A 144,179-nucleotide genomic window follows, 5' to 3' on the forward strand; every position below is an offset into this window, starting at 1 on the left:
TGTTGCCAAGTGGAGAAATTGAACGTAATTTAACTGTGGTTATAAATTGGATGTGGCCCCATAAGACATTTGCAATGTGTTAAAGCATGTGTAAAATGCATAAAATGCTTTGAGTGATTTAAGCAAGTACTTGAATGTATAAAATTCTGTGAATGTATCATCTATATCATGTATAAAGGTGTATATACACTCACCTAAAGGATTATTAGGAACACCATACTAATACTGTGTTTGACCCCCTTTCGCCTTCAGAACTGCCTTAATTCTACGTGGCATTGATTCAACAAGGTGCTGAAAGCATTCTTTAGAAATGTTGGCCCATATTGATAGGATAGCATCTTGCAGTTGATGGAGATTTGTGGGATGCACATCCAGGGCATGAAGCTCCCGTTCCACCACATCCCAAAGATGCTCTATTGGGTTGAGATCTGGTGACTGTGGGGGCCATTTTAGTACAGTGAACTCATTGTCATGTTCAAGAAACCAATTTGAAATTATTCAAGCTTTGTGACATGGTGCATTATCCTGCTGGAAGTAGCCATCAGAGGATGGGTACATGGTGGCCATAAAGGGATGGACATGGTCAGAAACAATGCTCAGGTAGGCCGTGGCATTTAAACGATGCCCAATTGGCACTAAGGGGCCTAAAGTGTGCCAAGAAAACATCCCCCACACCATTACACCACCACCACCAGCCTGCACAGTGGTAACAAGGCATGATGGATCCATGTTCTCATTCTGTTTACGCCAAATTCTGACTCTACCATCTGAATGTCTCAACAGAAATCGAGACTCATCAGACCAGGCAACATTTTTCCAGTCTTCAACTGTCCAATTTTGGTGAGCTCTTGCAAATTGTAGCCTCTTTTTCCTATTTGTAGTGGAGATGAGTGGTACCCGGTGGGGTCTTCTGCTGTTGTAGCCCACCCGCCTCAAGGTTGTGCGTGTTGTAGCTTCACAAATGCTTTGCTGCATACCTCGGTTGTAACGAGTGGTTATTTCAGGCAAAGTTGCTCTTCTATCAGCTTGAATCAGTCGGCCCATTCTCCTCTGACCTCTAGCATCAACAAGGCATTTTCGCCCACAGGACTGCCGCATACTGGATGTTTTTCCCTTTTCACACCATTCTTTGTAAACCCTAGAAATGGTTGTGCGTGAAAATCCCAGTAACTGAGCAGATTGTGAAATACTTAGACCGGCCCGTCTGGCACCAACAACCATGCCACGCTCAAAATGGCTTAAATCACCTTTCTTTCCCATTCTGACATTCAGTTTGGAGTTCAGGAGATTGTCTTGACCAGGACCACACCCCTAAATGCATTGAAGCATCTGCCATGTGATTGGTTGATTAGATAATTGCATTAATGAGAAATTGAACAGGTGTTCCTAATAATCCTTTAGGTGAGTGTATATATATATATATATGAGTGTATATATATATATATATGAGTGTATATATATATATATATATATATATATATATATATATATATATATACACACTGTTGGCAAAACGTTTAGAATAATATACAGATTTTGCTGTTTCGGAAGGAAATTACTTTAATTCAGCAAAGTGGCATTCAACTGATCACAAAGTAGACAGGACGTTACCGATGTAAAAAACAGCACCATCACTATTTGAAAAAAGTCATTTTTGATCAAATCTAGACAGACCCCATTTCCTACAGCCATCACTCCAACACCTTATCCTTGAGTAATCATGCTAAATTGATAATTTGGTACTAGAAAATCACTTGCCATTATATGAAATATAGCTGAAAGATATTTGATTAATTAAATTAAGCTTAACGTTGTATTTCTGTTTGTCAATCGACAGAAATGTCTTACGGTCAATATTGGGTCAAAAATGGCAAAAAGAAACAGCTTTCAGAGATGTGGAAGACCATATGTGCAACTGAACAAGAGGATAAGTACATCAGAGTCTCTTGTTTGAGAAACAGACGCCTCACATGTCCTCCGCTGACAGCTTCATTGAATTCTACCCGCTCAACTCCAGTTTCATGTACAACAGTAAAGCGAAGACTCAGGGGTGCAGCCTTATGTGAAGAATTGCAAAGAAAAAAAACACTTTTTGAAAATAAAAATAAAATGTTCGAGTGGGCAATGAAACACAGACATTGGACAACAGATAATTGGAAAAGAGTGTTATGGATCTGAACCCCATTGAGCTTTTGTGGGATCAGCTAGACTGTAAGGTGCGTGAGAAGTGCCCAACAAGACAGACACATCTATGGCAAGTGCTACAGGAAGTGTGGGGTGAAATATCTCCTGAGTATCTGGACAAACTGACAACTGTTTGAAGTTGTTTAAAAGTTCTGGAAAAAAAAATTCTAATTGTAATTGTGATTTTTCACTATTCACTATTTTTCAATTTTTCACAGTGATTTTTCTATGTCCTGACTATACATTGTGATCAGTTGAATGCCACTTTGGTGAATAAAAGTATCACTTTCTTTCCATAAGAGCAAAATCTGTACATTATTCCAAACTTTTGGCCACCAGTGTAAATACAGTATATATACAGTATCTCACAAAATTGAGTACACCCCTCACATTTTTGTAAAAATTACGGACATTTTCACTTAGGGGTGTACTCACTTTTGTTGCCAGTGGTTAAGACATTAACGGCTGTGTATTGAGTTATATTGAGGGGACAGCAAATGTACACTGTTATACAAGCTGTACACTCACTACTTTACATTGTAGCAAAGTGTCATTTCTTCAGTGTAGTCACATGAAAAGATATAATCAAATATTTACAAAAATGTGAGGGCTGTACTCACTTTTGTGAGATACTGTGTGTGTATATTTCTATATGGTCCCATCGACCACTGTATTTTCCTATTTTTTGTATCCTGTGGTGATTATTTTCAACCCACTGGCTACAACACGCTAATTGATTTTGAGACATGAACGCCTCTTATCCACACTGGAACGGTATTTCCTCTACCGAAAACAGAGACTTTTGAAAACATTCTCTGAGACTGCATACTTTGGAAATTTCTATTATGTATTCATAGAGCACTGTAAAGAAAAATAACTTGGGTGTAATGTGGAAACTTTGTTGACTTTGTTACAGCGAGGTTACTTTTTAGAGAGATTTCTAAATTTCTGTTTGGTAGACACCTTTATCTGAAGGGGCTTAGGGAATATTCCGGACATGTTTTTGTGTCTGTTTGCACTCTATTTTCATTGTTTTTCACTAGACAGACGTCTTTGACCATTGCACCAAGTTTCGCTACTTTTCAGCATCTCGCATAGGAGCGGCACATTTTTAAGATGCTGTGTCTGGTAAAATAATAATAATAATAGTTTTTAATTAACATTTAAAAGTTGCAGTGTCAAGCTTTTTTGCACAAGAACAAGTTCTGTCTGAAAGGCCCCTTACAATGCATTCAAGTTATTCATTTTTTGTATATACAATCCTTGGGAACTGAACCCATGACCTTTCTGTTAACACCATGCTCGACCAGTTGATATGCAAGAACTCACTACAGACAGCTTAGCATTTACATTGACATGATGATAGAACAAGGGTAGGCCTCAAGTACCTGGAGGCAGTTCTGTCAAGGCTGATAGTGGCCTAATAGTCTTGGTTTCGTGGGAGGGGTCTGTCTAGCTGCCAGGAAGAGGATGTTCAGCAAAGATGGGCTTTAGTACACAGCCAACGTGGTTGTGTGACAGGTAAAGCAGCCCTGTGGCAGCAGTCGTGGCCCCCACACCTTTATTTCCTCTCAAACAAAACGACAAGAATAAAGAATCCTTGCCTATATTTACAAAGGCATTTGAGGTCAAATATGTCAGTTTATAATTTGGTTAACAATATGATTACAATAGTTCATTGTATTTAAGACTATGCTCTACACAACAGATCATAATGTCGAAATGTATCACTGTAGCAACTAGTTTTAGGTTGGGGCCCATCTGTAAATGATAAAATAAACGTTTTAAACGTATATCCACAAGATCCTAACTCTATGTATTTAAACAAGATTTTTCTGTATAAAGTTAAATCCAATTTTAAAACTTTGTTGCCAAGACAACAAAACACCATTAAACCGTAAAAACGACCATAAATATGGCCATTTAAACAACTTTACAGCTCAAACAATACAAGAACAAAAGTTTTAAGAGAAGAATTAATGTGTCATAAAATTAAAAGCTTCACATTTCTGCATTTAACCCCGTCAAAAATGGGCCCCATTCACTTCCATTGTAAGTGCCTGACTGTAAACGAATTTCTTGCTTTTTTAAAGAAAAGAAGGAACAAGTCTAAATAAATGTTTGTGGTAATCATCATTATGCCACAAATACTGTCGATTGAGCTTAACTTGTATTGAACCCAGAATATTTCTTAAATTAACTGCAATATAAGTGGGTGTATTTGCTTTTTGTTTGCAAGTTCAATGTTTGCATTTCATGTGCGTTTTTGTTTGTGCGTGTGTAAATATGTGCAGGATTTATATTTCAGTTTGCCCTGCATGCAAAGGCTTGTTTTCATGCAAACTTCCTTTTACTGAAATACAAATACAACAGGTTTCCACACCAATTATACCCCGAACTTGCATTTCAGGTTATGCTTGCAGCCATTGTGTAAAAAATCTGAAAAAAGAGGGTAGCCTTAGAGAATACATACATGCCAATTTTTTTTCAGAGCTAGGTCTGTGTGAACCAGAACTTTATCTTTCATCATACCAAACCTGATTAAGATTGTGCCCTTTGCATGGCACAAAATCTGAAACCACTTAGAGGGGCTGCAGGAGTTAGTGAGTGTCAAGGAGAAGGGAACAGAGAGAGAGAGACAGAGATAGAGTGAGAGAGAGCAAGAACAATGAAAGTTGACTCCAGACTCCATAGGATTTCTGAGTTCTTGGGGGTGTTGGATGTGTCTCATTATATTGGCCCCCCATTTTTAAGTCCGCCAGGATATGGCAAGATTGATTGTGACAGCCAAAAATAACAAAAGTCCGGTTTCTTCTGAGATTTGCAGCCTGTACGGGCATGTTTTTGAGAATTATTCCCATTGATGTCATTGATTTCATTTTAACAGAGAACAAAAAGAATCAGAAGGGGAGAGCATTCAGAGACACTTCTAAGGATTACTGTGTGGGTGTTTTCTCTGTTGTAATTTAGTGGGAAGATCAATGTTTGTCAAAGTTGCGAAAATGCAAGTATGTCTATGTGTGCTTTTCGGTTATGCATGCACAAACTGGTTTCCAATTCAGGTGTATTTCAATTATGTCCATTTTGATTACTTACGAAAGCATTCTCAATACCACAACACAACAAAATACTAACTAATACGAGTAAACATTGTTTTAAGTCATCAAGTAATTATTCAAGATGTAAACCGTCAGAAAAAAAGAAATAAATAAGCATTATATAAGCAATAGAACATAAAAAATAAAAACAACAAAACTAATATATAAATTAATTCAAATTAAGAAAACAGTGCTTCAAGTTTTTAACAGCAGTATTAAGTATTCAAGTTGGCATTCAGCACTTGAAATAAGTAATGAAATACGGACTGAGTTCACATTAATAGCTCACCAAGACAAGCATTTTGAAGTGTATTTTACCATTTAGGCGCATATTAGATGTAAAACAACTCCACATAAAGCGTGCACATATAAGGTGTCAATCAGTCAATCAGGTACTGAAATTAGTAAATAAAAAGTGTTGTTTAAGATTCTTGTATTCTTTGTATAGTTTATCTTGCTACTCTGTTTCCCTTTTGGCCTGTTAACGAGTTCAACTGATCGATCACGATCAATGTAATGGGCACCCCTGGCATAGAGTAAAAGAGGGATCTTGCCATTTTAAAAATGTGTATTGATTGTGGAGCAACCTATGCACGTATGCATGCATATACAGTCTTGCAATAGCCTGGTGCTCTTTATCGTTGGCCCTTTTGCAATGGTTCGGGTGGCCGGCACTAGCTTAACTCAGTGGGGCAGTAGCAGTTCACAGTAGCGCTGTTCAGGGGTCCCTGGGGGGCCAGAATAATCAGAATATGGGGCTCATGCTGCCTGCACGTTCTGACCCTCCCCCGGCTATGGCTGAGTTCCCGCCAAGGTGGCATCCGGAGGTCATCCGTCCAACCTCAGACGTTTTTGGCAGCAGGCCTGATTTTTCAGGGTCCCTTTTTGGGGAGCACTGAGTACATTGATCTAAAACTAGACTGAGTTTTAGGCAGCCTACACGGCTTAGTTAATAACTCGCAGTTATACAGTTTGGAATAATGTATAGATTTTGCTCTAATGGAAATACATAAATGCAATTCACATAAAACAATTAGTTAAATACACCTCTATTGTGATGAAAATGCTCTTAAATTTTTAATTCAGAATCATTTTAATATTTTTCATTGTCCGAAAACAGCAAAAATAATCTCTTATTAAAAGTTAAAATTGCTCAAAAAGAAATGTTGGCATAAGTAGCTTGAAATGATCTTTTATTAGTGTGTATTAAAAATAGCAGTGAAACTATTTTTGTTTTAAAATATTGTTATTGTTATTATTAAAACTTTTGTCTACCAAATAAAAGTCAGGTGGTACAACATGCATTTATTAGCTAATTTATGAGCTGTTCTCTTGTCATGAGACAAAAACAAAACCCACAGAAAAGACCCCTTTAGACCCTTATGACTGTGTGTGAAGTTTTAAAATATCTTAGGTATTTTTAAATTTTTATGAGAATGCACATTTTGTGAAGGTCAAATGGAGTAACCCGAAGACAACTACCTGATATTCTTGACTCAAAAATGTATGCTATTTATGACCCCCCAAAAAAACCTCGAAATACATGTTTGAAAGCTTTTTAATACCCATTATTTTAAAATGATTAAAATAACAGGTATAAAAAGGTTTTCAAACATGTTTTTCAAGGTATTTTAGTTTTTATGTCATATATATCATAAATGTTTAACTTGATGGTTACATTGTATATTTTTAAAGTCAATTCTACGAACATGACGTGTTTTATACATTATTTTTAAATGATTCAAAAACGTTTAAAATAAGTTTTACTATTAATATTGGTCTCAATGCTGATTTATACCTCTGAGTCGAATCTACGCCGTAATTAAAAAATTAAGGAAACCAGCTAGAGGACCTTTTTGAGTTTTCTCAATTTAAGGGCAAATTAGGTGTATCAACATAACTACAGTATTTCACTTTGTCTGTGCTTTCAGTTAACTAAATGAATTAAGTCCAACACACTCAGAAATAACAGTGGTTTTATCATGTATACCCAAGTTCAGCAAGTTTGCATTTCTAAGTATGGAACAAGATTTTCTTGGTTAAGCAGATTTTCATTTCCACTAAAGTTCATGTGTCAGCCCTACCAGAATACCATTTAGTTTGGTTAAATAGCAATGCAGGTGATTACCATGAAGTCATCTTGAAAACTGAAGAAACTTCACCAAAGCGAACACTAATCACCCTGATGGTGACATCAAATAAAAATGTTTTACAGCAAGACAACATTAAAATACAAAAACACTAAAAACAAAAAGCATCTTATAACTCTAAACAACAATTAGTTACATATCTTTATATGTCGCCATGCTCAGACCAAACCAGAGACTGTTTATAAGAGATGATGCACTTCTATTTAAATGAATGGGAGAAATTGTAATGCCCAACCAAGAAGCTCTAGCGCCCAGTGGTCAATAGATGTAGAAAGGAAGTCCTGCCTTACAGGTAAAAGAGCCAAACACCTTTTAGATACAGACATTGCACACGCGTTAGCTATACAAGCCAGGATAATTGCGTGTTTTAGCATAATATGGGGGAAAGATGCACAGTTTATGATTCCAGTGTTGTCAAATTTTATTGCTGTATTTACTTTGATCGTAATCTTGACCAACCGTTTTTGTGATTTTGGTGTTCTCCCATTCAAGTTGAATGGAGCTGCACTGGCATAACTGGAAATGGCCTTCCGGGAGCATTCCAAAGATGGCCGACAGTGGACTGACTTGCTAGAAAGACTTTGACTAAACACGCACCAAAAAGTCAAGCGCAAGGGATTATGAGCATGGTCTTCACGCAACTTGCTTCTCCAATTGGCACGTTGGAAGTTCACAAATTTCCTCAGAAAATCCACCAAATAGACAATCCTATGCAGTTAAGGTGCATTATGTTGTCAACTATTAAGGTCAATACATCAATCCAATATTCTGATGAAAATATTACTTATCAATGTGAACAACAATATCTCAACTTTTTCTACATTTGACAGGCAAATCAACTTTATTGTTCTTTCTCCACTTTTCTCCCCAATTTGGAATGCCCAATTCCCAATGTGCTCTAAGTACTCGTGGTGGCGTAGTGACTCGCCTCAATCCGGGTGGCGGAGGATGAATATCAGTTGCCTCCACATCTGAGACGTCAATCTGTGCATCTTATCATGTGGCTTGTTGAGTGTGTTACCGGAGAGCCTCAGCGTGTGTGGTATTTCCACGGCTATTCTCCGTGGCATCCACACACAACTCACCTCATGCCTCACCGAGAGCGAGAACCACATTATGGTGACCACAAGGAGGTTAACCCAACGTGACTCTACCCACCCTAGCAATTGGGCCAATTGGTTGCTTAGGAAGCCTGACTGGAGTCACTCACCACACCCTGGATTCTTGTGACACCAGGTGTGGTAGTCTGCATCTTTACTTGCTGAGCTACCCAGGCCCCAGTCAAATCAACTTTTAAAATAGAGTGTGCCAAAGTGCAAGTTGAATTTTTGGCGTAGCCTTAAGTGCGCTTCTTTGAAAATGTAACAGTATGCGCCAGCACAAACCAGTTGGTTGTAATGCCTTTTTCATAAAAAAGTCATGCAGGTTTTGTGCATTTTGTGCAAACTATCCCTTAAAGTATCTCTCTTCTTCTCTATCCTTTTAAGATTCTGTATGTTTTCCAACATTCCCTGACAGGTCTCTTAACTGAACCTATCTGGTAAACCCTAGGCTTGGATGCCCATAAGGTCTTGTTGACAAAATGGGGGAGAACTTCCCAAGGATTCCTCTTTCACCCGAGCCTTTGGACCAATTTTAGTCTATAACCCAATCTGTAAATAAACACCCACTTCCTAGTTCTATCAACTGTCCCATTGTTTTGACATTGGACTAATGGACCTCAATACGACTTTGTGCTTGCTGTGGTTTTCCGCTCAGCACACCAGATGAAAATAGAATGAAGAGTTTTAACATTTTGCTGGACAATGGCATTCTGGCATGCTGGTGGAACAAATGGAGGAGGATGCAAAATATATGGTGAAAGACAACTCAAACCCATTTATGTTCGTCTCCTAAATGTTTTTCATTCTTGCTGCAGGAGATGTCGTTTGTGTTGGAGGTTGAAGCTGTGAGGGGGCGTCTTTGCTCGGGCTGTAATGGCTTTAGCTGCTGCTGCTCTGTGCTGCTAAAACAAAGTAAATGTCTGTCAGAGTGAACAATAAAAAGACACTACTCTTTTTACATCAGAATGCTTTGACACAGGTTGAACCCAAGAATGTCACAACTTCTCTGGAAGTTTCTATTCATCAAAGCACAAAATTTGGGGTGTTGAGGAGGACAAAGCCCAAATATGTTCACACACTGTTGACAAAAAAAGAATCTTAACACTAATATACAGTATGAGAGTAAAGACAAGAGACAAATATACATATTAAATGTACAGTATGTTGTGAATAACGGAACACTGTTTTTAGTCTGCATGTATTAATGTAGTCTGAAATATATTTAAAAAAAAATGCAATTCAACAGGGGGCCCTTGGTAGCTCAGCGAGTATTGACGCAGACTACCACCCCTGGAGTCACGAGTTGTAATCCAGGGCATGCTGAGTGACACCAGCCAGGTCTCCTAAGCAACCAAATTGGCCCGGTTGCTAAGGAAGGTAGAGTCACATGGGGTAACCTCCTCATTGTCGCTATAAATGGTTCTCGCTCTCAATGGGGCATGTGGTAAGTCGTGCGTGGATCGCGGAGAGTAGCATGAGCCTGAGTCCATATGTAAATGCCAGAGAGGTTTCACACTGGGTGACAACGGTTCCAATTAGGTTTCAACGGGGCATGTGGTAAGTCGTGCGTGGATCGCGGAGAGTAGCATGGGCCTCCACATGCTGCGAGTCTCCGCGGTGTCATGCACAGGGAGCCACGTGATAAGATGTGCAGACTGACGGTCTCAGAAGCAGGGGAGACCTGTCCTACATCACCCAGATTGAGGTTAGTAACTGCGCCACCATGACGACCAGGTAAGCAGAGGGAATTGGGCATGCCAAATTGCAGAGAAAAAAGGGGATAAAATAAAGAAATATATAAAATGCAATTCATCAAGAACTTCAATACACTTTTTCTCCCAATTTGGAATGCCCAATTCCCACTACTTAGTAGGTCCTCATGGTGGTGCGGTTACTCACCTCAATCAGGGTGGCGGAGGACAAGTCTCAGTTGCCTCCGCTTTTGAGACGCATCTTATCACGTGGCTCATTCTGCATGACACCGTGAAGTCTCTGCATGTGGAAGCTCACGCTACACTCCGCGGTCCACACACAACTTACCACGCGCCCCATTGAGATCAAGAACCACTAATCGTGACCGCAAGGAGGTTACCCCATGTGACTCTACCCTCCCTAGCAACCAGGCCAATTTGGTTGCTTATGAGACCTGGCTGGAGTCACTCAGCACACCCTGGATTCGAACTCGTGACTCCAGGGGTGGTAGTCTGCGTCAATACTCGCTGAGCGACCCAGGCTACATGTGAACTTTTTAATTAAACTTTTTTTTTTTTTTACTTAAAATACAAAAATTTCTTGTTGGTGTAAATTTTCTGAGATTGTAATGAAGAAGAAAAGTTTTATTAAAATACTGAAATTCTTTTATGCAAACATTTGACATAAACTTTACTTGTTATTTCTAATACAAAATAAACAGTGAATCAGTCGGTTTGTTTTAAAATAAAAATAATTTTGTCCACCAAATAAAAGCGTGATTAGACCAACATTCAGGAAGCTATTTTGTTGTCAAGTGACAAGAAATCCATAAAACAGTAAATTATATAATACTGAAGACTTGTGACGACCCTCATAATTGCATTTAACATTTTATGGCATGGCAATGTTAGTTCAAGTTGTCTAATGTCAATTGGTATAACCCAAAGAAAATTTCTGCATATTCATGATTAATATTTAGACTTCATTTCTATTTTTCCTTTTTATCAATGATATATGTCATTGACCCATGTACGAAATTCAGAAGGCTTTTCAACTTAAATGCCCATTCAGTTAAATCCGCCTTACCTCTTTCTGAATTACACCTCATTCAAGCCTTTTGTGGCCCATCCTGAATGTAATTTCCACCACAGGGAGGTAAGTGACACATTATGCATGGATGAAATGTAAATGGTGGAAATCTTATCCGACCATTCTCACCTTAATCTCCCCAACTGTATGATAATGTCAACAAAACCCTGAAATCTGGCTCCGCTGGTTTGCACATCCTTGTCTTCTACCTTTGTTTATAGTCACTGAGCCCATATGTAAATGCCAGAGAGGTTTCACACTGGGTGACAAAGGTTCCAATTAGGAAGGTAAAAGAACAACAAACAAACAAGCATTTCACTTTAAAGAGTCTCCACTTTTCACCCAAATAAATCATTAATGACTATGAATTCCTCTGCATTACAAATGAACTGCCACTGAGTGATCAGACTCAAGAATGTTTGGCAGATGTTAGGATGACAACTTTTTCAGTTTTGCAATCTGTTTGCATTAAAACCGCGAAACTTAAAATAAAGGCGCTTTATTTAAGTCAGGAATTCAGGGAGTTCCTGTGATTTTATGGGAGTGGATTCTACCCTGGAATGCATCTTAAGATCACTTTGAACTGGGATGTGCTTAAAAGCCCTTTAGAGAAAGTTTGTGCGATTCACAGCCAAAGGTCACATTCCCTGGCTTTAGGCTGGAATAATTAATATTTATAAGGGTTTAATACCAGATCGACATCCTAACTAGCACTCCCACACAAACATGCTCACACTCCCCACTAGTCATACATCCAACCACAATCCATAAATAATTATTTTGAAGATATTTGGCACAAAAATGACAATTATTTATCTCTGAGAATTTTACGACAAAATATGTAAATACTTAGTACATAGCGTACCTAGGCGTTTGTACGTAAAGTGTACACGAACATTTTGTACGCTTGGATAGACACCGAAACATGCAATCCCACCATGCTGACAGTATCAAATCTGAACTCTTTTGACATAAAGAGAACTCTTAGACACAATCCCATAGTAGGACATGATCAGTAAATGATGGAGAAAATTTGTCCAAGAAAAAAACTTTTTGATGGTCCATTTATTGCAATTATAAAAGTAGAGCCATTTGCATTTTTTTAATGGCTAAAATTAATTATCCGAACTTAACAAGTATAGTGAAACGGTGTGAATGTTGCGATGTAAAGTGTATTTGACTCATTTATTGGTTTGTGTGTGAGTATATAGCTATAGTTTGTGGCAAATTTGTCCCCAACAGTGAGCTAAATTGGCCACAACTACCCTTTGGGGACTTTTTGGGATGTCCTAATTTAGAAAAACAATGTAACAATCCATAAATGTTTTTCTCATTTAAAAGATGTTAAAAGTTGTCTCTTAGGGTTTGGGTCAGGGTTAGGCTATATTAACTATAAACAGCCGTATATAAAAACAATACAAGTGGATCATATATCCACATTTAAATACTTATTTAATAGACTGTTTTACTCTTTTACAATTTGGTGCAAAGTCCCCAGTACAAGTTATGTTATTTATAATGTTTAATTTCACCCAAATACATTGTTAATAGGCTTCATATAATGAATAAAGACTATTTATTATTTCACAGACTGCTGTGGGCCTAAGAGTAAACTTTTACACAATTGAAATGGTTGTAATATATTGCACTGGGATCCACTGCCGTCCGCCAGGAAGCAGAGGAGCCATTGCCATGCACCAGAGGATGGAGGAATCGCTGTCAGCGGGAGGGAGATAAGGAAAGAGCCGGGGACACCAGAGAGAGAGAGACAGAGAGGGAGAGACGCACATGGTCGCTCTGTGTGTGTGTTTATGTTGCTGTGTTTTCAGTTTGATGTTCTGTTTGATAAAGGTTTTGTTGTTTGTTACTCCGGTTCCCGCATCCTCCTTTACCAAACTGTTACACTATACTTTAGAAAAAGCGAGTATTTTAACATTCAAATATTGGCCCCATTCAATTCAATTGGAAGTGCTTCACTGTAACCTACTGTAGATCTTTGCTTGTTTTAAAGAAAATAATGGGCAATGCCATTCTGGGCAAATGCTGTGGATTGAGGTTAACTTGTATTGAATCCAGAATAATCCATATATGTTTGCTAGATATCATTCTCAGACCATATAGTGGCTAATTTATCCACCCTGAACATTCCCATTTAATCGAATGGATATCTGATTTATTTGAGTCATTTAACTTGACCGGACTTTAAAATCTTTAGCATGTCCTTTCAATTTATTTTCATTTAATCAAAAGATTCAAAAGGCAAAATGTCACTGAATTGTAGGAAAGACCCACAAACCAAAAAACAACAACCAATAAATTCCTTGATGAAATTCAATAGTCTACGAACCTCAGAGAATTCGTAAAAAGTTCTACTTTTCTAGCATTGTACGGATATAACATGCTTTACAGTTTAGATCCTGTCAATATGTTGATAATACGTTGATACATTTCAGCGTCTATCCATAGTTTGAAATGTACATGCCATTTCAAAGGGGAAGATGTTTCTTTGATACAAATTCCATTAGTGTCTAGTGTCGGGAAGATTTACTTTCAAGAGGGGCGCACAAAATCTGTTTGTCACTATCTGAGATTATTAACATAATTGAGATTACTGGCGATGAGGCTGTCCTGTGTTGTCTACTTAATAAACACATTGTGGGCATTATTAAGGAGCATAAAAAGGGATGCGACGGTGGATGATGGAAACCCCGTGGTGCAGCAGCGCTCTTCTGCCACAGTTCCAGCATCTTGCGGGCTAAGGCGTCGCTCCTCTGCTTTGTGTGTGTGCGTTGCGTTGCCAATGACCCAGGCAGGAGTTCAAATGGGATTATGTCCCCGTGAACCACAAGATCGGTTCCCAATGGCTGCACAACAATCACACAGCAAAGCGAAAAATAAGGGGGAGGAAAATGAGCCTGTCCAGTGTGCTGCTGACATTCTAGAGCATGTTCCAAAAAGACAAGAGAGTGGGAACTGATCGACAGAAAGGAGCCTTCTAGGAAGAAAGAGAGAGATCAAACCTTCATGCCCTGTAATGGTTCATAAAGGGCACATCACAGAAGGAGCACAGTGACGGACGGTGTTATTATCTGAGATGCAGAAGATGAGGCCCATGCTCGCTTTGAGTGAATATAAATATACACATTCCCATGCCAGACAATACCCGCATCTCAATGCCTGCAGGAGAGTCCCAGCTTACAGCTGTCAGACCGTTTCATTACATAACTTACACTATACAGCCACAAATGGGAGAGCTATGCATGCATATCGAGTTATAATGCAAAGATGCACTTTAATAAACTAATTCTCTGTTTCCAAAAACATGCAAACAACACTATTTACAAGGAACATTTTAAATTCTTAGTCACCTCATGTCTTTCCGAACGTGTATGACTTTATTTGATATGTTGAACACAAAAGCAGATGTTTTAATGAATATTGCGGCCTGTCTTTCCAGTGCAATGGCAGTTTGGCATTTAAAGGGTTCAATACAAGTTAAGCTCAATTAACAGTATTTGTGGCATAATGTTGATTACCACAAACATTTATTTTGACCGTCCCTCCTTTTCTTTAAAAAAGAAAAAGAAAAAATTGAGGTTACAGTTATGGGGGCCAAATTTTTGGAGGGTTTAAAAGCAGAAATGTGAAGCTTTTAATATTATAAAAACACTTACATTAATTCTTCTGTTAAAACTCCTGTATTATTTGAGCTGTAAAGTTGTTTAAATTTCATTTTTACAGTCATTTTAGGGTTTGTTGACTACATCGTCATGGCAACAGAGTTGTAAAATTGGCTATAACTTTACACAGAAAAGGTTAGTAAGCAATTTGATCGCATTAAAATCATGTTTACATGCATATGGTTATTGTCATGTGGCTAAACTTTTAAAAATGTGAGTATTTTAATGTTCAAAAATTGGCCCCCATTCAGCCATTGTAAATGCCTCACTGGAACACACATTTTTGCTTCTTTTCTTTTTCTTAAAGAAAAGGAGGGACAAGTTGAAATACATTTTTGTTGTAATCAACATTATGACACAAATGCTGTCGATTAAGCTTAACTTGTATTGAACCCAGAATGTTCCTTTAAGGCTTAAAAAAGGACTATATTTTTTATATAAACAATTCATATGAAAATCTTGACGTCTGTTGCACATTCATGAGTGCAATTTGTGTTATTCAAGTTCTTGTGTGAAGGCACAAAATAACATATGAATATAACGGTTCCAAAATATGAAAATATGTTTTATTGATCATTATGTAATATCGCCTCTTAAAGGAAAATTCTGGGTTAAATACAAGTTAACGCTCAATTGACAGCATTTGTTGCATAAATGTGTTAACCACAAAAAATATTTGGATTTTAAGCAAATATTTAGATTACAGTGAGGCAATTGCAATGGAATTTGAATGGGGACAATGTTTTTGGAGGGTTTAAAGGCAAAAATATTAAGCTTATAGCTTTATAAAAGCAATTACATTCATTATTTTGTTAAAACTTGTGGATTATTTGAGCTGTAAAGTTGTTTAAATTGTCGTTTTAGGGTTTATGGCGTTAAGTTGTCATGGCAAGAAAGTTGTAAAATACAGCTTTCATTCACGTGAACATGCATATTGTTTATGTCTTTGTAATAGCTTTGACATTTACTGACTGGCCCCATTCACTTCCATTATAAGTGCCTTACCTTACATTCACTAAACGTTTGCAATTGGAAAGATCCTGTGTTTGAACAGTGTACAATATCAACAGAGCATGGATATTTTGCAACTTAAGTAATAATGCATAATTGGTGTTTGCTTTTACATAACAAGAGACCTTCAGCAATGAAAGACTTGCGTTGGAACATGCTTAGCACAACTGTCATAAGGTAAATAATCCAACAAGCCACTGAACATCGAATCTTGGTAACTACATCAATAGTTTGTAACTACAGCCCCGATGTAGATTAAATAAATGGTTACACCAAATTGGAGCATCCTGCATGGATCTTCCCTCATCCCACACACAAGCACAAGAGTTAAAAGGCGAGCTGGTGAGTCATAATGTCCATTATCTATTCTTCATTCTTATCAAGTGCACCTGTACTTGACTTATGACTCATGTAGAACTGTAAGTAGTAAAGTAAACAAGCTCTTTTCACTGTTTGTTATACTTTGTGTTAAAAAAAGAAAAACATGGTTAATGTTCTCTCTGCTGAGCAAACTTCCCTTTTTACACAAAGAAGGGCCATTCCCTTTAACTATTCGGTAGTATTTATTTAAATTCACATTGGCACTGCTTCACCTTTGTCCTATTTGGCAATGTCCTCCTTTTTTGGCATTTTTATTTTAGAACGTTGCATCTATTTATTTTTTTCACAGTTACGGGAATTTTTCTAAAAAGATATCCTAAATGCAATGCACACTAAAACAAATAATGTGTGGTTTGCTACATATACCATATCAATCTAACAGACTAAACATCCTTGAGATTTTGACCATTGTTATTTATGACGGGATTCTCTGTGCTTTCTCAGGTTATTCAAACAGTTTGTTTTAAACTATCCAGGAACAGTATGCCTTCTTTTGGGGGCCAAGGCAAAACTCATGCAAAATTATGCAAATGGCCTGCTTGGAACGTGCCACATGTGCATCAACATTTTTTTATGAAGGGTCATACAAAAGCCGGCGCTGAAAGCACCGCCTTCATTTTCCTCTCTGCTTTCGTTATGCCTCAGGCATGCTGGTGGTATTGCTTTTTATCAGCCACACAGTGAAATCCATGCACTAAATGAGTTCTACTGAAAGAGGTCTGTATTTCATTTGAAGCAGCTTGTGTTCAGCTGAAGATTATCTCTCGCATCACCATGGCGGGCGGCACCGCCTGCCAGTTTACTCGAGAAAGCACATTGGCATTTGCTAGAGCAGTCTGACAAATTGTGGTTTTGCATGATCTGACCTAAAGAAGCACAGTTTACAATACCATTGTTGTCGGATCTTGTTGCCGAGTTGAAATGTGTTATTTGATCATAATTTTGACCAACCCTTTTTCGCTCTTTCCCTATTCAAGTAGATAGGAGCTGTACTTGGATAGGCAACCACCTCACAATATGATACATAATCACACGATACATATGTCAAAAATGTGGTGTGGTGGTGGCGTAGTGGGCTAAAGCACATAACTGGTAATCTGAAGGTTGCTGGTTCGATCCCCAGCCCATTGTGTCCTTGAGCAAGCCACTTAACTCCAGGTTGCTCCGGGGGGATTGTCCCTGTAATAATTGCACTGTAAGTTGCTTTGGATAAAAGCGTCTGTCAAATGCATAAATGTAAATGTATCTCGATACATTACAATATCATAATTGGATTGTTATTGAAACTGTGTGAAAGAGACTCCAAACCGCACTGGTAAACGCTGTTCACAGAGTTTGCATTTAGACGATCTGCTTCTTCGTTATTGAACTGTTGGTCATGAAATGAATACACAAATAGATTAATGAAAATATTGATACATGGATCTAAAGTATTGGTGCAATATTGTGAGAAAATATATTATGATACATCGATCTATGTTTGTGTTTACACCCTAACAAATAGCTGCCCGGAGGCATTTATGAGCATGGCCATCAAGTGACCTGACCTGACTAGATACTCTAACAAGCATAAAAATACACAAATATTGGGTAAAATGATCTATTATTAATTACATAGAGCAATTTTACAATACATTTTAGTATTAAGTGAAATGTAAGTATTTGTAGTCACTATTTCTCTTGCTTCGGCTGCTATATTTTATATTTTTCACGGTGCTTTGCCCAGTACATTATAGCATCGCCTTCTCCGTGAAATTTAACAAAATGGTGTATCTTACAAGGCAACATAATTAACAAGCTTAATATTTTTGGAACAGCCTTCATGTCGGGAGTGCACCTAGGATGCCTTAACCTCCTGAGACCTGGGCGTGAGTGCTATCTGCATTTTCCATTTCCCTTTTTGATTTGTAACTCGTAGCACCTCATAAACATCGAAAAAAAATCCCCCCAAAAATTGGTGTCCACATATATGGGCAGCGGGACTAAATTGTGACATTTAAGCAATACCAAGCTATAGAACGTCCAGTATTATCAAATCACTTCCAACCATGTTAAAATACAATTTTACATTATAAAATTCTGTATCAATGTATTTGCATTGTCCCATGTCTGCCAAACATGTTGAGTGGTCCAAACATCATCTGCATTCTGAAACTGAATTTCTAGTCAGATTTTAGGAGTGAATGCACTTAGCTGAATAGAAAGCTACAGGATGATCCCTTGCTCCCTATTTAGTGAATGGCATAATGGCATATTGGATGAAACTAGAGACTCTAATCTTTTGACACAAATAGGTTTCAATGTTAAAACTTAATTCGATTTCTTACCAGATGTAGTTTTGTTGGCGTTTCTCCCAAAGACAAACTCTGCTGTGATCGACACCATGTTGTTTTGTGACATGACTCCAATTCATTTAAATTATGCGTTGCATATAGTGAAGCAAAAAATAATGACTCTTATACAAGCACATAGCTAATTCTCGCATTGAATTGCATGTGCTTTGCAGCCTCACAAACTGAGGTTATAATCAAAGAGGTATTGAGAAGCCAGATTCATTTTTGTGAATTGGTTCGTTTGGACAGTTCATTTAAATGAACCACTTCAAAAACAATTTGTTGATTAAAAATGTCCTCTCTCTAATATTTAGCATTGGCTAGTCAGATTATTTTTTGTGGATTGTTTCATTCAGATTAATAATAATAAAAAAAAAAGATTCACAGATTAATTTGAGGCCCTGCCTGCATAGATTATCTGATTATATATTATTTATTTAAATATGATATCCCTCCGTCTGGGCCTGGGTAGCTCAGCGAGTAAAGACGCTGACTACCACCTTTGGAGTTGCGAGTTCGAATCCAGGGTGTTCTGAGGGACTCCAGCCTGGTCTCCTTAGCAACCAAATTGGCCGGTTGCCATGGAGGGTAGAGTCACATGGGGTAACTTCCTCGTGGTCACTGTAATGTGGTTCTTGCTGTTGGTGAGGCATGTGGTGAGTTGTGCGTGGATGCCGCGGAGAATAGCGTGAAGCCTCCACGTGCGCTATGTTTCCATGGTAACGCGCTCGAAAAGCCATGTGATAAGATGCGCAGATTGACGGCCTCAGATGCGGAGGCAACTGAGATTCGTCCTCCGCGCCTGAATTGAGGCGAGTCACTACGCCACCATGAGTGCATTGGAAATTGGGCATTCCAAATTGGGGAGAAAAGAAAAAAAAAAGATATCCCTCCCTCCCCCACCTCCCCCACCCAACAATACAGCTTGAGTGTGGTTAACTACTTAATGTTAGCATCTTTTAGCATAGTTAACTACTTTCTCAAAAGGCTTGCTTAACTGTAGAAATACTTCAAATGATGTGTAGCTTGTTGCATGACAACAATGTGTCATTGCTAATATTGGTGGATGCTGTTTAATAAATAGCTTGTGTTTTTCTATCATTTGTAAGTTGATTTAAATAAAAAAGCCATTTACTGAATGATTAACTAATATTTCATACTCGTGAACAATTACGTTTATTTCACCTGCCTTCCGAAGTCAAAGCAGCAAGTGGAGTGACATATGTAAATACAGTCTGAAAGATGGCGAGGCTCTTGTAATATTGGGGGCGCAGACGGAGAGCTATGAAGATTTATCAGGTCACCTGGGGCACCCTGACAGCCTTTGAGCAGGACATTCAAATGGCTGTTGGGAGAAGGAGCAGGTGATAACGCTCTCCAGCCCCCCTTTCCCAGCATGCTCATATTGTGTGTGTGGATTTGTGTGTGTGACAGAATGCAAGTGCTCTTTGTATGTGCACCTCAAGACAGGAAAAAAGGCATTCAGAAGCAAATGAGCAGAGGACTGTCTAGCGTCAAGATATTGTCAGCGAGAGAGAGAGTGAGAGAGAGAGAGAGAGAGAGAGAGAGAGAGTGGTGCGAGAATCTACAAGTAAGAGCAAGGCAGGCCCGGGGTTGCATCTGTCAATTTACATCTTGAACTTTATATGCATATAAGGTCCTGTTAAATATCAACATCTGGTGTTTAAAAAGATAAATTAATACATTTAATTTAAGGGACATTATTTGCCCCCTAAAAATGATTTGCCAAGTGTATTTTCTTTCATTATTAGGGCACATTTGTTGTCTAGCCATATAGTCATATGCAATCAAATCAACATCAAATGCTTAAAGGAATCTTCCGGGTTCAATGCAAGTTAAGCTCAATCGACAGCATTTGTGGCATAATATTGATTGCCACATACTTTTTGGCTTGCCCCTTCTTTTCTTCAAAAAAAGCAAAGATCTGGGTTACAGTGAGGCACAATGGAAGTGAATGGGGGCCAATTTTTGAACGTTAAAATACTCACTTTTTCAAAAGTACAACCACAAGAAACAAGCAATAGTATAATAAATGTGTGATAAAATCACTTACTACCCTTTTCTGTGTAAAGTTATGACCAATTTTACAACTTCGTTGCCATGACGATGTAGTCAACAAACCCTAAAATGACTGTAAAAATGGCAATTTTACAAAACAAAACTTTACAGCTCATATAATACATGAGTTTTAAAATAATTAAAGTACTTTTATACAATTATAAGCTTCCCATTTCTGCCTTCAAACCCTCCATAAATGGGCCCCATTCACTTCCACTATAATGCCTCACTGTTACCTCGATTTATGCTTTTTTTTTTTAAGAAAAGGAGGAATGAGTCTAAATACATTTTTGAGGTTATCAACATTATGCCACAAATGCTGCCGATTGAGCTTAACTTATATTGAACCCGGAATATTCCTTTAAGATATCACAACACAATAAACACACTACTACAATGCATTTTAAATAACTGGCCAGTTCCAATGTAATAATATGCAACTCTATTGTCTACTGTCACAATACATTTTGATGTAATCACTATCTTTAAGTTTTGGAGTTGCTGTTCATTGTTTTCAGAGCTGTTTTTAGACATTTGAATCAAAACAAAACCTTCATATTAGTTATAGAATATAATGAAATATATTGAATGTCAGATAACACGTAAAATGAAAGCACTAAAGGGGCATTTATTTGCCCCTTCACATTAATTATTGGCAATATTTTTGTACATAATTTGACTTTCTGTGGCATTTTATTTCTTTTAAAGAAATGTCTGACCCTGCTATCCATGCCTTTTTCAAATTACTGTCAGAAGATAAAATCATGCCCCGCATGGCGACAATATTTTACAAATTGCATTACACATTGAAAACTCTGAATGCTAATGGGATTTCCATTTAAGACCACGGTGGCACTGTCAGAGTGACTGGAAAACAAGATGGATGATACCATTCCTCCATTCTAATTGGCTTTGAATGTTCTAATTCTCCATCTGCCCCTTTTGGAGGTGACAACGTAAACAACATTCCGAGAGGAAAGTGAACGGAGGCCAACCCTGACTGAGAGAATGGGCCTGCCTGATCAATCAGCAAACATTGAGCCCTTTTAGCACATGCGTAAATATTGTCTGTGTGCCTCCGTGTGAGTGTGTGTTTAGTTTGGATGTGTGTATTTGCTGTGTTTGTGTCGGCAGTGGTGTCAATGTTTAAAACTAGAACTGTCGAATTTAACGCATTGACGCATGCAAGTAATTACATTAACTTGTTATTTTTTTAACGACATGAAAGGGGCTTCCCCATGACTTGCATTGGGGCATCAATGCGTTCAATACTTAAGTCAAGTGCCGCTTTGATCACCGCATCAGAAGCACATATGGGAATTTAAAAATTGTTAATTTAGTAGTACAGTACATATTCTGAATTGTCTGGTAATCACTGGCTGAGGCGTCATAAGGTCAAACAGGGTCAAAGTTGAAATTGTTTAAATTTTGAATAGCGCGATATAGTGCTTGCCGAAAGCACAACATTTATGACACTATCGGTTAGGTTTAGTGAGAATATTTAACTTGCTTTTAGCAACACGCAGTGGACACTTCTTCTTAGATCTGCCATGATGCGTGTAAATAACCATGTAAAGTCTTTTTTTCAAAACTGCCGCCAAAGTCACATAATTTTCATTTTTGCAATTTAATTTCCCAATTATTTTAATTGACTGACAGCCCTAATTAAAACTGAACAGTGATATCAGATGAAATCTACAGTCTCCTCAGGGCAAATCCTCAGAGGAAGGGAAGTGTTTGGTTTTGTCTACTTTGTTTGGTCTTCACTTGGCCCTCCATGGCCAGTCTTGCTGGTGTTATGCCGTCTCTTCCAAGGACCTCTATTATCCCTGGGGTTTTTCCCTTTTCGCAATGCCCTTGGCTTCAATATGTGTGAAGGCCTGACACAGGCCACCCCTAGACTGCAGTGGAACGCTGTTTCTCTCGGTTTGCGGATCACTAAACAGGACAATCACTCTATCCATCTTTTCATGGGCTAATGTGCCCCCCACCCCCCCTGGCTTCAGAAAAGGGTTCCTTTTCAGTGAAGACATTTCTTTCTTCCTTGCCCGATCTTTCCTCTCCTTTTGATTGGAGTTTTTGGAAGTGGGTGGGGAGGATTTTGACGGTGTAAAAGAATCCCCCACAAAAAACGTTGTGTGTCTGTTATTGCGAGGCCGCTGTCCCTTTTTTTTTTTTAGCTCATTACAAGGAAATGAAGAGGAGTCAGGACTTCAAAGCTGAAGATGGACTTAATGTGAGAGTGACCTCCCCCAACCCAACGATCAGGGTTAGATCAGAGGTCAGACTTTGGGGACAAATGGTGAAACATTTGCTTGCTGGCCTGTAAAAACCATTTAGCCATAATTTCAATTATTCAGATAGTAATCATTCAGAACTAGCTGACGAACATCTATTAATTTCAGGCCACACCCACACTAATCCATTTACGTTTGAAAACACATTCATATTGTTTTGTTTACGCTTCTTATCCACATTGGAACAGCGTTTTCTCCTCCAGAGGAAAGAAGACTTTCGTAAAGACTCTCCACAACATAATTTGGACAACGATGACGTCAGGAAACTGAAACCAGAGGTTAATGTGAAAGTGGCCTTAGACATAATGAAATTGTTTACATCTGATCAAACCAAATATTTTTACATCTTTGGCTAACATACTGTAACAACAAGGAACAAATTAAATTAAATTAATGTTACAAATTAAAAACATTTACACTGGCAGCCAAATGTTTGGAATAATGTACAGATTTTGCTCTTATGGCAAGAAATTGGTACTTTTATTCACCACACTGGCATTCAACTGATCACAATATATAGTCAGGACATTAATAACGTAAAAAAGTACCATTACAATTTGAAAATATTTTCAGAACTCATCAAAAATCCTCCACGTGCAGCAACGACATCTTTGCATTCTAGTGGCCAGTTTGTCCAGATACTCAGGTGACATTTCACCCCACACTTCCTGTAGCACTTGCCATAGATGTGGCTGTCTTGTTGGGCACTTCTCACACACCTTACAGTCTAGCTGATCCCACAAAAAGTCAATGGGGTTCAGATCCAGAACACTCTTTTCCAATTATCTGTTGTCCAATGTCTGTTTCTTTGCCCACTCTAAACCTTTTCTTTTTGTTTTTCTGTTTCAAAAGTGGCTTTTCTTTGCAATTCTTCCCATAAGACCTCCTGAGTCTTCTCTTTACTGTTGTACTGAAACTGGTGTTGAGTGGGTAGAATTCAATGAAGCTGTCAGCGGAGGACATGTGAGGCATCTATTTCTCAAACTAGAGACTCTGATCTACTTATCCTCTTGTTCAGTTGCACATCTGGTCTTCCACATCTCGTTTTGTCCTTGTTAGAGCCAGTTGTGCTTTGTCTTTGAAGACTGTAGTTACACCTTTGTATGAAATCTTCAGTTTTTTGGCAATTTCAAGCATTGTATAAACTTCATTCGTCAAAACAATGATTGACTGATGAGTTTCTAGAGAAAGTTGTTTCTTTTTTGCAGTTTTTGACCTAATATTGACCTTAAGACATGCCAGTATATTGCATACTGTGACAACTCAAAAACAAACACAAAGACAAATTTAAGCTTCATTTAATGAACCAAATAGATTTCAACTGTGTTTGATATAATGGCAAGTGATTTTCTAGCAAATTATCAATTTAGCATGATTACTCAAGGATGAGATGTTGGAGTGATGGCTGCTGGAAATGGGGCCTGTCTAGGTTTTATCAAAAATGACTTTTTTCAAATAGTGATGGTGCTCTTTCAGTAATCAGTAATGTTCTGACTATAGTTTATGATCAGTTGAATGCCACTTTGGTGAATTAAAGTATCAATTTCCATCCGAAACAGCAAAATCTGTACATTATTCCAAACTTTTGGCCACCAGTGTGCGTTCATGGAAGATCATTACAATGGAATTAAGATTTAATAGGTTCTAACAATGTAGGAGAAAATATTATTAGTTTGTACTTTGTTCGTACATCCTTTAAAATAGATTTATTTACATTTTTGTCTGAGACTGAAAAGTGATAAATAGGGTTCCCATGGACATGGAAATATTATGGAATTATAGAATTGGTTTTTCCAATTCCTTCTTTTTGGTCATTTATTTTCAGCTAAATTATCTAAGTGATGCAAAAATCTAATATCTGTATATAACATATCTGAACAACATTATTGCCCTACTCTAGTTTCCTCTATATATTTATCTGTTGTATCATCTACCTCTTTCGGACTAGTTACCAAATATATGTTACATGTGCAACTTCACATATTTTTTGCATACTAGAATTTTTACAAATGTTGTAATTAAGCATGTTAAGCATTTTCATAAATTGTTTGTTAGTGAGATTAGTATTTAAGTGCTTGTATAACATGCAAATACACCCTTATTAGCATGCCTAAACTTTGAAGGTAAAAGTACTGCTTTAGCAAATCAGAAATTCTTTGTAGAGACCCTCAAATCTTAATCTCGTGGGTAAGCATTTGCACTAGAAGATGGTGAATTGTCTGTGATCTGATCACTGAAGAACAAGGCCGCTCTGCACTGCAAGGTGACCCCACGCGACCCTGTCAACACCCACCCAGAAAATTACAGACTTAAGTCTTACAATTATGCATATATATCAGCGTGCATTCCTCACTTGAGCTGAAGATGTAGCCAATGAAATGCAGGGTGACAGTATGTAGTACAATACTGCAAGTCTTGGCCCTTGAACTAACAGATACTTCTGGTGTCAAATAATGGCTACGAAATAATGCTTCTTCTATGTGTGCACATTGCCATATCTCCATTGACCAAGGGTCCAGAGACCCCCTTATCATCTTAAACAGACCGCCTTTGTTAAGATTAACACAGACATGGTTTAGGACTTCTGCAGAGTTACATAACATTTACTAAAATCCATTGCATTCAAAATTATTCATCCCCGCAAATCAACGCTATACTCAAAGGAAGTATTGATTCAGATAGCAGCAAAGGTTAAAAAGCGTGTTTAAAGAGTCTTTTGAAAAAGGAAAACCTTTTCATCTTAATTTTTCTCTTTTGAAAGTGACAGGTCTATTGCTTTACCTCCTGCATGGGTGTCGTGGAACCCATTTGCCTCCATTTGGCACTGCATTCATCTTCATCACCATTAGTGGAATAAAAGGTAGCCACTGGGCAAGAGTGCACTGGCTTTGGGAAGGTTTGGGGGGCAGATTGACTGCATGACTCCAATTGGATCATCACTTCACTCAGATAATCCAACTGCAACTTGCTGTTAGTTTTTAGTCACTATGCTCCCAAGCTGTGGGAAGTAGTTAACTCAATTAGTACTTTTAAAAAGTATCTCAAAGTATAGTATAGCCTTTATTTCTATTTTGAGTTCAATTTTATGTATGTGAAAGTACATTTATACTGTATATATTATATACAGCACTTTGTAAACACTGTTTCAAAAGGTTCTGAATAAATAAAGCTTTTCTTGCTTTGCCTCATGCATGATTGATACTGTTTGCAAAAATAAGGGTGTTGCAGAAGTGGTGTGGGATGATAGCAGAACCAAAGAGAGCACATATGTTCATTATATCATCATGCTTGCTTAGCTGAGAAAAGGGGAACCCTTTGTACTTTCATTTGGCCAGTAGAAAGACAGATGAGTAAGAAATCAGCTGTGGGGGAAACTGACTGTTGTTGTAAATAAAGAAAATAAATATGAATAGTTTACCCACAAATGTCATAATTTACTTTCCCTCATATCGTTCCAAACCTGTATGATTTCCTTATGCTCTCTTTAAAGCTTAAAAAAGGACCCAAGCATATCATAAAATTAGTCCATGTGACTCGTGCATTATATTCCAAGTCTTCTGAAGTCATATAATTTTTGATAGGTTATTTTATTTATTTATTGTCTTTTTGTAACCATTAATCTCTTCACATTATATATATATATATATATATATATATATATATATATATATATATATATATATATATATAGGTGGAGGGATTAGCTCAGGTGACTGGTGACCAGTAATCTGCTCATTAAAGGGGCACTAAGTAATGTTTTATGCATGTCATGTTGTACTTACAGTGACACCTAGTGGTGTGGATGCAGCATCATTTCAACGCAATAATTTTCAGTTAAAGTGCCATTGCAGAAATTTAGTCTTCACTCTCTTGTAGGAATAATTTAATCCATGAGTAAAAGTGTCCAATAACAGGGTGGTTACTTATATTAAGTGAGTAGTATTTGGCCAGTCATGTGATTCTAATATGGCCACCCTATTAGGAGACGCTCTCCATGTCGAATAATACAGCTTTTTTACTGATATGACTGTAGTTCTCATCCTATGTGAGTGCTGTGCACCATTTTAAAAATTGGTTTAAAAATGACTATTAATTTCTTAAGAAGTACAACTTTTATTAGGAAATTTGTGAGTGCACATTCAAAAAACAAATTAAGGTTTTCCTTTGTGATTTTGTAATTTATGCATCAAGGGTTTAGCATGTTGTGGCTCACATCCACAATTGCATACAGAATTTTTGCATGGTATATGTCCCTGTGCTTTTGACATAAAGCTGATAATAGTGTGGATGCAATCAGAAAATATGGATGCTCAGGTATAAAAGTATAAATGATCCGAAGTTGGGGAAGGAGATGGGCACTCATCTGCAATTAGGCCGACACCCCTTTTGAATGCATGAATAAGGACAGTCCTTTGCCTCAGTACATTTGTTTCTTAATCTCAATGCTCACCTGTACTGAGTCGTTTGCCTCTGGGTAGCCAGAGAGTTATTTATTGTGCCCTTAACCCTACATTCATATGCAGGCATCCACATTCACCTTAAACCTCCCTGATGAGCAATGCGCTTCAGATTACCTCATCCTTACCTGATGGAAACAAAACAGCTTTGTTACATTTTTAAATCCTTTACCATTTGTCGGTCAAGAAAACCGAAACAACTACATGTATAACACTGAAATTTACACATTAATTCATAAAATCGATCTATAAAACATACAAATAAAATAATACTGTGGATCTAGATACTTGTCTTCCTGTTTCCTCCAGCATCTTCAAAAGGTCCTAAGCTGTTGTTCTGGGTTTGATTTGCACTTTTGGCATCAAACTACATTCATCTCTTGAAGACAGAATGTGTCTCCTTCCTGAGTGGTATGATGGCTGCATGGTCCCATGGTGTATATACATGCATACTATTGTTTGTACAGATGAATGTGGTACCTTCAGGTGTTTGGAAAAGGCTCCCAAGGATGGTAAAATAAATCCACAGGTACACCTCCAATTCGGTACACCTTCTATGAGAAGCTAATTTTCTAATTGTCTTGACATTATTTTCTAAAAAGGCTTGACATCATTTTCTGGAATTTTTACAAGCTTCTTAAAGGCACAGTAACTTAGTGTATGTAAACTTCTGACCCACTGGAATTGTGATGTAGTCAATTAAAAGTTAAACAATCTGTCTGTAAACAATTGTTGGAAAAATGACTCGAGTAATGCAGAAAGTAGATCTCGAAACTGTAGTTTGCTCATATTAAATCCATGGAGTGGTAAAAAATTTTGTTTTAATGCCTTCCACCTAAGTGTATGTAGACTTCTGACTTCAACTGCACACACACACATATAGTTAAATAGCACCAAAAAAAAAATACAAATAAAATAAAATATATAATATATATATATATATATATATATATATATATATATATAGCAACAAAAACTACTACAGCACTTTCCTAAACACCTGTCTATGCACTGCAATATTTCCTGATCCATGAGATCATTACATGTAATGTCTAAAGGCTGATTTTTTTGGCATTTTTATCTAATATTTAATACATTTAAATATTCAACTCTATATAGCTAATGAAAATCCCTGAAATTATCACATTTATTTTAAGGCAAAATATTTATTTTGTTTAAGGTGATAGATCAAAAGATTTTCAATAACTGTCCAAACGTGAAAGTATAGTATTTGGGGTAAAAACCATTAAAACCATTTTTTTTTTAATCAGTAACTGTAGTCTTAGGAGTACAATATGAACCGCACATGCAATGTCCATGCTCACTGTAACAGCAACAAAGTGCGATTTCCGATTGGCTAGGATCACTGCAACTTCCTATTCGTTTTGCCGTATTTACGATAATAGAAGTGCAAGTTAAAACTCACATGGTCGGTCATTCATTGTTAGCAGCACTTCAAGCACTTCTGCAGCCAAAGAACACTTCATGCCATGCTGAAGTAATTATTAACTGTTTATTTAGTTTAAGTCATGCTCTAAATGTAACAAGAACAACCTTTTATGATTGTTATTGATAGTTTGATATTAGATGTTTAATCAAAAACAAAGGGGGGGAAAAACCCAAAAAAGCCAGTTTTTAGAATGTTACTGTGCCACAGGTTTTCTTTCTTTCTTATAATGCCAAAATACAGAGCATGTAAAAAAAAATGTCTTAAATCATCCTCTTGAAATTTTCACTCTGTTCATAATTATCTGAAAAAGCCCATATTTGTTACAGACAAATGGTAAGCTGTATGTTGTTAAAGTGCTACACTTAAGCAATAAAATTAGGCTAGCTCTCCTTCTGTCACGTTCTGGACGCTTAGCTAATAAGCAATACATCTTTATATAGTAATATAATGTTATAATGGACTGTTGCATTTATTTTAGAATATGCATATAGTGAATACATTTATGATGGCTACTCTTATTATAACACATTAACTGTTGGGCATCTCAGCATTATAAAAACTAACAAAAGTAAAATAACTAAATAAAAAGCACGTTTTTGTTTTGCACCCTTTTAGCTTCTCTCTGCGACTTTAGAAGTTTTCTACAACCAAATTACTTGTTTTACGGTATTGGAAAGTGTCGAGACAAGAATGTGAGGAATTTGAACAGCTCCAAATGATCCTCAAGCGACAGCAGTGAGTTCTTTAAAGTGAGAGCGCCCCTATATGATCAAACCTCTATCAAACAATGTTTAATGTTTTAAACTTTATGTGCTGATGTGGTGTGTTCAAACTCCATTGCCATACCAAACAGCCTATATTTACGAGTCGAAGGGGTCAGAGGACATCTATATTTCACAGTTCCTGAAAATTGTTATGCATTGATATATATATATATATATATATATATATATATATATATATATATATATATATATATATGCTATTTATTCCTTCATAATCTTTTTTGTTTAAACTGTAGGGGATGCATTTTGTTATGGAGCATGGGTAGCAAATGCAATGTTCTAATGTGATTTGTGAGGATTACCATTGGTATATTGGTGGTTCCACGAGGAGAGATGAAAGCTATGCCGCAGTTCTGCCTGGCAACTGGCGTTCTCTCTCATTGGCGCAGGCTAATTTGTGCTTCCTTCTTTAAGGGTCCCACAAAAGAGTTTTGTCGTTCAGATGAAAAAAAATGCAATCCAAACCCATACCACAAATCTGTCTCATATATACGGAATATTACGTTCCAGCTGACGCATTCAAGCACGTCTAACGAGTCGTTTAAAACTTGTAAAACGACCATAAACTTAGTTTCTAAGCACTCTGACCAATGCATGTCGTGTACAATCGTTTGATCTGTTGATAATAGGTGTGGCTGCATGCGACAGATCGGTGTGAATTATTAGACTGTAATAAAACTTTTCTGAAACATATCGTTTCCTCGAGGGTGATTGTTGTAGCATATCCATTGAGACAAGGCAGCAGAGTTTCTTAATGGGACGGTGTGCACCTTGATTTTTGCTATTATACCGCCCCCTACCAATACTTCACCAATACACATCTTCAGACCCTTTTACCCTGTCTTTCCACCACCGATACCCACATCAGCCTGTCCCCTCCCCAAAAAGACCCTCGAACCCCCACCCCATCCGGCCCCCTACTGATTCCCCTAGGTCTCTCGTCACCCGGGATAGGACCTCCTATTTCCATAGGGCTAAAGAAAGGAGCCCAAACTCAGGAGACGATAGTTCTTTAAGATTTCTCCTCCGCCCTGAGCAGACAGCCTCTCGCTCTCTCTCTCACAGGCTCGCTGCTGCGCTGATCTTCCCTTAACAACAGTCACGTCATAGGGGAGTTTTGTCAAGCGGAGCTGCAGCGAGAGTTTTAGAGGGTTCAGCAGAGGCAGCAAGCATCCACGCAACCTGCGTCCAACACGAGATCCAATTTTCTTACTTTGTCTCAGCCAGAACACTGAAGACATGGAGCACCAGCTGTTTTGCTGCGAAGTGGATACCATAAGAAGAGCTTACCAAGATACCAACCTGTTGAATGATCGAGTTTTACAGACAATGCTCAAAGCAGAGGAAAACTATCTACCGTCACCAAATTATTTCAAGTGTGTTCAGAAAGAGATTGTACCTAAAATGAGGAAAATCGTCGCCACTTGGATGCTCGAGGTTTGTTGCGGAAAATACTTTAAATCTTTTTGCATTACACAAGTCTGCCTTATGATGATTCTGCTCATGCTCTTTGGACCCGAAGACTTGTTTTATAAATGTAAATATGTTTCGATGTAACTTGAGTCCATGCATACTGTTCATCCCTGAACTATCACACTGAAATGCGGTGTTCCGATTATTGTTACTGAAATATGGAAGTAAAAATGCTTTATTGCGAAAGTAGCAACAATAATCCTAGACGTGTGAAGATTTTCGGTCTTCCGCTGTCGCATTTTTATTTCAATCGTTTATTTTGACCCTTTCGTCGGTTTCGTTTCCCAATAAACGAAGGGAAATATAAATTAATTTAGTTTTTATTTCAATTAAATATCAATGTACACGTATGCATTCTCACTCGTGCCAGTAGCCTATTATACGCCATCTTTGTTGTCGTTTGCTTAAGTTTTATATATCTCTAAATTCTAAAATGGAAATATTATTGACATCACCTGCGTAAAAGCGTTTATTTGTTGATCTTTAATTCGCATGAATAATTTATACCCCATTTTGTAGACGTTAACGTGATATTTGCGTCTTAAAAAGTTTTGTTTCCCTTCGCCATAACTCCTGCACGACGGTCTAAAAATACGATATTTTTTTAATTTTCCGACTTCAAGATTGTGCTCTAAACTGTCGGCTTTTGTTCCCCATCGATTGATTTGGATTTACAAATATTTAACTTTAGATTTAATGCTCGGGAATAATTTATATTAATTTTTGAAATCCTTACTAGCGCTAAATGTCGCATGCTCCTCGTTGCATATCGGGGCTTTATAAGTCAATTCATTTAACGGCATTTTTGCCATTAAATTCGATATATTTCACTTTTATTCAATAAAGCATACATTCCTGAACATTTACATGTGTGTTACGCACAGCGAAACAATTTTGCTATATTTTTACATATTTTTTGAAAAGATGACGAACTAGAAAATTGTTTCCTGGACTTCGCTTGGACGCCACCTTTTTGCCTTGGAAAGAAACGACCGTTTGCATCAACAGCAAAAGACAATATTTAAACTGTCTGCAACCAATGCATTGATGTTAATTAAGTAATTAAATTAGTTTTGTATAGCGTTCGCTGCAAGTTTTTGCTTGTAACTTAACCCTTTCTATTGCACGTGCAGCTACAGATGCTAAGCACGTGGACATCTCGATAAGATCAAGGCATAGTGACAAAATAATAATAATAATTGTACTAAATAACTTCCGTTTATTTAATTCGTTTTGGCTTATTTCGATTCTAACCACATAATTAGCGAATGCGCGAAGCCAGATATTCATGTTACGTGTATATCTTATCGTTTTGCTTTTCTTTAAAGGTCTGTGAAGAGCAGAAATGTGAAGAGGAGGTTTTCCCATTGGCTATGAACTACCTGGATAGATTTTTATCCGTGGAGCCCACCAAAAAGACCCGGTTACAGCTGCTAGGAGCAACTTGTATGTTTTTGGCCTCTAAAATGAAAGAGACTGTGCCACTAACAGCAGAGAAGCTCTGCATATACACGGACAACTCCATACATCCCAGCGATTTATTGGTAATTATCAAATACTGCGTCCTTTCTTATTTATATATATATATATATATATATATATATATATATATATATATATATATATATATATATATATATTTTTTTATTCAACTTGATATTCTTCATATATTACTGATTTGACTTCAGCCAATGAAAATCATGCAAGTAATGGAGTTTTGCTTAGAACTTTGTACGTGGTGGATTAGCAACTGGTTTGATACGTTGCATAATGCAACCCACAGATATCTATATTATAATGGCGCGCATTTCAAAGACTTTACAATGTACATTTAATGTGGCCGTTAATTGAATGCAGGCCTTATTGCGTGAGTGTGCATTGACCAGTTAATCGAGGTCTCCATCTAGCGTTCAAAGCATGCAAAATACTCCAAACCAACGTCGATTTGCCATAAGGAAAATGATATTCACCTTAATGTAAACTTGGGCCTTTTTATATCTTCCCTCGCAGCAAATGGAACTGCTGGCGCTAAATAAACTGAAGTGGGATCTAGCCTCTGTGACACCACACGATTTCATCGAACACTTTCTCACCAAACTGCCAATACATCAGAGCACCAAGCAAATAAGCCTACTACGCAAGCACACCCAGACATTTGTGGCTCTCTGTGCAACAGGTATGTTTCAGCATCACCTAGTCTGCTTTTTTGCCTTAAGTATGCCATTTTAAATGCACATGGATGTGAATTTGCACAGCAGAAGACGTTGTGCACTTGATTACAAACAAGCGTTTAAGAATATCTCCCCTGTCCCAAGAGCATTGCTATCAAACTGACCTCTTTATTGCAATGGAAAGAGCATCTCTCCCTCATCCCAATTCCTCACTCGGAGTTATTGTAAACCAGTTTGAGCCTCTGCAAGAGAGAGAGGATGTCCATTGCAGCACATGCAGTGCATGTGAACCAAAAAGAGCAAACCCTTTGCTGACATTTTCCTTGTGAAATGGGGCTTTTGTTATTTTCCCACGTCTAGATGCATTTGCTCTGATGCTCAGTCTTTATTTTATTTATTTTTTTGCCCTGGCAATCAGCTCAGTCTGTTGATCACCTGCTTGAAAACCCTTGTAGTGCTTCAGGAAGGAGCTACTCTTGTATATTCCCATCTGTTTTGTTTTTTTGCCCCTCCATTTACATGGTGGGTATCACTGAAGCTCGCTCCCCTTTTATGTTTATGACCTGCATTTCTTTGGGAAGTAGCCTGGGATTGCAGCCAGGAAGAATGTGGTAGGATGGATACTGGGAAAGGGGGTGGGCTCTGGTGAATGAAATGAATTGCTTGGGGTGAAGGCTCCCGTGCTTTTATGCTCAATTTGTCTTGACAATTGAACTCTCGTCTCTCGGATAGCAATGCTGGATGACTTCCTATGAGAAAGGCAGTTGTATTTCTCCATTCACCATGTGTGGGCAAAGTGCAAAATGAGAATATACAAGAAAGCGAGACAGCTATGAGTTATGATCTCCCATAATTGCCAATGCGAGAGGACATTCAAGTTATGAATGTGCTGGAGACAATTTAAAACAAATGTCTGAAGAAGAACAACATGTGTTTTTAAGAAGTTGTGGCATTCAGAAGTAGAAGGCCATTGTTTAGCAAGTTTGGGAACCTTAAGTGCATTTCCATGCACTTTTGCACCAACTTGTGCATATGCATGACTAGAGGCTTGATTTATTGGGCATTTAGGGAGTTTAGGGTAAGAGGTCTACAGAAGGGGGTAGTTTGAGCTGGCCTGGGACCTACAGCAAATTCATCTTTCTTTCCCAAACCCCCAAAGGCTTAAAGCCCTGTCTCAGAATGGTGTTGGCCCTAAATGCTCTGGCCTGTCCCCTACCAACCATGCTCTCATTATAGTCATGCTATGCTTCATTATGAACTCCACCCCCACTTCCCCAAGCTATTCTTCCAATATTCCTCAATCCATTAGTTTTAGGCCTCATTTAGTCCAGTTACTCTCACGTTTCAGTGTGTATGAATGGTTTTGATTTCCTATTTAAGTTCTAACAACAGCTCAATTTTTATTTTCAGATGTAAAATTCATCGCAAGTCCTCCCTCCATGATCGCAGCTGGCAGTGTTGCAGCAGCGGTGCAGGGGTTGTACCTGAAAAGCAGCGAAAGTTCCCTCTCGTCCCAGAACCTTACCAATTTCCTTTCACAGGTTATACGAAGTGACCCCGTAAGTGTGCCAGCTTCATATCATTCCAGAAGAAATCACATATCCCAATCCAGTCTCATGACAAGTTGTTATAATACTGTAGTACAAGAAGGCGTAATCGTAATAAATTGTAACCGTTGGCTCCTACAGTAAGGTACGATTTGTACTCCTGTAGGGAAAAATGAACAAAGCAAGGAACAAAGTAATTATAATTAATCCTAAATGTAACCCCTACAAATGGAAATTCAGTTTGTTGTTTGGTTGGTCAAATTCATACCTTTTCTTTCGAGCCAAGTCGTACAATATCTTATGATTTCGCTACCTCATACAAATTATTTCGAGTCGTCATGAGACTACGATGTGTATCCCTTTCCATTGTCATAGAGCTAATTTTCCCCTGTTCCTACACAGGACTGTCTGCGATCGTGTCAGGAACAGATCGAGTCCCTGTTGGAATCTAGTCTCAGACAGGCTCAACAGCACAACATATCCACAGAGACCAAACTAGTGGAGGAGGACGTGGACCTCTCTTGCACTCCTACAGACGTCAGAGACATTAATATCTGAACGGATCGCTTCTCATCTCTTGATCGATGAATATTTGTTTCTGTTGGGTATGGGCTTTGGCCAAAGGCTTCATGGCACAAGAGGGAAAACGGGCTCCCACCTGCAACCCACCACCCAACCAGTTGCCCCCCATTTTGCCCAATTCGTTGACTTCTGAGCGGCATCCACACCGGTGGTTTTGATGATTGGGCCATCGCCAGCCAGGACCTCCACAGCGGTGGTTTTGATGATTGGGCCATTTGCCAGCCAGGACCACCAGTGGAGGACAGGGAATGAACAGAAACCCAGCTCTCTCTTTTGGCCCCTCTTTATATGTCTTAAGTCAAAAATGAGAAGACAGACAAATTGTATAGGCTAACTAGGATTTTAAAATTGTATAAATGACAACAGTAGTTGTGACTGGCCTCAACTTGGTCGCTAAAAGACCAAGTGAGGTATATTTTTTATTTCAAGTGTGTCAGAAACCATTTTTGAAAGAGAAGAGACATTTCTTGTATCTTTTGATTGCTTTCCCTCATGGATAGTACATTGTTACACTTGCCAAGAGTGCGCTCTGCTTTGTCTGCAGACTAGCTTTGTAAATATATCCCCGCTTGCTATGCGTTTAGTCACTTTATTATAATTCCTAGACCGATTCCCTTACAAGATTCTCTTCTCTTCCAAAATGGTTTGTGCAACCTTAGCATATTTGTTAAGCATGTATTATTTGTTGCTATGATTTAGAAGGCCGTTGACTGCCAGGAGCTTGAATCGTTGCCTTCACTGCCATTAATGTATAACGTCATCACTGCCAATGACAAAATAAGCTTATCCTGGTACTCCCTGGCTAAGCTTAAGCAGAGCATTCCACAGTCTACTTCACTTCAAATTCACGTATTATATAAAACCATTCCATTTAAAAAAGAAAAAAAGCACTTTCAGTCCGTCGTTTAAGGCTGACTTTTACAAAAAAAAAAACACAAAAAAATGGAAGAAAGAAATCTGCAGTTGTTAAAACAATGGGGGAAAACATGGAATGGAGTAAGGGGTTGATGGCAGACTCGTGTCCTGTCAGCAGCATGGAGCAGGTCTCTATATCTATGGTGTTAATTGTCTGGAAGAGAAATGGAGGGGGACAATGAGACGATAGGTGCTCTTTTAAGGGTAAAACCAAGCTCGCAGTGTACTATTTCAGCTGTGTGCGCCTTTATAGCTTCACATGCATTCAGAGTGAAAACGCTAAGATGATATATCAAAGATTGAGTTTATTTATTTGTCCTGTTCCCCTCTTATGGCCAGTTTGAATGGATGCCCAAATGTACCTATGTGTGAAGTATGTTTAATGACCCACTTAGACACCATAGTTAAAGTATTGAGTTGATGCCCTCTGATCTAGAATTTGTAAAAAAGAAGAAAACAAATAAAAAGTTGTGGCTTCAAGTAGATTTTGCACAAACCCAGAGATGCCAGTTGTCTTGTGGATCTCTGGAGATACGAATGGAGAGATGTTAGAGTCTGCAGAGGGAGGCAAAAAAAAGGGCGATGGCTGGACATCAAAGAGTTGAAAGCAGAATGGAGACGTATGACAAAAGAGGAGAACCTGGGAGAAGACACTCCTCATATTTAGCTGCTATGGAGGGATTTCCAGCAAGGATGAATCTATTAAAATGGAAAACAACAAAAAAGAAAAAGACATGCTTCTTTCTATTGTCTTGTTTTGCTGCTATTTTGTTGGTTTTGTTTATATGAAATGTCAATACGATGCCATGTAATAGGTTTTAATTTTCTCATAGAAAATTATGATATTATTGACAACTTTTGGTTCTTTTAGTAGTTTTTGTTTTTTTTATGTGATACATTTTTGTTAATGTGATTTCTACGCTATGCTATTCCCAAAACAGACAAAAAAAGAAAGAAAAAAAAACAACAAAAAAGGCAGAAGATAAAAAAAAGTAGAGAAATGTTCCTGTTATACCCACAATACCTCAAACTACAGTTGTGATTTAGCATTGATTTTAGTCTGGGATTTTTCTTTAGTGCTATTTTATTTTATTTTATTTTTTGGTTTATACCATGCCTGTTAGTCCTGTTGTAAACTGCAAATGAACATGTTAATCATTATCCTACTGGGTCCTGATGCGAGTGAGTAGAAAGCACATTGAATGGAATTGGTGCCATAAACATTGACTCTGTTGAGTTTTTTTTAGCTGTTTCATTAAAGGAGACTATATACCCTAAGCCTCTTAGCTTTTGTTTAAAATGACACTGTTGTGAGTTTGTGACTGCCATGTGTACTTACAAAGCCATAGTTTTGTCTTGTAGTAATTTAACACAATGCAGACAATAATGTATAAGCTGGTTATCTTGTTCTGAATACAGGAGGCTTGGCACGCCCTCAAGTCGTTGTCTTTAATAAATGCGACACAGCTACAATCGGCAGTGATGCTTCCCTTGATCTTTTGATTTCCATTAACCCATCAAATTTATATCTATGTTGTTTTTTTACTTGGTCATTGGTTGCTTATAGAGAGGAATCGGCCGTTTCCACCCTCGCTTTTTAGCTTCTCTTTAGCCTTTGACATGGTGCTGCTATATGTTTGCATTTAGACTGGAAATGATTTGTTGAGAGAGATGTGGCTATAAGCTAGATTTGATTGTATGGATGATTCAGGACCCAGGGGACATAATTATATTATTCTCTGTAATATCAGGAATCTTTTGTACCTCAACTGAATGATAAAAACAAGCATGTACCGGTATGATTCAGTTATGCTATCAAGGGAAAGAGACTGTGTGGAGGTGAGGTTTATGTCTCTGAATGTGTTTTTAGGGGGAACTGAAGATTGACTGCATCCACCCACACCCACATTCTGTTGTAAAGGTTTTTGTTTTAGTTCAATATGGTGTTCATTCCCAAGGATCGAACTAAATGTGGTGTTAATCCTCAAATACAATGTCGTGGTTTGATTTTTGTTTATTTTATTTACAAACCGGTCACTGGTCTGATATGCACAATCTTTACTTGCTGACCCATCTTAGACATGAGGTTAACTAGAATAAAACTTGAGCTTCAGAAACCAGCTGTCTTGTTCGATTTGTGTTTTCATTCCTTAAGTACTCCAGTAGCATTGGTTGGTATCGATGCAAAGCTTCATATTATGGCTTTTTGTCCATAAGGGCTAAACCTAGTCACTGAATCAATTAAAAATGGTTGTGTTTTGGTTTAATAAAAAAAATTATAATTATATATTTTTTTTAAATCCAAATACTGGTCTATTTTTGCAGTACATGCATGGATAATTCTTAAAGGTATATGTTTTAAAGTCACTTGACAGTATTTGTGGCATAATGTCAAGTCCCACAAAAATGTATTTGACTCTCTTTTGCCACTCATTTATATATATCTATATATATATTAAAAAGCATAATCCACTGTTCCAGTAAGGCAATTACAATGTAAGGGAATGGGGCCAGTCCATAAACATTAAAATATACACTGATCAGCCACATCATTAAAAACCACAGACAGGTGAAGTGAATAACATTTATCTTGTTATAATGGCATCTGCCAAGGGGTGGGATATATTAGGTAACAAGTGAACCATCAGTTCTTGAATTTCATGTGTTGGAAGCAGGAAAATGGGCAAGTGTAAGGAACTGAGCGGCTATGACAAGGGCCAAATTGTGATGGCTAGACGACTGGGTCAGAGTATCTCCAAAATGGCAGGTTTTGTGGCATGTTCCCAGTATGCAGTAGTCAGTACCTACCAAAGGTAGTCCAAGGAAGGACAACCGATGAACCGGCAACAGGGTCATGGACACCCAAGGCTCATTGATGCACGTGGGGAGCGAAAGCTATACCATTCTGTTCCAATCCCACAGAAGAGCTAATGTAGTGCAAATTGCTGAAGAACTTAATGCTGGCCATGATAGAAAGGTGTCAGAACACAGTGCATTGCAGGTTGCTGCGTATGGGGCTGCCTAGCAACAGACCGGTCAGAGTAAACATGCTGACCCCTGTCCACTGCTGAAAGCACCTACAATGGGCATAATGGGTGAGTGTCAGAACCGGACCATGGAGCAATGGAATAAGGTGGCCTGGTCAGATGAATCAATTTTCTTTTAGATCATGTGAACGGCCGGATGCCTGTGCATCGTTAACCTGGGGAAGAGATGGCAGCAGGATGCACTACAGGAAGAAGACAGGCCAGTTTCCCCATCGAGATCTGTATGTATCTGACCGTAACAGATCAGAATGTGTTCTCCCATGCACAAACCTAAGCCTAAACCTTCCCTACCATACCCTACCTATCCTAACCATAACCCCATACCCTATTGTGGCTAACGGAAACAGATTCAGATGGAGAACACAAAGATACAACATCGGCAGAGGCAGTCTGATGCTCTGGGCAATGTTTTGCTGGGAAACGTTGGGTCCTGGCATTCATGTGTGTACTTTGACACACATGAATGTCATGTGTGTACTTTGACACCGTTCGAATCGCTGCCTGTCTGGCAGACATCTCGGCCTGGATGAAGGAACACCACCTTCAACTCAACCCTGCCAAGACAGAACTCCTTGTCTTTCCAGCCAACCCTGCTGTTGAACACAACATCACCGTGCAGCTGGGTCCAACTACAGTTTCGCCTTCCAAAACGGTCAGAAATCTAGGGGTAACCATTGATGATGAGCTAAATTTCACAGACCACATTTCAAAAACTGCAAGATCTTGTAGATTTACACTCTACAATATCAGGAAGATAAGACCCTTCCTCTCTGTACATGCCACACAACTGCTCGTTCAGTCCCTTGTCATAACTAGACTGGACTACTGTAATGCTCTCATTGCAGGCCTTCCTGCATGTGCTATTAGACCTCTCCAAATGATCCAGAATGCAGCAGCACGTCTGGTCTTTAATGAACCTAAGAGAGCACATGTTACACCACTCTTTGTCTCTCTCCACTGGCTGCCGGTTCATGCACGTATTAAATTCAAGGCCCTGATGCTGGCATATAAAACAGTCACTGGGTCTGCTCCAGCATACCTAAAAACATTTATGCAGAGCTACGTTCCCACCAGAAGCCTCGCGGTCGGCTAAGGAACGTCGCCTTGTCGTACCAAAACAAAGAGGCACCAAAACACTTTCCCGGACTTTCAGTTTCATCATACCACGGTGGTGGAATGACCTTTCCAACTCAATCCGGAAGCTAACTCACTCTCTATCTTCAAAAAGCGGCTAAAAACACGTCTTTTCCAAAAGCACTTAACCGGTCAATAATAATAAAAAAAAAAAATAAATAAAAAAATAAAAAAAAATAAAACTATATATATATATATTTACATTTCTTGTTGCACTTAAATCTGTTTTGTATACTATTATGATGATAGTAAAACTTTGTAATATGGCACTTTTTGTACCACTGTCTCCCTAAGATGATTCGCTGATGTTCTTCCTCTTTTGTAAGTCGCTTTGGATAAAAGCGTCTGCCAAATGAATAAATGTAAATGTAAATGTAAATGTTGACACATACCACCTACCTAAAAATTGTTGCAAACCATGTACACCCCTTAATGGCAATGGTATTCCCTGATGGCTGCAGCCTCTTTCAGTAGGATAATGCGCCCTGCTACACTGCCAAAAATTGTTCAGGAATGGTTTGAGGAACATGACAAGAGTTCAAGGTGTTGAATTGGCCCCCAAAGTCCCCAGATTTCAATCTGATTGAGCATCTATGGGATGTGCTAGAGCAACAAATCCGATTCATAGAGGCCCCACCTCACAACTTACATGACCTAAAGGATCTACTGCTAACGTATTGGTGAGGACACATTCAGAGGTCTTCTAGAGTCTATGCCTCGACGGGTCAGAGCTATTTTGGCAGCACGAGGGGGACCTACACGATATTAGGCAGGTGTTTTTAATGTTGTGGCTGATCGGTGTATACAGTTTCAAAAGTATAGGCAGAAGACGTAAACATTATGTGTTAACATGATTTTAGTGTGATAAAATCTCTTACTAGTCTTATCTGTAAAAAGTTAGATTGAAAAGTACAATTTGTTGCCATGACAACCAACGTAACGGCGTCAACCCCTAATGTTAACATGTATGATGTTAACGTCTTGCCTTGCGACGAACTTTTTAATTCACTAAATATTCATTAAGCAAGAAATATAGTCATGCTAAGAAGTACATGTCATTGCTTTAGAAAACAACATTTCAGCTCTCTTGGTCCAATTAATGCAAGTGAAGGTTGGCCAGAGCTTTGAAGCTTCAAAAAGCAAATAAAGTCAGCGTAAAAGTAAAAAGTAAAATAAAAAAGGACTTAAATATTGTCCTATTGTCCTATACGTTTCTCATTCACACTTATCATATTGCTTCAGAGCTCATGGATTAAATCACCAGAGTCAAATGGATTACTTTTATGCTGCCTTTATGTGCTTTTTGCAGCTTCACATTTCTGGACACCTTTCACTTGCATTGAATGGACCTACAGAGCTGAGATATTCACTACATCTTCATTTGTGTTCAGCAGAAGAAAGAAAGTTTTAGGTGAATTATTCCAATAAGAGTCCTAATAATTTTGGGGCCACTTCAGCACATTGCAGAGGATTGGCCTATAACTTAAGTGCACAACTAAAACTGAAAACATCACAAATGGAAATTGAACTCTTAAAGAAGAAGTGAATACTGAACATTGCGGAGGTGAGAAAGAATTGCTCTGTTAAGCAAATAAACGCTGTGAACTCTCATGTATCAATAGGGTGATACTTTTCTTTTATTGTCGGCGTATTATTTGTCTTCACCAGCAGACAGTCTTTGATGTTCTGTCTAGAACTACACTACAGACACGCCACCAGGCATCAGCGAGGAGACTGCAAGGTAGAAAGAACTCTGACTATTTCATGCACCTTCGCTACTGACTGAGGTTTGAGATAATACTGTGTCTTTGGCTTTTGGCATCTTTGTGTCTGCGGTTTCAGAGGAAGGAGCAACATTGCTCACCTTATACACACCGTACCAAAGGCTGGTTGGGATGTGCTACCTTTCCAAGATCTCCATCCAAATCTTGAACTCTGTGCACATACAAAATCTGCATAACCTTGGATATCTGGATCAAAAACATGGTGGGTAAGTAATATGATTTCTATGGTCTCGTGTCTGGCCTGGAAACTGTAAGGCTGTTGGTTCAAATCCTATTAGGGATGATCCACAAACTATCATCAATGTTCCTTTAAACAGACTCTAACTTCAGGTTGTTACTGAAATAAAAATACTGGAAGTTGCTTTGGATAAAAGTGTTAGATAAATGACAACATGGTATGCAGACTATTCAAGTTTGCAGAGTAACCACAGGTGTAGTTCAGCACTTTAACTGTGAACATGTTCAACTACCGTTTGACTATTTTTTGTCTTAAAGGGATAGTTCACCCAAAAATTAAAATTCTCTCATCATGTATTCACCCTCATCCCATCTCAGATGTGTATGACTTTCTTTCTTCACCAGAACACAAATGAAGATTTTTAGAAGAATATCTCAGCTCTATAGGTCCACACAATGCAAGTGAATGGTGATCAAACTTGGTAGGTCCAAAAATCACATAAAGGAAACATAGAAGTAATGACTCCAGTGATTAAATCTATATCTTTAGAAGTGAGATGTGAGTGAGAAACATAATATTCTAAATTCTTATATATACCCTAAATCTCCACTTTCACTTTTACATCTGAAAGTCACACATGGTGCCTGTTAAGTTTCACTTTCATATCTGAACCAACTTGTGAACACTTGTGTAACCAGCCCTGGTCGCCCCGCTCCGAACGGGACTGTGACCGGTGTCTCCGGCGTGGGAGGCTGGTGTGCTAACAAGGTGGCTAAAGGCTACAGTCTCTAGTGCACCACTTGAGGTCAGGAGACTGAGGTTTACACACTGCACAGCTACAGTGCATCCGGAAAGTATTCACAGCGCTTCACTTTTTCCACATGTTGTTATGTTACAGCCTTATTCCAAAATTGATTCAATTCATTATTTTCCTCAAAATTCTACAAACAATACCCCATAACGACAACGAGAAATACGTTTGTTTGAAATATTTGCAAATGTATTAAAAATTAAAAACGAAAAAAATCACATGTACATAAGTATTCACAGCCTTTGCCATGACACTCAAAATTGAGCTCAGGTGCACCCTGTTTCCACTGATCATCCTTGAGATGTTTCCAAAACTTGATTGGAGTCCAACTGTGGTAAATTGAGTTGATTGGACATGATTTGGACAGGCACACACCTGTCTATATAAGGTCCCACAGTTAACAGTGCATGCCAGACCACAAACCAAGCCATGAAGTCCAAGGAATTGTATGTAGACCTCCGAGACAGGATTGTATTGAGCCACAGATCTGGGGAAGGGTACAGAAAAATTTCTGCAGCATTGAAGGTCCCAATGAGCACAGTGACCTCCATCATCCGTAAATGGAAGAAGTTTGGAACCGCCCGGCCAAACTGAGCGATTGGGGGAGAAGGGCCTTAGTCAGGGAGGTGACCAAGAAACTTATGGTCACTCTGACAGAGCTCCAGCATTTCTCTGTGGAGAGAGGAGAACCAACCAGAAGAACAACCATCTCTGCAGCACTCCACCAATCAGGCCTGTATGGTAGAGTGGCCAGACGGAAGCCACTCCTCAGTAAAAGTCACATGACAGCCCGCCTGGAGTTTGCCAGAAACAGAGAAATCCTTGATGAAAACCTGCTCAAGAGCGCTCTGGACCTCAGACTGTGGCGAAGGTTCATCTTCTAACAGGACAACGACCCTAAGCACACAGCCATGATAACAAAGGAGTGGCTACGGGACAACTCTGTGAATGTCCTTGAGTGGCCCAGCCAGAGCCCAGACTTGAACCTGATTGAACATCTCTGGAGAGAATGGAAATGGCTGTGCACCGACACTCCCCATCCAACCTGATGGAGCTTGAGAGGTCCTGCTAAGAAGAATGGGAGAAACTGCCCAAAAATAGGTGTGCCAAGCTTGTAGCATCATACACAAAAATACTTCTGTACATGTGATGTTTTTTTTATTTTTATAAATTTGCAAAGATTTCAAACAAACTTATTTCACATTGTCGTTATGGGGTATTGTTTGTAGAATTGAGGAAAATAATGAATTTAATCAATTTTGGAACAAGGCTGTAACATAACAAAATCTGGAAAAAGTGAAGCGCTGAGAATACTTTCCGGATGCACTGTCTCTACTAGCTAGCTCCCGTTAAACTCACTCCCATCCAGATCACGGCACCATTGTAAACGGCCCTGCTCGCCCCACTCCGAATGGGACTCGAACCGGTGTCTCTGGCGTGGGAGGCGGGTGGCATTTACTCGGGTGAGTAAATGATAATGACATTTATTCTTTTGGGTGAACTATTTCTTTTGAAGGGTTTATATGTTGTTGTCGTTGTATTTTTTAAAACTTATCAAACCTCTTTGTCAAATGTTTTGCATGAAATGTAGTTTGTGATATCTTCCTTAAATATAAATGCCTCTTGTTTTGATATTTTGTTATCTAATGCCATGATGTTCATGCATCAAGTGGGGCTTAAATGTCCAAATGCATTTGGGGACACTTCATATTGGATTGTAGCAACTGATGTGTACTGGAGATGTAGGTGTGATTATCAGCATTACACTATACAGCAGTTACAAGTCACATTGAGTGTATCCTATTTATGGCTGATAAAGGCATTTTGTTATTCTTCAGAATACACTGGCTGGTGGTATCGCTATTTACTGTAGGCAAATGATGACAGATTTAGCATTTGAGTGAACTGTCCCTTTAATGTTGTCAAATGCTATAGCTCAGGGAGGCACTTATTGGATCACCTAAAATGATATAGTACAGTATACAGTATATGACCAACAACCAAAACCCATCCAGTCTCCCTCATCGCCACTTTGCAGCCTTCCCACCCCATCATCGGTGTAAAGTGGATAGACCTTTCTTGTCTGTGCTGTGAATAGGAATTGCGCATTTATCATCCACATCATGAACGATGCAAGGAAGCGAGCTTGGAGCTTGCGTGTGTGTGTGTGTGAGGGAACGAGTGGGGGGTATGAGGCACCGCAGCAAGAAAAGGCAAATACTATGCCACCATTCAACTTGGGGCCTTTTTTTTTCAAGTGCCCGTCGATTGCATTTGTCACGTTCTCCTTTCATGTCACCACTCGCCACCTGCTCCTAAAATTCCTGAACATTTTCTGAAACCTTCCAGCGTCCTGCTTCGTTTTCTCGGCCTCCCTCCCTTTCGCTGGCCCCATCCACTCTGCTCCACCACTGAAAGGAAACCAAAGAAACATTGCTCCTCTAATTCTCTTTCACAGACTCGGCCCTCTGTCTTACACCCCTCCCAAGTTCATGTTCTTCTATTCTGCATTTGGAATTAGTCTCCCTGCCAGACACACAATATCTGAAAAAAAGATGATGTATTATTTATAGAGCATGCAAATAATAGAGACACCTGACTCTAAAGACACTCGTGAGTTTGTGTTCTGTTTTCAGTGAGCAAGATTGTTAAAGCAAGATCATCTCTCTTGTGTGCATGGAAACAAAATTATGTGTTGTGCACATGCCTGTTTATGTTTTGACAAAAAGAGCTGTATAAAAGGCTCTCCAAATAAGAAACTTTTATTGCAGGACTTTTATTATGATAAGAGTTGCAATTCCTTACCCTTCCTGTAGAAGGCACCATTGTTAGTTTGCTTTTGGCTGAGCCATTGTGTTATATGGAGAGGACTGCAGTGGTGCGGTTGTACGTTTTCTCGGCCAGTTATCTGGATGTTCGTTGGTGATTTGGTGGTTCAAATTGTTAGTACATGCAGAGTCTGTGCACTCCTGATGGAGCTAAACACTTAGTCGACAAACTGAGAGAGATACTATCACAAGCTGGATTTGAGGTCTTCCAGTGGGCCAGCAATGTTCCCAGTGTTCTGAGTCACTTACCTCCCGAAGCCTTATCAGAGAGTTTGGAACTTTGGTTGGCACGACCCAAACTTCCATCAGGACTTTTGCAAGCATGGCACATCTGGGAGAACTAACTTCACTCACTACCAAATATCACTGTTCCTAGAACATATGTCCCTCCTGAGGTCAAGATGGTGTTAAGTATGGAGTCCACATATTCTCTGATGCTTCAGAACAAACCTATGGAGCTGTGACATACCTGAGCACCATTGACAAGAGAGGCCAAGTGTTCCTGTCTTTCATTGTAGCTCAATCTCGAGTGGCACCCAAACAATCACATTCCATTCCTAGATTGGAAATTTTTGGAGCTCTTGTGTCAGCACAGTTGGCTAAATTGCTAGAAAGGGAACTGACCTTGCTGGTAGAGAGTACAGTGTTGTGGACTGACTCTACCACGGTTCTAACCTGGCTGAACTCCGAATCCTGTCACTATAAAGTCTTTGTGGGTAAACCGAGTAGTCGAAATCCAGGAGCTATCAGAGAAATGTTCCTGGCGCTGTGTGGATTCAGCGAATAGACAGAACAGATGGTCTCATGGACCTACCTTCCTACTTCAAGATCCAGCTACCTGGCCTGTGATGCCAAAATCCAACCTGAAAGATGACCACACTGAATTACAGAAGTCTACCTCCTGCAGAGGTCATAGTGTCCTCTCAATCCAGCAACCCTGATGTTTGGAATTACCATACCTGGCAGGAACTCCTTAATGCAACTGCTCAAGAAATCCAAGTAAACCCTACCTCTAGTTATTATCCTAACGTGGATGATTTTCACAAGGCAGTAGTATTATCACTTATACTTAAGCGGGCTCAGTAGGAGTCCTTTCCCGATGACAATCAATACTTAGTAGCTAGGAAATCGGTGTCTTCAGGAAGTCGCCTTCTTACATTAGCCCCTGAAATCGATGAATCCAGTGATTTAATCAGAATTGGAGGTCGACTAAGGAGAGCGGAGGACATTGAAGAATCTGCTGTACACCCCATTGTCTTGGATGCTTCTCATCCTGTCACACGGCTGATGATTAAGCACTATGATAACAAGTTGCATCATTCAGGAACTGAGCGAGTGTTTGCAGAAATGCGGCACTATTATTGGATCCTCCGTGGCCGTGAAGCCATTCGTCGATACCAGCATACATGTCCAGAGTGCCAACGTTGGAGAGCACGGCCAACCAGACCAAGGAACAAACTTCAGAGGAGGCAAGAGAGAAGCATTTGCAGAGATGTCTCCTGATTTACAGAAACGGCTTGCTCGTCAAAGAATCCACTTTCACTTTAACCCCCCATCAGCCCCACACTTCAGAGGAGTGTGGGAGAGGGAGATACCATCTGTAAAGTCTGTTCTCTATACTGTCTTGGGAGTCCAGTCAGTTCCAGAAGAGGTCCTCCTAACAGTACTGTTGGAGGTGGAGGCCATTCTGAACTCAAAATATTTAGGGTATGTGTCCTCTGATGTTAGAGACAGTGATCCAGTGACACCAAATAGTTTGCTCATGGGGCGGCCAGATGGTTCCTTAACACCAGTAATTTACTCCGAGTCCGAATTGTTGAGTCACCAATGATGGAGGCATTCACAAGCCTTGGCTGATAACCTCTGGTCCAGGTTTATCCAAAACTACCTCCCAGACCTCCAGACACGGCAAAAGTGGCAAGCTTCCCCCCCCCCCCGACTTAGCAGAGAAAATGGTTGTCATGGTGGTAGATCCACAAATGCCAAGAGCCCTATGGCCTATTGGACATGTTATCAAGACCCACCGTAGTCCTGATGGACATGTCAGATCTGCTGATGTAGATATTAAAGGGCAAATCTACACGACCAGTAGCATGACTGGTTATCCTACCAGCTTTTCCAGATAATGGAAATAGTCCTACAAGCACCAACTGAATTAAGTCGCCTTTTAGTAGGAGCAAAGCCGCTTAAAAGCTTTGGGGGTGGCTGTATAAAAGGCTCTCCAAATAAGAAACTTTTATTGCAGGACTTTTATTATGATAAGTGTTGCAATTCCTTACCCTTCCTGTAGAAGGCACCATTGCTTTAGTTTGCTTTTGCCTGAGCCATTGTGTTATATGGAGAGGACTGCAGTGGTGCAGATGAAAGTTTTCTCTGCCTGTTATCTGGATGTTCGTTGGTGATTTGGTGGTTCAAGGTGTTAGTACATGACCATAAAACTGTGAATCTTCTGTGATTTTAATAAACTTTGGAAAGGAAGCTCCCGTCTCCTCATTATTCGTGTCCTGACCGACACACAGGGGTGTTTACTGCTAGTAGAAGTAGAGTCAGAACCTAATAGTCTAATAGCCTCTCCAACAAGAGCAAAGAATAACCTGATGATTTCAAGTCTTGTGCAAATGCTGTTTTCTTGCATTGTCAGATTTTTTGAACAAGTAGATTTTTGGTAGTTATCAGCATATTGGTGTGCAGGTAAACTCACTGAAGCCACTCTTAAAATTGGAATGTCATTGCTTTAGACAACTAAATATCAAGTGGCATTTATTTGAAAGAAAGATAGCACAAGCACACTTCAAGCAAAACGTTTCACAAAAAGAGTTCTTTTGTTTTATTAATGAAAAACCTAATAGATATACTTTTCAAAGTGAAGACTAAACTTTCTAATATCAAACACCTGTTTGTAGAACATGTCCGTAGTTAATGCGAGGACCTACAGTACACCTGTGGTTACTCTTCTAGGACACTTAAGGAGAACTGACTTCATGCATCCACTAAATTTGAGACAGGTTGGTTAAAAGCAGTTGCAAAAAGAGTTAGCTCCAAGCATTTGTTTGTCGATGCCACTATAGGTTTGATATTCTGTTATCTAATGTAATGACATTCATACATTTGTAAGCAGGGACTAAAATGAAATGCAATTCATTTTGGTTCGTTCCGAGCAGAAACTGTATTTATTTGTTCCAGTTCAGCCTCTTTTCCAATTGATAACTGATTAGAACAAAAATTAAAGTTAATACATTTAAAAATATATATTTTTTATTGTGCCAAGCAGGGATGGATTACCGACCAGGCCAGTGCCCAGGGGCCCTTGACTACCAGGGCCTTGACTGCCTGGGGGTGCCCTGGGCAGTTAAGAGTACGCAATCCAGTTTGGCAATCCCCCCGTTCAAAAACCCATCAACAATGAAAATGAAATCCTGATTTTTTTTGGTTATGTTCTGCAACAAATTCAATTTGTTTTAGGTTTTCAGTCCTTGCACCAATGGTAGTCCGTGTTTGAAAGTGTTGCTCAAGTGTCCAAATACTTTTTTGGGTCACAATATATGTGGAAATCAATGTTTGGGGCTGCAGAGTGACACATACCGAAATCTGTGTTCCTGCAGTCTTTAACAGAAACTCTCAGACAGCACAAAGTGACTGATGTAGCGGCAGGACCTTGCAGCAACTGATTGGAGGTCTTTAGGGAAGAGCATGGTTTTGTCTGTCAGGGCTCTGATGGTGCCGCCAATGGGCTGAGTGTTTACCTGCTGCTGTCCACGGCATAGACCAGCTGCCACATCCAGAAACACCCTCTAATATCATGCCAACTGCTGTCGGCCTGAATCCTGATCTGCAGCTCAGCCTTAAGTGAGAGGGGCACGGAACAAAACCAGAGCACGTAACACAGCCCCCTGCCCTCTCGCACGGGCCCCACTTTAGCATTGTTGCGGCCACAGCAACTGGCCCCAAACTGGGCCCAGGAGAGGGGAGAAATACGGCCTGTCAGAAGACTTTGTTGACCACCCCTGAAACAGCAGTGAGGAACCCATCAGAGGAATTTTTTGCGATTTAGGGCTGTTAACTACAACTAACAAAAGGTAACTGGCAATTCTGCACACAGCAGATGTTTGTTTTCACATTACACAATCACTCTAATATTTGGGAAGATTATATTGATTATATTATATAAGTGGTGATCAATGCTGCTTGGTGTACCTTCAGAAATTAATGATTAAAATATCAACAGGACAGGCAATCCTATTGAAATGTAAAACGTTGAGGATTAACTATATAATAGGAGTAGATATAAATGCATGAATAATAATACAAAATTAAAAACACATGCACACTTGATTCAGAATGTGAATAATTTTATTATGAAATGTCTCTTCAAAGACTTGTAAATAAAGTATTTTAAGTCATATATTTGTCTCTACTGTCTAGTAAATCTATCATGGATATAAATTCTCCAAATGGAAAAAGTGTACTGTATAAAGTGATAATCCTGCAACACTAGCAGCTGACCAGCAGGTGGAGCCACTTCATTGAAAGTATCATTCTCCTATTTCACCACAAGGTGGTGTTCATCATAGCACACTTGTACAGCTCCATCCAGTTGCCATTTCTCCCATGTGTATTGCTTTAAAACTGCCAAACACAAAACTTAAAATAATAGAATGCCAAACAAATCTGACTTTTATATTCAGAATTCTGCCTTAAGTGATCCCGGTCCACTCTTATACACTCTGCAGTGCACATCAACACCCACAGACTCATCACCACTGACCATCAGCAGATTATCATCTCAATGTACTCCATCAATAAAGGCCTCAGAGGCGCCCCCGAGTTTTCTGACATGGTTGTTATAAGGCTCCTGCAGTCTCAGAACGACATAGCGGTTGATCCACTCAAATATTCTCGGAAGTCTGTTGACACGTTCAGCAAAGAGCACACCTGTGGTGGTGAGATGTGTTAGGTACATGTTAAGTTCCTGGGTTTAATGACTAGTGGTAAAGATAAAAGACATAAAAGAAATATTAAAAACTGTCAGCTTGCAAAGGGACAATGGTAGATGGTTAATGAGATTACCTGTCTAAACTTGGCGCGCACCCTTTCCATGTCCTCTTGAAGGTTCTCATACTTGGGGTCTTCATAAGGGAACTTTTGGATCGCTCCAATTAAAGATTCCACAGCTTTCAGCCTTTTTCTGGAAGAAAGCTGAAAGTTAGCTGCTGGTGGAATTATTATATGTAGTCTTGTTTGATATGCACGAATGAACATACCGTGCTTTAACATCGCTTTGGATTTGAAGAAGACATTTCCATGCAACAGCAAATCCATAATAAAAAGAGACCTGAAAACAAAATAGCAGAACAGGTGTAAAAGTACAGTAGATCTTGTCATGCATTTACTATACATAGTTTCAATAGCCTATCAAAAGTTGACTAAAACATTTCTGACTCAAATGACGTTAAATTGCCACCACATTGATAACTGCAGAGAGGTTAGAAAGAAAAAAAAAACATCTATTTTCCTTGTACTTTACCTTGTAATGCACTTTTATCATTTTTGTTAAGAGCTATAGATGGATAACATATTCAAACCCCATTATTTTCACATTTTGTCATGTTGCAGCCTTTTGCTAAAATGCTTCCTTTTTTATTATTATTATTATTATAATTTCCACATGAATCTACACTCCATACCCAATAATGACATGGCAAAAAAAACATTTTGATAACTTTTCAAATGTATTAATAAGAAAAAACTGAAATATCACACTGGCATAAGTATTCAGACCCTTAACTCCGTAATTAGTTGACGCACCTCTGGCAGCGATTACAGCCTCAAGTCTTTTTGGGTATGATGCGACAAGCTTTTCACACCTGGATTTGGGGATTTTCTGCTATTCTTCTCTGCAGATCCTCTCAAGCTCTGTCAGGTTGAATGAGGACCGATAATGGACAGACATTTTCAAGTCTCTCCAGAGGTGTTCGATTGGGTTCAAGTTCGGGCTCTGGCTGGGCCACTCAAGGACATTCACAGAGTTGTCCCGTAGCCACTCTTGCATTGTCTTGTCTGTGTGCTTGGGGTCATTGACTTGTTCGGCCCAATCGGAGTTCCTTAGTGCTCTAGACCAGGTTTTCATTAAGGGTATCTCTGTATTTTGCTACGTTAAGCTTTTCTTCAACCCTGACCAGTCCCCCAGTGAAAAACACCCCCACAGCATGATGCTACCACCATCATGCTTCACCATTAGGATGATATTACGCAGGTGATGAGTGGTGCCTGGTTTCCTCCAGACATGACGCTTGGAAATGAGGCCAACAGTTCAATCTTCATTACATCAGACCACAGAATCTTGTATCTCACAGTCTCAGAGTACTTTAGGTGCTTTTTTTTTTTTACTAATTCCACGTGGGCTTTCATGTATCTTGTACAGAGGAGAGGCTTCCATCTGGCTACTCGGCCATAAAGCCCAGATCGGTGAAGTGCTGCAGTGATTGTTGTCCTTCTGCACACATGATATCTGGAGCTCAACCAGAGTGACCATTGGTCACCTCTCTTACCAAGGCCCTTCTCCCACGATTGCTCAGTTAGGAAGAGTACTGGTTGTTCCAAACTTCTTCCATTAAAGAATTATAGAGGCCACTGTGCTCTTGGGAACCTTCAATGAAGCTGGATGTTTTTTTGTAGCCTTCCCCAAATCTGTCTCTCACCACAATCTTGTCTCTGAGCTCCGCAGGCATTTCCTTTGACCTCATGGCTTGGTTTTTGGTCTAATATGCATTTTCAGCTGTGAGACCTTATATAGACAGGTGTGCACCTTTCCAAATCATATCCAATAAAAGTGTAGAAACGTCTCAAAGATGATCCAGAGAAATGGGATGCACCTGAGCTAAATTTCATAGTGTCATAGCAAAGAGTCTGAATACTTATGTCAATGTGATATTTCAGATTTTTTATTTTATTTTAATATATTTGCAAAGATATCAAAAATCTGGAGTTTGCCTTTTCATTATGGGGTATGGATTGATGTGAAAAAAATTTATAATAATTTAAAGCATTTTAGCATACGGCTGCATCATAACAAAATCTGGGGTCTGAATACTTTCTGAATGCACTGTAGATAGATGCAATTTAATGTACATATACCAACTAGGAAAATATCATATATCGTCACTTTACTCAGCATTTACACCTGACACCCCAGATGTCATAATGAACTCGCTGTGATGACAAAAGAACCCGTGTCACAGCTTTTCCAGAAATCTATTGTGACGACACATAGTGAGTGCTGACTAAAATAACGAAAACATATTTTAAACCCGTACATCTGCATTAGTACCTCTAAAAGACCGTAGCTAACCTGTTTTTAATCTAAAGGCTGGATCTGTCATTATAAGGGTTTATGAGTGTTTTTCACCTCAGCACTGAGTTTAGCTCCGTGCAGTCGCCCGTGATTTCTGCCCTCGACGAATCCCCGCCGAGTTCCCACTTCAAATCCTTCCTGATAACCTTCAACATGAAACCTAAAACAAGACAAAGAATTAATGTGCCTAAAATATGAAAACATGAGTGTATTTACACATTCACACATAACTGGGACTAAATTAAAAAATCTGAGATAGCAGAACATCTGAGTTTAAATGTCTGGTTGATTTTACCTGTTATCGGCCATGACAATGGAGTCAAATAAATCATCGCTATTTGACAAAAACGCCATTTTTTACATAACTCTTATCACAACTATCGGTGTTCTGTCGAGCTGTTCCACTTCGTCAATCCTACAGTAGCGTAACCGTCTTCTTCATACAAGCTACGTAACGGTCAAAAGTAACGGTCATATCATGTGAGCGCCACCGTGTGGACCGGATCCTAAAACTTACTAAATCAACTCGCCCAGCTAATCTTGAGGTGTCAAAAGCCTGTTTGTGTAAACATGTACGGGATTAACGGGACAAAGAAAACTATTTTGAGGTAAGAAAGTAAAATGTCACGTCTGGATTATAACTTAATTAGCGCACTGATTGACAGGGTGAATTAGCTGGTTTGTTTGTTTAATTTGATAGGCTGTCTTGCTAATATCTACACACACTTTTACCTACATGGTAAATACATTGTGTGAGTGACACACACACACACACACACACACAAACTTGTTTTTATATCATTGTAGGGACTCTCCATAGACTTCCATGCATTTTATGGATTTTATATCCCCATACCCTCACAGAAAACTTTACATTTTCACAAAAACATAGTTTAGTATGTTAAATAAGCTGGCTGGGCCCCACAAGGTAGGTGACCTTAGGTTTTAGCTACTATCCTTGTGGTGGCATTTGGTCCCCACAATTATAAACTTGGCACACACAAACACACGTTGGGTTTTCATGTTTTATGGGGACTCTCCATAGACATAATGTTTTTTTTTACTGTACAAACTTTATATTATATCCCCTACCCCTAAAGCTACCCCTCACAGAAAACTTTCTGCATTTTTACCTTTTCAAAAAACATAATCTAGTATGATTTATAAGCTGTTTTCCTCATGGGGACTGACAAAATGTCCCCACAAGGTCAAAAATGTTGGGTTTTACTATCATTATGGGGACATTTGTTCCCCACAAAGTGATAAATACACACACACACACACACACACCGTCATGTTTATAGAATTGTTAGACAATGTTGTATTTTCTGTTTACATTTTTATATATATATGAAATGGAGTAGGGTTGGTGATAGGGGATGGCATAACAAGTCAATTTGACTACCATAATACATTTACTGCATGCACAACATTTAAACTGAAACCCATGTTTATAGATGTCGAAATGTGTATTTCAGCTAAACTGAGATCTAAAGCTCTCTATTGTGTCAACATTATAGTTATAGTTAAAGCTATAGTTCACCTAAAATGAAAATTCTCTCATCTTTTACTCACCCATAGGCCATTCCAGATGTGCATGACTTTATTTCTTCTGCTGAACATGAAGATTTCTTTGAAGAATATCTCAACTCCGTTGGTCCATAAAATGCAAGTGAATGGTGGACAGAACTTCGAAGCTCCAAAAAGCACATTAGTCAGCATAAAAGTTATCCATAAGACTCCAGTGGTTAAATCCATGTCTTCAGAAGCGATATGATAGGTGTGGGTGAGAAAAATACCAATATTTAAGTCCTTTATTTTTACTTCGGTTAGACACGAATGCTCAACATTCGAGTACAGGATGCATGACGCAAATCTCGTCATGAGCAGAGTGCTCGATCACTGAACACGTGCAGCCCGATTGTTCTAACTGCATGTCTTTGATCGTGCAGAATGCACCTGAAATTATTTGCATGAATTAGTGGATCCACAAGATGGCAATACTCACATTTGAGCCGTTGCTGTGACAAAGAAATGCTACAAGAAGACCTAATCACCAGAAAATAACAGGAGACGAAGGTAAAGACAACAACAGTCGATGCAGGTAAAAGGTGGAGATTTATAGTAAAAAGGACTTAAATATTGACCAGTTTCTAACTCACACCTATTATATCGCTTCTGAAGACATGGATTTAACCCCTGGAGTCGTATAGTTTACGTTTATGCTGCCTTTACGTGTGTCTTGGAGCTTCAAAGTTCTGGTCAACATTCACTTACATTGTATGGACCTACAGAGCTGAGATATTCTTCTAAAAATCTTCATTAGTGTTCTAGGAAGAAGGTCATACACATCTGGGATGGGATGAGGGTGAGTAAATGAAGAGAGAATTTTAATTTTTGGGTGAACTATCCCTTTTAAGCAGGTTAAAACAAAGTAGACTAAATGCCTGGAAATCTATAGGGAAAGCCATTGTCAGAGTCTGGTAAGCTCCTTAAATTACAAAGTGATGATCTACTTATATTACTGGTTACTAAATAAGAACCTGTGCTGTTCTCTTGTTGCGCTGAAGATGGCAATTACATTGAGTTAATGGGTGCCATTTTCTGATGTCGATTTTGGCATCTCTGCCTTTTAGAGGGAATCCATCATTGGTGTGACTTGCCAAGTGTTAGTAATAACATGTTCTCCCAAAAGCATTGGTAGGCTCTACATGTATAAAGTATATGATAAAATTGAGACTGGGTGCATACAAATGTTACTTCACAGATATGTTTAATACTGCAGGTTCATTCAACAGGGTTATCTCAAAATGCTATTTAATTGTGCACCAGTAGAGGGAGCCACAACATTGTAAAACACATTCCTTATAATTGTGATACATTTGCTTCATGCAAGTACAAAGGGCATTTATAAGATGTAATAGCATCAGGGTCAACAGTTATGACAATGAGCAGGTTATAAGGCCATATTTGCCATATATTTAGCTTTTTCTTCATCAGGAATATTCATCAGGAGTTTGTGGTCATATCACTTTTTTATATTTGTATGTTATGTTTATTTTGTATTGTACTTTCGACAATACTTAGGGGAGAAGTAGTGTCAATTTGTTAATAACATAGGTGAAGAGATGCTGCTGCTTTTGTTTTTAGAATAATACCTTCTGTTCAGTGAGGTTGTGCATTTGTTGACTACGGTGGAGAAAATCATATGACCACAGTAAGCGCAAATATGCTTTTGTGAAATTGTAATCTTCACTCTGTCTTAAGTGTATGGACTACAAAGGGTAAATTGTCCATACTTAAAACCATACCAGAATATCTTCGTTTAGTCAGAACAAATAACTATACATTTAATTTATGATGAAATATTAACAAAGAATATATATATATAAATATAGAAATGTATAAAAGATGAGTTCACAGTGCATTCAGTTAGGCTAGTGAATAGTAAAGCTATTCTATACACAAAGAGGAAGTAATAACAATAACAAAGACATTGACAAATAAATAAACCCATGCTGATGTTGATGCATCATTATGGTTGATCTTGCTAAGCTTCAACATGTGGAGTGATTTTGCCTTTGTTTGTAGAGTGGTGGTGGCGTAGTGGGCTAAGGCACATAACTGGTAATCAGAAGGTTGCTGGTTCGATCCCCACAGCCACCACCATTGTGTCCTTGAGTAAGGCACTTAACTCCAGGTTGCTCCGGGGGGATTGTCCCTGTAATAAGTGCACTGTAAGTCACTTTGGATAAAAGCGTCTGCCAAATGCATAAATTTAACTGTAAATGTTTGCAGTCTATAACGCTGCAGTTTCCCAGTAGCTGTGTTCAGTGTGTCTTGGCATTGTCTTTTATCTCTTTCTGAAAATCTTCCCCTGTGCTGTTCATGGAATGACTGATTTTATACATGCTTCAGTTTCTGGGAGAGATTTCTGGGAATGTCCACAAGTGCTAGTTCTCTGCTCATCTTTTGTTCAAACTGGGACTCTGGATCACGATTTGAGAGATATTTCCAAAAGGTTCCATACTGTCTATTTGAAGTCCTAACTGATGGTCCTGCTCCTGGTCAAAGGGAGAGTGCTGCTCCCCTGAGTGGTGACTGGTAGGTTCCTGAGAAAGTGTGTTCACCATAGGCAGGAACTGGGAAAGAGCAGTTCCATCTTTATTGTGCAATTTGGTTTTTGCACTGCCCAAATTCACCAAGGCTCCATGCTTTTCTGAGGTGTAGATGTTGTAGCCATCTGGCAGAATTCGTTCCACAAAAGAGCAGTCCTCCTTCATGTAGATGTGCTTTTGGGGAAACAAAAGGAACTGCAAAAGCATTAAAACACAAACAAACAAATCGGCCAGGTTTACCTGCCCTGCCTGCCTTTTAAGTTCTTTGATAGCTGTTTGCACACCACATGCAGAGGCCAAGGTTGTTATTGCTGTTTCTTTTCAATGAGGTTTTAGCTATGCAAACATGCCCTGCCATGGACAAATTTTGCTGCTATGACACCAGACAAATCAGCATACTTGGGAAATTTTATGTGAATTTTTTTTTGAAAGCCAGAATGATCAGTAAACTAAATTCAGCAGTCTTCAATTGAGTCATATTCATGATTTGCGCCCATTTATTGTACTTTGCTTCACACATCTTACAAATAGGCTACTTTCGATTCAGTAAACAATGGCGAAGGATATCTATCTAGGATATTTATTTAAACCCATCATTGGTCTTGCCCAAAAATGATGGTCTTGGCTCTAACGTCAGCTGGGAGGAATGAACACATGACCAGGACATCATGTCAATAAGGTCAGATGTCCGTGGCTAAATCGGCTTGTCTACACTTCCTCAGTCATAAAGGACATCCCCAGGTGACCTTATAACACGGTTATCTCTGACCAATGTGTGTAGTTCTGTTATGAATGGTGGCAGAGTGCCAGAGTTCCACCTTTTTAAGAATATAAAAATAAAACTATTGCAGTAAGTGTCAGATTTTACTGTTTTAGAATGTCAAAAACGTGAAACATTTAGTCTTGGTTGATCTCTGTTGTTACGTCAGTTAGCTAACAAATTATTTGTATTTATTTGTATGTATTATTTGTTTATGAGAGAAGTTATTTACATCGTTCCCTCAGCACATTTTTGACAAATAGCATAAAGCCAAGCTTTCAAACTGATGTGACATCATTGTATCACCATAGTAGACCTAATTAATAGTGTTGGCAAACTTGAAACAGTCCAGAATTTGAAGTGCATTTGCGCAAACCAACATTAACACTTACTATTAAGAAAATAAAAACTGTTTTGAATAGCACCTGATTAAGGTTGTTTGGTTTTTGTAAGGATATCAGAACCATTTGCAGTGCTAAATAGCCTTTAAGTTCAATAAAGAACCCTGTTTTGAAAGAGCAGGTGTACAGATGCTTAAACCTAATACAAAGAACAATTTCAGGGGGAAAAACAGATTTAAGTTCAAATTGATTTAGATCAAATTTAGATAAAAAAAAAATAAAAAACTTAGTAGATTATGAAAATATTCATTTGAAAAACAATAGGGCCCAAACTATTGACATTTAATATTAGCATGCAATATTTATAACAGATACAAATATCAATGCAACCAAAAGAGATGTAAACTTGAAAGTGAAATATCGGTCTTGGGATTTTACAAATTGATATCGGGAATCGGGATCGTTCAAATTAAGATCATGATTAATTTGAAAATCGGTGTGTTTGCCCAACCCCATTGAAGCCTACATTTTATTAAATAAAAACTTTTGATATTCCGACCTACCGATCCATACAATTTGCTGTTCCTGTCCATGCAGAGAAACCGGGAGCTTGCAACACCTTTGATGACAACACAGCCTGTATCCACCGGCCATATTTCAACCAAACCTTTTGGAAACAAAATGCTATTATTTACAAATCAATAAAGGCAAAATTATGGTTTGAACTGTAATTCAAATAACTAAAGATTATGCACACAATTGCACTATTAATAGAAACTATTTAATAGAAAACAATCAGGCCGCAGGATTTGCATAGTGCATGTGATGATGCATGTGGTTGCATGGACATCCTGCAATGAAAGACACGTGGAGAGTGTGAATCGTGTAGGACAGCACGGTGCTATCTGCATGACGGTGTAGTGCATTTGAGATGCAATCACTTACTATGAGAACTTTGCAAGCGCATTCCACCTATTTTCCCATCTGTGTTTATTTGCAGATGAATGCCGTGTCTGGCTGCGTGCAAATGTCGGGGCCGCACTGCTTGTCCTCAGTCATTTGCTAAATGTGGACATGAGTCGGGCAACGGGAGACTCTCCACGCCGATGCTTTTACCCCAAACAGTGAGCAAGAGTAAGCGGAGCATCATGAAGTGTTATCTGTAATAATTCTTGTTAAGATATTAAGCCTGCGCATTTATGTTTCTGTTTTGGCATAAAGCTGTGCAACTGGCCTTTAAATTGTCATAAGATATATCGATAAGCCTTTTTCCACCTTTGCCATTTCTGAGAACATCATAACACACCTGCTGGACATCCAACAGATGATCAACTCTGAATAAATTATCAAACCCTATCCTGTTATTAAATTATTATGGCACATCTGAGATGCACTTATGAAAAAAACCTGAGGCAACCTGAGAAAACACAAAATACACTTTAAAAATATATATATATTTTTTCTTGAAGCAAAAAAGTTATCCAACACTTATAATCAATCGCCCATGGGAAAAACTAACTGCCACCTTAAACTTAATAGCTGGTCGTGCCACCTTTAGCAGCAACAACTGCAACCAAATGCTTCCGATAACTGGAGATCAGTCTTTGCAGAACTGCTTTAGGTCAGCCATATTGGAGGGTTTCCAAGCATGATCTACCTGTTTAAGGTCCTGCCACAGCATCTCAATCGGGCTCAAGTCAGGACATTGACTAGGCCACACCAAAACTTACATTTTGCTACTTTTGAGCCATTCAGAGGTGGACTTACTCCTATGCTTTGAATCATTGTATTGCTGCATAATCCTGTTGTGTTTGAGCTTCAACTCATGGACTGATGACCGGATGTTCTCCTTTTGTATTTTCTGGTTGAGAGCAGAATTCATGTTTCCCTCAGTTATTGCAAGTTGCCGTGAAGCAGCAAAGCATCCCCACCCCATCACACTACTACTACCATGCTTGACCATACGTACGTATGATATTCTTTATGTAGAATTCTGTGTTTGATTTACGCCAGATGTAACGGGACCCCTGTCTTCCAAAAGTTTCCAGTTTTCACTCATCAGTCCACAGAACATTCTCCCAAAAGCTTTGAGGTTCATCAAGGCATGTTTTGGCAAAATTCAGCTTAATGTTCTTCTGGGTTAGCAGTGGTTTTCACCTCGCCACACTTCCATGGTTGGCATTTTTGGCCAGTGTCTTTCTGATAGTGGAGTCATGAACAGAGACCTTTATTGATGCGAGAGAGGCCTGCAGTTCCTTGGATGTTGTCTTTGGCTTTTTTGTGACTTCCTGGATGAGTCGTCTCTGTGCTCTTAGAGGAATTTTGGAAGGTCGGCCACTTCTGGGAAGGTTCACTATGCTAAGTTTTCACCATTTTGAGATAATAGCTATATATATATATATATATATATATATATATATATATATATATATATATATATATATGCTGCAAAGTATACAGTTAGAACTATATAGCTAGTTACTCTTTAAAATATTGAACTTAAAATGAGGACAAGAGCACTAGTTCTTATCCAACTATAGCACATATCCTCTTGTTTGGTTTCCTTTTTTTAACATATGAGTGCTTTGTGTATCGCCCAAGTGAAAAGAAGCTGATTTACTTAGAAGTTAAAAAGTAATTATAAGTAAATATTCCCATTCATGAATATATTGTGTCTCTACAGAGGACTTAGATTTCAGAGCAAGACATTCTGTAGGCCTGTGTTAGTAAAAATGGTCCTTGCAGATTTTATTTATTTATTTTATATATTTTTTGTCATTTTAAGTTTTAAAGAAGATTTTCTGAAATTGAGACATCCCGTTACCGTAATTCTGCAACACACTCTTGCATCGAAATCATCAGGAATCATAAGACTTTTCTAAATTTGGCTAATTGGTATGATGTCATGCGACTGCACTCATTTGAATTCCTACGACTTTCAACAATGATGTCACTGGAAATCGTTTCCATTTAATAACCGACAAGTTCTTGCTTCTGTTCAACACAACAGCTTCCTATCATGTTTACACACTCTACTGATTGGTTAAGCATTTTCTTTCTCTCAAAATGCTGACCTATGTTGTCATTTGCTTCTAGAAATTCCTTGTGTCTCTTCAAGCCAGACAAAAGCACTATAGTACTAGAACAGAAACCTTCACCAGAACCAGCTCATATATTGATCACTCTCTATTCTTTCATGATCACACTTTCATTCATGAAAGATGCCAGCTTGCATCTATCCCTCTTGTCTGTACAAGACTATATAGTTATGTGTAACTGTGATTATGTAATGCTAATCTAATAGATCAAAGGTCCTTGTCTGGATGTATTTTGTAATGCTTCCACATTGCCACTTAATAACCTCTATTCTGAACAAGCAAACTGGGATGTGAAATGGTGGCTTTTTAATTTTTTTATTGGATTGAATATTATGACCATTTGAGATGGACTGTGAGGACAATATGCATGTAGACTTGTGCACTGGATTAGTTTGAGCTATGTGGGGAGATCCCTTGTAAAGGAAACAGGGATTCATAGTGTTTGCTTTTGGATTGAAACGGCTCTATGACGCACACAAGAGGAAAATACATATCGCCAGTAGTTGCTTGACCTCTTTCAGTCCACCTGCCCACCTGCCCTTTATTGCAGTGAAACTTCTACTAGGATGTAACATTTCTAAAGTCAAACACATTGTAGTATGTGATCATCCTGGTTCAACCATGTCTTATTTTCTCTTGATATTACATAGTAAGTGAAATTAAAACATTTGTATTGCATATTTTTAAATATCTGTATTTCTTCTTGGGGATTTCCACCGTCTGCGTCCTATTATATACTCCATACCCTGTCAAGCACCAGTGATATAAGCAAAGACAGCACATTCACAAGACGTTGGTAGTGCAAATTGACTGTATGCAACGAATTAGAAGAATAGAAAATGTGAATTAACTGTGTCCTTTATGAGGCAAATTTCTATGACAGTGACAGCTCCTTTTATACACAACAGATCGGGTTGGATTCTCGTCAGAATTTGGATGTATGCTCAGTTAAATTATAGGGGATATAAGTATTATTAATTGTTTTCTTCTATTGAGACACAAATCATGGCTAGTATTAACAGTGATTTTAATTTAAAAAGAAATTATGTTCATGTATTCAAACATGAAAAAAATAAACCACAAATAATTTCTAAATTTAAATTACACTTTAAACAAAACAACAAAGTGGTACATAAATCATACCAAATTCAAGCATTTTAGTCTCTCCTTCTTCCGCTGGCCCCTTTTGCAGTGACATTACAATCAATCTCAACAACAGGTGGAAAATTACTATTAGGCTACAAATGTAATCATAAAAAGGATTGTAAATATACAATAATAATAATAATAATGCATATAATTATAATAATAAAACTAAATCAGGAAAATAGCAAATTGCAGTTTGCGCCGCTTCATTAACATACAATACACCCACAGTTTGTGCACGTACACCTACAATAGCAGAAACACTCCCACCCAAGCCCAGTTGCGCTTTGCGCTGGCACGAAAATTGCACTTAGAATTAGCGCAAAGTTGGATAAGATGTTGCACGGTCATAGCGCTTTGTGCACTCATGCAAATAGAGCCTGTAATGTCTATATGTAGCTGCAAGATAGCTGAATTACTACAATGTAGAAATAATATACTGTTAATTCAGCAATATTGAAAAATATTTCTAAATAAATTAGCAATATTTAAACAGAAGTTGTAAAATTATATTTATAGTTGGAGCCTTGTAACACAAAGTGAACACTTACCAATTTCTTGACATTACTGTTTCATTCTGATGTCTAAGGACTACAGCAGGCATATATATTAACATTACTCAATTATTATCATTATTATTTGTTATCTTTATAATATACCACAGTTAGTTCCGGTCCTTGAATCTGATTGGACGAGAGACGTTCCATGAGCACTGATGGTGTGACCGCATCAGCACTCAGACGCTTCACTGTGTGTGTGTGTGTGTGTGTGTGTGTATCACTCTGCTTGTGTTCCTGCTGTTCTAAACTAAAGTGTAAGCGTCGTGCAGATGTGTCTGGAGTTACTGTCTTTATTTTTGAAATTACATATGTTAGCCAGCAGGTGGCAAAAGATAATTTTTGTGTGTAATATGAGCCAGTTGGTGACATAAAGTGAACCCATTAGTCATTGTCTACATAAAACAGCGCTCCGTGATCACTCGTATTACTAATACATTACCAAAACTAGGAAATAGCTTTAAACGGCTTAAAACGGACAACTTCAGGATTAAAGCTCATACCAAGAGACACAACAGACTGATTTATTACAGAACTCAAGTGCTTACCTTTTTTCAGAGTTTCCACAATGGATACATACGGTTTAAAATGGCGGAGGACATCACTGTTTATAATGAATGACTCTTGCACACCAGCTACCACGAAATAGAGAGGAATACCCCGTGTCTATTTTCCACTGAGAAAGCTGACAGCATCTCTGATTAGGTGTGGCAACAGGTGATTGCACACGCTCCATCTCTCTCTCTCTCTCTCTCTCTCTCACACACACACACAGACACACAGACAGACAGTCACACACACACACACACACACACACACACACACACAGACAGTCTCACACACAGACAGACACACACACAGACATACAGACAGAGACACACACACATCCAGCCTCTTTCATCACTGCTGCTCACAGAAAATGAAACATCAAGCAGTATGTATCATTGCAAAAGTCAAGCACATTATGCAATCATCCTTTACTTAAACTGAATTTTCCATAATTTCAAACATTAAATGAACGAAAATGATTTATACTGCAATTGCAGAATTTACTGCCTTAAAGGTTGATGCTTGGTTGTTAAAATACTGCATGCACCATGCATCACTATTTAGATCTGCCCTCACCTTCATTTCATATAATTCAGAGGATGTTTTGCAATTAATTTATATGTAAAAGGACATGCTTGAGTTCATGATGGCTAGACTCATAGATGAGGTGGTTTCTGTTGTTGAACACAGAGCTGAATAAGCTTCTGAAGTAAATGTTGTTGAGTTGTCTCATCATTGCTATGCAGGCAGTCACAATTTATTTTGAAGCCTCTAATGTATGTTTTGACTGCGGTGCCTCTTGTTCCATGTTGTGCCAGCACGAGACACTTTGTTTGTGTTACTTTGATTAAAGCCAAGTGAAATTCACCTCTCTTGTTCTGTTAAAGGTCTGTTGCCATAAAAGCTGTGAATATTATGGAGCTTTACTGCACTCTTCACCTCAAATTAACAGCCATAGCACATAATTGTATAACCTAAGAAACAGTACAACATTTGACATGATGTTTCATAATGTGAGTAACACACTTAAAAAATATAGATTCCAAAAAGAACAGCCTGATGACATAAAAGAACCGTTTCAAGTCACACAATAACGTTTTACTCTCCAGTTCTTTAGAAAACCATCGACTGCAAGTACTGTTTCTTTAAAGGTGCACTTGGTAACATTTTATGTAGGCTATGTTATGCAGACACCTAGTGATGTAAATGGAGCAAGATGCAAAACAGTTCTCAGTTATGTAATTGTAAAATACACTATTCGCAGTCAGCCACGATTAATTTGAAATCATTAAATAAAATTAAATGAAAGTGTCCAATTAGAAGGGATTATCAATATAAAGCAAGTAATATTCTGCGTGTCATTTGAGCTCAACATAGCACTGCTTTCACTTATTAGTGTTTAATGGTGTTATTTTAGGATTTGGAACCAATTTGGTTAAGTTCAGATACCATTGTGGCGAAAAGTGGAGCTTTTGCTTGGTTTGAGGAACACAATCGATGTACACAACGTGCTGTATGTTGCTTACCCAAAAAGCAATAGCATACATTAGCATGCTAAATGCTATGTAGTAAGCTATGTAGCGTAAAGATAGCTTAGCATAACCTTATAATGTAAATCAGGAATGTGACAAAAATATTACGTAAAACTGAAGAAATGTTAGAGACACATGTAAAATCACTTTGAGGCTACTTAATTGTCATTTACAAATAACTTTATTCTATTATGTTGAAATTATGTGGAATAAATATGTCTAACAAAGAATTAATGAGCTAAATCAAGAGGAAAAAAATATGTTGATGTAACTTAATTTATTCATGTACATCAGTTCCACATGATTCAATGATGTAAATTCAATGCATGTTTTGTGTGTGTTTGAAGGTGGGTCCAGCTGTAAAATAAAGCATCTTTTTCTCACACTGTAAATTTGGTGACTGTAGGTCGAAGGTTTTTCAGCTGAAAATCGGCCTGTGCTTACCAAACTTCTAACCACTTTCCGCAGTGGCTTGAAGTCATGTTGAACATATTGGCAATTGTGAGCTCCAGTATCTGGATGAAATATCCACAGAGTGGCATCCAAAGTGAGTTCCTTTTAGTTGTATATAATGTAGCATCAAAAGGAATGCATATTTTGTTAAGAACATGCCCTAACTCAAACCCCAACTCTAAACCGATCCATCAGTGAAGGAATGTGCTGGAAATAACCATTGAAAAACCTTTATTTTTAAGACATTTTTTATTTGTCAGCAAGTAAGTTCTCTGGAAATCAAACCCATAACTTTTGTGTTGCTATTGTAATGCTCAGCTGAGCTCATTTTGCTTGTGTGTATGTATTTTCCCAGACTTGAGGTCTTTGATTCAAGTTCAAGTTCCCAAGGGAAAGGTGAGAAACAGGGAGTTTCAGGGCTTCCCCTCACTGCTTGAAGCTGCAGAATAGAAAGTGACTGGTAGGTTACCTCCTCTTCCCCCCGACATGCTGGCAAGCCGGCTCCATGATTACAGGGTAAAAGTCAAAGTCTGTTCCCGTCTGCTAATGCCCCAGCATACACCTCTAAACATGGTGGAAGTGCAAGGGGGTTAGGATGTTGTTCGCAGCTGTTTGAAGTGCCTTGTCTTTATGGGCAAACATCTGGAGTATTGCAAACAGAAAACTTACAGCTGGCCCTACAAAGAGGGCACAAGGCACAAACAACTGATCTAAATACAACTCTCATGCAGACTGCCTCAGGCATCTGAGTCTCTGTACTCTCCCTCTGCAGTAACATGCAAAAACACACCGCCAAAATAAGTGCTGATATTTATACATGCACACAAAAAAAAGCTCTTATTGTGATTTAGAAATAACTTCAGCTTGTCATTATAAGCACAAAACCTGAAAGCATTGCCTCTCAGTTGAATAGTATCTCGCATGAGTATTCAGTGGTAAGACACTGTTCTGAGTTTTGTAATCACTTTTGAATTTCTGCTGTTTGTGTTTGATTGATAACAGATGTGCATTGGTATAACAGTGATTGTGGATTCTTTGTCAGTGCAGCTTGGAGCAGATGCATTTGGATGGTTGCTTGTGGCTCAGACCAGGTGTGGAAATTTGAATTGCATGTATCTTATTTGCTTCAGCCAGCCCATCCCCCTTTTGTTTGTGTTGTCATGCATCGCTGCGGCCAGTTTGTGTTTGAAGGACATATTCTGTGGTTTGATAAAGAACTGTTTAAGAAATACTTTTCACAGACTTTCCCCACATATTCATTGATAATTAAGGAATTCACATGCTAAATGACCTAATGGATCGCTAAATCAATATCTATGTGCAGAATTTGCCATTGAAAGTTCAATCATGTGAACTTTTGTAAAATGTAGGTGAATATTTTTTTTAATGTGAAGAGAATTTCCATGACAACACCTAGAATGCATATGTGGATCCTATAAAACCCATGTGTATTTTCTATGGTATTCAATGCATTTTCAATGCATACACTTGTAAATTGTAAAGTTTATAGCAAGTTTTATTTAATTTTTTTACATTTGATCCTTGTCCATTTAACTTGTATGTAGCCTATGTTTTTGTGTGGGTAGAGTGGTTGACATTTCATAGTTTACCACCAAACATGGAGATTGCCCATATTTCTGTTACGCAGCCTTTTTTAAGACTTTCTGTAAAGAGCTATAGCGAGAACAAACAAACCCAAGTGCAGAGGAAATGTTAGGAGGATGTATTAACAACAAAGAAGAGCAGTCACTGGGCGGTGGATTGTCGAAGATCCCAGCACCAGCTGCAGCAGGAAGCAATCACCGATAGTGTGCACGCATTGGCCACGCGAGGGGCAATCTGTGAAGAGTGTTTGTAGAATGAGTATGTGCATTGTGGAAGTCAGGAACAGACTTGTAGAATCCTCCATTGAAGCTTAGTGAGGTGCAGCTGAGATGGGCGATCTTACTCCTGACACACGGGCAGAGACGAGGTATCCTTCTTGGAAGACCAACTGACACGCAGCAAAACTGGAAGGCAACCACACACCCAACATGCGGGCAACCAACATGTGGCCAACCAACAGATACATGAGACAGGACCAACTACACAGAGAGAGTAAGGTTAGTACTCCACATCAAACAACAATCTACCAAAGATACTGAGAACACAATGGGCTAAAGAAGAGAGTGAATTAGAGGATTAGTGTTCTCATGGAAATGCTGATCATGCATGCTGGCCGTGCCTGCGAGACATGATTACAAAAAATTTTAAATACAAAACATACAAAACAAACCGACAAACTCACCAGAGCCGTGACTGGTTCACAGGACGTCTTATTAGATGCACCAATGGGGCAAACGTCTATGAATCAATGGACATCCTGCACTAAGGATGGCCACCAGAATCGCTGTCTAATGATTGTCTGAGTGCAAGTCGCCCCTGGATTACAAGCAACGTTGTATAAGTGACCCCACTGTAGGACATGCGTCCGGGCAGATCGCGGAACAAATAACCGGCCCGCTGAGCATGTGGGGGTGCAGTGTTTCATAGCACCACCTCCCAAGATACCATGCCCACCAGGCGAGTGGGGGTAGAATGGTATCCGGTGGGGTGGTGGAGGTCTTGACCTCAAAATATCGAGATAGGGAGTTGGCCTTGACGTTTTTTGAGCCCAGATGATAAGACAGCACGAAGTTGAAATGCATGAAAAATAGTGCCTAGCGAGCCTGTCTAGAGTTGAGGCATCTGGCGCTACGGATATACTCTAGGTTCTATGATCTGTCCAGACCATGAAAGGTAACCCCAAACCCTCTAACCAATGACGGCACTTGTCCAAGGCCAATCAGAAAGCCAGATGTTGTAATTCTATTCAGCTGGTGTAAAGCGGTACCAAATATAGGCAAACGGATACATCTTTCCTTCCGAGGGGGAGCGCTGTGACCAACCTCAGATGCATCCACCTCCACCACGAACTGATTGGGATTAACAAGGATGGGTGATGTAGAAAACTGCTCCTTTCATTGGAAAAACACGGCCTGAGCTCAAAGGGACCAACAAAAGTTAGTACGTTTGGAGGTGAGGTCCGTCAGAGGTGCGGCAAGCTGACTGTAGTTCCTTTTAAACCTCCGATAAATATTTGCGTACACCAGAAATCTCTGCAATGCCTTGTGAGAATCTGGGGTTAGCCAAACGGAGACGGCTTTAACTGTAGTCGGGTCCCTCAGATGAAACGATGAACCCCAGGAAGGGACAGACTGTGCATGAAAAGCGCACTTCTCCGCCTTGACAATTCTCTAACTGTCGCTGAATTACCTGCCTGACATGCTGCACATGGTCCTGAATATTCTGGGAGAAGATCAGAATATCATCAAGATAGACAAACACAAAGAGATTTACCATGTCTCTAAGCACATCATTTACGAGCCCCTGAAAGACGGCAGGGCATTGACCAATCCAAAAGGCATAATCAAAAATTCAAAGTGCCCCCTATGGGTGTTTAAGGCCATCTTCCACTCGTCCCTGGTCCATCAAGGTAATAAGTGTTGCCCAAGTCCAACTTCGTAAAGACGGATGCTCCCTGCAAGAGTTTGAAGGCTGAGGACATCAACGACAAAGGATGCCGATTCTTCGCTGTGATGTAATTCAGCCCCTGATAATCTATACAGGGTCTAAGTGAGCCATCCTCCTTCTCAATGAAGAACAACCCCGCCCCTGTCGGCAAAGAGAAATGGCAAATAAGACCGGCTGCCAGAGAATCATTGATATACCTGTTCATGGCCTCCCTCTCAGGAGCCGGAAGCGAATACAGACATACCCGATGTGCCAGGAAGCAGTTCAATAGCACAGTCGTGCGGGCAATAAGGATTAAGGGTCATGGCACAGGATCGGCTGAACACTGCCCTCAAGTCATGGTATGTCAATGGTACTCCAGATAAGTCCACCGGTTCATCCAGCAACAAAGACTTGACAGGGGAAACAGCAGAGTTAAGACAGTGTGACAAATAATACGGTCTCCAAGCAAGAACAGTGTTGGTTGACCAGTCAATGTGTGGGTTTTGCGTTACCAACCAAGGATGCCCCAACACTATCGGTTCAGATGGAGATTGGATAAGGTAGAAGGACAACTGCTCCGTATGATTCCCAGAGACAAAGGCGATCGGCTTTGTGGATTGAGTGATGACGGAAACGGCGTGCCACTTAGAATGTGGGTGGTGATGGGTCTTTCAAACTAAATTGAGTGTAAATTTCTTTAAATTATACAATTATTATTAGTCAGTTTACCTTGAAAAATAAGTAGTTTTATGTAGAGTAAGCCTCTAGATTTCACCTTGATCTTTTTTGACCCACAGACAGTATGCATTTAAGGGGGGGTGAAGTTACAATATAGTACCTTCATTCCAGGTTAAGTCATCTCTTGAAATATCTCAAGGTAAACAAAACCAACATTTTTCCCTACAAGAGTATTAGAATAACAGATTTTATGCAGTTGGAAAAGCTGTTAGCTGGGCCCATAATTCGAAGAGGTCCAGGCAATCAGGTTTGTAGTCTGGACTACGCTGTTCCTGCCTGGTTTATGACGTGTCCAGTACGAGGATGCGTGTGCATTTAGCACTGAAATGTCCTCTTGGAAAAAACATTGAACATCTTAAGGGGAATTCCACACAATACATCATGTTTTATTATCAAGAAAAACTAAGAGCAGTCTTAATTTAAAAAAAAGAAGAAAAAAAAGAACGTTTTGCTGTGCCCCCCTGTCAGTCCAGGGCATTTTGTATCGTCCTTTTTTTATGTTTCATCAGCAGAATTATGCAAAACACATTACTTTAATACTTTAATTTTGGTACTTTAATTCACCCAAGTGGCATTCAAATGATCACAAAGTATAGTCAGGACATTACTGATATAAAAAAACAGCACCATCAATATTTGAAAAAAGTCATTTTTTATCAAATCTAGACAGGCCCCATTTCCAGCAGCCATCACTCAGCACCTTATGTGTGGATGAAGGCATGAAATTGGCAAAAAGGTGTACAGGTGTACACTACAGTCTTCAAAGACAAAGCACAACTGGTTCTAACAAGGACCGAAAGAGATGTGGAAGACCAGATGTGCAACTAAAAAAGAGGATAAGTACATCAGAGTCTCTAGTTTGAGAAATAGACGATTCACATGTCCTCAGCTGGCAGCTTCATTGAATTCTACCCGCTCAACACCAGTTTCATGTACAACAGTAAAGAGAAGACTCAGGGGTGCAGTTCTTATGGGAAGTGCCCGACAAAACAGCCACATCTAGGTCAACTGCTACAGGAAGTGTGGGGTGAAATGTCACCTGAGTATCTGGACAAACTGACCGCTAGAATGCCAAGGATCTGCAAAGCTGGATGTTAAGAATTTAAGAAGTTCTGAATAAAATGTTCAAATTGTAATAGTAATTTTTCACATTATTAATGTCCTGACTATACATTGTGATCAGCTGAATGCCTCTGTTGAATATAAATGCCAATTTCTCACCATAAGAGCAAAAAAAAAAGTGTGTGTGTGAGTGTGAGAAATCATGAACTTACAGGACGAGCCTATAGCAGATTATGTATATATTTATTTATGAAGAGAACAGATGAACAACAGAGACACCACAGGAAGCAGTTGAATGTTTTTTTTCCCCCTGCAGAGGCCACTAAAACACGACATATGAACAATGCAGTATTACAAAAAAACAAATATGATTAAAATATGAACAAAGCACGTAAAAAATGAACTGAACAGAGCTCAATCAACAACTCAAACCTTCCTCCTGGTCCGCATCGACTTAAACTCGCCTGTGCGTAATCAAACGCATCAAAGGAGACTGATGCTGAGGTGATTGTCATTAGATATTGCATCCTTGCCTCGGACAGACGACTTCTCTTGGAAGTTTTCATTTGGTTCTGGAGGCTGAACTCAGCGTCAAGTGCTGCATTGTCCTCCATGTGACAAGAGTTGCAGAAAGCGTAACAGAGGGGCAATTTTACGAATTTGCCACGTAAAAAAGCGGGAGGTGTGCACAATAAACTTTGAAAACATGTATTTGGAAAAGAGAAAAAAAGCTTGCAGTTGCTTTGATAGCAGAAAGCAATAAAAGGTCTCGTTTATGTTCAGGTCTAAGCGTTTTCTTGGTGAATTTAAAGTAGCTCAATAACTGGGGTCTCTGATATTTGTAAATGATAAGGTAATATTTAATTAAAAGTAATTCACAAATTTGGACCGTTTTTAAATATTTTATGTTGCTTTGTACTCTCAAAGACATTATTGGTGTAAAGTCACTTCATAGACTTCAATGTATTCTGCAGCGCTGACGCGAGTCATGTGAAAGACCCTTAACATGTGTAAATATCACTCACTTTTGCACATTAATCATTGCTATTCACAATCACAAAAGTGAGCGATTATGGTTTCAAAACGGAGAATTTAGATCCATTAAAATATGATTTTTTCACGTATTTATTTTGTGGAATTTGATAATTTTCCACGGCACACCTAACAATCTTTCAAGCCACTCTAGTGTGCCGTGGCACAGTGGTTTGTAACACTGACTTCGATAACCCCTCTGAGCAATTGAAGTGAGCAGAATAGCATATCAGAATGCACAACACGTCAAACCTTGAGGCGGACGGGCTACAACAGAAGAAGACCACGTCGGGTTCTGCTTGTCAGCCAAGAACAGAAAGTTGAGGCTGCAGTGGGCCTACCATCTGCATGTCGCAGCAGAAATCCAGATTCGTCAGGCCAGACAATGTTTTTCCAATCGTCTACTGTCCAGTTTTGGTGAGCCTATGCCCACTGAAGCCTCAGTTTCCTGTTCTTAGCTGACAGTAGTGGTACCCTGTGGTACTTCTGCTGTTGTAGCCCATCCGCCTCAATGTTCGACGTGTTGTATGTTCAGAAATGCTTCTCTGCATAGAACAGTAACATCTGTTTTGTTTGGGTTACTGTCACCTTCCTGTCAGCTTGGACCAGTCTTGCCATTCTCCTTTGGCCTCTGTCATTAACAAGACATTTTTGCCGACAAAAACTGTTTGCTGTTTGTTGTTTTTCCAATGAAGCAGACAAGATGGTCTTTGGAAATGTCTTAAATCATGCTGGATTACGTGGATCATAAGGTTTTGCAAAAACTTGTGGAGTCCTTGCTATCTCAAGTGCATGCTGTCATTTAAAGAAAAGGGAGACTAAATACTAAGGCATTAATATACATTTTTTATATATTTATATATATTATATTTATGCATTTGGCAGACGCTTTTATCCAAAGCGACTTACAGAGCACTTATTACAAGGACAATCCCTCCGGAGCAACCTGGAGTTAAGTGCCTTGCTCAAGGACACAATGGTGGTGGCTGTGGGGCTCGAACCAGCGGCCTTCTGATTACCAGATTACCAGTTATGTGCTTAGACCACTACACCACCACCACTTTTTAATTTCAACTTTTCAATCAAATTGTTATGCTGCTAACATTAGCCGAATATCTTCAGCCCCCTTTTTCTTTAAGAATTTTTAAGACATTTCTGTCTATGAATGTCAAATAATAATTTTAAGTGTTGTTTCAATAGCATCACTTCTTTTACATTTAATACAACACCATTCTTACGATTTAATTGTTTACTTGAAAGTATGAAACACCGAAGTATTATGCCTTTGGTTGTCTTCATTGTTTAACATGCATTACTTGAGGTCATGTAAATTGTTATCTGTATTTTAAAGTAAATGCTTTGTGATTCGGAGATTGTGGTGATCCTGACTTGCCCCTCAAGAGCTCTACATGTGTCACATGCTCTCTGTCCTCACAGAAGGATGGGCCTTGGACAATGCTAAAGTAGTTACAGCTTCCACCTCTGCTTCCTTCTCTTCTTTTCTGCCTTCAAGCCAGCACCTGGCTGCCAGAGCATCAGCATGTGAATTTCTCTCAATATACTTTTGTTAGCGGACACATTGTTGTGAGCTGTTAGGCTGCTGGCCTGCCCTGTGAAATCTACAGTGCTTGAAAGGTGTGTTTTGATCTAAAGACTAACTTAATGGAGAAGAGGCAATTGAGAGGGGGAGGGATGTTTATTTGGGTGACAGACAATGAAACTGACGCAGATTGATGGTGCAGAGAGACTAATTTGTTTTTAGGGGGAGCCTTTACAGCTCTCAGGGTTTATTGGAGCAGAAAGCTGTCATTCTTTTAGGCAATGATGGGTCTCCATTTAGCCCCAGCTCATGGCCAGGAATACATGTGTATTAAGTGACCACACCTGTCTCACTTCGCCTGTCCTGCATTTCAAGGATCTGTTTATTTGAATGGACTGAATGCATACAGTGTATATTGTCCTCCATTTGGGGGTGACTGTATGTTGCCAGTCATTACCCTGTGTGATGTGAATATTAAAGTGGCTCTTTAATTGTTATTTATAATATTTACAAAGTTTAATTTTTAAATAGATTTGCACAAATCAGCTGGTTCCAAAAGTCTGAGACAAACCATTTGTGAAAATGCTTCCATTTTGCATCCTTGTATAATTTAATACAAACGTTTTCATTGCAAATTACATTATCAGCTTAACAATTTGAGTGAAAAGTTTAATTTCTTGGTATTTGAAATGTCCCCCGTTTGCTTTACTGACAGCATGCACTGGAGATGGAACGGAGCCCACAAGTTTGTGCAAAACCTGATGATTAAAGTTAATCCAGCATGATTTGAGATCTTGTGCAGGAAAATCTGACCATTTGTACAAAGGAGTTAACATGATCAATGTATCAAATTTGTGACTGAAATGAAAACTTTCATTGTATTTAATGTACTAGAACTTATTTAAGTTTAAAGTATTTATACTGAATTTGAATTATAAACCTTTTCTCTTTTTGTCTTTTTTTTCTTTAAAAATCGTTAAATGTTCTGTTTATGAATGGGTTTAAATGGGGGGGAAAATGTGGTCTCTGACTTTTAAACCTCACTGTATTTAGAAACTGTCCAGTTTATTGCAGCAGATGCTAAAATTCCGCTTTTCAAAAAGTCAATTGATTTTAGGGACAATTTTGGGACAGAAGCGGCATATTCTTTGTCATTAATGTCACCTTAAAGCTTACATGCCGGTGAAACATGGAAATGCATAACTCTGTTTGCATAGAATGTCAGTTTGTGGATTGCAAAAAGGGTATTGGCAGTTGTTCAAGTAAAAGCCAATCAGGGTGTCAAAGGCCAGTCTGACATATCCCCTCAATTAGTCAGGACACAGAAAAAGGAAGGACCCATTCCACTTGAAACGGGGTCCCCTTTCATGGAATTGCATGCTTGGAAGGGCTACAGTGGAGTCCACCATTGAACCTTTAGCAAAGTTCACAGAAGTAAGACTGTAGAACTGTGTGGATGGTAAAACTACACAATTTGTACACTGGGCTTTGGCAAGGTAAACAACAGAAGGAGAGTATCTTGGCTGTGCTGTCCTTGTAGAAAAATCAGCCACAGTACTCTAGACGGGCCCACATAGTCTAGTGGCACAAGTCTGTGAGTATATTTTTAGCTTGACCAGGGAAAGGCCCCATTCTATAGTTATATGCTGGGAGATGTTGTCGTTTTAGATGTTTTATTGTATCTGTCTTGTCATTTACGATCAGTAATGAAAACTACAACGGAAACTAAATGAAACCATTTTAATTAACTGAAATAAAAACTAACATGGATTAACACTGATGCTAAACTAAAATAATGTATAACTCCAAAACGAATTCAAATGTATTTAGTTTTAAAAAGATATATGACAGTTAATATGATATAAACATGACAATCCCACTGGACAGCAAAAACACTAAGACGGCCCTGTGAAATTGAATGTTGTTGAACATTTTTAAATTAAACCATTAGCTTTGGCCAAAAAAAAAAACCCACAAATAAAGTAAATTGAAACTAGAAAACACAGAGATTGAGTTGCAACATGGGTCAGAAGTTAACCTTTTTTTATTAATGGGCAATAATGCCCCTGAATTTGATGTTCAGGTGCATTTTTTCTAAACATTCTCATCCGTTGACTTGCATTTAATCAATTAATTAATAAAAATTCTCAAGACTGAGAATATATTACCTCTAACCCTAAAAATGCAATCAACGTCAACTCAAATTTTATGCCAGAATATGTATGTAGGACTGTAAAAATAGGAACTATATCAGATGTTACAAATTAAAAACAGAAGAATTCATTACAAGGGTGCTTTTTTACCCACATTTTGAAACTCTGGGGCATTTGTATTATTTGTGGTAGCATTTTTGCTCTGAGCCCCCCTTAATATCTGAATCGGACAACTAATGAAAACTAAACTTTATCAACCCTGTTTCATTGAACTTTTTTTTTTTTTCCTTTTGTTGGTGCTTGGAAGAACTGAACAACTCTCAGATCAGTATGATTTATATATTTATTAACTTCCATTAAAGTTAGGGTATCATCATGTGCACAGCACATACATCACAATATTTAACAGGACCTGTATAAAACTACAGACAATATTTGGTAAATGTCAACAGGATTCAGAGCGCACTACTACAGAACTCATACATCAGCCCAACTGCTATAGAGCCCTGCAATGGATGCAAATACCACTGGCAGTTAATGGATGATAAGACTTATGGGAATTTGACAGAGAAATGGTTTATAGTTTATTTCAATACACTGCATTTATCCCAGTTCATCAACACTACTCCAAAAATGTCAATTTATTTCACAGTTTTGGAGCATTGTTGTTTTAAAGTGGTAGTTTATTAGCAAAGGATAATGAATTTCTGTTTTCTCTAATCTTGTTACCATCAGGCTACTAGGTCATGCCTGTTGATATAGATTTTTTTATTAATCAAATCAAGTCCAGTGATTTGTGTCTACATCTGATGAGGGTCAAAGGAACTATTTGCCTTCAGTGGCCATCCGTACTATTGTAAACAACATCCACACTGATGCAAAACATGTCCAATTGGAAAGAGGTTTGACATGGCTATGAAAAAGAGAGAAATACAGAGAAACCCTTCTTAAGCTTTAGTTTAGGTAGCTCAGAGTCATCACCTGAAACGAATTGACCAGCACATCCACGCAGGGCACACCAAGTAACAAATGGCAAATCTGGACATGGATCAACTCAAACAAGGTTTTGAGATTGCATTAAATAAAATTGACAATTTTGAAGAATGTGTTTGTGCAATTGATGACAAATGTATCTTTTAAAATTGACCCATCTTAAGATGTTCTAAAGAAGTTTTCTCCACTCTACATCCATTTTCAGTCCAGTTTGACACTCATTGCAACTAATACGGAAAGACTTAACAAAGGTACATTTTCATATTCTCTCAATTACCTGTAGGCTTCTATAAACACAGTGATGACAATAAGGAATGCTTTACTTAAAATAACATCTCGCAAATATATGTTTCAAATGTAAAGGAAAGGAAAGGAAAGCTTATTTTTCTTGCATGAATGTATATCGAAATATTTACTTTGCCAGCATGAAATGCCAGGTTTAAAAGCAGCTTCCCAGTTTTGCACCGTATTATATTTACAAAATCTATAAAGAAAAAATATAGGGTTACTGGTTGAGCATATAGTATAGTCTAACAGCTGTTTGCAAATATTTCTAACATGATTCTACTTTCTAAAAGTAAATCACAGGGTAAAGATAGCTCAAACGTGACAAGGCGCAACTAGGACGCTATGGCCGCCTGAACTTCACAGAGTGGTACTAGCCGCCCTCAGAAAACTTAGAACTAAACATTCAGCTGATTTTCAATCAGTTGGAAACTGCATGAGGTAGTAAAAGACTGAATAATCCTCCATATGCCTCCTCTTAACTTACTGTGAAAGATGTGACATTGTTTTTACGATAAACTCTTAAGGTTACTTGCACTCCACAACAACATAACTTTTTTGTTTACATGTTTACCCCGTTTAGAGGAATACTGATCTTTTGCCCCCCGTCCCCCACCCCACAAACCAGACACCTGTATCTGCCCTATGCCACATAGAAGACTGACGTGAACTTGGCAATGAAAATCATGTATTTTTAAAATGGGATCAGTGTACAGTATCTGCATTGCAATGCACACCGATGCCTTTGAATTTTTAAATTCTTCCAATGTATGTTAAAGACGTTACCTCTCTCTACCCAGAGCCTTAGAGATGTGACAAAGATTGACTGCAGATAAGTTGAAAGTTCAACCCCCCCCCCCGGCAGTGCTAAAAACAGATTTGAAGGGGTAGAACTTCAGTAAGCTAGAGTAAGCTGACACTGCTTCAGTTAGGTCCGAGCTCCGCACAAAGGAGCTCAGACATTGGACAATTGCTCCAGTGCTAATACTGTGGGGGTTGATACACCTTAACAAGTCGGAGGCTTGACCTAAGACTTTCAGATATGCTTTCCAACGAAGGACAAATACCACCTCTCCAAAACGGTCCTTTTAGAACAACAACAAAAAACAGTGCAAATACAGTGTGTGTACATTGAAGGAATTTCACTTGTAGATGAACACGTATAGTAGCAGCAACGAGGATAAATTAACAAATAAATTAACTGTTTTCCACGTGGTGATGCAATATAAAATCAACAGTTATAAATAGTCTAATATTTATACACATGACACGATACACTCAACCTCATATGTAGGTAACCTCTGTAGAAAGTGCATCGTCCGGAGTTTCCCAGCGTTCCGACATTTGCGCCCCCTTCAAATGAGCTCAGATTCTAGGCAGGAAATGTGTCACCGTCATGGCTGTTGATACTCGATTTCCTTTTTTTGTTTTGCCAGTCTTGCTCAGTCCAATGTACATCCCAGGATGCGCCACCGATTCGTACGCATTGTAGTTGTTTGCAAGGAGCTTTTCTCTGAATTTGCACTCACTTGTGTACGGCACCTAAAATGTGGGAAATAACAATTATTAGTATTTTTTTGACATTTTGTGACTGCCTTATAATTGTTGTGATTCGTTTATACATTATCGCTCTTCCTGTGCAGCGCAATATCTGCAGAGAGGTAGCCTAGATAGAGTTTTTGCTGTTTTGTTTTTTGTGGAACACACAGAATCAACTTTTGCCATACGCATTATTTATGCGCATTAAATTTATGCATTTGGCAGATGCTTTTATCCAAAGCTACTTACAGTGCACTTATTACAGGGACAATCCCCCCCGGAGCAACCTGGAGTTAAGTGTCTTGCTCAAGGACACAATGGTGATGGCTGTGGGGCTCGAACCAGCAACCTTCTGCTTACTAGTTTAGGGCTTTAGCCCATTATGCCACCACCACTCCACGGCATTATCTAATCTATGGCAAATAAATAGAGACCATCTCGGATTGTTCTTAAAATTTATTTGAGAAAATCGAGTAATTTAATCCTTGACTTTGACTACGCTAAATTTATAGGGTGAATACAGGTAAAGTGAGACACTCAAGCTTAATCGTCTTTCTTTAAAAATGAAAATGATTCATACTAATCTAGTATGGAATGACATTTGGATCATATTTATAAAAATGCAACTGACAAAGTGTCCAACTTTACCTGCATGTATACCGTACCTGTATCACCAAATATAGGCCCAGTTATGTTTTTGCTTCGATAAATGTCATTTTTTTTTTTTTTTTTTTTTTTTTTTTTTGTGGTCTGGGCTAGCCTGAGCATGAAGCCATCGAAAAGGGCAGCAGCATACAGTTTGGGTGGTCCTCCTTTGTCCAGCTCATCTTTACTCTGGGAAGGACAGTAGGTGCATGTGTTGGCTGGCAATGCTAAGAATGGAATGCGTAGTCTGAATGATCTACTGCGCTACCGTTCCTGGGTTTGTCCGGACCACAATGAAAACAACACTAAGCACTGGAAGCACGCCACAACTGAATCCAACAATGTAACGCTGTCGGAGACTGCGAGGAGGGGAGGTTGCGGGGTTGGGGAACTCAAGTACAGGGTGATATGTCATCGAGCTCTGATAAGAACATTCACGGGCGGAAAGCTGTCGTAAATCATTTCCTACACTTACAGATCCGTAAAGCTTCCCTTTGCTGTTCATGGCCACGAATAGACCGCTCCGGACGCCAAACAGTGTCACAACTCCCCTCTCCACCGGAGATATCTCGAGAAGACCTGAAACACACAACAAAGAAAACAAATGACCTTGTTTGGCTTATATCTTTAGCCCTGTCTGGCAACTCCCAATGATGAGTGCCTTTCTAAAAATTGGAAGTGTTTACGTTTAGGTTGCCACTGCATCTTTTTAGAAGGAAACGACACCTTCCGCCTCTTCAGATTTCCCGAAGTGCATCTGTTCTTTCTCTGAAACACCAATATGTAGGCTATCATATAGGCACTTTTCTTTTTTTTTTTATAAATGATAACAAAAGCATCTTTTTGTAATCGAATATGACATTCAAATATGTTTTTCGGATTTCCTCTCAACAAACAACTTTTGAAGATCCTCGAAATATTGCCTTGACCACTTAATAACAAGGCTATATAGCCTGTATTTACTCTCTGATGTAAAGGTATGTACTGCATCCCAGCTCAGTGTTATTTTATAACAGAAATAGCGCAAAATGTTTGTTTAACTTTGGAGACGCACATTAAAGCGCGCCATTGAAAATAGACGTTCCAAATTACATTGCAAATGCATTTGTGCATTTTTTGAAAACACACGACCAAGGGGTAAATCCGCGGTAAAGGATGAGTTTATCTCGCTCCTAACTTTAGGCTTTGGGATTCTGGCCCTGTTCCGACTCTGCTTTGGTTACAGAGACCTGTTGCGTGCGTAATGCAGGATGCCAGATGCTGGGGCGCACTAGGCTGCCACACCTGACTTGATTTGAGAAATGTTAATGAAAAGACTACAGCAGGGTTTGTTGTTGTTGTTGTTTTCCATTTAAAACAGCACGATGTAAACTTTTAGCTTCAGATGTCATTGACAAAACTATGTATTATCCCTAAATCTGGAACGCGTGCATTTTATTTAGCGATAGACTTTGTTCCATGACTTTTTCGTAATTCTGTAGGCTAATACGCATTTCAGTTGGGTGCCAATTTTAAACATCACTTAAAGTGAGTTACATGTTTAACTATCCAACAGCCAGTTCAACATGCATACATTTAAATCACCAATAAAACTCACTGTAGCGGTTTTCGTTGTGCACGCCGGTTATACGACCGTCCGGTAATACTTGGAGATGAAACCCAATGCCAACGTTGCAGTAGAGACGTCGCAGTCTTTTAATGCCCGTAAGATAATCGCTGTCCCGGCTGATTTCTCTCTTTTCCCCGGGGATTCGAGCTAAAGAACGAGAGTAGAGTGTCTCCCAGCGTCGCTCCACGGGGCCGCTCTGTCTGCCGGGCAGCGGAGCGCAGCGCACTGAGCTTGTCACAAGTCCCAAGACCAGTATTGGTAAGAGGGCCGATTGAACACTCATCCTTTTGACCAGCATGGACACAGGTGAGTGTCTGAAGAAGTTGAAGACTCTAAAAATGTCCACTTTCTTTGTGTTGACAGCCAAAAAAGACGCACAAATGCCAAAATAGCTCACTCGCGGACAGATCTAAGGTCAACCCAAGTGAGCGGCATGAAGTCGCGCTCTGTGGGTTTCCTCTCTGGAGACTGCACTTCAAACTGTTTTGCTTTCTCACAAAAGTTGGCAAAAATCAAACAAGTAAATGTTGACCGTGAATGTGCTAGCCCCGCTCAGCCATGCCACTTTTCCCTTGCCGACGATATTTATATCTGCAGCGAAATTACATCACACACACTAGTGCATGACGGAGCAGCCTTCTGCGCCACTGCGAACACACTGATTCCTTATAATGTGCGCACGTATATGCAGTGGGCAGTGAGACTTCAGCTCACGTGTGCGCGCGCGCGCGTCTGTGAGAGAGACAAGCGTCATTACTGCCCCCTTACAACAATAAAACAACTTTCGCATTGTAAAAGCATTGCCAGTGGGAATAATGACTTTATCACTTTCAGATCAGCACAAATGCTTTTCTTTGTGCAAAGCTTCCTTCATAATCGGACAGAAATAAAATTACTTATGTATGGGAGGATGTAAATTCGGAAATCGCAAAGTGGACAGGCTGCAGTGTCAGACAGGAGACAGTTCTATAAATGAACCATAACAGGAAAACAACAAAAAGTCGAATTCAACGAATTGCAAATACAACTGATTTAAGAGGAAAAAGTGAGAAAACAGAAAAAGTGGCCATGCAAAAAAAAAAAAAAAAAAAAGAACACCGTGATAAAACAGAATTTTTAACAACAACTTAAATAGTGTTACAGCGTGTTGGTTTGCAGAATTACACAGTGTGCGTCGCTTCACTCTGCAGTTGGATTGCGTAAAGAGTCCCACTGTCATCGTTTGAGGACTGCGAGATAATGCAGCCTGACAATTCATTAGCTGACATTCTTACGAGTGTTCACTATAGTAATGTCGTGCGTCAGAGCATTGTGGGGGAGAGAAAAATGTAAACCGCTGGAAACATCACACTGTGAGTCAAGCTTTCTCCGCGGCCCCGGGTAATGCGCGCTCCCTGCTGCTTGTGTAGAGGATGCGACGTAAACGGAAAGACCATGGGGGATGGTGAAAATACTTATCAACATAAAAGTAATGCACCTTCTTATCCTCCTTGAAACCTCACAGGATTGTAATTTGCGCAACTGTTGAAGGGACGTTTCGTAAGGAAAGTGCGTGGAATAATTCCGCGCTGAATTTACACCTCTCACAACACAGGCAGTTTAGCTGTTGAATGAATATCTTAAGTGACACTTGTCTTGAGGGCGTATACCATATTGTAGCAAATTGCACTGAGGCTTTAAATACACATCTCTTCATAAAGGGCACTGTTATTTTTGTATCATTGTCAATTAGTCACTTTTTCAAAGGTGAGAGTATCTGTATGCCCCCAAGCCTTTTTCTGTAAAGGGAATTGTATTTAAGGGAATAGTTCAATCAAAAGGAACATTTCTGTCATCGTTTACTCACTCTCATGCCATCCCAGATGTGTATGACTTTCTTTCTTCTGCAGAACACAAATGAAGATTTTTAGAAGAATATCTCAGCTCTGTTGGTCCATACAATGCAAGTGAATGGTGACCAGAACTTTGAAGCTCCAAAAATATATAAAGACAGTATAAAAGTAATCCATACGACTCCAGGGGTTAAATCCATGTCTTCTGAAGCATTATAATAGGTAGGGGTGAGAAACAGATCAAAATATATATCTGTTTTTACTGTTAATCTACACGTTCACTTCCACATTGTGGTGTGTTAGTGACTTTCACTTTCACATTTAGCCATCCAATGCAGGGGCTGGTCATAGGTGGAGATTTATAGTACAACGATTCAAATATTTATCTGTTTGTCACCCTGACCTATCATAATGCTTTTGAAGACATGGATTTAACCCCTGGAGTAGTATGGATTATTTGATGCTGCCTTTGTGTCCTTTTTGGACTTTCTGAGTTTTGTTCACCATTCACTTGCATTGTAAGAAGAACCTACAGAGCTGACTTTTTCTTCTAACAATCTTCGTTTGTATTCTGCAGAAGAAAGTAAGTCATAAACCTCTGATGGCATGATGGTAATGATGAGAGTTCAATCAGCCGCAGTGATGCACTTCATGAGTGACAAATGATCCCGATTTAACATCATTAATTAAATTATGTTTTGATATGGATGACTTCTGTGTCTTCAATTTGGCTCATGTAAACTTTGTACAAAAAAAAACTGTGTTTCTTCGCCATAACTCGTTTAGCTCTTGTTTGTACCTCACATGGCGTCTTTTCTCACGTTCATTTTCGGTTAATTCTCAGACTTAAATATATTACACTCTCTTCAATTCAAAATTTGTATCCTGTTGTTGAGCACTTTCTCAACCTGTTGCTATAGCGACTTCTCATCCAAACTCTGACGGTTCACTAAATGTTGCTTGCTGACAGGGGTCTTCTGCATATACTCCAGTCAGCCAGAACATTAAAACCACCTGCCTAATACTGTGTAGGTCCCCCTCGTGCCGTCAAAATAATGATAATCTTCTCACCACAATTGTACAGAGTGGTTATATGAGTTACCGTAGACTTTGTCAGTTCGAACCAGTCTGGCCATTCTCTGTTGACCTCTCTCATCAACAAGCAGAACTGCTGCTCACTGGATGTTTTCTTTTTTGTTTTTGGCACCATTTGGAGTAAATTCTAGAGACCATTGTATGCAAAAATCTCAGGAGATCAGCAGTTACAGAAATACTCAAACCAGCCCATCTGGTACAAACAATCATGCCACAAATAACTGAGATCACATTTTTTCCCCATTCTGATGGTTGGTATGAACATTAACTGAAACTCCTGACCCGCATCTGAATTATTGTATGCACTGCACTGCTGCCACACGATTGGCTGATTAGATAATCGCATGGATGATTGTTGGTGCCAGATGGGCTGGTTTGAGTATTTCTGTAACTGCTGATCTCCTGGGATTTTCACACACAACAGTCTCTAGAATTTACTCAGAATGGTGCCAAAAACCAAAAACATCCAGTGAGGGGCAGTTCTGTGGATGGAAATGCCTTGTTGATGAGAGAGGTCAACAGAGAATGGCCAGACTGGTCCAAACTGACAAAGTCTATGGTAACTCAGATAACCGCTCTGTACAATTGTGTTGAGAAGAATATCATCTCTGAATGCAATTCTGAGATAGGGGTTGGCACTGTTTTGGCGGCATGAGGGGGACCTACACAATAATAGGCATGCAGGTGGTTTTAATGTTGTGGCTGATCCGTGTAGGCCTATAGGCCATTTACATTTGTCAGGCGGTTCATTTAATCTAAGAGTGTCAATACAGGCAGATTTGGACACTCAGATAAAAGAGGCGCAGTTGCCATAGCTTAACGGTCATGCTTAATTACGTTTGTCGTGCGAAACTGTAATCCTGAGGTGATATTTAGACATTTATAAACACGTATGCACTTTGTGCATGTCTATTACATGTAATTGGTTTAGTGGAATAGGTCAAACAATCAAGGTTCTATCACAATGTGTATTGTAATACAGGGTCATTTTACATATCAGTGTTCATTTACTGTATAAATCATGCATTTGGCAAATCAAAATAGCAAGAGTGGAAGTCATAGCACTAGCCTAAGTAAAATTACACATTTTAATGACAGTCCGATGTTTTTAATGTGAGCTGATATAAAGCCTGTCTCGTGGAGAAGCGTGAGCGCAGTGAACGCAAGCAGAGGAATGAACAGAATTTTATAATAACGGGGCGCTCAGCCGCTCTCCATGGTGCTGCAGTGGCGCTCAACCGCTCCAGTTCCAGTTTTTGGAAATGGGATTTTGGTGAACCGAAGCTTTCTTTACTTTTCTTGTTATGTCCTTTTTGTTTTGTTTTTTTAAAGGACAGATATATAGGGACAGCAGCCATACAATAAACGCCACAATGACGCTAGAAATATTATCGAGCACTTGACTTGTTCAATTCTTAATTCGTGAGCCTTTTTTTTTTCTTAATGCATAATATTACTTTCAGTGCTATAGCGATGCTGTCCCCTCAGACCACTAGATTTAAATTCAAACTACTTTTATAATTGGCTGAGCAGATGTTTTTAGGCTCGCTTTAAACCCAAAGACAGCAAAACAATTGCTGTCAAACACCCGCTCTTCAATCCTAAGATTTGCCTAATCATGTTCTGCCTATTTCACAGCAACTGGTCAGGAGTCAGTGCTTCCCTCTATAGGGCGATTTTGGAAATTACAGTGAAACATTTGGAATGCCAAATAATGCCACTGCAATCAAGAGTGCATTACCTTACTCAGCATTGACTAATTAAAATCGGAACCCTTATGCGCTCACGAGATGAATACAAGGCAGCAAATTTCACCGGATAAATTGAGTGACAACTAGGATGTAATCTAGCCTTAAAAAGCATTATTTGTGATAGCTTAATACAATGCCACAAAGCACTGCTGTCAAAAAACCAAAACTGTAAAATGTTTTAAAGCTTAACACAACAGATTCCCATTCATCCTTCACATTAATAGGCTTAACGTATCACTTAATAAAATAGTCAAGCTGGAAGCAATTTCATTAAGATGGTGTGGTGCCAATGCAGAGGTCAGCAACTCATAGAAGTCTAAAGAGATGGCCAGTAGGAGGCCTGCATGTACAAACAAAGCCCCCTCAGGCTTCGCTGGGTCAATACTTGAGGAATTCCTGACGAAACCAATTAGATGGGCACGAGGAGCAGCCCTTTGAGGCCCTCGGACCAAAGAAGACTGAGGCTGAATCACAGAGATTTTAATTGGAGCAGTTTTTATTTTTTATTTTTTTTTTGGGGGGTTTCAGCGCAGGACTTTCTGAGAAAGCACTCCATGAGTAATGTAATCAATAGGGTTGATGTCATTATATTTAGACTCTAAACTAAGGAGTCTACTTGTGTATACGGGACCAATTGTTCGCTTGGAATATTAAACATGACAGTGTTTATCTAGCCATTGTGACAACTACATTTTCATGTTTCAATCTCTTTTGAAGAAAAGTCTTTGACATTTGGAAGTGTAGAAACTATGTCATCAATAACTTAAAAACGTGAACAAAATAAATATGTGTATATATATATTAGTAATAAAGTACTAGTTTCCTTTTTTCCCCCTCATATTTTGTGCTGCGTGCATGCAAACGGTCTTTATTGGAAATTAAATGCGCAAATTACATAAACGTTAGGTGTGAATCTTCACTGGCCTCACGATTCGATTCGATTCGATTCAAAGGGTAACGATTCGATTATAAAACGATTCTCGATGCATCATTCAAATTTCTTTCTTTTTTCAGTTTCTTCAAAATTGCTTTTTTTACTCTCTATTTTTTCCCTTTCAGCTTTTTATTAAACAGGTGTTTTAAAAATCAGAACAAGTCACATTACATACACTGGCCTTTTACATTGCTGTGAACAAAACATGGAGCATCCACAAGATTAAATAAATGGTAATATAGTTTAAAAGAGTTTCTCAGTTTTTCAGTTTCTTTCTTTAGAACCTTTTAAAAAATCTCTTAAACTCACAAGAAAAAAAAATGGTTATCCATCAAAACACACTAAATACTATTACTTCAACTGATTATGTTAATGTTATATATATATGTATATTTTTTAAGCATTGTAAATCATTTAATAGTATTTAATTATTATTTAAAATTAATTTATGCCATGCTATTCATTTTCATGTTTTAGCACAACTGGAAGTTGCTGGTCCAGGATGAGACATATATCTGCTTCTATGAGAGTGCAGCTGTCAGCTTCTCCTCACCTGCACAGGTGAATAGTAAAGCGGTTTAAATAGAGCAGTTGTTGCTTCAGAAATGTATCAAGCGTCTCGTTTCATGCACTGTTTCTTCGGTTTGCTCTGCGAGTAGATTGCACGACCCTGTCGCAAAAGCTAGGATGGATTTCAAACCTTTATCATCAGGTGTGCGCGCTGTCCTGACATGCGAGTGACAAAAGCAAAAGTCAACGAAATGGAGAGCGCGCAAGAGTAGAGAAAGACATCTTAAAATAAAATAAATGAAAACGTCTCCAACATCTCCCGAACTGCTCCCGCACATTTCCCCCTGTTGTGTGCGAATCAGTGCAATAATGGGTGCGAGCGCGTCTTTAGGTTGTTTGTTGGCTTGTAATCAGGAATGCTATGTGCATGGGTTTGTGAAAGAATTTCGGGAACGTTCGGGCACAAATGGTCATGTGTTTGATACAGCTGGTCTGCAAACAGTCGTGTTTGTGCACTTGACTCACATCTTTGTTTCTACATCTGCCTTTGGCGCGCGCACCACTGCTAAATCCACTGCCGTGATTTAAACTGAACTCAGAATCGATTCTGATTGTTTTGATAATCGATTCAGAATCGTTTTAGTATGAATTGCAATGCATTGCTGAAACGATTTTTTCCCCCCACCAAATTGCTATCTTTAGATGATCTCTGCTGGCCTTGAAGTGTTCTAGCAGCTATACATTAATGAGCGCTCCTTGACAAGGTGGTAGACGCGTCATTTTTAAATCCCAGGACATCAGAAGTTGTCGATCTGGACGCTGAACCTTAACCCCTGGGTCTCTGTTTACTTGTTATATGCTATTAAACTAATAGGGGCGTCGTGTGTCTGAGTATATACTTAAAACTAGGAACCAAAGAGCATAACAAACTTTGCACACAAGTCAACACATTTTCTTTTATGGGATAGACAGCCAGAGCTGCATAACCTCAGTACATTCAATATTTTTCTACATTTAATCTGTATAAGGCCAAATATAATGCAATGCATAACAAATGCAGAATATGACGCATATAGGCCTATACTGTTCTGTTGCCTATATAGATTATATCTGAGGGCAAACCATTGCAGGTGCATTTTTATTTGTAAAAATGATCACAAAGCAACTTAACTTATTTATTTTCCTCTCTCAAGTGACACGGTGGTGCAGCGGTTAGCACTGTCGCCTCACAGCAAGAAGGTCGTGGGTTCAAACCCTGGTTGCCCCGGCCTTTCTGTGTGGAGTTTGCATGTTCTCCCCGTGTCTGCGTGGGTTCTCTCCGGGTACTCCGGCTTCCTCCCACCATCCAAAAGACATGCAGGCTAGGTTAATTGGTGTCTCCAAAAAAATTGCCCTAGGTGTGGATGTGGAGGTGAGTGTGAGTGTGAGTGTATGTCTGTCTGTGTGTGGCCCTGCGATGGACTGGCGACCTGTCCAGGGTGTCCCATGCCTTTCGCCCAATGTTAGCTGGGATAGGCTCCAGCCCCCCGCGACTCTGTACACAGGATAAGCGGTTGACGATGGATGGATTAATATTTAATTTATCTGAAATATTTGATTTTGATTTGATTTATCTGAAATATTTGCATATCTACACGTAGGCTACTGTATTCATGTAGATATGCAAATAGATACGTTAAAATAAGGCCATAACAACCATAGACCCCCCCCCAATATTCATTATAGTGGTCTACTGATATGGGGGGTTTCCATAGTCGATTATTAATTTATTACAGTTGGTCCTCCCAATCCGGAATATGTGGTTACATCCTTGGTTATCTGACAGGATGCAAACAAAAAGGTTTATTCAAAATGTGACATTTATCCTGCATTCCTGTTGAGTAATATTAGAGTTAGGCTTTCATAAACTACACAACATGTTACACTTTCTAAGACACATTTTTCATTGGGGGATTGCCTTGTTTCTCAGATATCAGGCTCTCGTCATTTAGAAAAAGGAAGAAGAATGTCTCAAGCGACATGGCTTCCCAGGTTCCCCCAGAGATACTCCATTGTGACCGCCAGGAAGCTCTCAAACCTGCAAAGTATAGAATGACAAGTCTTTTTTTTTTTTTTTTTGCTATACAATTCAAAGGCATAGATCTCTGTTATAGCTGCAAGAAGTCACTCTTTGAGAAGCTAAAACCCGGATTTAATTCTTAGCACTTTATATTTATAGAGACTAGGGATTTTTAAAAATGAGTCCTTGCTTGCTTGCTTCGATTTTTATTTTTAAATGCACTTTTCCTAGATTATGTCACTTGAGGCAGTTTAGGAGAAAGAGGGGGATGGTCCCAAGAGACAGTCCCTTTTTGCTGGACTTCAATACCTATGCGATCACTTTCACAGTTGGGCTGAATATATCTGCAACCTGGAACAGGATGCCTCATTCACCAACATTAATTAAACTCTGTATAATATGTATTTATATAACATCATGCTGCTGAATAAAGAGTAATGCACACTAGAACTTAGCATTTAAGTAGGCTAAACTAATTAATTAAGTCATTAATCATTTACAGTGACATTTGTCTGCATCTTGCACAGGAAACTAGGCCAAATAAAGTCCAAGAAATGCCAAATACAGAGTTGTTTATGCTTAAGAGTAAGACAGAAATATATATATATATATATTTTTCTTATAATTTATTGGTGACATTCCTCCAGATTTTTAGCTTTCAGTGTTGAACAATGCATAATGCATTACTCTGCTTACAGTGCTCCATACATATGACATTTATCAAAACAATGTCTCAGAGTTGATGCCATTATATTTAGACTCACATTTGCATTAAGAAATAGGAAACTAAGGAGTCTACTTATGTATACGGGACCAATTGTTCACATGGAATATTAAACATGACAGTGTTTATCTAGCCATTGTGACCACTACGTTTTCATGTTTCAATCTCTTTTGAAGAAAAGTCTTTGACATTTGGAAGTGTAGAAACTATGTCATCAATAACTTAAAAACATGTGAACAAAATAAATATGTATTACATTAGTAATAAAGTACTCCTGATTGCAGTTTACTGAACAGTAGCCTATCACATGTAAGTTAAAAAAGCATCTGTTTTATGTGTATGTTTCTTTGTTTTCTATTTTATACTTCAGTAATGAAAAAGTGCTTGTCTGTACACCAACTATGAAAGCCGTAGTCCAATAACATAACACGTCATCGGCAATGTCAAGCACTTGTACGACATCCTAAATCATGATTACAAACATTTACTTTTATGTTATTTTGCTCGAATAAAAAAAGTAAATGACTGTACAACTATATACACGGTAATTACATGTCTTGTAAAAGACTTAGAAAAGAGCCTGACATGGTGCATGTCATAAAAAGAAAAAGACAAAACTTTCAGTAGTGTTAATTTTGGTCACAAAAACATATTTGGACTGTCTATCTCAGATGCTGGTGTTTTAAAAGTGAGAAAAAAAATATTTCTCTTCATGGAAGCCCGTCTTGCCAGAAATCGGCACATAATTCCCCCAAAAGGTTTTCTTGTAATTAGTCCTCTCCCAAGGCGTTCCGTGACTCTTTTGGTCTGACTCATATTTCTGATTCTTGCTGTGGCTTTGGATCTCTTCTCCATCTGTCTGAAGAGAGTCTTAAATGTCAGCCCTTCTGTGGCCCTTGGAGCCCCTGTGTCGCCGTCTCCTGCGCTCTGATCGACCCACAGGGACTTTGTGAGCACCTGTCTGATGTCGCTGGCTCTCTCTGAGCTTGCGTACCATCTCATGGTCCTTGTTGCCCAGAACACGGGGCAAAAAGAGGGAAGCTTTGTCCGTGCTCCGTGTCTTAAAGCCCCTCCTGGGCCGACCCTTTCCATTAATGGACACGTACCACTGCCTCTTAGAACTGGCACGGCGCTTGCCACCTTCTGCGCCGGACCCTGCTGGGGGCGGCTGGGTTGTTGCATGGTGCCTCGATGCATAAGTGTTATAGCCTAGCTCATGAATGCGCTCCAGAAACTCACACTCTCGGTTGAAGACTTCCTGAAAGAGTCAAAATGTGGCGTTAGAACTTGTGATTCTTACCAAAAGAACTGAAACTCAAACTCAATCTTTTAACCATTTTTAAGTTATTTTCAAATGAATGGGTAAGCTATTATGTATCATGATCTTTTTATCTACCATCAGGGTATGTTCGGTCTGTGACAAGGTGATTCATTTCACCCACAATTTTGAAAAAAATTAAATAAATACTTTTGATGTTTATTTATTTGAGTATTTAATTATTTGCAGAAAGGATATTTAACTCTACACATTGATTGCACCCACACAGTTACCTGACAAAAGTAATGACCATATCCTTGGATGAGGTTATCACCCTCTGGTGACCAGAAATTTAAGTGACAAGGTTCCCAGAAACAAATCCCAGTAATCAAACTCTCAGTAATTTAGAAGCATGTGGGCACACTCGTTACGCATGAAAACACCACCATGTGGCGATAGCCTCAAATAGCCCCTACATGTTATCTGATCTTAGAGCAAGCCCAATTTCAGCTACTTGATTTTCCGACGTGACATAACACTTACCGAGCCATACAGACGGCCTTTCTCATTCATAGCCAGGTATCTTCCTGAAAAAAGGCCCTTGATCGCCACCACGCCAACATCCACAGCTGTGATCTCGAGTATGCCTAGAAAAATGACGAAACACTAATTATTGCGCATGCTGTAGAAATGGCATCCTGCATGTAAAAACATTCCTGCATTGTTATATTTGACCATAAACTGCTAATAAATAGCCCCTATGTAAAATGTATTTTCAGATGGAATAATGATCAAACAAAACAAAAAAAAGTTAGTTTCAATAGAAAGTCACATTTAGTGAGAGTTTAATCTTGAAGTGTACCTTTGGGAAATACAGGTTTTATTTATCATGAATCTACCTATACACTTACTGTACAATGTAACATATATTTAATAATTTGAAATGGGTGTGTATCTTTTTTTTCATTATGACGTATTTTAAATGATGTTTCGTATGCGGTTGCGTTTTATTTTCTTTATTTTATATAAATAGGCTGAAGGTTTTGCGTTGATTAATTCACAATCTACACAACCATACGATGTCAGGTTAGATGTATCTAAACGCCTCTTTAAGAGGATGTTTATCCATCCCCTGTTTCCACTGATTAATGGCTCTCCTCGTTCTTCTGTTTCGAATAATCATCCTTTACGATGGATAAACCAACACACACTCACAGCGAAGTGTAAGTCATTATGTTAAACCGTCTGTTCAATCCTGTTTTCTTATGGTAATGCCCATGGGCACTCGGATTTAACTAATTGGAAAACTAATACAGATAAATGCATTAGTCTACAAAAAAAAAATAAACCAATTCGTTGACAGTGAATTGCCTTTTCCAGTGTAAGCAATCCAAGTCACGTAGAGTCCAAATAATGGAATATCGTTACCTTTTTACTTTTATATTATGTTGATCCATTTTAAGAAAACGCATTTGTTATTCACTTTAAAGCTGTGTTCTGTATGTGCTGCACGGTCCGTAAAGACGTTTCGATCGTTGGATTTATCTCCATTTTATTGCGTTAAGAATGTTAATTAGTATTATAATATAGTAGTATTATATTCCCCCATTTCACTTATCAAATACATTGTGAATGGGATACCTGGATGTTGGATGTTAAATGCAAAGACACTAGTGTCGGCATTCGTTTCCCTACTAAGTTGTCCCATTTTCCAAGTTCTGCCAGCAAATGTGCTATTCGGTTCAAACACACCGCCCGGAAAAATTGACATTCACAAATACTAAACGGAATAACCGTGTACTCACTGTAAGGGTTATTTTCATCCAGAGATCCGTCTATTTTTCCGTTCGGGTGAATTTGCAAGTGATATTTCGTGGCGCAGTAAAGTTTTCTGCGTCTTGGAGCTCCCCCGAGGTGCTCGTAAACCCCGCCGCGTCCGCCAGCATCTCGCCGCTGCCTTGGGTCACACGCCTGGCCCCTGGCACAAGGCGCCCTTGGGGTCCTGGTCAGCCTCGGAGCCAGAGATTCCTGCAAACTTGGATCCAAGAAGCTCAGTAACAACCAGAGCAGAATTATAACCATTGTGGCATGGCGGGATATCGGCAAAAGCTCGCTGGAATAGAAAGAGATTGCACTCGGGGTCCCATCAAAGAAGTCCCATTTGCCAGTGGCGCAAAGCAGTGATCCAGTTAAAAATAAAATAAATAAAATAGCGTTAAGTATCCCTCTGTCCTCTCTTTAAACTGTTTGGGGAGAAAGCCTTGGTCATCTGAAAGAGCAGGCTCGGTGACAACAGCATGCGTTCGCCTCGTTGGTGTTCATGGGTTCCTCTCTGCTCTCCAAGCAGACTGTATCTGAACCGAGCAGGGTGAAAAACGCCAGTCGGATTCACAGGGAGGCTGTCGTGAGATCTCGCTGATCGACAGTGTGTGCACAGAAATAAAAGAGCCCTCCTTCAACAATAGCCTGAACCCCGACCAATTGATACAAAGGAATAGGGGAGGCAAGGTATCAGTCTTGTGTGAACCAAGAGGTTGCAGCGTGGATACAATTACACAGCCACTACACACGGGTGGCTTACAGTGGAAAACCGCACCACAAAGAGAGAGAGACATCCAAGGGTTGCACAGTTTCTCTCTCTCTCTCTCTCTCTCTCTCTCTTTTTTTTTTTTTTTTAAAGGGAATTATACAATGTGGTATTTAAGGATGAGCATGATTGGCCTCTGGGATAGCCACTATCAATTCCGTTTTCATGGCTGTTGACAAATTTGAACAGTGATGATGACACATACACACGTGGCTTTCAGTGATGCACATTTATGTATGGGATGTTTTTGGGACCCTTAAGTTAATAAAACCGCAACTGACAGCACAAAACGGTCTCTGGAGAAATCGCATGATAAATAAGAAGGGAAAAAATACATGCATTTATGCAGCAGACAAATTGATTTTGTACGATTTTTCATTTGATTAAATGCAAAATAATCACCAGCAATGTAATCCTTTTAAATGTCGCAGTGCGTTCCTTGAACCAAAATAATTCAGGCACGCTTCACACTCTTTTCTTCAGTCCGACTTCAATAACATATTTAGCTACATGTGATTGAACCAACACACTCGGCGAAATCGTCAGTATTTGTACGACTTTTCAAAATTCGGCTAATTCGTATGATATCGTGCAACTGCACTCCCATAACTCAACCATTCATTCAAGTGCCTGTCTCAGGTATGTGTATAACCTATAAAGCACAGTTAATGAGGGCGGTCATAATTCTTTGAGGAGCACAGACATTTTAAGCCATTTGAGGACAAGAAATCCATGTACTGTTACCCAAAGTCCTGGATTCAAAAATAAATACAATAAAATCCATTCTCTCCCAAACTTATTTATTTACAAAGTTCCTTCTTGTCCTAATCAATCTATCAGGCCTGGAAAATGAAGAGTTGCCCACGGTTACTGATGTGCACCTTCCCTAAGGTAACTGTGACTGTGAATGCGACTCAAACCCCTACAGCTCCTGGTGTGTTGTTGAAGCTATAGTGGGCGGAAGAGTAACACACAAATGACTTCTGCCTAAATTGCTTCCATCTCGGTCGCATTATGGTTACCATTCTCGTAATTAGCACCATCATCTACAAATCTCCATGCCCTTTGGCGCAACACCAGCGCATGCGATCAACCTCGTGGGAAGGAACCCCTTTTCATTTGTCTTCCCTTGCCATACATCACAAGGCGTCCCTGTTTGTCACAAAGTTTTGTACGTGGTAGTAGCCAAGCTGTTGCTCGTAATAACTTATTTTTCGCGCTGTAGGCCCAGTGTGTGTCAGACCAGACATAGAGTAGCCTATATCAGCCTTCTGATGCACATCATGCGACCGTTTCTGAGAGAGACTCTCTTGATGTGGTTTGATCCCGACAGAGGGTTGCATTTCTGATGTGGTCGGCTGTTTCTTTCTGGAAGTATTTTAATTACGGCCCACAGCCGCCCACAAAGCTGAGCAGTAATAATCAGTATGAGAGAGAGGGAGAGAGAGAGAGGCGGGGGCTGTTCACTCAGGATGTTGCCGATTATTCTGAATCTCAACGGTTAAATTGCACCATGTTAAAGTCATTTTCCTTATCATGCACTCATTTATCACTTTACCTCCTTTGTGACCCTCTGCTGCATAAATTAAGATAGCCTACTGTATATTAGCTAGAATATGGAAATATCTTCTTATCTCTTTAGATTTCTATAGATCATATGAAATTTGAACCTGTAAGGTTTTTTTTAAACATATTGAACAATAATGCATGCACTAAAAATAGCAACATTTAAATACACCAGTTATTGCTAAAGCTTTGTTTTATAATAGCGATGTCCGATTCGCGAACGAATTGTTCTTTTGAATCGATTCTTTAAATGAGTCAATCGAACTCAAACTCAATCGATTCGCAAAGCTTTCATAGATCACCTAATTGTAAGGGAATAAAACTGTGAAATGCCAACAAAAAGGTTGCATTTCTTATATTAATAATTTATATTAATGATCAATATTGGCAACACTGTTGATGGTCATGTTCTTAACAATGTTTTTAAAAATAATGTTGAAACAATAAACATTTAGAATAATGCAATCTATACTAATAGTGAAAATATGGGTATAAACAATAATAACAATAATAGTACAAATAAATAAATTAACTTAAAATTCAGCGCGTGATCATCATAGAACACGTTTGAGCGATGACTCGTTTTTGAAACGGGTTTAATGAAACGATCCGTCCGAACGAACCGATTTGCTAAAATGAATCAGACTTCACAACGCTTTTTTTTTAATTTTTTTTATTTGAATCCATGAAGCAACCCATATTCACACATATAAAACTCTCCCACAAGTACATTTATAATATAATATGTATACTGTATAATGTTTTAACGGGGCAGTGGTGGCTCAGTGGTTGAGGCTCAGGGTTACTGACCAGAAGGTCGGGGGTTCAAGCCCCAGCACCACCAAGATGCCACTGTTGGGCCCTTGAGCAAAGCACTTAACTCCAGGTTGCTCCGGGGGGGTTGTCCCTGTAATAAGTGCACTGTAAGTCGCTTTGGATAAAAGCGTCTGCCAAATGCATAAATGTAAATGTAATTGAACACTTTTTTAAAAAAATCCTTTAAACTGTGCAAATATGCAGTTATCTTAGAGTCTATACCTGATCTAACCCTTAAAAATTATTTTTGTTGGTATGACTTAATATAGTCAGACCGAATCAGTCATACTAAGTCATGTTTTTGACTTGAAACAAAATAGTTCCTCTTAAGAACGTTTTATTCTCTAGTTCTTTAGAAAACCATCCATGCACTGGCGCAATACACTGATCTGAAGAACCTATATGGTAAAATGGAGAGCTTTAATATCCAAAGAACCATTTAGCCAATGCACTGAAAATAAAGAGAAAACATTTTCTTTCTTAAGAATAAGGTATTTGCTGAACCTCGAACAAAAAAGTAGCTGCAAAAAAAAAAAAAAAAACATCGAAGAACATGTAATTTGTTTAGAGTGTAGCCTACATCTAATTGTCCACAAAGTTTAAGTGCTAATTTTTCCCCAGCATTCAACAAAGCTTAATTGTCACTGGTCTTTTTTCTGGCTCCTTTGCAGAAAAGGAGGTACCACAATCCAGACCATATCAAGCTGACCTCTGAACCTTTTCTGCTGTACTTTTTCTCATGGCATTGGCTCTTTTTTTAGTTTTTTTTGTGCTTTTTTTGCACGAGTGATCTGAGAGCCTGGCTAGAGCCAGACGGGAATGCCTCTCGTCCCCTGACAAATCACTGTTGAGCCCCTTTTGTCCGGGTTCACTTTGATCTCACCTGCTTGTCAGGGGCTCAGAAAGAACTCCCGTACAGTCCCAACACACTGCAAACAAATTGGCAACCACTTTATTCTCATACCTCATTACCTCAGGTTGCTTTGGAAAAATGTTAACCCCTTTAAATGCTCTATTAGGACAAAGCGTTTTCGTCAGTTTGTATTTGAGTATTTCAACTATTTATGGAGTGTTTTGCTCATTCATGGGATTTTTTTAATCTTTTGCCAAAGAGCCCTCAACAGAAACCCCATAACCCACACAAACCTATTGGTTTTTCAGCAGATCATTGGAAGGAGAGATTTATAGGATGATTTTAAGAGACTTCATAAATGCTGGCCGTACTGCCTCATTGCACCTTTTCCATTTCATAGCTTGCTAGACGTCAACAGTTTTGAATTCATTTCTGAGGGGCAAAGACACTCCCAATTTATCTGTCAGAGTCGAACATGCTAAAGAACATTTTTATCTGCTATGAACTTTTAACACCCATAGTACTGATTTCTGTTCCAAAGAGACAGATTATCTACCTCATAACATACACATTTCATGAATCTCAATGATGGCTCAAAGTGATTTGCAAGTAGCACTCTCTCTCTCTCTCTCTCTCAATTCAATTCAGCTTTATTGGTATGACAATTGGAGTATAGTATTGCCAAAGCATTTTAAGGTTATATATATAATATATATGCTGCACACTGGTGGTGGTTGAGGAGATTCCCCCTATACTATGTAAAGCGCTTTGAGTGCCTAGAAAAGCGGTATATAAATGTATGGAATTATTATTATATATATATGCAATATAGGAGAATATATACAATATGAATGAAATGTATACAGTGAATTAGGCATGTCTAACAGTGTGAATGGCAGACACTTATTTAGCATCTAGTGCGGCTGTGCTGTCGTCTTTAATAATAATATTAGAGTTGCACCTGGGGTCTCGCTCTCTTTCTAGCACTCTCCGTTTTAATTTCTCTCTCATACTCTCTCTATTTCTCTCCCACAGTTATTCTTGAAACGAGATCTCTAGGTCTTCCTTATACCTCTGCAGCCCTTTGATTTTTAGCCGCAGGTCTCAGATACCTTTTGGGAGGACAGAGGATTTCTCTGCACCTTCCAACAGTAAAATGATTGTGGTGGCCTGTAACTATATAAGGCATCAATGGTTGTCACACTGAGTGCTCGGGATGCGAGGGAGAGTGTGTGCTGAGCGATGACAACTGCTTGCGAAACAGTAACTATCAACACATTTTTCTAACAGATGCAAATGCGTTTTTTTAAACCAGTGAAAAATAATAGCATGTCATATTGTTTTTATACGGCAAAACCGATCAGTTTCATGCACTATTTTTTATCAGCATCTTGTGTCACTCTGGTATAATACAGTAAAAATTAAAAGACACTCAAAGGGCCTTTTTGGGGTTCCTCAGCTGCCACACCATCAGAACCCTTTGGAAATCCTCCAGGCACTCATTCAGTTCTCTGAGAAACATACTCTTTGCTGTTAACTTATTTAGTTTTCTCAATAACTTTAAAGAACTCTAAAGACCATCAATGGCTTTGAAAAACTGGAAATACACAGTAAACTGAGCAAAAGTCTAAGGCTCGTTGTATTTTTCACAAAACATTTGTCTTATAACAGTTATTTGCATTTATTGTATCAGTTGGAAATATACATTTCAACATTCCCTTTGCAAATAGAATTGAATAGAAGAAGAACAAGGAGCCCTACAACAGACGTTATGGCCCCCACAGAGTGCAGATCTCAACATCATTGAGTAAGTCCGGGATTATATGAAGAGACAGAAGCAATTGAGACAGCCTAAATAGATAAAAGAACTGTGGCAAGTTCTCCAAGAAGCTTTGAACATCCTGTCTGGCAACAACCAAGAAAAACTGTGTCCAGGTTTACGTATGAGACTTAGTGCTGTTTTGAAGGCAAAGGTGGTCACACCAAATATTGATTTAGCTTTTTTACATTTACATTTATGCATTTGGCAGACGCTTTTATCCAAAGTGACTTACAGTGCACTTATTACAGGGACAATCCCCCTGGAGCAACCTGGAGTTAAGTGCCTTGCTCAAGGGCCCAACAGTGGCATCTTGGTGGTGCTGGGGCTTGAACCCCCAACCTTCTGGTCAGTAACCCTGAGCCTCAACCACTGAGCCACCACTGTCCTTTTTATGTTTACTTGACTTTGTAAACTATTTACAACATTATTTTTGAAGACACTGTGCAACATTTTTCACAAGTGCCTAAAACCTTTTCACAGTACTGTATATTGAAGTTTCTTGAGTACTTAACTAGGATATTTGAGGCTCTTTTAAAGGATGTCTGGAGGATCTCCATAGGGTTCTTGTGTGGCATGTGAGAAACCCCAAATGGTGCCTTGAGTATCTTTTGGCAACTTGTAATAGTTTGTGCAAGATGGCAAAATTATAAGACATCCTACAACTTGGCTCAAACTAAAAGATGAGACTTTTATTCCCCTAGACACCAACCAATCAACCAACAGAGTTTAAATCGATACAATACATGCATTGTAAAAAGCCTCCTATCTATGTAACACGTAATGCACTCCTATCTAACACCTGCAATACTCTTTCCTCGTCTAGTTCCAAAACCTGATTTCTTTCTGCAGTGGTACATAAATTTTATTTTCCAATTGAAATCATGGTTAGGTTTAGGGTTTGGGTTAGGGGTTAAACTTGTTGGTTTGTTTATTTTTCTCTATAGAGTATGAGCCAACTACGACTTCCTACAGCCAACCCAATCTCATGACAAGTCCTAGGAATAGTACAAGATGGCAAAATCACAAGAAATCGTACAAGTTAGCTCATACAAAACGTACAAGTTCTACTGTTGTGTACCACGGAAGAAAGACAAACAACAATACAACAGGTGTCTTTTTATTGCACAAAGAGTAGAATTTGTTCACAGACGATTCCATTATTAAAAGAAAGTGTTGGAGAGGATGTTAGAAAAAACATTTTATGCGTGAATTGTATTGATTTGAAATTGTGTTTGTTGATTAGGTGTTGTGTACAGTATGTGAACAAATGTCTTAAGTTTTCGTATGCGTTAAGTCATACAATATCACACTATTATGCCATGTCGTAGGAATTATAACGATTTGAAGCACCTCTAGGCACCCTTTCAGTTCTGCAAAACGTACTCTTTGTTCCTGCAAGAACTCTAAAGTCTGTCTACATGTACTCTAGGAACATCAATAGAAATTGCAAAAGCCTCGAAGCCAAAGGAGCCATTGACAGTCTTTGAAGTTCTTGCAGGCCCAAAAAGAGTACGATTCTCAGAGCAGTTACTGGAGGATCTCCAGAGGGTTCCTGCAGTTTGGCAGATGGGAAACCCCAAACAGTGCCTCGAGTATCTTTTAATTTTTACAGTACACCGTGCCCTCCTGCTCTCTCCAGCGGTGCAGGACAACAGTGTGACGCTATTGCTGAACAGCACACTGCTTATACCTTCAGTGACGAAGCAGCTGCCAATGACTCATTTGAAACTCAACATGACACCTAATTTCCCTTAAATATAAGGCCATTGACAGAGGGGATGGCATCCCCAGCAAGGGCCAGTGCATGTGAAAGGGCCATGTTGATTGTGTAAAAGATGGATGGCAGAGGAGTGTTTGCTTCAAACGGCATTGTTCCCATTTCTCCTTTTCAAATCTTCATGGCAACATTTATATGGACCCTCTCTGAGCTTTTACTTCCAGATAGCTTTTGTTCTTCTCTATACCTCTTTCAATATGCTTGCACATATGCGCTGACACACATTCAACATGCTTCCCTTTTCTTTGCAATTACTTGGATCTGTTTTGTCACATTTTAGGTGCAATTCTAAATTAGTTAACCATTTTTCATTTGTAATTACATTTGACTATCTTTAGTATTTTTTAATTGTAGTTTTTTTTTTGCTTGTTGAATTCATTCTTAATTTTTATTGCACAAAGAATGACAAAATAATACCACAGTTTTGTCTTACAATGTAACTAATAAGGTGAGACAGCTGAAAAAATGCATAATATTCATAAAGCATATAATATAATATATATATATATATATATATATATTCAGAATATGCATAGATGTATATATTATGTACAGGGCTGGACTGGGAAGAGAAATCATCTTGGGATTTTACATGGCAACTGGCCCAAAAGTTGTTGAGCGGTGGAGGGGGCGGGGGTTTTCTCTGCTCGCCGTTTTGTGGTCCATTCCGCATAATGGACCACGGCGGCTCATTTTTGCTTATCGCGGCCCATTCGGCAAGTTTCGCGGCCGACCCACCGGCATGTTTCCCGCTGGCAAGTCCACCCCTGATCGGCCCCAAAGTGCGTCGGCTCACCAGGAAAATGCCCGGTATGCCAGATTGCCAGTCCAGCCCTGATTATGTATGTATATCTCGAACAACACAAAATGTCTTAACATTACCATGTAGTAGGTGGGTTGTCATGTGGGAAAGTCTCATTTGTTGGTCTAAAATATTAGGGTCACAAATGCACTAAAATATAGAAATTGAATATGCATGAATGTCACAGATGTCCCTAATAAACCCTATTTGCTTCAATACCTAGAATCACTAACCAAAGTGCAAATGTGACATGGCTTATGTTCATATTCTTATAGTATGATAAATAGGAGCAGTGTTTGTGGTGCTGCCTGTGCTAACATAAGTGAGCAGTACAGCAAGGGTGATGACAGAGCTCATAGTGACCCAAAGAGGGCCACGTGCCGCTACCGCACCCCTGTCACTCCCAGGATCAACCCACAAGACTAAGCTCACAATCAAACTCCCCCGACATCAGTGTGTTTTCACTATAGTTGCCGATCCCTTCTAATGAGTAACAGTGAATAAGGATGGCCAGGTCATTCAATTCAACTGAATTCTTTAATGTGGTTTTCCACCAAAAAGAGTGAGCGTGCCACACTTTGCGAAATTTGGATGCTGACAGAATCCTGTACGGAAAGCTTATTACCATTGTGTCATTTGTAGATGGCAACAAGACCTCTTTATGTTAAAGACCCCATGAATTTGCTTAACGAGTACAAGTTTCTTTCCCGTTTTGACGCACTTTCAATTATAACACCAAGTTTGGGCGGGACATATCGAAGGGCTTGTCCCTTTTTTAAAATAGCCAATAGACTTTAGTTTCTATAACAGTCATTAACCATGATTTGCTACTTGCTAGTCGGTTTGAGGTGGTATTAGGGGTGCGGACATTCTCATTCTGCATTTGGTTGGACAAAAATCTGTGTAGTGCAAGATGAGCCATCAATATTTTTAGCCGTTTTCCCAGAAGAGAAAGACTGCATATATTAAATGTGAATATCTGCTAAAGGTAAGTTTTGATAACTTTTAGGAGCACACTTGAAAGACAGGCTTGCGGTCCAAATCGAATAAATCAGCCTTTGATGGGTACTTTGAAGGGAGAACATTCATGATATGCATGCTGTAAAAACGCTTCAAACAGAATTTCCATGATAAATTACTCAAAAAGTGAGTTCCGAATAACCCTTATTTTTGAGCCCCACACCTTTTAGACCTCCTAACCCACACAGGATGGTAGCGAATAGGGCATATGGACGCACCCAAGATGTCTTCAAAGCTAATTGACATAGCCTTAAAATGCCCGTTCTCATGAAAATGACGTAAGTGTGGCAGAAGTTCCAAGGTGAAATGTCTACTGCACCAAAAGTGATTCAAATGTTCTCCTACACAGATAAGGTTTTTTAGGTTAACACTCTTATCGAGTTCAATCAATAAACATACCTCCCTACCCTAAACCTTAAATCTAAACCTAACCTATAGTGTAATAAAAGCTACGACACAAGTGTGAGCTCATGTGCCGACTCGCATGCTCCTTATGACTCGTAACATGATCCCTTTCATTGCAAGCACAACACGCTATCAGTCGAGCTAACGCGCAAACTGATCGCGCATGAATAAGCTTGTAAATGTAGTTGGTTACGTAATGCGAATATTCTAATATATCACCTTACTGGTCATGTGCTTTAGTAAAAGTGTCAAAAACCCTCGAAAACCCTCTCTTTGATAAAATTAGTTCACATGTGGAGACAGGAGATGCATTGAGACGCATATTAATTCCAGGTGTACACAGCAATCTGTCACGGCTGACCTCTTGTGATTGGATTACCCAAGGTGGATGTTATTACCAGGTGTAAACAGGGCCTAAAGTAGACTGTATTTCCCCAGAATTATGAATTAAATTGCTTCACATGATTTAATGTATCATATTGCTTGCACAACCAGAAACTGAACATGATTAGAGCAATTTAGATGTCTACTCGAAGAGTAAAAAATGTACTTGACACTAATTGTATTTACTTCAACATATGCTTACATGACAGCCTCCACTGATTTGTTCATAGACATTTGACCACTAGAGGAATTTGAGTGAAACTCAACAACCCATGGTCAAACAAATATCACTATTTAAGCGGAAAGGTGATGAATATACAAGGTCAAGTTGAATACTCATACTGCCGTTGTGTGTCATTAAGTTAGTACTTTGGTTCATTCGGAGGGCGTATTGAATGGTCGAACTCAGATGTATGTATTTGTTGTGGATTGAGGTGGTAGGAATGATTGAAGGTGTGGTTGAATATTTCTGCACATCTGTTTCCAGGATCTGTCCACACACGGGTGACAAATCACAGTTCTACACAACCTCTAAACCTCAACAAGAAATGAGGCTTGTACACTTTACATCCATCCATTATGACATCATAAAACACTGCTGTGGAAGCCAGGCTGAATGTATGGCTCTCAGCAATGACCATGAAACTGGATATACTGCTTTATGTTCAGCAGATGTGGGGGGTGTAAACCTTCTCTCTGACCCTTTTCTCCAAATATTCTGATTTGGAACTTAAGTGTGTTTCTTGGCTAGTTGTAGATTTTTTTATTTTTTTGGTATACTGTATTTTAACTCGCAGTAAGCCTTGTAAATGAATCACTACCATGCTGATAAAGTGCCATCCGACCATTGACCAATCAGACCAGTGAAGTATTCCAGAGAGCCGTGTACTAATGTTTTCAGCTACTAATGTTAAAATATTCATTGTTTCCAAGGTATAGACAAAATATGTAAACAATATACACTCACCTAAAGGATTATTAGGAACACCTGTTCAATTTCTCATTAATGCAATTATCTAATCAACCAATCACATGGCAGTTGCTTCAATGCATTTAGGGGTGTGGTCCTGGTCAAGACAATCTCCTGAACTCCAAACTGAATGTCAGAATGGGAAAGAAAGGTGATTTAAGCAATTTTGAGCGTGGCATGGTTGTTGGTATCAGACGGGCCGGTCTGAGTATTTCACAATCTGCTCAGTTACTGGGATTTTCACGCACAACCATTTCTAGGGTTTACAAAGAATGGTGTGAAAAGGGAAAAACATCCAGTATGCGGCAGTCCTGTGGGCGAAAATGCCTTGTTGATGCTAGAGGTCAGAGGAGAATGGGTCGACTGATTCAAGCTGATAGAAGAGCAACTTTGCCTGAAAAACCACTCGTTACAACCGAGGTATGCAGCAAAGCATTTGTGAAGCCACAACACGCACAACCTTGAGGCGGATGGGCTACAACAGCAGAAGACCCCACCGGGTACCACTCATCTCCACTACAAATAGGAAAAAGAGGCTACAATTTGCAAGAGCTCACCAAAATTGGACAGTTGAAGACTGGAAAAATGTTGCCTGGTCTGATGAGTCTCGATTTCTGTTGAGACTTTCAGATGGTAGAGTCAGAATTTGGCGTAAACAGAATGAGAACATGGATCCATCATGCCTTGTTATCACTGTGCAGGCTGGTGGTGGTGGTGTAATGGTGTGGGGGATGTTTTCTTGGCACACTTTAGGCCCCTTAGTGCCAATTGGGCATCGTTTAAATGCCACGGCCTACCTGAGCATTGTTTCTGACCATGTCCATCCCTTTATGGCCACCATGTACCCATCCTCTGATGGCTACTTCCAGCAGGATAATGCACCATGTCACAAAGCTTGAATCATTTCAAATTGGTTTCTTGAACATGACAATGAGTTCACTGTACTAAAATGGCCCCCACAGTCACCAGATCTCAACCCAATAGAGCATCTTTGGGATGTGGTGGAACGGGAGCTTCGTGCCCTGGATGTGCATCCCACAAATCTCCATCAACTGCAAGATGCTATCCTATCAATATGGGCCAACATTTCTAAAGAATGCTTTCAGCACCTTGTTGAATCAATGCCACGTAGAATTAAGGCAGTTCTGAAGGCGAAAGGGGGTCAAACACAGTATTAGTATGGTGTTCCTAATAATCCTTTAGGTGAGTGTACATGTTAACATGATTTTAGTGTGATAAAATTGCTTAACTTTTTCTGTGTAAAGTTATATCCAATTTTACAACTCCGTTACCATGATGATGAAACGCAATAAAGCCTGTAATCCAGGTAAAATATGATTTAAACAACTTTTTAAATGTTAAAATCATTTTTGGTGATAATCAACATTATGTCAGAAATACTGTCGATTGACCTTAACTTGTATTGAACCCAGAATATTCTATTCTATTAAGAGCCTCTATAGAGCTACTGTCATATAATAATTTTTACGCCATAATTTTGCCATCATGTTTTACATGCCTCATCATCACATTTTGACCCTACAGATTTGTGCAAATTTTTGAACCGACTTGCACATTTTTGTTGTTGTGATAAATATCCTTTAGACCAAGGCCTGAATCTTTATGTACACAATTCTTAAATGACAGTGTAACGTGTGTATATTCTATGTAGACTTTTGCATGTTACATTATAACATTCATAAGACCTTGTGAACCATCAATCACTTGTTGCAATCCTAAATACATTCTATGCAGACACATAGTGAAGGCCAACAACAGAGCAGAGGTTTTGTCTCCATGCTGGTCTGAATGCTGGCTTTGAAGAAGGGGATTAGGATTAACATTGAATTCACTTTTTAACAAAGACTTGACCTAGAACTCTTGTAGGAGACATAGCCACTTGTCAAAACCATAAGAATGGCTAATGCTGCTGCAGTAACTCATTATTTAATTGGCAAACCAGTATACTGTGCCTTTATTAAAGAAAACAAACAAGTGTATAGTATAAGTGTGGGGGGTGGGGGTGGGGGGTAATGAGGATTGAGCAAAACGTTTCGTTTCAGATGCAGAATCCTTTTGCTATATGAATTCATTTTCCTTCCTTGCATGTTTGCAATAACTGTAATTTCTCATTCCACTAACTGATCTCAGTACTTTCAAGTAGATTCAATATGAATAATAGTCGGAATACTGTGGTCGCAGTGTATGTTTTTGGAGTGGTCGTGGCGTAGTGGGCTAAAGCACTGAACTGGTAAGCAGAAGGTTGCTGGTTCGATCCCCACAGCTACCACCATTGTGTCCTTGAGCAAGACACTTAACTCCAGGTTTCTCCGGGGGGATTGTCCCTGTAGTAAGTGCACTGTAAGTCGCTTTGGATAAAAGCATCTGCCAAATGCATAAATGTAAATGTATGTTTTTGATTCAGCAAGGACCGGCTCATAAGAGTCATTTGTTTGGGAACTGGACTACACTGGTCACGCTGTATGTTTTCGATTTAGTAAAAAGAACTGGCTCGTAAGAGTCATTTGTTCGTGAATCGTACTTCACTGGTTGCACTGTATGTATTTGATTCACTAAAAACAATCAGCTCATATGAGTCGAATGCTTGTTCAGAAATCGAAAACTCTGGTCGTACTGTATGTTTTAGATTCACTGAAAAGAAACAGCTCAAATAAGTCATTAGTTTGAGTCGAACTACGCTAGTCACGCTGTATGTTTTTGATTCAGTAAAAAGAACCGGCTCATAAGAGTCATTTGTTTGTGAATTGGACTGCACTGGTCGCACTAGATGTTTTTGATTCACTAAAATCTATGAGCTCATATAAGGAATTTGTTTGGGAACCAGACTACACTGGCTTGTGGTTCCCTAAACACAATCGGCTCATAAGAGTAATTCGTTCAGGAGTCGATATACAATAGTTGTACTATATGTTTTGAATTCACTAAAAATTACCGGCTTATAGGACTCATTCGTTTGTGAATCGAACGACACTGGTCATGTTGTATATTTTTGACTCAGTTAAAATTACCTGCTCATATAAGTCATTGGTTTGGGAACCGGACTACACTGGTCATCCAGTATGTTTGTGGTTCACTAAAAACAATCAGCTCATAAGAGTCATTCATTCAGGAATATAAATACACTGGTCGTACTCTATGCTTCTGATTCAATAAAAAGAACCGGCTCATAAGAGCCATTTGTTTGTGAATCGGACTGCACTGGTCTTACAACTTATAAAAACTGCTTATACGTTGAGTTAGACATTTTCAAAACCTCTAACTAAACTTGGGCATGTAAATCGTGCACCATTTGTGCTACGGACATCTCAAATCATGCGGCTTGTTGAGGAGAGGTGTGCAATTTGCCTACGATATTAAGTAATTGGATATTTACCTGCCAAATCCGGTATAGACATTCAAAAAGGGGACTTGACGCATATCTAAGGACCAGAAAACCATAGAATCTTGGGGGTGGGCTTTTTGTTGTTGTTGGTGATTAAGCAACCACCTAATAGCCATCCATAAAACACTCAGGAAACCTTAGCAGCTACATTGCAATGCCCTGGGAACCACCATCATGACAGCAAGTTTTGTAAAGACATGCTCCACTCACATTTTCTTCAGAAAGCATAAAAATCACATTCTCTACTACAGTTGCAAGCACTAGACACCTAAGATCCAACTAAGCAAACCTACAAAGCTGGTAAACCCGGCTGGTGTCACCTCACTCTGGCCTGAGTGGCGCTGAGGGCATGGGAGCTGGCTGTGGAGGTGATGCAGCCAAGCTGTCTTTTTGGGCTGTGAATAATGACACAATGGTTTGACAGTCAGTCTAAGAACAGGTGTTATGGAGCTGAAGACTGTAAAGCTAGAGGCCAGTAGCCTTGCTCTCTGGTTTCGATGTGGGGGGTGGGGGTGGTTTTGAAGGGGGGTTAAAATCCTTCAGTACATTTGACATGTTGGGTGGTGGTAACCCTAGAGTATGTGTTTGTGTGTGCTAACTTTGAATGCTCCATTTGAGGCTAGTCAAGCTAGTAGTTCCATGGCAAATTTTACTCTATGACATGAAATGTTAAATTTGACAACCAAGTTTAATCGAACGCTTGAACATTTCTGAGGCTTGCATTGATGTGAACGCATGTGGACAACAAACAGAGAGTTGAACCGTTCAGCTGTTGTGATAACTTTGGAAATGGTATTAAACTGTGTGCAATGCTAGCCACAGGAATGATAATGTTTTCCAACACCAGCTCTCATTAATTATTCTTTACCAAGACATTGTGTAATTCCTCCACATGTGTTGTAAAGAGGTGTCTGGATTTGTGAGTAATTAAATGTGACAGTGCAGTCCAGGCAGAGTTTGACTTAAGAGAGGTAGATGTAAAGCCTGATATGTCGGAGGAGACTTTACTTATTGCTCTTTTCCGCTTTGCGTGACACTGAGTCTACGAGGAGGCAGGGAACCGTTGTCGACATCAGCAAAGGTGAAGGGTTAAGTGTTGTTGGTTCACCCCAAAAATAGAGTCTGGGTTGCAGCCTTTGTATGGTTTGAGACTGCCTCTTACTTTCAATACAAAGCTCTATATTTCCGTCTTTGCAACTTGTTAGCTTTGTATCTTATCCTGCTAGCCCTATTTAAATATGTGATTTTTGGTATTATTCTGGGTAGTGCTTTTGGGTACATCTTTTAGTATATTCCTTATAAGCAAAGTCAGTTTTCCACAACCTTAAACCGACTCAACTGACATCAAAAGACACTTTGGTGCAATATTTGTTGAGGTTGTTTTAGCATGCTTTGTCCTTTTGAAAGAATAATTTTACAATTTTTTTAAAACAAAAAATAAATTTTGCATTACAATGGTATTAGTGTGTAAAATGCCACAAAGAAAGCAATTTTTATGGTATTTAAAGAAATAGTTCACCCTAAAATGAAAATGATGTTATTATTTACTCACCCTCATGCCATTCCAAACCCATATACCTTTGTTACTTATGTGAAACTCAACTGGAGATGCTTAAATGAATATTGCGAGCTATCTTTCAGTGCAATGGCAGTGGATAGTGACTCCCTTTAAATCTTAAAATGAACCAAAATGTGTCAAAAAGTAGTTCATGTGGCTTGTGCATCATATTCCAAGTCTTCTTTAAGGTTTTGTGAGAAACCATAATTTAAGTTAAAATGTTCATTCATGAGCGGTATGAGGGAAGAACACAGCACGCATGTTCACGGCAGAACTTGAGAACTTGTTTGGTGCTAAAAACAAAAGAAAGTCACACAGGTATAGAACGACAAGACGGTGAGTATATTATGACAGAATTTTCATTTTTAGGTGAACTATTTCTTTTATATTCACTTTTATCAACAATGGGACTGTCTTGGCGTCAATGCCTCCCATTTGCTTTCGTAAAAAGAATGCATATTGAAACCAAAACCAGATTTTTGTCCTATGACTCCTCCCCCACCTCACCAAAACAGACCACTCGCGCACACATATGTGGAATGCTTGTTTTTTTCTCCGACAGAAATGAGTTGAGTTGCCGGCTTGGATGATGCTGGGTGGTGGGGTTAGCTAATCAAAAGCAGAGCTTCTGTTCAATGAGCCATATGCTACTAATCCCTTTTTCAAACTCCATGTGAGGAAGTGTTATGCTGTAATGCTTAGCATACCCCAATAAAGTCCGAGACATCCTGTTTGAAGACTCTATTCTCATATCAAACTGAGCTCAGAGCTGTATCTACACCCCCAATGAAGGCGTGCTTGTCGGCAGGAGCCATCATTTGTGTTTGTTTTGTCTTGATTAGTGTCTCTGGGAACTCGTGGCATTCAGCCAGTAACTATAATGATATTACAGTGAAGTTGGAGATCTTTAAAGGTCTAACGTGGCACATGAACTACATTTGGTATGTGCAACAAAATGCCAGAGGTGCTGGCAAGTAATCAACACAACCAAAATAGCCCATATTCTGTTGTGAGTATAACTCAAGCTTACTGATTCCACCAAATAGAACATGTTCTTGGATTTACATGCTTTTTGAACCTGAAACAACATTACTATGAACCAATCAGACTAGGGATAGTTTTTGGCTTTGGGCTAGAGGGGGTCTCAGGGCTCAAAGTCCTGTGCTTGACCCTCTCCATTATGGACCGCACGCCAAAATCTGTTCTACTTAATGCGCTCCAGGACTATATGAACCAGCGAACTTATGAAATTACTATATTTAAAGTATTCTGAAGTCATAAGGTAGCTTTGGGTTAAAAATATTTCCATCAATTGAGCACATTCAAAATTGGTGCCTCACAACACATTGATAAATGTAAAAGTCATGGGGTCCTGCTTGTCTCATGGCCAATCGTGAAATATTGCATGTTCATCCACTCTAATGGATTTCCTATCCTATCTCCTGTTAACAGGAGATTAAAAAATCACGCAACCGTGTTAAGGAAGAACACCCAGATAAATGTTAAATAAATGAGGAACAAACTTTGTGAGGAACCAATACTTCCTTTTAGGTAGTTTATTTGATTAGGCTATTTTGTCTGTATATTTTGCAATGTACTTAAAATACATTGATTCTATAATGACCCTGTTCTTTTAAATTAAACAACTTTAAATCAACTTTAAAACTTTAAAGATTGAATCAGCCGTTAACTACTTTCAACATTACAAAATGTGAAATTAAAGGTAGTTATGTTGTGATTCACCACAGAGCCGGCTGGTTTGGTTCATGGCTTAGAACTCTTTTATGAAGGATTACATGAAATCCCAATGGGGAAAAAAAAGAATACTTCCGGAACCTGCCTGAAAAAGTGGACAGGCACTGTTGTTGCGCTATTGGCCAAACATTTGCCATTGTAAAAGCAATTGTAAATTTGCTGCTTATTAAAAAGCAGACAGCACTGAAAGAGTTGATGTTGTTTAACTGTAGAGTTTACATGACCATGGCAAAATCAGGGTGTATTTCTTGAGATAATAAAGTAATCTAAACTTAGTAGAGGCTGTAATTTGATACCCTGAATAAAATCATACCTGTTCCTGATGGAGCAATAATATTACAGTACTTTGATCCCAACACCTGGAGGGCATGTTTCACATAAAGGACTGTCACCTTTTCTTCGTTTAAGAGTCCTTGCATGAAGAGTATATGCCAGACATCTCATTGGCTGCATTGCCTAAAATGTATGCACAGACATTATTGGTGTAGTTTGGTGCAGTGCTGTGGCCCTAGGTTAATGGACCAAAATGTCCGAATGATTGCCATGCAGAGGGCAGTAGCAGGGAGCAGCCAGGCAGGTGGGTCCGCCCCTCCGAAACCGAATAGGACTCGTGGGACAGGCCTTTCCTTTTGGACCAGCTCTGCTCCAGAGGGCCAGAGCCATTAGCTGCCTTAATATTCTGCATTACCTTTTCAGCCATTTGTTGCCCCTTTGTTGTGATACCTACTTAAAATATCAAAGCCGGCGAGAGCCTCAATGAGACATTTGAAAACTGAGAAATGCAGGTTTTATGTGTCAGCGCTTCATCCCCTCCCTCTGTCCATTCTCTTTACACAGCTCCATGCAGGTAGCGCTGGATGAAAAAGGAATCAAAAGGGGAGAGAGAGAAAAAAGTTTGGGTGGGACATCAATGGCTGACATGGTTGAAACAGAACAAAAACAGAAAGCTATGCAGGAGGGACCAGTAAGACACAGAGAAAGAATCAAAGCACACCAACAGAATGGGAGAAGTGAGAATTTTAAAACACAGAACCTAAGTGCAAACCTTTTTAGCCTTTCTTATTTGAGGAAAGCGGCAAATACATGGTCTTTATTCAGAGTGGCGCCATGTTTAATTTTTGATGGGAATGAAAATTAGGCTGTTCAATAGGTTGCACTGCTGTTTAAATTGGTGTTGATCGTTCAGCTGACGAAACATAAAAATTCAACACGCCTTCTAGCCTGACTAAGGTCCCTTTTAAGGGAAGTCAGGTCGCTTAGCGACATATTCACAATGCCTCCGGGTAGCTATTTTCTAGTCATTCAAGCTTCTACAGCTTCTATGTACTTAAGCAGGGGAAAACCCAAATCTCAAAAACGGTTAGCAAAAAACATATTTGCGCTTCTTTAGCTCAAATCATGCAAAAATCCAGGGGCTGTTCTAGGATCAGTGTAAATTCTGTGTTTAGACCCCAACCAGAAGCTGGGGCCGTCTTTTGATGAAATACGACATATAATACGCCTTTTAGTACAAGTTTAGATTTAAGTTTAGATTTAACTTCTGTGAGTTGTCATTTATATAATGTAAAACCGTAAATATTACTGGAACTAAAAAGGTTCCACCAACCTTAAAACATGACCCTTTCAGCTTTCTGTAGTTCAACCCACATTGGGTCATATTGGGTGTTTTTAAGTTAATTTCGAAGTTAGCATGCTGTAAAAAGGCTAAACAAAAATAGTTGCTTGATTGCCAAAGCTTGTGAGGTTCATGGCATTGTGTATTAATAAAACAGTTTTGCAAATATAATCAAATGTCCTGGCTCTCAAATTTGTCGAGCACACTTGTATATTACTCGTTGTTTTTAGGGTTGTATATCTAAATAATAGGTACTTGCGTCTGGATGGACCAAGTCAACACAGTTTCCAATATCTCACCAGGACATGCCTTTTGACTAGGGGTGTGAATGTGAATCGAAAGTGAATCGATTCAATTCAAATAGATAGAATAGAATTCAAATTCATAAGGACTTGATTCAATACACAATGAAATTCGATTAACAATTAGATTCTGGGGGTTATGCATTTTAGGATTCTTTAAATACTCCCTCTTTAAATACTCCAAAATATTATTGAGCCAAAAGAAAGAAAACACATTAAATACATTAAATACATGTACATATCAGACAGATCATACACAAGGTGCTAGAAAGCTGTTCAGAAAAAGTTTAAATGGGAGTTATGGATGGAACTGAAAGCAGGCATGATTCGGTCAAGGGCTACTGAAGAGTGCAGCGCACGTGAGGGGAGAGCTGTGAGAGCGCACACTCCGAGGTGCTAGAAAATGACACCGCACATGCAGAGACTATTTAGCTGCAGGGGCAGACTGGCCATCGGAAACACCTGTTATTTTCCCACTGGGTAATCTGGGCCACTGCGCAAGTACTGGCCCGTCCCACAGGTGATCTAGGCGGCAGCCCTGGGGTCCAACGTGCCGGTGTGGACCTCGTTAAAAAAATGAAATTTTAAGAAACCTTGTAAAACAAGCCAATTCAATGGTTTTTATTTTTAAATTATTTACACATTGGAGTGCATATTCATATGTGCACATTAAACACATACCTTGTGTGGACCTCATTATTTGACATACAAATCATAATAATGATGACAACCAAAACCAACATATTAAGTATAAGATGAGCTCTGAATAATCACTAAATGGCAAATAACTGCGAGTTACAACAAATACAATAACAGCAGTGTAAGTAAAATCGGCAAACAGTAAAGCTATGAGCAGTACATAGTCATTTGTACAATTTATGCATACCGCAAAACATTTTTGGGAGCTGAAGTGCAGATTGCTGAATAATGCTCATGCCTGATAAACATGCAGAAAATAAGAGACTTTGAGGCTTACTTTGATTAAAGGATAGCAGAAACAGCGCTTGTCAAAGCATAAGGCTTTTACATTTTTCTCATGACTAATCTGGGGAAGGAATTAAAACACTGCAGATATAAAGACATAAACTCACATAGAGTGAAAATATGAGTAATTCATCTGCAAAATATCTGCACTTTAAGAGGTATGTTTATTTTTATTTCTTTACAAATGCACTGGCGGCCAAAAGTTTGGAATAATGTACAGATTTTGCTCTTATGGAAAGAAATTGGTACTTTTATTCACCAAAGTGACATTCAACTGATCACAATGTATAGTCAGGACATTAATAAAGTGAAAAATTACTATTACAATTTGATTATTTATTTTTTTCAGAACTTCTTAAACTACTCATTAAAAATCCTCCATGTGCAGCAATGACAGTTTTGCAGATCTTTGGCATTCTAGTTGTCAGTTTATCCAGATACTGAGGTGACATTTCGCCCCACACTTCCTGCAGCACTTGCCATAGATGTGGCTGTCTTGTCAGGCACTTCTCACGCACCTTACAGACTGTTACAGCTGGTCCCTCAAAAGCTCAATGAGTTAAGATCCAGAACACTCTTTTCCAATTATCTGTTGCCCAATGTCTGTGTTTCTTTGCCCACTCTAACCTTTTCTTTTTCTGTTACAATACTGTTTCTGATATCATACAAATTAGCCAAATTTAGAAAAGTTGTACGAATCCTTATGATTTCGCTGTGAGAGTGTGTTGAGTTAAACGAGCCAATCACCTTTTAGACACACATCGCCTGTCAATCAACTTGAGAATGCGCATGATCATTAGCTATAGAAGCCAGAAAAAAGTTTTTTTGTGTGTGGCTAACATCAGGTAAAGAAGCACAATTTATGATTCCAGTATTATTAAATTGTATTGCTGATTTGAAATATATTCTTTGATCATAAACATGACTAATCGTTTTTGAAATTTTGGTCTTTCTCCATTCAAGTAGATAGGAGCTGCACTGGCATGACTGAAATAGTCTCCCTGGAGCGTTCCAAAGATGGCCGACAGTGGACTGACTTGCTAGAAACAATTTGGCACATGTTTCCATTACATTGCACATGTAAGTAATTAAATATTGATGTATTTTTACAATAAATATTCTACACTTTTATGTCAAATCACTATTCATTCGATTATGAGCATTTTATATCGATTATTGACCAAAACGAACAATTCTCAATTCAAAAATCGATGTAAATTTAAAAAAAGCAGAATGCATCGAGAAAAGGAGTGAATCGCTACACCCCTTATTTTGACGCTTTACACACACAGCTGCGATCGCAAGTCACGAGCGCTCTTCTTGCATGCACTAAAAACGTTAACCTCAATGTGTGGGTACCGTACTCACTTGTTATTTGGTGTTACTGAAATAACTTTTATATTTATATTTTAGGATGTACTTGATACCAAAGTACAGGTAGTGTTCGCATACCTACAAGATGATAAAACATTCTGGGCTCAAGCCCTGGTAGCCCACCTGGGTGCCGCCCATGCAAAAATAAATTCATGCTGGTTAAGCTAATGCACATGCTGTAAACAGACAAATAAATGTCTGTCAAAAAGGTGGCTTAAAAACCATATCTGTTTGGAAGAGAGCATTAAATTCACTTTTAGCACCACACAAAATACATTTTACCTTGTAACATTACGTGTAATGAACTATGCAATAAAATGTTCCAACATGACACAGTCACGAAATTGTCGTGATGTCAGGCTTGGTTGGAGAGTTGAATAGTTGGTGAGTGGCCCTTTGCTAGTCACAATGCCAGCCTGGCTCAACTACACAAGGAGATCTCTCTTCAATCCTACTGGGTAAACACACAAACAATTAATATGGGGAGGTATGTGTGTATGTGTAGGCGAACCTGAGACCATCATAACATTACAAAATGGAGCTCACAGCACAGCTTTACAGATACCTCAACAGGTCCAGTGCATCAGCATTTGAAGGTGTGCTGTCTAACAGGCCTTTGTAGTGGTGACATGCTGAAATGTGTTGTACATCTAGTCTCATGTCATTGAGTGACAAAAGGGCTGAGTGGTTTCCATAGGATCGCATTCCTGGGAGACTTATGAACTTTGTGTGTGCCGCGAAAGTACATCCTGTTATCACTATTACCTGATCTGCTGCCGCTGACCTTTATTTTAGTTAGTATTTGACCCAGTTCCAGTCCAGGAACAGGCCTAAATCTCTCAACTGTGTTTCCCCCTTATGATCCCGAACAGAAAAAAACTTTTTCTTTTTTATTCAGTTTTTCCTGAAAATGATCTGGAAGATGCTTTAGTCCTCTTTTCCTCCTTTGACATGTGACTTGGCTAAGTTTTTGATTGTTATATAAAGCATCTCACCTGTGTCTCTGCATTTGAGTCTGTTGTGGCTAATCGGCCTCTTGTTGTTTGATGATGTCTGTCTCTATTGTGAGTCTGTTGACTGTTAAAGTGAGCTGTGCTTGATGTGGTCAGAACATGGTTGTAGCACACGCTCCTTGTGTCTACAGCTCAGTAAGCATCATAACGTGCCAGCAAGTGCAGCGATTACTATGACAGCTATCTTTGATTTTCAACTTTGACATCTAAGAATTTCACCATCAAAACATTTATTTGTCAATGTGCTGACTGGGGCTGTTGTGGCTTTCAACGGACAGAAGTGTGTGTGTGTGTGTGTGTGTGTGTGTGTGTGTGTGTGTGTGTTGGAATAGAAGTGAATGGGTCCCTTTGTTAGCTGTAGCCAGTGAAGGTACAGAGCAAAGGGGACAAGGACATTAAAGGCTAAATATACCTCCTGGAACGTTAGTATGGCGGGCTGCAGGCCCTTCAATCCTTGCCCACATGGTCGCCTCTAATGTAATCCCATTTACATGCTGTGGCTCATATCCTGATAAATGACTAAGGACAAGGAATGAAATGTATGCATTGTCATGTGGTTTGATTGCTGAATGCGTCACAAAATATGATGGAAACTAAGATGGAGCTGTAGTCAAATTAGGAGAATATCATAATATGCTTTGAATCAACATCTTTGATGAAGTAAAAATATCTAAATGTCCTTAAAAATCACATATGCAAATTTACATACAGCCTTCATATACTATACATGTATGTGTGTGTGTGTGTGTGTGTGTGTGTGTGTGTGTATATATATATATATATATATATATATATATATACTGTGGACTTCTAGAAGGTAAAGTTAGTTAAAACATCTTTCACACTCGTTTTTGGTGAAAAAGAAAAATGTGTCTAATAACAATGTCCAACAGATGCACGCATCGCAGGTTTATGTCGTTTTTGTCTTGTATTTTTTGACAGTTAAAAAAAGTCCCACCACAGTGTCATTTTCACACCATCTCAAATTCTGAATTGTGTTTAATAGAATTCTGTGGTGGAAATGATGGTGTTAGAAAGGTTTTTCAAGTTAAAGGCCGGAGTCCTTTAACTTTCTAAGGCTAAATTCATGCATCTCAATTAAATAATATTTTTACACTTTTTGCATAATTAGCTTGATTGGAAATGACGTCCTATAATATACTCGGCTCACAAGAGACCTTTAATTCGAAATATTAATTCAATGCGAAATATGCTGGATTCAATACATTAAGTTAAGCTCAATCGACAGTATAAAGTTGACAAAAGTCATTTAAATTTGTTGCTACTTTAAAAAAAATAAAATAAATCGAGGCTACAGTGAGGCATTTATAATGTAAGTGAATGCGGGAGAGTTTAAAGACAGGCATTAAAAGCTTATAATGTTATATAAGTACAGATTCATTCTTCAATGTATTTTTATGGCAATCAACATGATGCCACAAACGCTGTTGATTGAGCTCAACCTAAACCTAGAATATTCCTTTTATTTTATTTTTAATATCACTTGCCTCATATTTAATCTCTAGCATGCTCTTCACTTTTGAAATGACAGTATAACTGTGTGTCGTAATTAAAAAAGATAAAATAATATATATATATTTGTCTGTTTTAATCCAACAATCAACCCCTGGGACATGAAAGTGCATGACGTTGAAGAAAGACCCTTACACCAAAAAAAAGGTCTGAATAGGGCCAATAGTCAGACTGTAGCAGTCCATGTAAACGAATATTGTAAACAGTGCTTGATGTTTGGTGTCATGCACCTGTAGTCTGAATATTGCAACGTGATATTTGCATAAACAGATATAAAATTGACTATTGCATCTCACAGGCTGCTTACTCTAAATAAAATCTGTTACATATTGGCATAACTCATCCACAGAGGCTATGTAGCATTAACATAAAATGTAACATTACATTTTATTCTTTTGTTGTTCCAGTGTCATCTCTAGGTTAAACAAGGCTTTTGGATTTTAGTGATAACCTGTCTTTACTTGTAACAGCACTTCATATAGGCATCAAAACCAATGTTTATTAAGCTGGGTGTGGCAGCATGAGCAGAAACCAGCTGACCGTTTGAAGTCCTGAACTTTTTTCCGGCAGTGTTGTTTTCGTCTCTGTGTGGTGGGGAGTGGAGAGGCAGCCACTGCAAACAGCAGGTGTGGCTTTTGAACGAAGCCATGACATGGCAGGCTTTTTAGTCTCATCGCATGATTCTTGTTTTCATGAAAAGAAGAAAGGCCCTCCTTGCTGTTGTGTTTCATCTTCGGGAGACGGCCTCTCCTTCATTTTGTCCCTTTTGTTTGCGTGTTGTCCCTGGGCTGCAGCTTTGTGGCTTTCGGCAGGTGTTACTATTTAGAAGTTTGGCTGAACATAAGAGGTAGTTCAGAACCGCCACACGGCCGGGGTGAAGCACTTAATATTTAAGTACCGAGACCGGGAGTGTTAGAGATGTTGAGCTCTCTGGGCAACATGTACATGCTTACTCAGGTGGGCCCCATGTTGCAACATAGGAAGGGGGTGTAAGAAGTGGCCGGACAGAGATATGACATTAGAGCTCTTTATCCTATCCAATATTCACCCTACAAAGGGAAAACGCAGTAACTATGGAAACGCTTATACTGAGTAAATGCTTCAAAGCTTTTTGATTGGTATCATTCAAATGGTACAAGCTGGCTGGTATAAAAACGTACATCTTTTACTCTCCTAGAGAAAAATAAACAAACCAAAAAATTATGTTTTGATGAGTTTAACTCCTTACCCAAACCCCAATGCCTGTATTGTATCGATTTGAAATGATGTTGCTCCAAAAGTGGTATCTTTTCATGCAAGCCATGTTTTACGATTTCACCATCTTGTATTAATTATTATGAATTGTCATGAGACTATTTTTCCATTTTCACCCAGTTTTCTCAAAATCTAAGCATTGTTGAGTCAAAGCTGTCTGTCACAGGACACTTCATAGTCTAAGAGACCCGATTCAGGTCAAAATTCAATTTTGACTAAATGCATTGTTACTGTGTTTTTCCTTTGTAGTGCAGTGTTGTTTGACTGTGTTTGTAAGGAAAGAAAAATATATATTTTTCCTGACACTTTGTAAGTTGTAACTGGTTGACCCATTCAGTGGATGGAGACCATTCTATGAAAAGACTTTAGCTGTGCCCCAAATATCAAGTCAAGTAATTTTTATTTGTTTAGCTCTTTTCACAACACACATCATTTCTAGGCAGCTTTATGATGCACTATGTATTTACACAATGCAGTATGTTCTCGCACATCTAGTTTATAATCTATCTATTGTCTCAAATGTAATCGTGGGGGCCGGTTCGAATCCCGGCCCACATCACTCCACATGCCGAAGTGTCCTTGGGCAAGACACTGAACCCCAAGTTGCTCCCAATGGCAGGCTAGCACCTTACATGGCAGCTCTGCCGCCATTGGTGTATGAATGTGTGTATGAATGGGTGAATGTGTCACAGTGTAAAGCGCTTTGAATGCCGTTAAGGTTAAAAAGGTGCTATATAAGTGCAGACCATTTACCATGTTGCCGTTAGCTTAAGTGCATTAGCCAACCTCAGTCTAACACTTCTAGCTCAAATAATGTAGATAGTAACACTGTGTGGGGTGATGTGAAAACATTCAACTCACATCTAATATCTCAGATGGCAATTGTAAAAGAGTGTGTACCCTTTTAATCTGTGTTTGTTTTCAACTGTTGAGCATGGTGCTAGAGACGCTAAGGTCAGGGTTACAATTCCCAGTGAACGCACACACTGCAAAAATGTATACCATATATCATATGTCACTCTTATTATTTTCTTTTTTCTGTGGAACATAAAGGAGATGTTAGGCAAAATGGTAGCCTTAGTCACCATCTGTCTTTTTTGCCAAACAGTGAATGGTGACTGAGGCTCACGTTCTGGCTAACTTAATTTTAATTACTGGGTGAACAATCCCTTTAAATCGTTGTTGTTTTGTATTGTAGAAAGTTTGATATGCCTGAAATCTGGGTGGTTTTATGATAAAACCATCCCGTTAAAGTCGATTACAATGACGTATATCTCCATTCTCTTTACAAACATACCATGCCACCTAGCTTCAGTTCAGGACATCTGTGTGCTTGTGAAAGCTTTTAAGGGCAGACTTTGTTCAATAGCTCAGCCAACGAGTCTCCCCTGAGTTTTCTAGCTCAAACAGTTTGCCAGAAAATACTTCTCTTGGCTACAGTCAATAGAAACATTTACTGATGCTATTTATGTCAAATGGGTGCTTTTAAAAGGAAACCACAATTCACAACAGCCCCTTCTAAGCCAGAGATCCTATTCAGTGTATGCCTTCATGATGCCATGGATTCCACGGATAGCTTGCACTTGGGACGACTACAAGAGACATTGGAGCAGCTAGAAGAATGATACTGCATGTATTTCCAATGTGTCAACAAGAATGTTGTTGAATTCAGTTGGGTGGCGCTTTGTTTAGCCCTCTGTATTTCTGTGTCCTTGCTTTAATTTGGTTCTTTTATGGCAGCTTAAACAAGCTGTTACTCCAAAGGGCACCAGCAATTGACAAGCAGACGATAAAAGGTGTGCGTGTGTGGGAGTGTTGAATAGCTCAGACATGTAAATGGATTTAAACGTCACAGCTTCATTGGGAATCTCATGAGTCACAACTACAACTAAAGAGCATCAAAAGATGCGGACCTGCCTTTGGGTGCTAAATATTCAGAGAAGATCTTTCCAGGCAGGTTAGTCCTTGAGTAAAGCCAGGGGCACAGTGTCCAATTTTTACAGTCCTTTACAATTGTTGCTTGTCAGGCTGTATCATATGATCCCAATGAGATGACACACTGTGCACCATATTGTCTTGGGATGGAATCATACGGAATTTAAAAGGATGTTTCACCACAAAATTTTAATTCTCTCATCATTTACTGACCATCATGCCATACCAGATGTGTATGACTTTCTTTGTTCTGCAGAAAACAAATGAAGATTTTTAGAAGAATGTTTCAGCTCTGTATGTCCAGACAATGCAACTGAATGGTGGCCAGAATGTCCAAATATCATATAAAGGCATCATAAAAGTAATCCATACAACTCCAGTGGTTTAATTAACAGTTTTGATTAGAAATGCGCAGAAAATACATAGGCAAAAAGGTCAATGAGAATGAAAGGATGAAATATTTTATTTATTAGGCATGTTACGCCAGCAGAAAAGGCCCTGAGAAATCGCCATATGATATTTGGACCTTCAGAGGTCCGGCCACCTTTCACTTGCATTGTATGGACCTACAGAGCTGAAAAATTATTCTTAAAAATCATCATTTGTGTTCTGCTGAAGAAAGAAAGTCATACACATCTGGGATGGCATGAGGGTGAGTAAATGATAAGAGAATTTTCATGTTTGGTTGATCTGTCCCTTTAAGGAGTCCGGCTTAGATTTCTCTTCCTTAGCAATTCTGTTCTTGAATTATTTGCAAATAAGAAATGCAACAGCAAGGTGTGTTTACACAGAGATTTTAATTGAGATATTTTATTTGTTCAATTACTTTTATAAAATACCAAACAAAATTCATTATGTGTAGCTTTAACCACACATTGTCATATCAACAACCATCCAGTAATTACTCTGATTTAAGTCTCACGTGCCTAAAGTACACATGACTTGGTAACAGTTCTTGGGTCATTTTGAGTCAAACAGGATGAAATGAATGATTTGCAGTTCAGTATGTTATTTTATTCACTAAATATACCTGGCTGATGAGTGTCATTTGTTTGGTAGGCAGGGCTGTGTGTTTCGTGTTTCGAGATTTGTTTGGGAATCCGGCTACACTGGTTGCACTGTAGATTCTGTAGATTAAAAACAACCAGTTCATAAGAGTAATTGTACTAACATTAAATACATACAAGACTATGTGCAAAATTCCCACATTTGCTGCTACTGAGGTTAATATGTGGGTAGGTTTAGGAGTAAGGGTAGGGTCAGGGTAAGGATTAGAGGTTAGAGTTAGGTTTTGGGGTAAGGGTTTGGTTAGGGGTTAAGTTATTAAATACAGGTACTTTAAATGTAATTACAATGCAACTACATGTATGTACATAATAAGTACATCGTATCAAATGGTTAAGTACATAGTTAAGGCCACCTAATATGAAATGGGTCCTAGTAATTTGTTCAGGAATCTGATTAAAGGAAAGACTTTGAGTATTTTAGCACAATATTTTGTCTGCATCATCAGAAGATTGCATGTTTGAGAACCATGCATGGAAACAAAAGTCTTGACAATTATTTGGTTGCAGTTTTAAAAAAAGGAACTGATGCTAAATTAGAAATGGTTCTCGGTTCTCGGATAATTATGTCAGACTGGAGGATGCACATCGTAGCCAAGGCTTTGGACCCATTGTCCTGATTATTGTTATATTGCTGTCATAGGAGCAGTCACATTGGACAACTGTGATGCAGAACTTCGAGGCTGAGATTCATTGTAGATGCAATTAATCTGTCCACTAATATGTTTTCCTTTTGTATATTTGGCCTTCCGTCCACACTGAAACATCTGTTTTGACAGCAAAAACGGAGCTTTTTGAAAACGCCCTAGTGGGTTTCAAGTGGATACATTTGAAAATGCCGTCTTTGCACAACAGATATATCTGAAAACAATGATGCTGTAACACAGACTCAGGTTGATTCGGATCCATGAGCAGTCTTTATTTAGAGACAGGGTTCAGGTCAAAAACAGGCAAGGTTCGGATTTGGGGCAGACTGGAGTGTTAGAGGCAATCGAGTTCGTGGTCAGGCAGGCAGCGGATATCGAAGACGGGTAGACTGGCGTAAGGTAACAAAGGTAGGCGGCAGATAATCGTGGTCGTAGACAGACAGGGTAAGTACACAGGAGATCTAGTAGCAGGTTGATTTGTAAACACTTGGTAATGCAGCCGGGGCAAACAAGACTTCGCAGTGATGGCACAGACACACGTGATTTAAATAGAGTGGAGGTAATGGGGAACAGCTGCGTGCAATCGAGCCAGGTATGTGGGGTTATGGGAAGTGTGGTAAGAGGTTAGAATTCGGGTGAGTTAGATCTCCGGTGGCCGGTTGAGGAGGCGCCTACACCGGCGTTCGTGACAGATGCATATATTGTCATTTGAAGCAGTCATGTGATCCATTCAGCCCAAAACAATCAAGATGGTGGCCCATGTTGTAGTGCCGTAGTTGCGCCTGCTATTTACTTTTGATAGTGTAGTTAAAGATAAATGTTGCTTTGTACAACATTCACATTGCATTCCTTCAAATGTGATGCAAAGTTTACTCTGAATTGCTGCTGTCCATGGACGGAACACGAGGACAATTGCATTTTAAACCGTACATGGAACAGCAATTTTTCACATGCGCATTAGGGGGGTTTAAGCATTTTAAATCACATTAGTGTGGACAAGCAACTTATGGAAATGGCTGAAAATGGCAGTGTGGACGGAACCCACCACATGACCTGAACAAAATGTGTCTTTTCGTAAAAATGTCAAAATATTGAGTTTTACTTTAAACAAACTCTTGAGAGTCTGAAGGAGTCCCCTCTGTTTTATGGTATTTGTCGTCATACACAACAAAATGGCTACCTGTCTGGTGGTTACACAACATGACTTTGATTGGGTGGACAAAATATTAATCATATTTTAAAACACAATTGTTTCAATGCTTATTAAAAAAATATTATAAAAGAATATTATGCACTACTCATGCCAACATTTGTTTTTCTTCACTGTCTCTGGATGGTAACGCTGCATGACATCTTTGACTTTAAGCCATAGAATATATATATATATATTTTTTTATATGCTCATAATAGAAGAGCTGTATTCAAATAATTGTTTTGTGTGAATTGCATTTTCTTTGTATTTTTGAATAAATACTGTCTGGATCAAACAATAAAAAAATGGGGCATCACAACATTAACCCATTTATCAAATGGTACGTGGTTACCTGTTTTTTTCTGAGGAATTTTTGTTGCTCACAAACACTCTCTGTGTAGTAGTTCATCTAGCTGTATTTTGAGGTATTTTGGTTGCTTAGTACTTTCGACTTGTCTCTAGGACTGTCTTTTCTGTGCTTTCTTACAGAAGGTGGGCAATCCTGTGTCACAGAAAAGCTCGTCCTCCTGTAATGCTGAAGAAATCAACACAACTTCAGTCTGGATTTAACCAACCTACGGGGGAGGGATAGATGTTTCTCAGACATGTAAATCAAACCCTCATTCGGAAGAAACATCCCCTCCCATCCCCCTGTCGAGACTCCCAGTGAGGTGGTTGGGTGGAGATACCACTGGTTATACTGTTTGATTCCAGAACTCCCTAGAGACAGTCAATACACTAGAGTCCACATTTCTCTACGGCCCCAGCAGCGATGCATTCCTGTCTGGTCTCCCACCCACCTCATCTCATTCACATCAGCATGGTTATGGTGTGCTGTTTGCTCTCTACGTACTGTTTCTGTGTCATTATTGTCATTCTGCTTAACTGAAGTGATGATACAGACATTAGCTGCCTCAGGAGCACTGCCGTGACCCAGTGACTCTCTGGGGCCTACTCATTTCCGACTGTTGTAGTGTAAACAGGAAACTACCACACATAATCCAACAATGTCATTTGATCTTTGAGTTAGATCAGGATATTTTTACCCATCAAAATCAGACACTAAATGTAGTTACATGTCCAAATGATTTGCTTATGATTCAAGATATCTCTTAAGGTTGATTATGTAAATTTAAAGGTGAAGTGTGTTTTGATAGCGCCACAGAACCACTCTGCCAATGTAACATAGCCAGGTGGTACATGATAGCCCTGAAGTGTGTGAACCTTACTCTTCTAGCCTTAAAGCTACGCACTAGCGACCGAGGGTAGATGTCATGGCTTTTATAGCCTCCTTGCTAGCACGTCTGACTCCCATGTGGGTGATCGCTGGTTCGATTGCCGCTCAGGGCGGTTCGAGTAGGACCGGTGATACTGGTGCCATGACCCAGATGGGAGTGAGGTTTAGGGGGTAAGTGTAATGGTAGCCAGTTGGAACGTGATAGCTGAGCAATGTGTAAACCTCACACTACTAACCTTAAAGAGACACACTAGTGACTGAGGCTAGAGGCCATGGCTTTTATAGCCTCCTTGATATCGCATCCGGCTCCCATACTGGGGATTGCCTGTCCGAATCCCTCTAGGGGTTGGTCGAGTAGGACGATGAAACCAACAGTGTCTCATGACAACTCGTAATAATTCATACAAGATGGCATAATCTTAAGATATCGTATGACTTGGCAAGTGCAAGTGAGTGGTGGTGGCGTAGTGGGCTAAAGCACATAACTGTTAATCAGGGGGTCGCTGGTTCGATCCCCACAGCCACCACCATTGTGTCCTTGAGCAAGGCACTTAACTCCAGGTTGCTCCGGGTGGATTGTCCCTGTAATAAGTGCACTGTAAGTTGCTTTGGATAAAAGCATCTGCCAAATGCATAAATGTAAATGTATTTACAATTTTTGTTTACAACTCTGCTTACGGCAATATTAGCTCGACCAATGTTGGACTATCTTTTTGTACAACCAGTTGAAGACTGCAGATGTTTTATGGAATCTGTTTGAACATTTTTCCATTTGGTGACAATACTGGCGCAGAAATTACACACTTCAGCTTTAAAAGCAATTGTTTACCATTACCGCCATGCTCTTGTGACACCATAAACCCGCACCGGCAAGTCAGAGTTAAAAAGTTACATACGAGTTTCCAAGTTGGAAATCCGACTTCAAGTGGCATTCTCTTGAACTTTTCCAGGTTGGAAGTTGGAAATTCCTACTTTCTGAGTGGAATGGAATTCAGCGTAATGCAACATAACTGGGCACCACATGTCAAGACAACAAAAAACCATTGTAGGTATGTGTCGGACCGTAAACACATTCATTCTTCAAACCACTTTTCGCAGAATGTCTCTGTCGGAAAACCCTCTGAAGGTGTACTTATTTGTTTGCCCTGCTGAAATAAAAGACTCATGAGTGTTTTAAAGGGGAAGCGGGGGAGGGATCAAGGATCTTTTGAGCATCCATGGATAAATGTCTCAAGATAAGTGGACACAAAGACACAAAAGGACAAAAGAAGCCGAGGTCGGGAGCGCTCCATCACCGCGAGGCAGCTTTATCTTAGAAAGAGGAGAAAGACACCTCTGCATGTCACGCTCTTAACTCCTCTGTCACTGTTCCCCACTACACCCCCTTCTCTTTATTTAGGTGAGGATAAGACTGCTGACAGAAGCTTCTAGATAAGACAGCATTCTGTCCCCAGTGGAAAGTGTGGCCTGTTAGCAGGTATTCAGATTACTTGACCTCAGTCCAAAGGCTATGGGATCTTTCAGTGGGATAATTTAGACATAAGCCCTTAATAATGTTGTGATTTGTTGAACACATTGTTAATCAGGGTGAAGGAGTTTGGTTTACGGTGTCGGATCTAGGCGCTGCATATCACTCGCTCGATTCAAGCTCGAAGAAATGACATGAGAGGACAAGCCTCTTGTGTTCTCTAGGGCCCCAGTGGATTGAAAGATCCTTCGGTATCCTCTTCCATTCAGTTTTCCTTAAGCTTGAGGTCTGTATTCATCTCTCTTAATGGATCTTGACATAACAGCAATGTACAGAGGGACACAAAGTGAGAAAAGTCATAAACTAAACTAAATCCATATGAAAATAACAGGAATTAATCGCAATCATCAAACTTTTAATTTAGTTTATGTTGAACAGCCGCTATTCTTTAATTGCATTTGTTCTACGAATTTCACACACACACACACACACACACACACACACACATACATGGAATTGATATATTTTTGTTATATCTTGTATCTATTTTAGATATTTTTGCCCATCTGGCTTTCATTTACAATATATTTATAAAGAACATGTTTCTCTTGCAAAACTATTAATGTTGTTAAACGTATTTAATAACCTCATTCGTTAGCTGGTTAATTTTGATATAGGCCATTTCAAAGTTGTAAACAATAGCAAAGTAATTAGAAGCTTCTGACCCTGAAGCATTTCCATATCATTATCGGATCCTTTAAATACAGAGTTAACTCTGTATTTTCCTAAAGAACATGAAATGTTTACCTGAAGTGACACATCCAAACGTGTTGCTGATACTGAGCGTCTACGCAAGAGAGCCGATGAAATTGTATCGTAACATTTCTCTATTTCTTCAAATGTAATCATTAATTTATTTCTGTATGCGGTTCTGTACTTGCTTTTCTTTTGCACAACACGGTAATGAGAGGATGTCAACTGCTGTTCAGGCATCACAGTCAAACTATCGAGTGACTACCAGCTAGATACCAAGGACAACAGTTTTTGGCGGTAGTTTGCAGTTTCACCGTGGTGAAGAGAAGGTTGATAGCAGAGTTTCTCCGCAAAGCAGCGAACAGTTTGAAGAATCATAAACGAGAACCTTTGCTAAACTTTTCTTGATTGATCGATTGATTGATTGATTGTGACAATTCAGTAATGTCATTACTAACAATGCCATAGTCAAGCAGAGCACTTTTACAATAATCAGCCAATGGTGTCATAAATTCCACCTACTGATGTTTGATTGACATCCTCTCATTAGCATGTTGCACAAAGGAAAACAAATACGGAACTACATATAGGTATAAATGAATGATAAAATAAATTATCATCTAAATTTCGCATTAATGGGTGCATTTATTTTATTATTTATAAATATCTACTCGCACATTTAATTATTGATATATGAATTTATGCACAAATATATGGATTTATTTACTTATTTATATATGCATTTCTGTATTAATTTTTTTAAAAACATTTTTTATGCATTTGGCACATACTTCTATCCAAAGTGACTTACAGTGCACTTATTACAGGGACAATCCCACCAGAGCAACCTGGAGTTAAGTGTCTTGCTCAAGGACACAATGGTGGTGGCTGTGTGGATCGAACCAGCATCCTTCTGATTGCCAGTTTACCAGTTATGTGGTTTAGACCACTACACCACCACCACTCCACATTCATTTATTTATTATTTTTGCAGGTTTTGTACTCCATAAGGAATACTGGATCGCTCCTATTGTAATTAATAAAGCCGTTCAATGTAGCTTTATGTGTGACCTGCGAACAAGTTAAGGATTTATTTTTAAATTCTAAAAATACTTTACTTGTCTCTTTCTGCAGCTCCAGCTACTGCAGATATTGCTGACTTTTGTGTGGCAAATTGCCTATGTTCCTCATTTGTAGGTCATTTTGGATTAAAGCATCTGCTAAATGACTAAATATAAAAGTAAAGGGCTTGTGCATCTGCATTCATTATAATGTGAGTTATAGTCACTTTTTGAGCTCTAGTTCTCAAACTTACAATCAGTTAAAATAAGTGTTGGGCACGGTGCTACGGTTGTTAGGACAGCACATATCCAGCCGTCTTGCTTCATTGCAGTGGTCCATTTGTGGTTGCTTTTTCTGAGATGAAAACACTTATATTTTTGTTAGTTTCAGGCATCCAGGGAACATCCAGCCATCGAACAACATGGTCCACATTTTCATAATGACATTCTTTTACAGTCGTGTTAACATTAGTAACATTAATCGTATTAAAGTCACAATGAATGAAGTGCCCCCTGCTGTTGTTTTGAATGAGTTTGATAACTAGCAGGAAATGTTCAAGGAACAAAGACATCACTTCCTAAAACCGTGTAATATTACTACCTTTAAAATTATGATTTGGAGTTAAATGAAAAGCACAAATAAAAAGCATGTTTCTTTTGTGTATTTAACACAATACCATATCATTCATAATTTGTCACATTGCCTGCATGCGTTTTTCTACTGGTTGATGACATTAAATGGTATTTAGTCTTTGGGACGCATCTTTGGTTTTGTGTCGATGAAGGTGTACTTGAGCGTAACTGATGGAGCTGTAGGGGTACTTAAGGCAAAAAAGGTTGGGATACACTGCTTTACTATTTCAATTGTTTCTCCTAGACTGCAATGAGAATAAATGGAGAGCAAATTGTGACTTTTGCTTAATTCTCCAGATTGGCAATTTAGATCAGAAGTTACAGATTTCAGATCAAACAATTCTCATCAAATTCCACTAGGGGTGCACCGATGCAAAATTTGTGCACCAATACCAATATACCTAGTTTCAAATCACTGATAATTAATTAACAAACTTAGAAAAAGATATTAAAATAATAACTTTATTCTCTATGTCTCTAAATGTCTTTATTACTTGTTTATTACTAGTTTTATTTATAAACAAAACACTGAAACAAAAAGCACATAATTAGCTCACATTAACTGTATTCTGTCTCTTGTTAGGTTTTATATTTAATTTGAAAGTTCTTGATTTAATTTGTTATGTTCTTAATGGGTTTTTCCCGCCACCTTTTGCGCCCTGAAAAAATCCGCCCTGATTATGTTCTGTATTTAAGCAATAGGTAGATGTCAGCTAATTACATTTACATTTATGCATTTGGCAGATGCTTTTATCCAAAGTGACTTACAGAGCCCTTATTACAGGGACAATCCCCCCTGAGCAACCTGGAGTTAAGTGTCTTGCTCAAGGACACAATGGTGGTGGCTGTGGGGATCTAACCAGCAACCTTCTGCTTACCAGTTCTGTGCTTTAGCCCACTACACCACCACCACTAATCACTTTTATTGGCAAATACAGTTATTTAGATAACACATGTGTGTACTAATCTACAATCTGCATTAATTTAACAGCTCTCTACTCTCACTGTATGTACTGTAAGTGGCTTGTTTGTTTCTTTAAATATTTCTCATTTTTAGGAGGCATGTCTAAAACAAAATTCAGTGAAACCTAACTGAGCTGTCTCCAATGTGAGCAATAACATTTTTGTTTGGGCAGCATGGGATTTGTGAAGTATTTTGTGAGCTTAAAAACTCTGGTTTGGTAGTTTTTTTGTTTTTTTGCACATTCTCTGCCAGTGCTCTGAAAACAATGTATTTATGTGGCCAGAGGCAAGTGGATTTAGTGCTGGCTTCTTAGATCTGTGCTACGCCACATTTGAGCTGGCACTCTGCCAAACCAGAGAAACTACTCGACAATTTGCAAACAGCCAAGTTCTTTTGGCCACTCACCACAATCTAGAAATGCGACTGGCCTAACCCTCACATGCAATTAAACCAAGGGAAAAAGTACCAAATATAACAGGCGCTAAATGGTTGGGCAGTTCAGAGGTTGTCTTACACAGAGTGCAATTAGCCAATTGCTTAGTCAGTTTTCCTATGTATGCTGTGTGGATGTATGTTTACAGGCTGAATGCACACATTCTTGTTGTCGATATGTTCTATCGCAAGGTGTAATTTGTAGTGTTTTGAAGGGAGATCTACTCATGGTTATCTCCTGAAAAGCTGGTGGAAATGTTGCATGCAAACAAGTCTGATGGCTAAACCATTGACATCTGTTCAACCAGTGTTTACTCACAAACAGCATCCAGGCCAACAGCCTCTCTCACTGGCATTCATTGAGACCTAGAGGAAAATGTAATTGCTCAGAGGTTGCTCTTTCACAGCTCAGAGGCCAGATCCAAGAAAATCTTCCTAACAAAAACAATTATTATTTGTAGAAAAATAATTAAAAGACATTTGTAAGAATCTTCTTAAGTGTAAAATAAAATAAAACATATATGAGTATTCTTAAGAAGTCTTATCAGGAATGCAAAATATAATTTTTTCTTAAGTTTGAAAATGAAGTGAAAATATTTGAAGAATATAAGAAGAATTTTATTCTAAAGAATGTCTTGTGAATCTGGTTCTAGATGAGACTAAATGGAGTTCTCATGATTTATTTAAAGGGGTCATGAATAATTACATTTTCGTTGATCTTTTGACATATAAGAGGTCATTGCACTATAAAAACATACTGTAAGTTCCAGTACTCAAAATTTCATCCTCACAGCAAAAACAGCATTTGTTGAAACCAAGCTGTCACAACGAATTGTTCTCTATTTCTGTTGTGGTTGTTAACCAGTTCTAGATCATTATTATATATGTTTGCAATTTGTGGTTTAATGTTGTGCACATCTTTTGTGACGTTACTGTCGTAAAGTCATGTTGGTGTGCATGCTCCGCAGATGTACCGTATTTTGTGTGTTATTGAAGTTTCTGCTAAGTAAAAAGGAGCATTCAGCTTAACCGTTGGTTTTGCAACTTTCCCTGAACGTAACATTTGGCGATCTCCTCCCAAGCCATTTCTGCCCGACAATGGTGAACCTGTCGTGCTGTGGAAGCACTGGTATGAGTCATTTCAGATGTAGCTTGTTTCCGTGGGCTTGGATGATGTCCCAAATGAGAGAAATCGTGCAGGTCCCCAGGTCCCCAGACTGCCCAGCTATCAGATGAAAGTGTAGGCAGTGTGGTAAGCCCAACCACTTTGCAAGGTGGTGCAGGTCAAAACTCAGCTAAGGCTCACTTACCACATCACAACCCTCACCAGCTGTAATCCACACAGTCTGTCCTCACTCTCACATTCTCAATATGTGGTGTATAGCATTCTGCTGCTCCTTGGCACAGGAGCTTAAGTGCTATTGCTTAAAATGGCCACCTACAATATATGTTTCTCGGATGTTGAGTTAAACCCATCACCTCTGAAGCTCTGTGGTTATGGCCAAGCCAGCATTAGAGTGACTGGAGTAGTTAAACTGCCAGTACAATATGGGCAGAAATGTCTGGTGAAGTTCTCATTCTACATCACACAGCACTGTGCTAATATCCTGGGTTAAGTCCTGTTCATCAGCATTCGGTTTTCGCTGCATAACAACAGCAGAGCAGCTATCCTTCAGGTGGACTCTCCATGGCATATACAGTTTCCCACTCTCTTCTGTGGTTTAGGCTGCCTTCATGCTTTCGCCCACAAACCCCTGATTAACCCGGATGTGCCATCCATCATTCAGCCAATACGCAGTGTGCCTCTTGCCATGTGTGACAAGGTCACTGCCGAACTACTGGGGATGCTGACAACAGACATCATTGAGCTCATTGATTCCTCCCCATGGGTCTCAAATATTGTAATTGTGCAAAAGAGGCCATGTGGCATACGTTTGTGCGTAGAGCTTTGGGGACCAAATAAGGCAGTGGTACCAGACAAATACCCACTGCCGACAATTGAGGAGCTCACAAATCTTTTCCACCATGGCAGGGGGCAGCACCGTGTCCTTGGAATGACTGCTTACTATCTCAGGTCCTTACCTCAGTATTCTGCAATCACTGCCCCCTACGACAGCTGCTCAAACATGACACCCCCTAGAAATGGACAGCGGAGTGCGAGTGCACTGTTCAACAGCTGAAGCACCTTCTCACATCACCCCTAACACTAGCTCATTTTGATCTCTCCAGTCCCACCCTGGTGACATGTGATGCCTCAGCTGTAGCAGTCAGAGCAGTCCTGTCACATCTGCATGGCGGCATTAAAAGGCTTATAGCTTTCTCTTCACATGCTTTAAATCCTGCTGAGCAGAAATACTCAGTGGGAGAGAGGGAAGCACTGGCATGCATTTGAGCATGTAAGTGCGTGGCACTTGTACTTGTATGGATGATCCTTTACACTCAGAACAGATCACCAGGTGCTCACTCCCCTCATGTCCACTGCAGGAACTCCAGGCCCGCCACCCATACAACCCGTTGATTGGCCCTCCAGCTTTTCTAGATGGACATCTGTGGGGAACTCACCTCTGTTCTCCACCATCAGCGGTTCCAAGTCATAGTGTATGACCTCCACTCGAAGTGGCCTGAGGTCGTGCCTATGGGCTCAGTTACAGCCTCTGCAATAATTGATTTTCTGGAGCGGCTTGTTTCCCGGTGGGGGTGTCCCACAGGCAATTACTACAGACAAAAGACTGCAGTACATTTCCAGTGAGTTTTCATCCTACCTGGCAGCCAAGGGAATAGCCCATATACGTACCACCTACAATCATCCACAAGCTAATGGGGTGTCGAAATATTTAATCAAAATCTGAAAAATGGCATACGCGCACACCTTGCCCAAGGTTTCCCTTTTAAGGCGGCTCTCTCCCAGACCCTCTTGCACTATCGAGCCACCCAATGGTCATGGACCCTATGCTGCTACTGCAGAATCTGGATCCTGATGCAGTTACCAGATATGAAGTGGTTGCTGATCGCTGCCAGGGCCTGCAACCTTCAGCGGCCCCTGTGACACCTCGTCCAGTGAGGGTGAGGGCACGTCCTGCACACTTCCAGGACCTCAGAGGGAGGGGGGTAAATGTTGTGGTTGTTAACCAGTTCTACATTGTTATTATCTATGTTTGCAATTTGTGGTGTAACATTGTGCACATCTTTTGATATGAGACTGTCGCAGTTGTACCGTATTTTGTAAATGATTGAAGTTTCTTCTAAGATAAAATGACCATTCTGCTAAACCATTGGTTTTGCGTCTTTTCCTGAACGTAACAATTTCCTCCACATTGTCATGTCAATCTGTGGTAGACATTTGCATCTCACCTCCTCCACAACAACACTTCAGAGCCTACTTTACCTTATCTATCAATTCTAGTTGTGTTACTGCTCCAACAATACAATTGTAAATAATGGAGAATGTAGCAACTACTTCTTCTTCGAGTCCGTTGCAATCTCAGATGTCGTTCTGCCAATATATGGCGCAGATCACAGCTGATGTAGTCGGTTCAGCCAGGTCCTGTGCGCTGCACTGAGGGGCGTTTTCACACTCCAGTAGATGGGGCATTGTCTGTACTGCTCCGCAGCTACATGTGTCGTCTGTCTGCTGGTTCCATGTTTTCATAAGTGCTTTGCACCTGCCCTGTTCCACTCGTAATCTGTTGAGGGTCTTCCAGGTTAGCCATGGGAGTTAGCAACTAACTAAACTACAGTGAATAGCACCTTACAAATGTCATTTGAATGCTTTACCATCACCCCACTCTAAGTGAATATGGATGATATTTCAGATACAAGTGTTGAACTGAGGATGGCTAATAAGTTGGCAGCAATACATTGCATGCATTTGAAACATCACTCCCATCAGCTGTTAAGCAGTGATTGCTCCTGTGTAGTAAAACAACGTTAAGTGTTACATTTGGGACAATACTACACTTTGAAAGTTCATTTTTAAATGTTTATCATTGCATAGCATGTTTTATACAGTGCATACTGTTGAGTGTGCAGCATGATAGCATTCCATTCCCAGCATAGCCTCTTGCTCTCTCTCCTTCTTACAAGGAAGCAGGTCTGGGGCAGAGGTGTAGTCACCTCTCTCTAAACAAGAGAGAGGCAATTTAAAAGGCTGCTGTACTATATCATGTTGCAGTTGTTGCGGTTTGTGATTGATGTCACAGGGTTATAGTTTCAGACATGAGCGAGCACAGAGCAATGCTAAACAGCTAGGCCTGTGAACACACACTTAAACTGGGGCTCTATGCTCAAAATGGAAATATTAACTTACTACTTAAAGGGATAGTTCATCCAAAAATAAAGTTTACTTCCCTCGTGTTGTTCTAAACTTTATTTCTTATGCAGAATACAAAAGGAGATATTTTAATGAATAATGCAGTCTGTCTTTGCAGTTAATTTTGCCTCACTTTAAAGCTAAATAAAGGACCCAAGAGTATCATAAAAGTAGTCCATGTGACTCATGCATCATATTCCGATTCTTCTGAAGAAGAAAACAATATGTTTTGGTTTGAAACAATGTGAAATTTAAGTAATTTAATAGTTAAAACGCTTGATGTCTGTTGCACGTTCGTGAGAGCTGTGAAAGAAGCTTGCTCACATTGGCTCGGGTGTTCACGTGACAAACGTTTTTAACAGTAGTAAACTACTGTAAATTGATCTCAAATAGCCTCAACTTGTTTCTTGTGAGTGCCGTCTAGTTATCACTTTTGAAATAAAAATGGTTATTTTGCATTATCAATTCAGTGGCTCTGTGGCATTTTTAAACATTGCTCTGATAATTTGATTGACCCAACCAACCCGACAAATGAACATTGGCTCAACCAATGGTGTGAGTTTGGGGCGTGGCTATCTGTTTTTTTGAGCAATTGAAGACATGGGGGGTGTTTAGGAAACGTGAATTAATCATTTTATGATTTCCATTTGGTGACACTTTACCTTTAAGTTTAAAAACACAGGCATGCAAAAAGATGGCAAAACATGCCCCTGCTTGAAGCATTTTAAATCAATATCTGCTCACATAAAGAGTGAAGGGTTTAATGTCTGCTGCCTAGGGTTTAGTAATTAAAACAGGCAAAGCCACCTGCATACTAGGCATATAAAATCTTGGAAATCTTTTAGTATTCTATAGGTCCACTCAGTTACAGAAAAAATTAAATGCACACCTTTTTCTGTGTAATGCACCCAAAATGCAGTCATCTCACAATGTCATTCACTCTCAAGCATTCCACTGTGTAAAATGTGAGCTACAGTTGCTGCCCCCTCGAGCTGTAATCACCCGTTTTCATCAGCCAGTTGATCTTTATAAAGCAGGAAATCTGCACTGGTAATTGAGTCCAGCTTTAGAGCCGGTCTTCATGGTTTGAGAGGGTCGACCTTATGTGGGCGAGGTGTGTGTGTACATCAGTGCATCTTTGTGAGGGTGTGTGTGTGAGAGAGAAAGAGAGTGGGTGGTTGCTTGAATGGCCTTTGCCAGCAGAGTCCGTGTGTTCCACCTCTTGTTCCACTAATCGATCAGCAGATCGCATTAACAAGGCCACTGAAATGAATTGACACGGTGCTGCCCCACCTCCCAACCCCTCACCCTTGGCGCCCCTCCCTGTGTCATCAGTCTTGTCCTACAAGATGCCTCACACCCGGCAATGGCATGGGAGAGTGACTGTGTCAGCCCACAGAAAGAAAGACCTCGTTGCGCCAGTGGAAGACAGAGGAAGACAACAAAGTGAGGGATTCTTCACATAGCTTCCCATTTTCATGCACTGCTGCCAGTGAAGAATCAAGTGTGTCCCCCTACTCTGGCACCTCGCTAGATATCTCTTGGCTCCCCCAACCTTTTATCTGCATTCAAAGGTAGCCCTATACCTTCCATTCTTCAAAGGAATTCAAATGTGACCACCTTGCAACCCAATGCCATTTTTTCAACTTTCTCATTGGCCGGGGGCAAAAAGAAAAGACCAATGTGCCCTTTGCAGAGCCGTCATTCCCATACACTCTTTGAAGCATTAGAAAGGTCTTAAGGGAGCTGAAACAATTGGACATTAAATTGAATTACAGAACTTATCGATGTTAAACGTGATTACGCATGCAGACTTGTGTTCCCAAAGCTAAAGATCTGCTGATATGAGCCTAGATTAAACCAATTTCTATTTTTAAGAAATGTACTGAAACTAATACAATAAGCAAAGTATAGCCCCAGCAAAATATGTGCAAACCATTCTCAGGTTTTTGGTTGAATATGTTGTTGTTTACTTATGCATTCACAATGTGTTAGATTATAAGTGCATATTCTGAAAAGAGACTAAGACTCTGGGTTTTTGTTGTTGGTAAACTTTAATACACAGGCACTGACAATGACAATGTTTCTATTAGACTGGAAGTGCTTAATTTTTCCCAATATATCGTGATTCATTTTAGCACAAATGCTTTAATGGTCATACTACATGACTAAAAGATCCCAATAGGTTATGTTGCGATGGACTTTCATTTGGCCTTATTCGTGAAACACGAGCAGAACAAATGCCATTGTATATCAAGAATAAAGCCATTCGAAGGGAGGTTCAATGGCTGGCTGTCAGGTGCAGCCACAACAATCTTGAGCAGAACACGCTCAAAACAGTGGAGATGATTATGGACTTCAGGAGAAACACACTAGCATTACAAAGTATAGTATAGGGCCATATTATAGTAGTATAGGTCAATAGTATAGCACAGTATAATATTGGATTGGACAGTAAAGTAGTATTTTTGGAGCTATTAAAGGGGTTTTGGTGTCTCTCAAACCTCAAAGAACAAGAACAGTAATGAACCAAAACAAAGTGATGGAGGAAGTGAGAAAGCAGAAGAATGAGCGTGTGATGTAGCAGCTGATCAGACAGCTGATAGTGTAATGTTTTCTGAGCTCTTTGATGACAGTGGCCACCAGTTCATGTGTGAAGTGGGCCGTTCAATTTTGAGTGCACTTGTTCCTCACGGGTGCATCAGTACATAGTTTTAGGATGTTGACACATGGATGCTTGGAGATACCAGTTGGATTGAGAGCTTCTTTGTTCCGGAAGCTGTTTGAGAGTGCTTTACACAAACAAAAGGCAGTAATTAACCAAAACCTGATGTTTTTGTAACAAAAAAATGCTGGTAGTTTGTTCCCCCTCAGTGATATCAACAGAGTCTCCTTCCTGTCCTGCACGTTAAAACAAGGAGCAAGCAGCAGCTTGATCGAGCTTCGATGTTAGTTTGCCAATTTGACTGCAGTCATATTTACAAAAGCTACAGATATAAAGACTAGGTAATGTTTTCAAAGCACCCACCACCTGAAACTTTAAAGCAAAAATGTATTTCATGTTTTGAAAGGGTAAAAAATATATATGCGTGTGTGTGTGTGTGTGTGTGTGTGTGTGTGTGTGTGTGTGTGTGGATATGCATTCATTTTATGCAATTAATGCATATCCTTGAATTTAGTAAGATAAGCTGTGGATTTATCATCACTTTCTTGACTCGTTTTATAGGGCTTTAAAATATATTTTACACAAACCTTGATTACAAGAGCAAAATTACCAATTTCCAAAATGACAATTGAACATTCAATGTGGTAAAGTCATGTTATGGGTACTACAGTAGCATTATAAAATTTTAAACGTCTATTATTCCATAATGCATACTGTTTCACTTACTATTTTTAAAAAGTATAGGATACAGCATACAATATGCAGCATGCATCAAGCAGTACACTAGTATTCCATTCTGAACCAAGCCTATTATTTATCTCATTATCTTTATGTTAACAGTGAAATAATAGTGTACCTCTTCTCAACTGTTTTCTGACCTTTTTAGCTTTCGCACTGTACTGTACACTGAGTGTGTATTAAATCCTTCAGCTGCTCTGGCCTGCTCTGCATTGGCCAAGCCGTGGAATCTGCTGCACAACATCTGTCTTAAACTTTCTCATGTCAGTCAAGAGCAGCTTTAAATGTATTTACTGCAGAAACAGCAGGAATAAGCCTGGGCTCTATTGTCATGCATGCTGCCCATCTCCCCCTGCCAATCACCCAGATAGAGAGAGAAAAAGATGAGGCAGGCCTGCGGTGCCAGACAGTATACATGTTCAGTGTGGATCCAGCCTGTAATGAGGTGGCAAATTACTGTGTTAAAGCCCAGTGAGAGAGAGCCCCTACTGAAGCCCACAGTCAGTCAATGAATGAAAGAAACAGACCCCTGTGGGCCTGACCTAAGAAGGTCCCCCATACGTCTACTTCTGTCGAGTGTTCCGCAACAATGCTGAACACTTTTATTGATCACCCTGGCAGACTTTTCACTGACTTGTCATTTCCTTGCAGCATTTGAAGTATTGATGTCTTCTCTTTATGGGACAGATATGTGGAGAAAACGGTTCCCTCTACAGACTGAGCACAAAATTCCTCACATTGCCTCTATAAAAGGGAATTTGAGGTCATTAAATCATTCACACCCCATTAAAAAGCTTTTCTGATGGGCTTGTTGATCTTGATAATATATTGTGTTCTTTAAAGGAAAAGTTCACACAAAAATGATAAATGTCATTATTTAATCACCCTCATGTTGTTTCAAACCTTATTTCTTCCATGGAAAACAAAGCAGACATTTTAAAATGTCTTAACATAGTTTATTTTCCATGTAACAAAGTGAATAGTGACTCTGGCCTGCCAAGCTCCAAAAAGAACAACAAAACACCATAAAACCACAGTAAATGGATTCAATATGGCGCATGCCGTATATTCCAAGTATTCTGAAGCTATACAATCACTTTGTGTGATTAACAGATTTTTTTAAGCCTTATTAATTACTTTTAATGTGATTTTTATGTTGGATTTGTTATTTTTGGAGCTTGACAGACACTATTCACTTTAATCATTTGGCAAACAAATCCTTTGAACCTTTTTTTTATTATTATTATTATTATTATTATTATTACTGCAAATAATGAAAGAATTAAAATTTTTGGGTGAACGATTCCATTGAATTCCTGAGTAGATAAACAAAAATGTAGGGATGCACCAATGTATCAGCCACAGATATTTACGGACAATTATCAACCACATTAAAAATAGGCCGATTCCATTTGCACCCTGGTGCAAATAATGGTATATATATACTATTTACACCCCAGTTCAAATAGTGGCAGATACTATTTGCACCCATTTTTAAATACTAACATACAGTATGGGCATCACTGCAGTGTTTATTTATGGCACTTTTCCACTGCACGTTACATTTTGACTCACCTCAATTCTACTCACTTGCATTTCCACTGCAGTTTAGTGCCTCCTCAGCGTGGGTTGGATTATAGGCTGATCTTCATAGTTGCTCTGCCTCTACTGCCGTGACATCATCTTAAACACGACACAAACTGACCAAAACGATAACACAACCGCTAGCTGTTAGCTACTAGCTCATTGTGCTGCATAAAGCAGTTGTTGCATGGTGATTTCACACAAGTGTAACAGTTAAATTGGCCTGGTTGTTTTAAAAGCATCCAGTAGCTGGTCAACTAAATAAAGTGAAGCTTTAGAGTGAAGAGTATAGTGTTAACATAACAAAACATACCATCCTCCATCATGGATCAAACAGTCCAGGACACTCTCCCTCCCATTGCTCACCAGTTTAGATAGTGTCCATTTGGTCGAACCACTTCCACTTTTCCTTGATGGTTCTGTAGTCACTTAAGTTTTTTTTTAACTTTTCCCTACACTGGTGGTAGGTCTGGTGGTAGCCGTGTGCGGCCAACAGCTGATAGACTTCCTCAGATACTTTTTCAATTTGCTCATCGCTAACGAGTGGACCATCTGCACCTCGTTTATTGACCACGGCATGGTTTTGCACACAGCCATTTATTTTCACAATTCAAAAGTCACGTGAACAAATGATACTGTTATCGCTATTGCTAACTTTAAAACTAGCGGGTTGATGTTGCGTGTCGGAAATCCAGTGTCGCTGCTAGTGACGATTCTCCCTGACCAATCAGTGATCTGCAGGATTTTGACGTCACATTTAGGATCGGCTCGGTGGAAATTAAAAAAAATAATTTCAGGTACCATGTACTATCTACAGTGGAAATCCCCAAAAAAGCGAGCAGAGTTGAGTCGAGTTGAACCGTGCTGTGGAAAAGCCCCACAGACACACTACATTAACCCCTAACCTTAACCTTACCTTACCTTAGAAAACATAAAGTTGGTTTTACTACTGTAACCATGGTTTCACCATGGTAGTTTTTGTAAATTTAAAGTAACCACAAAATTAACCATGGTTACTACCACCATATTACTGTACTAACACTGTGGTTAATTGCATTAAAGCTATGGTTTCTGCCAAAAAACTATATTTCTGTACACTGATGCAATCTACACACAAGCGATGCCAACCTGTGGGAACGAGTGTGATTGACAGACCCCGCCTCCAGATCAAACCCATGTCTGCACGCCCCGACATTCACCATAACCAAATCACTGCGACGAAATCAACATTTATATTCATATTATTTTTATTATATTTTGATCTACTAGTTTAAGTAGAATTAAAGGAAATATTAAGAGTTGAAACAAGAACTCAATGGGGAAAAACATGGATTCAAACCGCGGTCGCTAGGACAACAGTTCACAATCACGCACTGTCTTTACACCCCACGCCACTGCAGCAACATCTGTTGTCTAGTTTGTCTATTGGGGTGCAAATAGCTGCACTGTGTGGCAGATGCTATTCACACCGGGGTGCAAATAGACACTTCGTTAAAGATATCGGCATATCGGTCATAAGCATGAAAAAGTGAGAGTAAAGTTTATAATTTTTCGTTCTTTGTGTAACAAAAAATCTGAAAGGAAAAGCATGTCATTCATAATATGTAAAATGTGTGTGCTATTGTTTAGAACTGCAAATACAGAAGTGCAAAAATGTTTTAAAGGTGAAAAAAAATTTATTTGTTTTTTCTCCTATACATCAATCGTCATGTTATCATATATTTAATCTCTTTATCTTGTTCTTATCTTTCATTGTGGCTTTTAAAAATGTGGCCTGTCATGTGCTCAACAGTCAATGTTCAAAGGAATTTGATGTTGTTACAATAATACGCTAGTTTTAGTACCTCTTATGTACATTTTTAAAACATGTTCTTTAGAAAAACACTACTCTAGTTTTTTGTTAAAAACAGTATTGGTCTGCTAAAACATTTCACATTGATGCATCCCTTCAAAAAAGATTATAGTCTTGCTATAGTATATGTACAAATAAAGCAAATTAATCTAACAGTCTTAGACAACAAATAAGAACTGGACAAAAATAGCTCATCTAACCTGGCATAACTACTAAGTGACCCTTAAAGCTTGTAAAAGGTCTTAACCAGTCATTATTTTGTGGCGGTTACGTTTGAATGAAAGCCACAGATGTTTGAGCTCGATCCCGCTTAATCATAAAAAATGCTTTATGATGCCCAAACCATTATTATCGCATTACGCCAGCCGTCTTCTCAAAATGCTCAATCAACAGCAATTGCATTGTACAAGCACAATAAACAAGTCAGCCTTACAATTAGTGCAACACAGTGCGGTTAAGGAATACACACATTTAACCACTAAAACAAAGCCAGAGCTCTGTGTTTTGTGTATTGTGCGCTCACCAAAGGCACTTGAATCTTTCATTATGTGATTAAGAGGCCTGCCTTGATCCCTGTCCAATTGAGTTGTCTCTTTCAGTCTGGAGGCCTAATTTGGAGTCAGAGTGATTTAAGCGGGTTTAACAAGGTCACAATTTAACGTTGTAGGTTTTTGTTCGTATTGACGAACATAAGGGCGCAAGCTGTGTATGTGACGGCCTGGGTATGAAATTCTGGTAAAGCATTTGAGTCTATACGAGTCGAATCCCCCCCCCATCATTAATCTGGTTTCTTGTAAATGAAATAATGTTGCTTTCACTGCATTTTCCTAATTGTAAACAGACATTGGATATTTTATAAGAGAGCAGTGTCAGATGTAGTGACGTGGGTTGCTTTTCAACTATGCACATTACATTGTTGCAGCCAGCTTGGTGGCGAATCATAATTACGGTAAGAGAATAGTCATCACTGTTACAGTGAAATATTTCTGGGAATGTCTATATTTGAAGCAGTGGCGTAGCCAAGGGAGGGCTGGGGTGGGCCTGGCCAACCAATATTAGACCCATGCCCACCCAGAATATTACAGATTATTCTTTGACTTCAAATATATATTTATAAAATAGTTCACAAAATGCATAAATTCTGATTTCTGAAAGTGTGAAAGAACTGTTTGAATGCGCTGTCATTCTGTTATTAAGGAAAATTTGGTAAAAAAAAAAAGCCCACCCAAAAGTAATTTCCTGGCAACGCCCCTTGATTTGAATTCCTTTAAAAGAGGCCAACTTTCATAAAAAAAAAACATATTTAGATTTGCAAAGAAAAATGTCAGTTTCAGTTTTAAAAAATCCTTAAAGGGCCAGTACACTCAAAAATGTAAATTCTTTCATTATTTATGCACCCTCATGCCATTACAAACCCGTATGACTTACTTCAATGAGGAGACACTAGTGCTTCTACTAACAATTATTTTTATTTATCTTTCGATTAGTTCTTTGATTAACCGATTAATCTGATAAAACAGACATTTTATTTGCTGTACTTAAAAAAAATATTATATATTTGAGAATTTGAATGTAAAAAATACTAATACACAAATATATAAATATAAACAAAAAATAGAGATCTTTTAAATCTTTTATTTTTATATTTAAAAAAATATACATTTATGATAGCATGCTTTAAAACATAAATCTCATAAATCGTAGAAATATTAATTATACAAATATAAATCTTATATTTTTAGATTTAAATATTTTTACATTCATATTTAGCTTTATATTGTGTATAAAATTATTGTAAATATATTTTAAATGTTATATCCTAAAATGCATACTGTTTTCAACAACAACAACAAAATGAAAACCGCTTCAATTAGTCTCGCATTTTTCACTGCTGTAAAGTGTCGTCACTGATGGAGTTTCTCCATGCACTTATCTGATTAATCGATAATGTGGTTGCAATGAAAGTGAAAGATTGCCGGTCCCCAACATGCTAAGGAAAAAAAGGTCACAACGACATGCGGGTGAGTATATAATGACCAAATTTTCATTTTTGGGGCAACTATCCCTTTAATGGATGTTTTCAAGACTAATCCAATCCTATTTTGTCCTTTATTTTAATCAGAGTGTGACAAATCTGTGTGTGCATCTGTGAGCCGGAGCAGAGGTGGCCAACTCCTGCCTCTTGTTATTGTTTTTGTCATTAAGAATAAACAGGGCATCTCCAAAAGGACTCTCTAATTGTTATCATCACTGAATGGAGCCATTAAAGCAGGCGCAATCAAAGGGGCCGGACACAGGCAGAATGCAAGGTGCCCACATCAATAGGACAGTGCTCAGTGCCTGTCGAGGTGGGTGCAAAAGGGCCGCCCTATGATGTCACTCAGACCCCAGCAAG

The 144,179-nt window shown here is 39.1% G+C and overlaps 4 protein-coding genes and 1 pseudogene across 4 annotated transcripts; 1 reads left to right on the forward strand and 4 right to left on the reverse strand.

Moving 5' to 3' along the window:
- Positions 1-30,768: 30,768 nt before the first annotated feature.
- Positions 30,769-38,591, forward strand: LOC127644474 (G1/S-specific cyclin-D1-like). The gene is made up of 5 exons (XM_052127663.1): positions 30,769-31,226; positions 32,591-32,806; positions 33,273-33,438; positions 34,844-34,992; positions 35,383-38,591. Exons 1-5 carry the CDS (start codon positions 31,029-31,031, stop codon positions 35,536-35,538), a joined length of 885 nt encoding a protein of 294 aa, XP_051983623.1. The 5' UTR covers positions 30,769-31,028; the 3' UTR covers positions 35,539-38,591.
- Positions 38,592-50,597: 12,006 nt separating this feature from the next.
- Positions 50,598-54,050, reverse strand: lto1 (LTO1 maturation factor of ABCE1). Its single transcript, XM_052135583.1, has 5 exons — positions 53,906-54,050; positions 53,665-53,770; positions 51,521-51,591; positions 51,327-51,444; positions 50,598-51,191 (listed from the first exon to the last, which is right to left on the reverse strand). Exons 1-5 carry the CDS (start codon positions 53,962-53,964, stop codon positions 51,120-51,122), a joined length of 426 nt encoding a protein of 141 aa, XP_051991543.1. The 5' UTR covers positions 53,965-54,050; the 3' UTR covers positions 50,598-51,119.
- Positions 54,051-57,575: 3,525 nt separating this feature from the next.
- LOC127651827 (fibroblast growth factor 19-like) lies at positions 57,576-59,976 on the reverse strand (annotated as a pseudogene).
- An 18,890-nt stretch (positions 59,977-78,866) lies between these two features.
- On the reverse strand, positions 78,867-81,577 carry LOC127650916 (fibroblast growth factor 4B-like). The gene is made up of 3 exons (XM_052136574.1): positions 81,283-81,577; positions 80,161-80,264; positions 78,867-79,043 (listed from the first exon to the last, which is right to left on the reverse strand). The coding sequence occupies exons 1-3, from the start codon at positions 81,575-81,577 to the stop codon at positions 78,867-78,869; spliced, it is 576 nt and encodes a 191-aa protein (XP_051992534.1).
- An 8,973-nt stretch (positions 81,578-90,550) lies between these two features.
- On the reverse strand, positions 90,551-93,915 carry LOC127651031 (fibroblast growth factor 3). The gene is made up of 3 exons (XM_052136736.1): positions 93,263-93,915; positions 92,001-92,104; positions 90,551-91,457 (listed from the first exon to the last, which is right to left on the reverse strand). The coding sequence occupies exons 1-3, from the start codon at positions 93,537-93,539 to the stop codon at positions 91,071-91,073; spliced, it is 768 nt and encodes a 255-aa protein (XP_051992696.1). The 5' UTR covers positions 93,540-93,915; the 3' UTR covers positions 90,551-91,070.
- Positions 93,916-144,179: the final 50,264 nt, after the last annotated feature.

This window comes from Xyrauchen texanus, chromosome 1 (genome assembly GCF_025860055.1).
Source record: "Xyrauchen texanus isolate HMW12.3.18 chromosome 1, RBS_HiC_50CHRs, whole genome shotgun sequence".
NCBI lineage: Eukaryota > Metazoa > Chordata > Actinopteri > Cypriniformes > Catostomidae > Xyrauchen > Xyrauchen texanus.

Excerpts from the sequence above, each read along its gene's own strand:
- LOC127644474 (XM_052127663.1), top strand. The coding sequence starts at position 31,029 with ATGGAGCACCAGCTGTTTTGCTGCGAAGTGGATACCATAAGAAGAGCT. Across the intron at positions 32,807-33,272 it reads TACATCCCAGCGATTTATTG|CAAATGGAACTGCTGGCGCT; the intron begins GTAATTATCAAA and ends CTTCCCTCGCAG. Across the intron at positions 33,439-34,843 it reads TGTGGCTCTCTGTGCAACAG|ATGTAAAATTCATCGCAAGT; the intron begins GTATGTTTCAGC and ends TTTTATTTTCAG.
- lto1 (XM_052135583.1), bottom strand. The coding sequence starts at position 53,964 with ATGGCGTTTTTGTCAAATAGCGATGATTTATTTGACTCCATTGTCATG. Across the intron at positions 53,771-53,905 it reads ATTGTCATGGCCGATAACAG|GTTTCATGTTGAAGGTTATC; the intron begins GTAAAATCAACC and ends GTCTTGTTTTAG. Across the intron at positions 51,445-51,520 it reads CAAAGCGATGTTAAAGCACG|AAAAAGGCTGAAAGCTGTGG; the intron begins GTATGTTCATTC and ends GCTTTCTTCCAG.
- LOC127650916 (XM_052136574.1), bottom strand. The coding sequence starts at position 81,577 with ATGAGTGTTCAATCGGCCCTCTTACCAATACTGGTCTTGGGACTTGTG. Across the intron at positions 80,265-81,282 it reads GCACAACGAAAACCGCTACA|GTCTTCTCGAGATATCTCCG; the intron begins GTGAGTTTTATT and ends TGTGTGTTTCAG. Across the intron at positions 79,044-80,160 it reads AAGGGAAGCTTTACGGATCT|GTGCCGTACACAAGTGAGTG; the intron begins GTAAGTGTAGGA and ends CCCACATTTTAG.
- LOC127651031 (XM_052136736.1), bottom strand. The coding sequence starts at position 93,539 with ATGGTTATAATTCTGCTCTGGTTGTTACTGAGCTTCTTGGATCCAAGT. Across the intron at positions 92,105-93,262 it reads GGATGAAAATAACCCTTACA|GCATACTCGAGATCACAGCT; the intron begins GTGAGTACACGG and ends TCATTTTTCTAG. Across the intron at positions 91,458-92,000 it reads AAGGCCGTCTGTATGGCTCG|GAAGTCTTCAACCGAGAGTG; the intron begins GTAAGTGTTATG and ends TGACTCTTTCAG.